At 51.1% G+C, this 130,458-nt stretch overlaps 14 non-coding genes across 14 annotated transcripts; 7 read left to right on the plus strand and 7 right to left on the minus strand.

The window, feature by feature from the left end:
* The first annotated feature begins 6,068 nt into the window (after positions 1 to 6,068).
* TRNAQ-UUG lies at positions 6,069 to 6,140 on the plus strand. Its single transcript has one exon. It is a non-coding gene; the product is annotated as a tRNA-Gln (tRNA).
* Positions 6,141 to 8,862: 2,722 nt separating this feature from the next.
* TRNAS-AGA lies at positions 8,863 to 8,944 on the minus strand. Its single transcript has one exon. It is a non-coding gene; the product is annotated as a tRNA-Ser (tRNA).
* Positions 8,945 to 42,224: 33,280 nt separating this feature from the next.
* TRNAE-UUC lies at positions 42,225 to 42,296 on the minus strand. Its single transcript has one exon. It is a non-coding gene; the product is annotated as a tRNA-Glu (tRNA).
* Positions 42,297 to 43,726: 1,430 nt separating this feature from the next.
* Positions 43,727 to 43,800, minus strand: TRNAT-UGU. Its single transcript has one exon. It is a non-coding gene; the product is annotated as a tRNA-Thr (tRNA).
* Positions 43,801 to 45,415: 1,615 nt separating this feature from the next.
* On the plus strand, positions 45,416 to 45,488 carry TRNAC-ACA. Its single transcript has one exon. It is a non-coding gene; the product is annotated as a tRNA-Cys (tRNA).
* Positions 45,489 to 57,118: 11,630 nt separating this feature from the next.
* Positions 57,119 to 57,192, minus strand: TRNAT-UGU. The gene has a single exon. It is a non-coding gene; the product is annotated as a tRNA-Thr (tRNA).
* Positions 57,193 to 59,087: 1,895 nt separating this feature from the next.
* On the minus strand, positions 59,088 to 59,169 carry TRNAS-GCU. Its single transcript has one exon. It is a non-coding gene; the product is annotated as a tRNA-Ser (tRNA).
* A 6,136-nt stretch (positions 59,170 to 65,305) lies between these two features.
* On the plus strand, positions 65,306 to 65,387 carry TRNAS-AGA. The gene has a single exon. It is a non-coding gene; the product is annotated as a tRNA-Ser (tRNA).
* Positions 65,388 to 67,220: 1,833 nt separating this feature from the next.
* On the minus strand, positions 67,221 to 67,314 carry TRNAI-UAU. The gene is made up of 2 exons: positions 67,277 to 67,314; positions 67,221 to 67,256 (listed from the first exon to the last, which is right to left on the minus strand). It is a non-coding gene; the product is annotated as a tRNA-Ile (tRNA).
* A 13,830-nt stretch (positions 67,315 to 81,144) lies between these two features.
* Positions 81,145 to 81,361, plus strand: LOC123359047. Its single transcript, XR_006575815.1, has one exon. It is a non-coding gene; the product is annotated as a small nucleolar RNA U3 (small nucleolar RNA).
* Positions 81,362 to 96,472: 15,111 nt separating this feature from the next.
* On the minus strand, positions 96,473 to 96,546 carry TRNAR-UCU. Its single transcript has one exon. It is a non-coding gene; the product is annotated as a tRNA-Arg (tRNA).
* A 6,212-nt stretch (positions 96,547 to 102,758) lies between these two features.
* Positions 102,759 to 102,840, plus strand: TRNAL-UAA. Its single transcript has one exon. It is a non-coding gene; the product is annotated as a tRNA-Leu (tRNA).
* A 15,079-nt stretch (positions 102,841 to 117,919) lies between these two features.
* Positions 117,920 to 118,001, plus strand: TRNAS-CGA. Its single transcript has one exon. It is a non-coding gene; the product is annotated as a tRNA-Ser (tRNA).
* A 1,127-nt stretch (positions 118,002 to 119,128) lies between these two features.
* On the plus strand, positions 119,129 to 119,201 carry TRNAF-GAA. The gene has a single exon. It is a non-coding gene; the product is annotated as a tRNA-Phe (tRNA).
* The last annotated feature ends 11,257 nt before the right edge of the window (positions 119,202 to 130,458 follow it).

Genomic DNA, 130,458 nt, shown 5'->3' on the forward strand with positions numbered 1-130,458 from the left:
TCCTGCTCTAACCACTAGACCCCCACTCTGCTCCCAGAGTTGAGGACAGAACCCAGGAGTCATGGCTCCCCAAAAGGGCAGGAGTGGGGTCTAGTGGTTAGAGGAAAGGAAGATGGGTGTCAGGACTCCTAGGTTCCAGTCCCAGCACTGGGGTTAGAGTGGAGTCTTGTACCTTAGCACAGGTGGGGCTGGGAGCCAGGACTCCTGGGTTCTTCCCATCCCCCCCTGAACCACCTTGCACAGCAGGAGGGGGCTGGGCAGGAAGCGGTGATGGGGTGAAAACTATCAAGAAATGCAAATCCTGGAAGGAGACTGTGCCAGGAACCGGGTGGTACAGAAACCACGGCCCCCATCCCATCTCTAACCCCCGCCTTGGCTGGCACTGGATCATGCCTCCTGTACGCCCCCAATCCACCCCCTGTGAGCCCTGGGGGGCAGGGAATAGCCATGGTGCTGGGCCCCCCATCCAATTGAAGTATTCAGTGTCACAGTGACCCAAGGTGTGTGCACAGAATGGGGATGGAGTGTGTGTGTGTGGGTGGATGGATGGATTTCTGCATGTGTTTGTGTGGTTTTCTGTGAGGGTTTGGGGGGGGTGGGAGGTGTTATTACAGCTGTGGGGGTTGTGTTTGTGTCTGTGCAAGTGTGTGTGTTCATGTGGCTGGATTTGTGCATGTGTTTGCATCTGTTAGCAGTTGTGTTGATGTTGGCTGGATTTGTGTGGGTGTTTGTGTATATTAGCAAGTGTGTGTGAGTGTGTGTGGCTGCATTCATGCATGTGTTTGTGTATGTTTGCAATTGTGTGTGTGTGTGTGTGTGTCTGTGTGTCTGTGTGTGCTCTGCTGCCCTCTTTCTGCGCAACAACTGTTTCTCTGTATGTCACAGCCCCCATACCATCGACCCCGGTGGTGATTTCCCCATGTTACAAGGGCTGGCTGGCCTGACCCTTCTCCCCTCTGCGGAGTGTGGCGGGGGCTGCAGCTCACCCCCTGTGGGGCAGGAGTGCCAAGATGTGGGGTGCTGGGCTCCGATGCACCTGGAGAGCAGCTCAGGTGAGGCAGGGCAGGGCATGTGGTGTCCGTTCTGCGTTGCCTGGTGCTGGGCCATTGCACAATCCCCAGCCACACTGCACAGTGCACCCCGAGAGGGGGCAGGGGGCCAAGCAGACGATCCAGCACGAGTGGGGTGAGGACGTGTGGTTGGGGGGAGGAAAAGCCTTGGGCTGCACTGGGGGAGTGCAGAGCAGGGGTGACACCCCAGAAACCTGCAGCAAAGCGATGGACAGGTGGGGTGGGTGGATAGAAGAGTGACTAAAATCTAAAAGGGGAGTGTGGGATCTAGTGGTCAGAGCGGGGGAGGGGGGGAAGCTGGTGGTCAGAATTCCTGGGTTCTATCTCCAGCCCTGGGAGGGGAGTGGGAGCCAGTGGTTAGGGTGTGTGTCGGGGGAGCCAGGACTCCTGGGTTCTCTCCCTGGCTCTGACTCTCTCTTGTGCAATCCCTCGGCAGTTACCCAACTCGCCAGCGTGTGGGAGCGAGGGGCTGGGGCTGGAGTGACACGGCCTAGAGTCCCGTACTGCCCCTTTGTTACCCAACCAGGGCAGGGTGGGGGATGGCCTGGGAGACCCGCTAAGAAAGGCGCTTCTGGTGGGTTTGTGTGTGGGTCACGCTGCCCCCGGCTGGATAGACCCCTCTAGGTCAGAACCAGTCTCAGCCCGGGTCAGACCCTGGGAGCCCAGCCCCCTCTGTCGCCACGGCCATGTCTATTGGTCTCCTGGAAAGGTCCATTCTCATTGGTAGCTGTCCAGTGGCAGTGAGTTCCACAGGCCTCGGCACACACTGTATGGGGCAGGAGGTCCTTGTGTTGGGAGCAGTGGGAGTGAACTGTGTGCGGTTGCGTGTCTGAGCACAATTGTGAATATTCCAGTGTGTGTGTGATTGTGAGTGTGGCTGGGGGTTGTGATTGTTTCTCTCTTTGGGGGTGGAGCTAGCATGCCCCTATGGGTGTGTTGTGTGTGAGTGTTCTTGGGACTGTGTGAGTCCCTTTGTGCGTCAATGTGTGTGTCACTTACTGCAGGATACAAAATCCTGCAAAGCCACCACACACACACACACACACACACACACACACACACAGAGCGGGGCTCAGCCCCACCAGCAGGGGGCAGCAGGGACACACACGTCTCTCCTGGGCCAGCTTGGACAATTTCCCATCATGACCCGGCACAGTGCTGGTGCCCCCACACGGGGGTGGGCAGCGACCGGGCGGGGGGGGGCAGATGTGCTGGATTCAGAAGGAAGCACTTTGAGAAAATCAGTCAAGGCCCTTAGCAGAGCTGGGACACAGACCCAGTGACCCCTGCACCACCCTGGGAGGGGAGTGGGGTCTAGTGGTCAGAGCAGGGAGGTGGCTGGGCACCAGGACCCCTGGGTTCTATCCCTGGTTCTGGGAATGGAGGGGGTCTAGAGCAGGGGGACTGGGAGCTAGGACTCCTGGGTTCCATTGGGGAGACTGTTTTTTCCTGTGCTCCCCTCCCTAGAGATCCCAGCCCAGCCCCCTAGTGGAGAGTGAGTGGGAGCGGAGGAAGTTGCTCTCCCACTTCAGAAACATGATTCAACCCCCCCACCATGGGCTGTGACATCATGGAACCTCCCCCTCCCCCAGGCAGACAGTAGAAGCCCCACCCACCAGAGAAGGGGGGGTCTAGCTGCACCCACAACAATCCCACTCATGGTTGCAAAGAAACCCCCACAGCCCCACAAACCACTGCTAGGACAGGATCTGCTGCTTCCGCTGCTTTATTTTTCACCAGGAGCTGCTCCCCACCAGGCACCACACCCCATTCACACGCATTTGGTCACTATGCAGCTCAGTGGCAATCACTGCCCCGAAGTGACTCCGGTGCAGGCACCCTCAGCACGAACTCCCCACACCGGATTCTGTCCACACGCAGAGAATTCTCTCCGCCGGGCTCCTTCGGTTCCTCTCGCTGCTCTCCGTCCTGCCGCCAGACACTGCTCATCTGCATAGCCCCGCCCATGGACACGTGACCCCTTCTGTCCTTTTAGTCTCAAGCGAAGGAGTTGCCTGCGGGGAGTGAACACGTCAGCGCACGTCACAGCCGCCGGGCGGGGATTGTCTGTGAGCCCCGTGCTTGGGGCGGGGCTTTAGGGAGAGACCCAGCCCCATAGACAGCCTGGGGCAGGGAGCTATTGGGGGAAGGGATGAGGGGATGAGGGGAGAAGGGGGAAGGGAGAGACCCAGCCCCATAGACCCGTAGGGGCAGGGGATCTTGGGGTCAGGAGGGGAGAAGGGGGATTGGCAGAGACCCAGCCTGGGGTGCAGGAGAAATGGGGTGGGGTGGAGGGAGACATGTCGGGTGGGGGTGGGGTGTGTGAAATGTTGGTCCAGGGAATCTGAGTCACTCCCAGGACATCGTGTGCAGGGGGGAGCTCAGGGACAGGGAGAGAGCCCCAGCCCCACAGAGCCCCAGAGGGATATTGGGGGCAGGGGAGGGGATGGAGGAAGGAGAGACCCAGCCCCATAGACCCCTAGAGGTAGCAGGATATGGGGGGGCAGGAGAGGTGATGGCAAAGGAGACACCCATCTCCATAGACCCCCAGAGGCAGGAAATGAGGAGAGAAGGGGGGAGGGAGGGATGCAGGCCTATAGACCTGTAGGGGCAGGGAGATATTGGGGGCAGGAGGGGAGAAGGGGGGTTGGCAGAGACCCAGCCCGGGGTGCAGGGGAAATGGGGTGGTTTGGAGGGAACTAGGGAGGAGAAGAGACACATGTTGGGACAGGGAAACTGACTCACTCCGAATACATGCGGGGCGGGGCAGGGCAGGGCGGAGGCAGATCATGCTGGTCCCAGGGTAATTTCGGGGGGTTCTGATTCCCCACTCAGCCGGGGGGCTCCCCTCTGGGCTGAGGAGCCCTGGGGTGGGGCGGGTGCAGGGGCTGGGTGTGTGTGTCAGGCTGGGGGAGCTGCCTGGGCAGAGGGGCTGGAACCAGGGGCGGCTCCAGGAACCAGGGGCGGCTCCAGGCACCAGCACACCAAGCGCGTGGTTGGGGCGGCAAGCTGCAGTGGGGGGGCTCTGCTGGTCACCGCGAGGGCAGAAGGCACCCCAGCCCCTCCCCCACTCTACCCCCCTCCCCTCCCCTCCCAGAGCTGGGGGAGAACCCAGGAGTCCTGGCCCCCCCATTTCCATAGGGCTCCAGTCCCCTTCCACCACCAGGTCAACCCGGGCACTAGAGCAGGAACAGGGTGAGGCAGCAAGTCAAGCTGAGCAAGGCAGGCAAAAGTGAGTCTTGTCTTCATGGGCCGCTCCCAATGACGTCCTTTTTGTGTGCAACTGCTGCAAAAATATCTCAGGCAGAGAAGCAACAGGCCAAAATACTCCCCTATAGCTGCCAAAGTAGCTCAGTTGGAAGAGCATTACCCTGAAATTCTAAAGGTCCCTGGTTCAATCCCACAATTTGGCAGGCCCTTTCATCCCTTTTTGCCCAGTGGTGGCTTGTTTTCTGGGAGTACAGTGGTCCCTGCACCCAAGGTGAGTCCCTGAGCTTGGGCTCTGCAGTAGGAAAAGATATTGTGGGCTTCCACCCCTAATTGGCTGGCCTGACATTTAACAATGAGGGACAGGAGCTGTCTCTCCTAAGTGAGTTATTGGTGGACCCAATATGGCAGGAAGAGAGTGCTAGAGGGGGTGCTGGGCAGTGATAGGCAGGTATAAAGGATGAAAACTCTTCTGTGCAGCTGAGGGAGGGCAGTACCAGGGAAGGGGCATCTGTGAAAGTGGCCAGGTGGAAGGGAGTTGGGGGCCCAGGAGGAGCTGGGCTTTGGCCATGGTGGGTGTTCAGAAAATACACATTAAGAACTCTAGGGTAGCTTGATGGGCAGAGGGTGATTGGAGGAAGGGCCCATCTCTCTGGTCCTCCAGGCCAGGGAAGAATGATGGGGTTGGAGTCTTGTTCTTCACATTCGCAGTGCGAGTACAGAAGGGGCTGAAGCTCCAACCAGGGAGGGCATTACCGGTGGGCTTTGTGCTCCATGGCACTGGTTACTGCTATATCAGTGTGTATGGTCCCCAATTAAGGCATGAAAGGAAAGTTCTATGAAGGAACTGGCTCCCTTCTTCTAGACCGCACGGTGTTTGGTGTCGGGGGGGATTTCAATTGTTGCACCGGCCTGAGGACTGCTGGTCCTGTTTTCCCAACCGTCAGAGGAAACTCTTCTATGATGAGCACTACCTGGCGCAGGTCTGTAGTGAGGTTGGCTTAGAGGACGTGTTCCTCCTATTCCTCTGACCCGAGCTCACACCAGCCGCAGAGGGGATACACCTTTCTGCGGGGACAGGCCAGGGGTCGCACTGACCGGATTTGCGTGAAGGAGAGCACATCGACAGCCCAGTGCAGGGTGGTGCCAATGGACTGTTCGGATCACGCAGCTCTCACCGTGTGCTCAATGTGGGCAATTCCCTGACCCAGGGCAGAGGACATTGGAAGCTGAACATCCAGAGCTTGCAAGATAAAGGAGCAGGGGGGCGAGGCCTGGAGGTGTTGGCAGAACAGGAAAGCATCAGAGGGTTCTGTGGTTACCAGGGGGATTGGTGGGAGTCGGTGAGGGAGGAGTTGGCGGCTTTGTTCCAGCGGTCAGGGAAACACCACAACATTAAAGAAACCAACAGTGCAAAGTCCTGCAGCATCACCTGTGGGATTTCCACAAGAGCATCCAGGCAGGGGAGCCAGTCAGCGTGTGACTGTACGACCGGATCAAGCGACAGCTGCCCGAGTTCCAGGAGATGAGGCTGCAGTTGGCTGATATGAGCAGGAGCATCGAGTGAAGGGAGGAGCAGACTCCCCTGACATTTTTGCAGCCTGCAGGGAATGGAGACAAAGCAGGGGCATGCAGGGACTCAGGGCAGGCCCCACGGATCCGGTAGTGGAGGACCACAGTCACTGGAGGAGGAGAGAGAGTCCCGCGAGAGGAAGCTGATGGTGGGAAGCAATAAGTGCAGAGTGCAAACCAGCCAAGAGTCACAGGGGTCTAGAAAATGAAACAGCAGCAGGTCCCATGGTGTAATGGGCAGCGCTCAGGACTTTGAATCCTGGAATCTGAGTTCAAATCTCAGTGGGACCTCGTGGCAATACATTGCTTTGCTACGAAGCCCTGGAGCTCAATGTGTTTGGCTACCTTCTCTCAGGGTCAACTAGAGTGAGGTTTTTCCCTCCTGCTGGGTGACTGATCCACACTGGAGATAGGTCTTTGGTCCGGCTGGTTCAATGGGCTGGCGGCTACAGGTTGGGATCCTAGAACTTAACAGTCTGGCTAGAGATTCCTGTGGATTGATCATATGCTTGTTTCTTGCTGCTTCACCTGATGTCCATAACTTTGGTCCCTGCAGCTGCCACACTCTTCCTCTTGCCCACATGGCACTTGAAGGAAGGAGTTCCAGGGCCAGGCTTCATAGTCAGGGCTAGGCAGAAGGGAGGAAGAGACCCAGACTGGAGCCCAACACACCTCTCCTCCTCTGGGCACCTGGGGTGTTGTTCCCTCCTGTTCAGACACCCCTGGGGCCCTGCACAGCTCTCCCTGATTTCAGCTGTTAGTGAGGGAGCCTCACTGCTAGCGCAGACTGGGCAGTTTCTTGCATGAGAGACACTGTCCCAAAGCAGGACTAATGCTTAGAGCTGGTTATCAGTGATTTCAGCTCTGTTGGTCTGCAGCAAGACTCTCCATTGAGTCTTAACCAGCTCTGTTATTACACAGGGAAGAACAAAAGGGTCAAATGAGGCCCGGAAGCCTTAAGAAGAATCCACCCCACCGAGTACAACACTTGTCGCTACCTGGTCTCAGCCCCACTGAGAATGTTTTGGGGTCACTCCTTGCCTGTATCAACCTAGGGGTTTTGGAGAATCACAATTAACAGGTGCTCCAGTGGCGCAATTGGTTCACGCACAGTACTTATAGGGCAGTGCTGAAAGAAGCTATTCTGAGGTTGTGAGTTCAAACCTCACCTGGAGCACTGGTTTTCATTAGCCAAGTGGTGTCACCCCCCCATTTGGCCCTGTGGAAGGTAGAATTCCAGCCCTGGGGACACTGAGGAGGGGAGGGTTTAAAAATGCCCCTTCACTTATTACCTCCTCTCCAGAGCGCAGGTCAGAATCTACAATCCTTTCTCCCCCCCAGCCCCTGTGCCGGGATCCCTCAAGCAGAGCCTGGAGTCCTGCCCAGGGCGTCTGTACTATTGACACAGACTAAGTGACAGGGACAAAACACTCAAATCCCGCCTGGTGCGAGGAGCCAGGTTTGCTCTTCAAATTCTGTCGTTGGTACATTTCCAGGCCTGGGAATGTCCCACAACAGCATTGAATGGGAAGCTGCCTGCAGAACAGTGACACTGCACAGAGCTCCTGTGGAGGAGGGGTGGGAATTAGTAACATTTTGAGGATCGTTTGGGAAATGAGCCTTTGCTGACAAGGTTTGTCTCTGTTCATATTTCACCTTCAGGTGTTATGTTGAGGGATCTTTAGTATATTGTTGTGAGGTTAATAACTATCTCCTCAACTTTATTTACTCAACTTAAATATTGGTGTCACTTGATTTTTGCATCTCCCTGTGAAAATACAACTGACACGTGTGGCTTTCTACAGGGGGTCATGATGTTAAAGTTGGGGAATTCAGTCTCTCTACTTCGGGGGGGGGGGTGTTGCTTTTTTAGAGCTGCCTCAGGGCCAGGCACACCGGGCTGTTAGCTGCACCCACGGTCCTTGCCAGGGGCCCCTGCTGAACCCTGGGCGGCTGCACTGCCGTGCTGGGGTGACTTTGCAGGTGGAGAAGCTGCTGTGGAGCAATGTAGAGCAGGTGCAGGAAGGAGACGGGGTCACTATTCACATTCTGAACTGCACAATTTTCCAAATTTGGGACTAGATTCATAGATTCATAGACTTAAGGTCAGAAGGGACCATTATGATCATCTAGTCTGACCTCCTGCACAATGCAGGCCACAGAATCTCACCCACCCACTCCTGTAACAAACCCCTAACCTATGTCTGAGTTATTGAAGGCCTCAAATTGTGGCTTAAAGACCTCAAGGTGCAGGGAATCCTCCAGCAAGCGACCCGTGCCCCACGCTGCAGAGGAAAGCGAATGTCCGAGAACAATTCTAGGGGAAGGTGAACGCAGAGCAATGACACTGGAGATGCCCAGACCTCCAATAGGGGCAATGTGGAAATTAATAATGGGAAGATCATTTGTGAAATTAGTCGTCACTGACAAGATTTGTCTCTGTTCCTATTTCACGTTATGGTGTTAGTTAGAGGAATCAGTACAGATTTTTACTATATTAATTAAACACTTAATTTTATTTAATCAAGCCAAAAACTTAGTATCACTTATTTTTTCTCTGTCCTAGCAAGAATGAATTGAATTTTGTGACTTTCTGGAAAGTGCAGCGAGATTAAATGTGGGAAATTCAGTCTCTGTGTTTGTGAGCTGATGTTTTCCTCTCACAGGTCAGTGCCTGCATTGAAATACCCAGAGGGATCTAAGGCCTGGTGTATGCTGGGCACTTCACTGGCAGAGCGACGTCTCCCAGGGTGTGACCCCCCCACAAACCCATATATTTAAGGTGACCTAAGCCAGGGTTAGATAGTGCTAAAGAAAAGGAAGAATTGTTCTGTCCATGCAGCTATTACAGTGTTGGGAAAATCCCTCCAGTCACTGTCTACTCCAAAGTCCTATAGCAGTGCCACAGCAGCATTTTAAGTGTAGACAGAGTGAAACTAGATTTATCTCCAGTTCACGCTGTGGATGCTCAGGGACTAAGACTACAATAATAACAACAGCAGCGCAGCACTTGCGTAGTTGGCAGGATTCAAACCTTCACAGGGAAACCCCAATGGATTTCTAGTCCATCGCCTTAACCACTCAGCCACAACTACGTAACATGCGTTCATTTCACTGCATGATGATTTTGTTCTCACTGAATTGTCACTTCAAATTGTTTGCTCAGACCAGCTTCCCCAGCACACTCACGGCTGCGCATCAGTGTAAGTGTGTCCTTGGGTGAACAGTGACAATTCCTGCCCATTTCCCTTCCGGCTGGAGCAGCATGAGAGTGTGTTTGTGTGAATGACATTGCTGTAGATTGTTGTTCATTCCCCACTCTGACAATTCAGACAGTCCCTTTCCCATTCAAATCTCCAGCACATCGTTCCAATAGCAGGGGGCAGGATTTCTCTGGGGCACTGAGGGCTGCTGCGTGAACTCAGCCTTGCATTCCACCCTTGATGTTTCATGGACTAACAACAGCAGCAGAAAGAAAGAGCTGAGCCAATATCTCCCTGGCAGGGATGCAGGTGCCACGTCCCCTCTGTCTGACCATCGCCATTGCAGGAGAGAAGGGTTCACTGGAATCGAATGCCCTGGCTCAGACCAGAGACACAGGGAGGTTTTGCTGTTTATGGATCTGTGCAAAGGAAATGTTGTCTCTGTGTGAAACTGAGGTCAGAAATGAAACGTCCACATGGTGGCCCAATGCTCTATGGAATGTGGGTGAAGGACTCAGGCTGAGAAATGATTTAACAGGGGTTTCAATTTATTGCCCTGATTAAAATCTATGGCTAAAAGGCAGCCACTGTTGTTAGTACTTGTACCTGTGTAGGGACACCCCAGTGGGTGTCAAGTCCATTGCCTTCACCAGGGGCAGTCGATTATTTTATCAAGATACAAATTTCTTGGTCAAGGCCTAGGCTCCAGAGAAAACAATACACTGCTGATAAGAAGAAGTACATCAAAAGATTTTGCAGCCACCATGGACATAACTATGATGTGTCGTGTTTCACTCTTTATACCTGGCGCCACCTCCTTTCCCTTTAGCCTTGTAGTTGACTAAGGGCAAAGCTGAACATCTCCTCAGATACCAGGGAGTGTTTATGTCCATTCCTGCGAGCTACACAGGGGTTTGATGTTGCTGCTTTCAGTCCTCTGGCTCTGCCGGGATAAGGAACAATTCAGGCTGTCACTGAACTGAAGGAGGAAGATCAGTTATTGACAGGGAGAGGGACGCCTCCTCTTAAAGGTGTTTGTCTGGCTGGCAGTCCTGGTCCCCAGGTCTCGCCCGTGGGGCTCCAGCAGTTTTGGGACCAGGTCACTCCCTTGGCCCCACCTGCCGCTCCCAGGCGCTCCCCCCCAGGGGCCATATCAGTGCAGCGGAGCTGAGCAGCATCTGCCTGCTCGCTCCAGTGGCTGCCGGCCCCTCTCCATGGCAGGGCAGGGTGGGGCTGTGCCTCCGCGCGCTGCCCCTGCCTGATCACCCCTGTGGCCAATGGGACGCTGTGGGGGTGATGCCTGGGGGCAGCAGCACACGGAGGCCCCCCAGCCCACTCCGCCTTGGAGCCTCCGGTAAGTGCTGCATCCCTGACCCCCTTCCTGAGCCTGCACCCCCACCTCCTCCTCATATACTCACTCCCACCCCCAAACTCCCTCCCAGAGCCTGCACCCCCTCCCTCCCCACCCCCAGCCCCCAAACTCCCTCCCAGACCCTGCACCCCTCCTGAATGCCAATCCCCAGCCCCAACCCAGGGCCTGCACCCTAGACCTCCTCCCCCCACCCAAACTCCCTCCCAGAGCCTTAGGCAGGTGGAGGGTGGAGTTTTGGGGGGCGGGTTCTGGGCAGTATGAGTGACATTATTGGCCCACTGGGAGGACTGGAGGACTGGCCCTGGCCCTAAGGTAAATTGTGGTTGAGACTCTGCTTTAAGGGATTGGAGCAATGCTGGAGAGACTGACGGGCAGGGAGCTGGGGAGCTGTGTGTGCCCCAAGGAGAGTTGTTGTTGTGCTCTGGTGACACAGAGCGGGGGTGGGGAGTTTGTAAGCTGTGGTGTTTGTACAGAGATAAAGTTTACTAACCCCCAGGTTAAAAACTGTTCCTGCTCTGGGCTATACAGGACACTCTCTGTTGTGAGTGTAGGTCAGTGAGTGAATGTTTCCCTGCAGGGTAATAGGTTCCTACTTCCAAGCCAAATGATTCCCTTTAAAAACTTTTTCGAATGAAAATCAATTTCCAGACCCATCTCCAGTATGTTCAGGAGTTCGCTGAATGGGGGCAGGGGGCTTGAAATGAATTTAAACACTCAGCATTTTCCTGTGCAAATGAATAAAGACCTAGCAGAGCTGTCCAGCAGCTGAAATCAGTTCCAGTCCTCGGCGTCTCTCAGAGGGACACTCGGTAGCTGAGGCAGGTGGGACACCTCTGTGGTGAAAAAATGCTGGATTCAATGAAAGCTGAGCCCATAGGAGGGGAAGGTGAACGGCAGCACCACACAGGTTCATAACACTCAGACACGGGGCTTCACTGTCACTGCCCCTGTGTTTTCCATCATTTCTATCCTAAGGAACACACCCTCCCCCTCCCCCACACACTGTCACACAGAACCTTCTCCCCTTGAGCCCCATCCCACCCCTACCCCTCTCCCCCCACACGCCATGGGACACAGCCTCTCGGTGCCTCACCCAGATGGGGGCTTGTCTCTGCATCTCCCCAACAGGGGAGCAGAGCCGAAAGGGCCACAGGAGACCAATGGAGCTAGGCAGGGATAGAAAAGACTTCCCCTCCCTTCCCAAGAGTCCCGTTAATCTCACCCATGAGACATTCCAGCACTGGGTGGGCTCAAAGCACCAACCTTCCCCTGAGCAACGGAAGGGGGAACCAGCTCTATCACATGGAAGGAGGCTCCCCACCTCTGCTGCTGCCATCCTGCAGCCTTTAATATGGATTTGTTTTAGCTAATGCAACCCCCCCAACTCTGCTAATCCATCCATGAAACATGGAGACAAGCCCCTGGAAAGAGGGTCTAGTGGTGCAATGGGTTAGTGCCCAGGACTTACAGAGCAGTGCTGAGTGGAGTCATGCTGAACTTGTGAGTTTAAACCTCAGCTACAGCACTAATTTCCTTTAAGCACATGGCTTCTGCCAATCATTTTGCCCTGCAGAAAATACAGTCGCAGCTCAGAAGACACCAAGGTCCCCTTGCTTTACAGAGAGCAGGGCAGATTTCACAGATCTACCAGGCTCTGCTCTCCACCAGCCACCTGTGTCAGGAGGGGTCAGGCAGAGCCCAGAGCACTGCCCCCGACTCCCCCTCAATCTTTGCTCCCCAAACCACCTGTGTGCTCACCCTCTTCGCTGTGAGACTCAAACCCTGCCTGGCTTTCTGTATGTTGGGTTTTTGTTGTCTGTCGTGTTGATGTGCATGTGGGTCCTGTGTGATTTTTGTGGATGCCATATAGTTTTGTGTGTGTGTGTGTGTGTGACTTTTGCATGCAGATTGTTTTTTGCTAAGTATTCTTTTGGTATGTGGTTTTTGTGCTTTCTTGTTGTGGGCTTTTGCTGTATTTTTTGGTGTGGATTTGTTCTTTCTATGTTTTGTGTGGCTTTCCCTTATGTGTCTATGGCTCTGTGTGCGTTTGGTTGTTTATGTCTGTGTGGGCCTGTGCAGTCTGTGATGTTCTCTTTCTCTCTAGTTGTCTCTCTGTTTGTATCTTCATGTGTAAATTCACTGGAACTTTTCAAACTCTCCACAGCTTTGCCAATTTCACCAGGAATTTTACTCATTAACAAATTCTCACTTGTTCCCTACCAGTCGGTGACCATTGCCCCAGGGGCCTGTCAGTCTCAGGGGCCTGATTTCCCATTGACCCTTCCCCCTTATATTGGGACTGGGAACTAGCCAACCAAAAAACCCCACTCAGTTTTAGTAAAGGGCCAACAGTCCCCTTACACAAGCTGGGCCTGTGAGGGAGGGAGAGCTCAGTGGTTTGAGTATTGGTCTGCTAAACCCAGGTTTTTGAGCTCAGTCCCTGAGGAGGCCATTTAGGGATCTGGGACAAAAGTCTGTCTGTAGATTGGCCTTGCTTTGAGCAGGGGGTTGGACTAGATACCTCCTGAGGTCCCTTCCAACCCTGGTATTCTATGATAGGGTCACCAATGTTCACAGAAACTAGCACAAGCTGGGCCCATCGTGTAATGGTTGGCATGCTGAAATCTGAGTTCAAATCTGAGTGAGACCTTGTGGTAAATCCCTGGAGATCCAAGTGCTTTCCTGTCTATGCAGCTGCGTAGGGCACCAGGAAATTTGGGGCAATTTGGTGCCTCCACATCCCTTAACCAGGCAGTGTCCCTGTAGTGTGGGCTGTCTTCATAGGTCCTTTCTCAATCTTTCTCACCCTCTTGTCTTGAGTCTCCTGTGTCTCTGCTTTCTAAGCACAGACTAACTCTGGCTGTTCAGAGGAGGGGAGAACCATGCCTATGCGTGGCCAGCAGACAGCGACAAAGACCCCTAGCCAGCCTGCTCCCTGCCATGCTAAACCCCCACTGAAGGCCACCCACAGACCAGCATGCGGGGCGGCTGCTGATGCTTTGTGGCCAACATCAGAAGACGGTAGGAAAGCAGGGCCAGCCCCCCTGGTGGGGCCTCTTACCGTTCCCACTCCAGGTGCTCACTTTTGCAGTGGGGCAGGAGATTTTACCCTAAGAGGCTTTTCCCCAGCTGGCGAGAATCAGAGAAACACCCAGGCTCCCAAGGTGCTATGTAGCAACCCACCTCCAGCACAGGGACAGGCGCACACTTGGAAGAGGGAAACTGCTCCACACGCTAGCCCGGGCAGCCGCCCATTTTCTTTGGCAAGTCAGGAATGGCAAAGGCGAGACTGGAAGCACCTGGGGCTCATGCCCCAGCCTTTGTGATGTCCAACCCTCAACTCCTTCCCGGGGCTCTAGCTGAAGCCAGAGCATTGGCCTGAGCGGCCAAGAAGAGGTTCCAGCCCTGAAGGGAGCAGGACGTTCAGCCCAAAGGTAAAACTGCACAAGCACAACCACAAAGGGACTCGACCCCTCAATCGCCTGATCCGAAGTCAGACACCTTATCCATTAGGCCACGTGGTCACACAGAAAAAGGCCTTCCAGGCACTTCTTTGGAAAAGGCCGACACTGACGCATCCGACAAAGTGGATATTCACCCACGAAAGCTCATGCTCCAATACGTCTGTTAGTCTATAAGGTGCCACACGACTCTTTGCTGCTTTTGCAGACACTGAGTTTCTTGGGTCATCTACTGAGGGGGGCCGAGACTCTCTGGGCACAAGAAGTCGAGTTCCCAGCGACACGTGAGACTTAATTCTCTGGAGCCAGGTGCAGGGCTTTGGCAGGGAGGCTCAGGCTTGGGGGATTGTGGTGCAGCGGATGGACCGGCTGTCTAGATGCGGAGATTTATTCTCACTGAGGAGGAGGAGGAATCCTGCTGACAGGCAGTGTCCAGGGCCGGTGCAACCACTAGGCGAACTAGTCGGCCGCCCAGGGTGCCAAGTGGTTGGGGCACCAAAAAGCACACTCAGGGGGGGCAGTGGAGTGGAGGTGAGCTGGGGCAGGGGGAGGTGCAGGGGGAGGGCTGCCCGCAGCAAGTAACGGGGGGGAGGGGGCGTGCAGGGGAACCGCTCCCTGTCCCAGCTCACCTCTGCTCCGTCTTCTCCCCTGAGCACGCCGCCCCCCGCTCTAATTCTCCTCCCCTCCCAGGCTTGCAGCACTAAACAGCTGATTGGCACCACAAGCCTGGGAGGTGGGAGAAGTGGAGCGGCGCCGGCGTGCTCAGGGGAGAAGGCGGAGCAGAGGTGAGCTTGGGTGGGGAGCTGCTGCAGGGGGGGCTGCCTGGCTCTTCCCCATGGCCCCCGCCCCTGCACTCACTGCATGGTAAGTGGAGTGTCCCAGCCCCAGCCTGGTCCACTCCCCTGGCTCCCAGCCACGCCGCCAGCAAGTGCTGTGGGGCAGTTCCCCCACCCCAAGTTTGTGAGCCAGGAGAGCAGAGCAGCCTGGGGCCCCAGGCCTCCATGGGGGGAAGCAGAGGGGGGCTGGCCCCAGGCCACCGTGGGACCAGGGAAGCTACTTCCTGCGGGAAGTGGAGTGACCCGGCCCCAGCCTGCTCTGCTCCCCTGGCTCCCATGCTTGTGTTGGTATTGGCTGGATTTGTGTGGGTGTTTGTGTATATTAGCAATTGTGTGTATGTGGCTGGATTCATGCATGTGTTTGTGTATGTTTGCAATTGTGTGTGCATGTGCATGCTCTGCTGCCCTCTGCCGGCACGACAACCATTTCTCCGTATGTCACAGCCCCCATACCGTCAACCCCAATGGTGATTTCCCCATCTTACAAGGGCTGGCTGGCCTGACCTGTCTCCCCTCTGCGGAGTGTGGTGGGGCTGCAGCTCACCCCCTGTGGGGCAGGGGTGCTAAGGTGCGGGGTGCTGGGCTCCAATGTACCTGGAGAGCAGCTCAGGTGAGGCAGAGCAGGACATGTGGTGTCCATTCTGCGTTGCCTGGTGCGAGGCCATTGGACAATCCCCAGCCACGCTGCACAGCGCACCCTTAGAGGGAGTGGGGCTAGGGTCTACGGGGCTGGTTCTCTCCCTCCCCCAATATCTCCCTGCCCCAGGCTGTGACGGGCTAGCTAGTCTGTAAGTCCCAGGGGTCTCTTTGTTCCCATTTTAAAGATAGGACCTGTCTTGTTCATGGATGGGAGGATTTTTTTTTCCAGGGATCTCAGACGAGAACTGGGGCACAACACCTGGTTTGTTAATGCCACAAAAATGGAGGCAGGAACCTCTTCTCTCCTGCTGGCAAAGAACCCCAGGTACCTAAGAGAGAGGGACTCACATACCTGAATGGGCTTTAAAAAGGCAGTGGTTAAAAAGTTTGGCCCCGACCATTTCTTGTTTCCGCAGACTACACATTTTAGCAAACTTTAGAATTCCTTGGTGCTAAACTCTGTGAAACTCCCCTTTCTCCTTCACAGAGGGTTTTAACGCCCCTTATCTCACTCAGGCTCACAACTGCCCAGAGTTCGAGAATTGTCCCTGTTCCCATTCGGCAGATGGGGAGGAGCCTGAGGTACAGAGAAGGGAAGTGACCTACCCAGCAAGATGGTGGCAGAGCCAGAAAGAGAAGCCACCGGCCCTGACTACTGTTCTAACAGACAAACACGCGCCCCCCCCCAAGGCAGGGATAGAGCCCAGGAATCGAGATGGTGGGGAAATTTCATTTAAACCGTTTCTGTCAGAAAAGCCCATTCAGACTAAACCAGTTTGTTTCTAAAAATCATAACAAGTGGGATGAAAGTTCTTTGCAAAAATATGTTGTTGCAAAACAAAAGCATCTCCTGTTTGTCACAGTGTGTTAAATTGTCTCCTCGCACACAAAGAAGAGACACTTAGATCTTGAAAATTAGATAAGATGCTTCACTCTGAGCTATGTAGTTGCTGCTCTTAACAATTTCAAAATAAAAGAATACAAATCAAATAGACTATTTCAGCTATTCTATTATGTGTTAATCTGCTCTGAGTAAACGTGATAGGACACCTCATATTATACACTACTCCTAGTGACACTCTCCAATGGAGCCCCATCCTCCACCCACCATGAGGTAGGCAGGGGCGGATCATTATTATCCCTACTTGAAAGAGGGAGAAGCAAAGGCTGAGAAAGGAGAATTGACTTGTCTTAGGTCACACGGCCAGCCAGTGGCAGAGTTGGGAACAGGACCCAAGAGCCCTGATTTTCAAACTAACCATCGGATCTTGAATTTCACACACTGAATGACCTGAGTAAAGTGCTCTCAGATGAGTTCCACACCAACAACAGTGCACAGTAATTATTCAGCAAGTATTTGAGGAGAACTGCAATTTTAGAGAGAATCACGAACTGCTCAGAGACCATTAATGCAGAAAGCAGCAAAATTCATCAAACATATGACTGGTTCTGACTTATTTACTTGGTTTTAAAAGAGAAGAACAAGGACCTGAGTCTCCTCCCTGTCAATAACCCCCTGCTCAGCCAATCAGTGTAGAGACTGAGGACGGGAGGCTGAGGGCTCTCGCCCAAAGGATGGCCCAGGTCACCGGTGGGGATCACTGCCCGAGCACTATTTCAGCCCCACATTTTTGGGTGGACCACCCACAGTGGGAGCTGCCGAGCACTCCCCCGCAACACACACACACACACACACCTCCTGGTGTTGGGAGGGGAACAGGAGAAAGGACAAAAGAAGCAAGAGACAAAGAGAAAGGAGGAAGGGATTGATGGAGGAAAAGGTGAAACAAAAAGGACAAACCCTAATGTCCCCAGTGATTCTAAGGGACAAAATCCCAGGTGCAGAATAAAATTCGGCCTCCTTAAGCTCGTGTTTTCCATGCGTAGAATTCAACTGTCACCAGATGGATCAGACTGAACAGGTTTCAAACCTCGAGGTGGCTCTTACCTTCTAAACAGGGACATCTGTTTTCTAGTAAAATCAGGAAAAGGGGAAGGAGAAAACTCAAAAGAGGTTCCTCCTGGCGCTCACGTACCTGAACCCGAATACTCTCTCAGTCCTCAAAGAGAGACCTGGAGAAGGAGACTTGCTGAAGCAAAGCCACAGGGGTCTCTGAGGTTTCCCTGGCCCCTCGCCCCTCTCCTGCCTGCCTGATGTCAGCATCTCTCTGTGAGGTCACCACCTCCCCACCACCTTTGACCAATAGTCTGAGGTCCTGCAAAAAGTCTTTGTGATGTCACTGCCACACCCCTCCCTTGCTGTGCCAATGTCCTGCCCCTGGCGAGGCACTTTGGAGGTTTGAGCTACTCCCTGTGGATCACCCCACTCAAGGAGCGTTCGTTCTAGGCAGCAAGCCGGCTAGACAGGAAAACATCAGATGCTGCTCCCAGTGCTACACTCAGTTTTTCAGAAATTAGTCGACTTTATGGCCAGAAGAGACCATTAGAGCATCTAATCTGACCCCCTGCATATCACAGGCCTCCTGTATGACACAAGAGCTACTTTTAGGGCAAACACATTCCAGAAAGACATCTAGTCTTCATGAAATGACATCAGGAAATGGAGAATCCACCACTTTCCTTGGTAGCTTGTTCCTGTGGTGAATCATCCTCGCTGTTGAATATTTGTGCCTTATTTGTAATATGAATTTGTTTCTTTTCACCTTCCAGCCATTAGGTCTTGTTATGCCTTTCTCTGCGAGATTAAAGAGCCCTTTAATATCCAATCTTTTCTCTCCATTAAGGCCCTTCAACACTTCAATGAAGTCACCTTTCAATCTTCTTTTGATCAGCTAAACAGGTTGAGCTCTTTCAATAGCTCCCTAGAAGGCATTTTTCTGCAGCCCTCAGAACATTTGGTGGCTCTTTGCTGCCCCAGCTCCAATTTCACAACATCTTTTTCAAATGAGGACACCAAAACTGGAGGCTATTCCAGTATCAGTCTCACTGATGTCGTGTCACCTCCTGTGATGTTATTGACATAATCTGTAACTGTATAGATCACCGTTGGGACCACTGTTCTATATTTGCAGCCAATATTATAGAAAGGTTGTCGTGTAAGGGGTCTATGGAGAGGTTCTGATTGGCTGATTATAATGATGCTATCTCTAGATGTGTATCATTCTTGTAGTTGACGTTATGAATATTGGCTCTATGCTGTTCATATTTCAAACTTGTGCTCTGCTTCCAGGGAACACCCCAGCCAGACAAGTTGGTGTCAGTTCTGCCTAACCTGCTTGATGGCCCATTAAGGACCATCAGCTATACAGTCGACCCATTGAGAGGAGGCAGATATCCCTTGTCACTCAGCAAGGTATGCAGGGACCTGCCTATGGACAGAACTCTAAGGTTTTTCTATGCCACATGCTGGATAGAGTGTCCTTGAGACAAAGAAAGCAAAGACCACATGGCAAGAGACTATAAAAGGCTGATGACTCAGCTCCATCTTGTCTTCAATCCTGCTTCATATCCCTGGAGGGACTTTGCTACAAACTGAAGCTCTGTACAAAGGACTGAATGACCCATCCCCGCTGTGGATGGACTCCAGAGACTTGATTTCAACCTGCAGTTTATTCCATCACTGCTACAAGCCTGAACCAAGAACTTTGCTATTACTGTATGTGAAGGGTTAAAATCCATGTGCATTTTATATAACAACCTGGTCTACGGATTGTGCCAGCTCTTTTCCAGACCCAAAGTCCAGAATATGGTCAAGGGACAAGAGGCCTAGCAAATCATGATCAGCTAAGAGAAAGCTGGGTAAACAGAAAGCCTTGCTTGCTAAGATAGGCCTGGTCAGCAAATTGCCAGGTGTTGGAGCTAAGAACTAAAGAATTGTGTCTTATTCAGAGTTGCAGATTAAACAAAGAATCCCTGTTCCTATTGTGTTAGTCTCTTCTGTAGGGAGACGTTCTTCCTACTGATCCAGCCTTAAGTTTAGGAAAAGTTGGCACATGTCAGTATAAGATATGGCTTCCTTCCATCTCCCTTCCAAGGGACCAATGCCTGCTTTAAGACACACAGAAAACAATCTTTATTGCCATATACTTTCACTATTTCTTTGCTTTAACCCCTAGGAATCTACCTGTTGGACAATCAAAGGAGTTGCTCCATTCCTATGGACCCCAAATCAGAATTCAACATAGTTATTTTATACTACTAACATTTTATTAAAGTATTAATTGTTAACTTGCTAACTTGAGACCATGGGCGGAGACATTATGTAACCTGTTAACCATTGGCTAATGTGCTTATCTTGTCTTGCTGCAAAACCTATCCCGGGGTGTGGCACTGCCTACCCCGTCACTTTCCCCCACCCATGGAAAAATCTATATATTCTATTGTAATCAATTAACTGACAGTGTCTCTGAGCCTAATAAGCCAGGTGACACTCCGCCAGCGCTGTGTGTAATGAACTCCTATGCTTGACCTTTACATGGTGTGGACTTATGTCCTTCACTGGTGAAGCTAGTAGTTTATTTAAGGTTATAGGTAGGTTCAGGTTAGTAAAATATAGTGAATCAATGGATTAGTATTACATAGAGAATTGTATTTGTGGGGGTGGTTACAGTACATGTAAAGTTGCTGGGCAATCAGTAACAGTAGCATTGCACGTGCTTGTGACTATTTTCAATATTTTTTACCTTTTATATGTGCACTTATAGGAACAGGCAATTAATGCATAATATTACTTGGACTTGTGCTTGTCTCCAGTATAACGTGCCATTTGTATTAATCCTCACTCAGGGCTGGTTTACACTACGGGGGGGAAATCGATCTAAGATACGCAACTTCAGCTACATGAATAACGTAGCTGAAGTCGAAGTATCTTAGATCGAATTACCTACCGTCCTCACGGTGCGGGATCCATGTCCGCGGCTCCCCATGTCGACTCCGCTACCGCCATTCGGGTTGGTGCAGTTCCGGAGTCAACAGGACCTCATTCAGGGATCGATATATCGCGTCTAGATGAGATGCGATATATCAATCCCCGCGAAATCGATTGCTACCCGCCGATACGGTGAGTAGTGAAGACGTAGCCTCAGTGCTGGTCTTTAATTCTGTTTTTCTTATTCTGTCTGTTGCCTTGATAGTCGTAAGTCATTAAAAACCTTTCTAGAGGAATAATTAGCTGTTTAGTTTCTCTTTTGCAGACACTGCTCAACCTCATTGCACCCATTTTGGATGCTGGGAAGCAGTGATCACCTAGAGCCCCACTAGGGCTCTGACGGGAGCCCCCCTAGGGCTCTGACGTGTGCCTCCTCCTTCCATTAATCTCCACAAACCACATTCAGACATGGGCATGGTGACCTTCCTGGGGATCTTGACAGCTTTAGCCAGCTTCTTGGTGGCTATTTTCCTGCTCACAGCCACTGTCTTCTTCTCATGCCTTGTCCTGGGGGCCCAGCTGCTGGCTGAATGTGAAGGAGCCAAAGTGCTGGTGACTTTAGCCTGCACCAAGTTACCTTTGCTCATCAGACTCCTGAACCCCAGCTGGACGTGGTTCTTCTTCTTCTGCACAGCACAGGCCTGGAGAGAGGGATCTGCAAATGTACATTCATATGATCCCTTTATTTAATTGATGAAAACATAAACTAGACACTTAGAGGATTGGAACTGATTTCAGCTGATGGACAGCTTTGCTAGGTTTTTATGCATTTGGACAGCGAAATGTTGAGTGTTTATATTCATATCAAGCACCCCTGTATAGCGGAGCTCCTGAACATAATGGAGAATGGAAATAAAAATGTTTTCCTTCTTTTTTAAAAAAAGAAAGAAGGTTATAAGAGGGCACTTCGGTTTGAACCAAAGACCAGTTGATCAGTAGTTGAATATTCTAGCACTGAGCTCTATCCCCATGACAACAGGAGCAGGGAATTGTGATCTCCAGCACTTTGAAGGGCAAACCCTGCTTCATCGAACTCCTTTGCCATTCCCAGATCACAGGTGGTTTTAAAAATGGGGTTTCATTAAACTTCTTAAATGTGGTAAACACCACAGCTTGCACACCCACCGATATAGCTTCTCCCCATGACAGAGCTGCCACCTCCTGGGGAAGTAGATTAACTGCACCCACAGGAAACACTCTCCCATTAGCACAGAGCAGTGGTTCTCAAACTGTGAGTCAGGACCCCAAAGTGGGTCATGACCCTGTTTTAATGGGGTCACCAGGGCCAGCATTAGACTTGTTGGGGCCTGGGGCTGAAGACAAAAGTCTGAGCCCCACCACCCAGGGCTGAATCACTCAAGCTCTGGTTTTGCCCTCCCCTAACTGGGGCAGGGCTCAGGCTTTGTCTCCCCTGCCTCTGCCCAGTGTGGAGGGGCTTGGTCCCTCTTTCCAGGGCCATGTAGTAAGTTTTTTTGGCAGAAGGGGGTTGCAGTGAAAGGACGTTTGAAAAACCCTGGCATAGAGCATCTCCATTACTGAGCTGCAGCAGCACAGACTCACTGTTTGAAATGTTGACTTGTCCTTATCTTCTGCATACGTCTAGGCTTGGCTCCCTGTGGCACCATGGGTGATCAGACACTGAAAGTACAGCCATGGAGACACCACACACCAGCCTTGTCTAGTTGGCAAGAATCAAACCTCCACAGAAAGACACCCGTTGCTTTCCAACCCAGCTCCCTAAGCCCTCAGCCACAACTACTTTACACAGGGGCCTTTCTACACTCTGGTTCTGTTCTCAGTGAAGGGTCATTTCCAATTGTTTGCTCAGACCAGCTTCCCCAGCACACTCACTGCTGTGCAGCTCTGTGCGTGTGGTCATGGCTGAACAGCAAGAATTCCTGCCTATTTCCATACTGGCTGGAACATGATTAGAGTGTGTTTGTGGTTAATGATGTTGTATGTTAATGTTGCTGTAGCTTGTTCATTCCCTGCCTTGGCAATTCAGACAGTCCCTTTTCCTGTCATAGCGCCTGTACAATGAACAAAACACAAAAACAAGACAACTTTCAGTTTTCCAAAATAATTCAGATTATCACACAGTCTCTTACTCTTTAACCAATAGCTTCACCTATAATTTCATTTTAATTGGTAACAACATATTCAAAGATCACAAATTCTTGTCATATATGTTAGTTTTCTTTTAATCCCCATTCCCAACAATTGAACCCTGGTTCTTATTGTGGTTTGTCCCAACATAGGTCCCAACCATTTCTGCGAGATCATATATCTCTGGTTCTTCTGCCACATGTGTTCGTAGAAGGGGTCTTCTATGTCGGAATGTTTGCATCATAGAGAAAAATACCTCTTTTCACACTTTTTAATCTTTCAAAGTAGGAGGAGGTAGAGAAGTAATGTAAATGCATAAAACACAAGGAAAAAACTAAGGTCTGGTCCCCACTAAAGGCATTTATTGGGATAACTATATTGCTTAGGGCTGTGAAAAATCCAGTTACACAGCCCTAACCCCCTTGGGTAGATAGCGCTACATGAGCGGGAGAGCTTCTCCTGCCAACATAGCGACCGCCGCTTGCGGGGGCTGGACTAATCAAGTCCGATGGGAGAAATCGCTCCCATTGGCTTAGAGCATTTGTAATAGCAGTGCTACAGCAGTGCAGCTACATTTGTGCAGCTGTGCCAACATCAGCTTTATTGTGTAGCCACAGCATCAGACACAAAACCATAGAATCAGGACTCAACATGCGTGTATCCGGAAGTCTGAAATTGGAGCCTGACAAATTTGTTGCCTCATTGGTTACCATCATCTCTATAGCCTGAAAGTCCTTGTTACCCAATCAGGCAGCCAGTTTGGGATCCACAGGGAAGGACTGTCCTATGAAGCACTCTCTCTTTGCATCCAAACAGTGAAGGATGACTGTTCTCAATCTAACCCTGGCACCGTTTGGAAGTGTAATCAGTGACACTGAACTAGGAAGTGGAGTTGCACAAACAATTTTTCTTGGGTCACCATCGCTTCTTTTACTGGGGTGGAAACCAGGAACTGGGTGTGGACTCTTTCAACCTCAGCTCTTTCCAAATCCTTGGATAGGGTAATTTTACACTTCTCTGAAGTAGAATCCTTTACAAAACCACTTTAAATCTCAGCAGTGTTAATGAGGAATGGCTTCCTGAAACATGCCCAGCTTTTCTTTAATTCGATGGCACAGGTCCAGAGAAGGGACTGGATACAGGCCTGGATCAGAATCTTCGTTAATTACCAGAGCTGGAGATTCTATTAAAAAATGGTTATTTTTCTGAAGATATTACATTTTCAACACTGGTTTCATTTTATACAGATCTTTAGCTCCTACAAAAAAGATAAATTTGACAAAAAATTCCACTTCTATTTCCTCAACATCTGTGTCATGAAGGGCAGCATTTCCCATACCATAGGATTAGCTAGGAGAGATCTTCTGTAGGGCCTGGGTTACAAATGCTTTGGGAACCAAACACATGGGCATTTTGCTTAGTTCAAAATCACTTACCATGGAATTCTTTTCCCAGATCAAAGGAGACAATATTGCCTTAAACAACTGAAATACACTGTGATCATATGCACTTCCTTCAGTTAGTTGGGGTTCTGCTGTTGTTCACCATTTCTGAGTGGACATTTTAAATCACTGCTGTTTCCCTGTTAGCCTGTCCAGTAAATTAGAGAGTTCTCTCCTGCTGATAGAACTGCACTTCAACTTTCTCCATGTCATCATGGAGGGATGGGGAAAAAGCAAAGCTGAAATCATAAATGAGGACTTTAGCTAAGGGTCATTGTCTTAAATTCTCCAATACATCTGAGCTACATCCTATCAAACTGAACTAATATCCAATCGGGTGACCAAATAGCCTTCAGGAAAGATAGAAACCCACATCACAGAGAGAGAATACATTACAAAGAAAGTGTCAAGTGAAATTCCAGAGCAGGTTACATCTGATTATTCAGAATCAGGACAAGAGATTCTCACCTGATCCATTCAAACCCGCTTCACTCATCCCTGTCTACATAGTCAGTTATGTTATTTACAACATTTTTAGTATCCTAGCATTCCCATAATGAGGGGAAAACAGCCACCTTGCCAAAAGTGGCTTTACAATAGACGGAACCTGGGATTTAAACTCCAACAACACTGTATTTGGGATCCATTTGAATTCCGCTCCCAGGACTTTGGACACTTTAATCTCCAGTCACAGCGACTCTGATATAGGATTAAAGAAGTCAAAACATCATCTTAAAGCACAGACAATGCAGAATGCTTCATCACATGACACTTTCAGAAGTGGATGGATAGAACGTGATGAAGATACCTTTTGCCTGAGCCATGCAGAGGTTAACAGTTCTGCAGTGATGGGGAAGGGGGGAATCTCTGAGTCACCCCATCTCCTTCCAGTGTCACAGAAGCTGTAATTATACTTTTTTTCTGCCCCTGCTCCTCTTCATTTACATGTAATTTGAAAAATTCCCAATATATCTGCTCTTCAGCACAACCCAGAGCAATGTGAGAACAACTGGCAAGGATACAATCTGTATCATTGGTGACTCTAACAATAACTTTGCAAAAGGAGGAATGGTATAAATGTGATGCTCTCTGGTTCCTCATAGGAAGGGCACACTCCAATTACTTGTGGGACAATAGAAAGGACAAATAGGTTCATCTCAAAAGAGGGTGAACTGCAAAAGGCAAAAATGGGCCACTCATCTGGACAAGCTGAGGGATAATGGTGCTGCACACAGTTCAAGGTGCTTTAAAAGTTACTATGTGGGAATCAGGAAAAGTTTTAAAGAAAATAAAGTCTTGATAGCCCTAGAGATTTTTACAATGTTGATCTCCCTTGCAGATTCTCTGATGGCTAACATGGGCTGAGTGCCAAGAGAAGGTTTTCCCATACTCGCTGCATTCATAGGGACTCTCTCCTTGTGACGGTGCAGTTCTGGCAGGATCCAACTGAGAGTGCCAATTCAGGACCAATTGCTCAAACAGGGCAGTCACAGCCCTAGGCTGGGGTTTTTCCACCTCTAAGGCAAACCAAACCAGCCAGACAAAAAGGACTTTGGTCTCACCCCACTGGCTAACCACAAGTCACCCAAGCAATTTCCTTAGACACTCCAGTCTCCCAGTATCACCACCAGTCCCACTCGTCCTGGGGATGAATGCTTATAAAAACCAACACCCCAATAAAAGAAAATGGTTCTCTCGATCCCAAAGAATCAAGCCCCAGACCCAGGTCAATATACACATCAGATCTTACCCACAAATTACGCTGTTGCCAATCCTTTAGAATCTAAAATCTAAAGGTTTATTCATAAAGGGAAAAAGGTAGAGATGAGAGCTAGAATTGGTTAAATGGAATCAGTTACATACAGTAATGGCAAAGTTCTTGGTTCAGGCTTGCAGCAGTGATGGAATAAACTGCAGGTTCAAGTCAAGTCTCTGGAACATCCCCCACTGGGATGGATCATCAGTCCTTTGTTCAGAGCTTCAGTTTGTAGCAAAGTCCCTCCAGGTAAGAAGCAGGATTGAAGACAAGATGGAGATGAGGCATCAGCCTTATATAGGCTCTTCCAGGTGCAAGAACCTCTTTGTCCTTACTGTGGAAAATTACAGCAAAATGGAGTCTGGAGTCACATGGGCCAGTCCCTGCATACATTGCTGAGACACAAGGCGTGTCTGCCTTCTCTCCATGGGTCAATTGTGTAGCTGATGGTCCTTAATGGACCATCAAGCCAGCTAGGCAGAGCTAACACCAACTGGTCTGGGATGTTTCCCAGAAGCACAGCACCAACTAGAAATACAGACAGTATAGAGCCAATATTCATAACTTCAACTAAAAATAATACATGCATACAGACAGCATAATCATAACCAGCAACCCATAACCTGGTCTTAGACACCTTATATGACCCCCTTTACCTGAGATTTGGTGCCACTACAGGACCTTGGTTGCAACCCATGTTCTATATGGTCCCAATTTATATCAATAACATCACACTCCTCTGTGAATTGTTTGATGCCTAATAAGGTGCGAACTGCAATTGAAGGTTTTCCCACACTCACTGCATTTGTAGGGCCCTCTCCCCTGTGTGGATTCTCTGATGCTCAGAAAGGGCTGAACTCTTAGGGTATGGCTACACTTGTAAATTTGCAGCGCTGCAGCAGGGTGTGAAAAAACACCCTCTGCAGCGCTGCAAATTGCGGCGCTACAAAGCGCCAGTGTAGTCAAAGCCCCAGCGCTGGGAGCGCGGCTCCCAGCGCTGTCCGTTATTCCCCACAGGGAGCTGGAGTACGGACAGCGCTGGGAGAGCTCTCTCCCAGCGCTGGGGCTTTGACTACACTTAGCGCTTCAAAGCGTTGCCGCGGGAGCGCTGCCGCAGCAGCGCTTTGAAGCGCTAATGTAGCCATACCCTTAGTGAAGTATTTTCCACACTCACGGCATTCATAGGGCCTCTCCCCTGTGTGGATTCTCTGATGCCCAATAAGGTGCGAGCTGTGACTGAAGGTTTTCCCACATTCACTGCATTCATAGGACCCCTCCGCTGTGTGGATTCTCTGATGCCTAATAAGGTGTGAGCTGCAATTGAAGGTGTTCCCACACTCACTGCATTCATAGGGCCTCTCCCCTGTGTGGATTCTCTGATGCCTAATAAGGTGTGAGCTGCGATTGAAGGTGTTCCCGCACTCACTGCATTCATAGGACCTCTCCCCTGTGTGGATTCTCTGATGTTCAGAAAGGGTTGAGCTGCGAGAGAAGGTTTTTCCACACTCACTGCATTCGTAGGGTCTTTCCCCTGTGTGGATCCTCTGATGTCTAGAAAGGGCTGATCTGTGAGTGAAGCTTTTCCTACACTCACGGCATTCATAGGGCCTCTCCCCTGCGTGGATTCTCCGATGAACAGAAAGAGCTGATCTGTGAGTGAAGTTTTTCCCACACTCACTGCATTCATAGGGACTCTCTCTTCTGTGAATTGTTTGATGCCTAATAAGGTTTGAGCTGCTATTGAAGGTTTTCCCACACTCACTGCATTTGTAGGGCCTCTCCCCTGTGTGGATTCTCTGATGTACAGAAAGGGCTGAGCTGCGAGAGAAGGTTTTTCCACACCCAGTGCATGTATTTTTTCTCTTTCGCCTGAGGATTTCCTGCTGTGTTGTGGTTTCCGTGAGGACCTTCTGTGTTCCCCAAGAGGAAATAAATGTATCCACTTTCTCCCCTGGCTGCTTTCCTTGCTCTCTTTCTGGTCTGTGCTGAATCTCACAGGATTTTCCCTGCTTATGACTCCAGGACACATTCCTTTTCGATCTTTGCGATAATTCTCTGTGTTTAGCCACTTGCTCAACATTTTCCTGCTGAGAATTCTGCTCCTCTTTCTCACATACCATTGCGTCACCTGCTGTGATAGAGACAGAAACCTCAAACAGGGATGGAAAGGGGAAGGCCAAACCAATACAAGTACTGGAGAGAGGTAAAATAAAAACAAGAACTGAACTCCTCCAAACTCTTCCCCTAAACAGGAGAGAGGAGGGGAACAATTCAGCCCTCACATCCCATCCAAATTCACAGGGGGAAGGGAGGAAGCTACTGCCTGGTGTCTGCTAGGGTTTACAGGAAGCCATGAGCTATATTTACCCTGAGGATACGACCCCTGCTAGGGACAATATTGAACTGAGAGACCTTCCAAGGGCATTGTAGGGCATCCCAGATGTTTCCTTCAGGCACTTACAGATTCTGAGTTGGTTTAATCTTTCCTCACCTGTGCAGGGAACCCTCAGAATCTCTCTTTCCTCTGAACCCTGGAGGTCTGGGACCCATGGCTCATCCCCTTGTTCCAGCTGGGAGATTATATGAGGTTTGGAAACTGGAAACCCTGCTCAGATGAAAGAACACAAAGGAATTCAGTTGATTTCACATGACTGTGTCATAAAAAACACTATTAATTTAACTTCAGTGCTTAGTGTGACCAAGTGTGCCTGGGGAAGTCCACACTGAAAATGGCAAGATCAGGGCAGGCTGAAAAAGGGAGAGCAGATGCTCCCAAAACTGGTGGTTAACACGGAAGTTAAATTCACTGATCAGTCACCAACTGTGCTTCTGATCCCCCACACTGGTTATTGAGAAACTGAAAAAAAAGACATCACACGGCCCCCTTTACTGCATTCCAGTTCTCTGACTCCCAATCAGCACCTAGGCCCGGCACAGTGAGAGGTTATTTAAAAACTCTGCGCACATAAACAAAGTGTTCTTCTGACCCCAGAGTCAGCCACATTACCAGGTCTGTATAGGTCTGGATCTTACCCAGAATACTATAATGCCAGCCAATCCTTAGCATCTAAACTAAAGGTTTATAAGCAAGAAAGCATCTAAACTAAAGGTTTATTATAAAAGAAGAAAAGAAAAAGGAAGTTGTTAAAATGGGAAAACAGTCAGATACATTCAGAAATCTATACATCCTGTTCTTAGCAGTATTGGTGAGTTTCTGGCTTGAAAGGCTCTCTGGTACACACCCACATCATTCAGTCCTTTGTTCCAGGGTTCAGTTTGTAGAGAAGTTGCTCCAGAGGTAGGAAGAGGGATTGAAGACAAAATGGAGATGATGCAGCTGCCCTTTATATTCCTTTTCCCATGTGGTTTCTACTTCCTGTGTCCCAAACACGAGCTTCACAGCACATGGCATGGAAAAGCCTTGGAAGTCTCAGTACACAGGCATACCCCTGCATGTCTTGCTGACTCAAGAGGTGTCTCCCCTTGATCTTTTCAATGGGTTCATTGTACAGCTGATGACCCCGGATGGGCCATCGAACAGGCTGGGCAGCGCTGATGCCAATATGTCTGGGGGTGTCACTCAGAAACACTACACAAGTCTGGAATACAGATATACCCTACATATCTATAACTCACAATACAAAGATAGACACAAGATTATCAAACTTGGAAAATCATAACATTTTCATTGACACCTTACATGGCATATTTAGCACGATTCATTGCAATTTCATCATATTGGTATTTATAATAAAATAATAATAATATAAAGTGTCTCTCATTTCCATAGAGTGTCACTTAATAAACCAGTGAATTCCCAGGACCGGTTCCCCAGGTGTTTGAAGATGCCGAACACCTTGCTTGTGAGGGACTGAAATACCCACATATATGTTGGGAACACACAGACAGACACTGTGCAAGTCTGTGCCCCTATGTTAACTCTTCTAGAAAATTATGATCAATTTTGTTCATAGTATGTGTCAGGGCTGAATCTCCACTCTATCACTCCGAGTGCAGAAAGTGGGGGCCCGCCAGGATTTTAAAAATTAATTTGTGCAACTCTAGGCTTGTATTAAACCCCCAAAGTTACAGCTTTTCTCTGACCTTGGCTTGGTAAATGCTGCCACCACCCAAATGCAAAAAAATCCCAAATCCTTGGACCTAGGAAGGAGCACTTGAAAATTCTTCCCTCTGGGGTACCCCTCAAGCCCTTTCACCTCCCCTCCGGGAAAGAGCTGAGAAAGAAAACAAAGGATATTAGCTACCAGCTAATCAAACAACATGCACAAACCTCTTAGGACACCAAAAATCCAATCCTGTTCTTAAAAGAGGTAAATTTTATTAAAATTGAAAAGGAAAACAACACATCTGGAACTTAGGCTTTTGCTAGATCTTTAAAGAAACAATTGTTGTAAGCACCCAAAATAGCTTTCTTGGGGGTTCAGCTTAAAGCTTAGAAGCAAACGAAAGCATCTGGGATAGCACAGAGGAGCTCCAAAAGCCAAAATAAAAAAATATAAACGTGATTGTGTCTGTCTAAACATTCCCTGTCCAAATAATTTCTTCTAGGGACGAAAGATGAATTTTCAAACCTGCTTCAAGCCATACACAGCATTGCTACTCCGTGTCGCCTTCTCCAGAGAACAACAGACAAAGGGAAAGTTACTGTCCCATTTTAAAAAGTTCTAGCCTTTCCATTGGCACTTTTGGTCAGGTGTCCACTCCTTTTCTTTTACCTATGGCCTTGTTAACCCTTTACAGGTAAAGCAAGCAGAAAAGTCACACCACCAAGGATTTTACAGCAATCTGGCTGGCTGGGTGTTTATAAAAGGGAGATCCCTCTTCTCCCCTTCATTTATCACTGTATAGCTTGTGAGGTATCATTTTAAAAGACAATCTACTGAATATCCTCCTTAAAATGTGTAGCAACACTGTATGTAAAGTTATGAGATTTTACAGTATGATATTATTGAAAAAGTTGCAACCCTAACCCCAAGTTCGTCAGAGACAGCAAGGAAAACAGCTGGTCAAATAGCCATTCTCCAGGAGGGAGAAGGTGTGAAGAAGACATTTACATTCCATCACAGGGACCACTTGAAGCTCTGTCACGGAGTGTGGGGGAGTCAGGCCCTGCACCCCCGGCCTCCCTGCCGATTCACCAGGACTCTCAGCCAGCCAGTAAAGCAGAAGGTTTATTTAGACGACAGGAACACAGTCCAACACAGGTCTTGCAGGCACAGATAACCGGATCCCCCCTTGTCAGGTCCATCCTGGGGGGCCTCCCAGCCCCCTCGGGGATCAGAGCCCGGTCTCTCTGCCTCCCCTCTGTTCTCCAGCCAACTCCAATCTGCCTCCCCCTCCGGCCCCTCCTCTCTCCCCCGTTTCCCGGGCTAGGAGGTCACCTGACCCCTTTGTCTCCTACACCTTAGCCAGCACCTCTGCAGGGAGGGGCCGGGCCATTAGTTGCTAGGCGACAGAGTATCAGGCATTTGTGCTGCTGGAACTTAGGATCTGTACCAGCCCCCAGCAAGACCAGTCCCACTTCGTCACAAGCTCATATCTACGACAGCCTGTCACCATAACTCAGCTGAGAACTGGATTTGTTTCTAGTACAAAGGACTGAATTATAAAGAGAGGTGAGGAAAATGCATGAGACTCTCTCTCTCTCTCCCCCCTTTCCCTCTGCTCATGACAACTCCTGAAGAACTGAATGTGGGCAGCAGGGGCAGGTTAGAGGGATTCCCGGCTGAAAGGAAAATCAGCCTGTCTCAGCAGAGGGTGAGAGAAACATTTGTTTTAAATCTGTTTTAACTGGTTAACTTAGATGTTAGTTTGTGTTTTATCTTGCATTTCTTTTGTAAACAATTCTGACTTTTATGCCTCATTACTTGTAGTCACTGAAAATCTTTTTATTTTTTTTTTCCCAGTAGTTAATCTTGGTTTATTGTTTTCTCTAACCAGTGTGGTTGGATTAAAGTGTGTTGGAAACTCCATTTGGAATAACAAGCCTGGTGCATGTCATTTTCCACTGATGAAATAACAGATTTCATATGAGCTCGCACTGTTCAGTAGTGTACTGGACAGGACAAGATGCACATTTCTGGGGGATGTCTGGGAGCAGAGAATTTTCTGGGGTTCTCCGGTGGGGTACTGTAATTCGGGAGTTGCTGACTAGCAGCACTCAAAACTGTGTAGCTGGGAGCGAGTTACATGCTGGAGACTGCGTGTTACCTGCCCAGGAGTGGTTGCTCTCACAGTAGAGCAGTGTAAAAGGCACCCCAGCCTGGGGAACTGAGGGGACACAGCTGTTCAACACTCCAGATTGTACTGTGCTTAATGTCACAGACACTCAATTTCAAAGTCTCTTAAAACACATAGAAAGTAAATCCATGTCCCAGAAATCGAAGTCTCCAGAGAGAGGGCAAGTCTCCCTGGCTCTGCTTCTTGCTGACAGACAGGTCCAGAGACAAAGAGAGAGTCCTGGGGAAGCTGGAAACATAAGCGTGGGGCTCAGTGGAGAAAGGGGAGAGGAAGGGCAGGGATATTACTGAATGCAGCATCTCAGCACTACTAGATGTCAGGATAACACACAGTGCAGCCCACTGGAAAACATAATCCCAAATATACATATAAAATGACGGGGTCTAAATTAGTTATTTCCATTGATTTATATAAGGGCAATAAGATATTCTCTGTATTATTGTCTATCCCTTTTTAAATAATTCCTAACATCCTGTTTGCTTTTTTGACTTCCGCTGCACACTGCTGGATGTCTTCAGAGAACTATCCACAATGACAAAAAGATCTTTTTCCTGATCAGCTGTAGCTAAATTTGCCCCCATCATATTGTATGTATAGTTGGGGTTGTTTTTCCAATGTGCATTACTTTACATTTATCCACGTTAAATTTCATTTGCCATTTTGTTGCCAAATCACTTAGTTTTGTGAGATCTTTTTGAAGTTCTTCACAGTCTGCTTTGGTCTTAATTATCTTGAGCAGTTTAGTAACATCTGCAAACTTTCCCACCTCACTGTTTACCCCTTTCTCCAGATCATTTATGAATAAGTTGAACAGGATTGGTCCTAGGACTGACCCTTGGGGAACACCACTAGTTACTCCTCTTCATTCTGAAAATTTACCATTTATTCCTACCCTTTGTTCCCTGTCTTTTAACTAGTTCTCAATCCATGAAAAGATCTTCCCTCTTATCCCATGATAACTTCATTTATGTAACAGCCTTTGGTGAGAGACCTCGTCAAAGACTTTCTGGAAATCTAAGTACACTATGTCCACTGGATCCCCCCTTGTCCACGTTTGTTGACACCTTCAAAGAACTCTAACAGACTAGTAAGACATAATTTCCCTTTACAGAAACTATGTTGACTTTTGCCCAACAATTTTTGTTCTTCTATGTGCCTGACAATTTTATTCTTTACTATTGTTTCAACTAATTTGCCTGGCACAGACATTAGACTTACCGATCTGTAATTACCAGGATAGCCTCTAGAGCCCTTTTTAAATATTGGCGTTACATTAGCAATCTTCCAGTCATTGGGTACAGAAGCTGATTTAAAGGACAGGTTACAAACCATAGCTCATAGTTCCCCAATTTCACATTTGAGTTCCTTCAGAACACATCAGTAAATACCATCTGGTTCTGGTGACTTGTTACAGTTAAGCTTATCAATTAGTTCCAAAACCTCCTCTAGTGACACTTCAATCTGTGGCAATTCCTCAGATTTGTCACCCACAAAAGGTTTGGGAATCTCCCTAACATCCTCAGCCACGAAGACTGAAGCAAAGAATGCATTTAGTTTCTCCGCAATGACTTTATCATCTTTAAGGGCTCCTTTTGTATCTCAATCGTCCAGGGGCCCCACTGGTTGTTTAGCAAGCTTCCTGATTTTGATGCAATTAAAAAACATTTTGTTATTACCTTCTGAGTTTTTGGCTAGCTGTTCCTCAAACTCCTTTTTGGCTTTTCTTATTACATTTTTACACTTAATTTGGCAGTGCTTATGCTCCCTTCTATAGACACCTCACTAGGATTTGACTTCCACTTTTTAAAAGATGCCTTTTTATCTCTCACTGCTTCTTTTACATGGTTAAGCCAAGCCACAGTGGCTCTTCTTAGTTCTTTTGCTGTGCTTTTTAATTTGGGGTATACATTTAAGTTGGGCCTCTAATATTGTGTCTTTGAAAAGCGTCTATGCAACTTGCAGGGATTTCACTCTAGTCACTGTACCTTTTAATTTCTGTTTAACTAGCCCCTCATTTTTGCATAGTTCCCCTTTCTGAAATTAAATGCCACAGTGTTGAGCTGTTCTTCCCACCACAGGAATGTTAAATTTTGTTATATTATGATCACTATTTCCAAGCGGTCCTGTTATAGTTACCTCTTGGACAAGATCCTGCGCTCCACTCAGGACTAAATGGAGAGTTGCTTCTCCCCTTGCAGGCTCTTGTACCAGCTGCTCTAAGAAACAGTCATTTAAAGTATCGAGAAATTTTGTCTCTGCATTTTGTCCTGAAGTGACATGTACCCAGTCAATATGGGGATAATTGAAATCTCCCACTATTATGGAGTTCTTTATTTTGATAGCCTCTCTAATCTCCCTTCGCATTTCATCCTCACTATCACTGTCTTTGACAGGTGGTCGATAATAGATCCCTATTGTTATATTCTTATTAGAGCATGGAATTACTACTCATAAAGAGTCTATGGAACATGCGGTTTCATTTAAGATTTTTACTTCATTTGAGTCTACATTTTCTTTAACATACAGTGCCACTCCCCTCCCCACCCCCCGAGTACGACCTGCTCTGACCTTCAGATGTATTTTGTACCCTGGAATGATTGTGTCCCATTGATTATCCTCATTCCACCAGGTTTCTGTGATGCCTATTATGTCAATATCCTCTTTTAACACGAGGCACTCTAATTCACCCATCTTATTATTTACGCTTCTAGCATTTGTGTACACGCACTTTAAAAACTTGTCACTGTTTATTTGTCTGCCCTTTTCTGATGTGTCAGATTCTTTTGTGTGTGAATGCTTCTCGTCTGATCTGGCCCCTACTTTATCCTCTTCCAGCCTCTCTTCCTGACTAAAACTAGAAAAATCTCTATCACTACACTCTCCTCTAAGAGAAGTCTCTGTCCGATCCACGTGCTCCTCTGCAGCCATTGGCTTTCCCCGCAGCTCTTAGTTTAAAAACTGCTCTGCAACCTTTTTAATGTTAAGTGCCAGCAGTCTGGATCCACTTTGGTTTAGGTGGAGCCCATCCTTCCTGTACAGGCTCCCCCATCCCCAAACTTTCCCCAGTTCCTAATAAATCTAAACCCCATCTCTCTACACCATCATCTCATCCACGCAGTGAGACTCCGAAGCTCTGCCTGCCTACCTGGCCCTGCGCGTGGAACTGGGAGCATTTCTGAGAATGCCACCATAGAGGTCCTGGATTTCAGTCTCTTTCCTAGCAGATTAAATTTGGCCGCCAGGACATCTCACTTACCCTTCCCTATGTCATTGGTATCTACATGTACCATGACCACTGGCTCCTCCCCAGCACTACACATAAATCTATCTAGATGCCTTGAGAAATCCACAACCTACGCACCAGGCAGGCAAGTCACCATACGGCTCTCCCGATCATCACAAACCCAGATATCCTTGTTTCTAATGATCGACTCTCCCATTACTAACAGCTGCATTTTCTTAATGACTGGAGTTCCCTCCCCCGGTGAGGTAACCTCAGTGCAAGAGGTTACCCCAACACTATCTGGAAGGAGGGTCACAACTATGAGAAGCTTTCCCTCTGCTCCCGTTGACTGCTCTCATTCCCTGGGCCTTCCATCCTCCTCAACAGTGCGGGGGGCTGTCTGACCGGAGTTGGGACAATTCTATAGTGTCCTGGAAAGCCTCATCAACATACTTCTCTGCCTCCCTTAGCTCCTCCAGTTCCAACACCCTGGCCTCCAAAGCCTCCACACGGTCTCTGAGGGCCAGGAGCTCCTTGCACCAAATGCCCACATACATACATAACATAAGAACGGTCGTACCGGGTCAGATCCAAAGGTCCATCTAGCCCAGTATCCTGTCTACCGACAGTGGCCAATGCCAGGTGTCCCAGAGGGAGTGAACCTAACAGGCAATGATCAAGTGATCTCTCTCCTGCCATCCATCTCCATCCTCTGACAAACAGAAGCTAGGGATCTCATTCCTTACCCATCCTGGCTAATAGCTATTGACGGACTTAACCACCATGAATTTATCCAGTTCTCTTTTAAACGCTGTTATAGTCCTAGCCTTCACAACCTCCTTAGGTAAGGAGTTCCACAAGTTGGCTGTGCGCTGCGTGAAGAAGAACTTCCTTTCATTTTCTTTAAACCTGCTGCCTATTAATTTCATCTGGTGACCCCTAGGAAGCTTCTGTTGATTATGCTGCACTTAACCCTCAGTTTTAATTGAGCAAACAGGAGATATCTGACACTGTGGGATACGGCTCCTGTGCTCTGTTCCCAAAGTGTTCTGCAGCAGGGGAGGGTCTCTGGCAGTGTGTGTGTCACTGGCATATTGGGGTGATGCTGAAACTGGGCAGAGTAGAGGTGGCATTGTGGGGCTGACGTAAACCTTCTCTCTCCATTTCCCCTTCCAAGAACCGAGGGGACAGTAACCCTTACCCAGTGAGGTCACATTCTCATAGTTCTGCTGCATGACATCCCAGTAGAGGGCTCTCTGAGTGGGGTCCAGCAGAGCCCACTCTTCCCTGGTGAAATACACAGCCACCTCCTCGAAGGTCACCGGCCCCTGAAAGAGCAAGAGTCCAACACTCAATACCTGCTGCCCCATTCACAGCCCCACTATTTGTGAGGAGAGGAGCCCATCAAAGGGAAGCCCTGGGTGGATTGCAGTCAACAAAGTCCCACCCCCACCCTGCTCAGAGCATCCCGGAAACATCAGAGTGAGGCGACAAAGAGAGCCCCTTATCTCTCCCAGCAGATCCATCACATACCTACTAGCCACAGACTGATAGAGGAGAGGGAGCCCCTAGCAGGGACCAGGGAGAGATCCCTGGTAGGAAGCCCAACACCCTCCTCATTGTGAGGAGCTGGGTATGAAGGGAGGGGAATCTCCCCTAACCCTCACTGGTGGGTGCCCCCTTCATATCTCACAGCAGCCACTGATTAGTCGGGTCAGGCTCCAGCACTATGAGTCTGGTCAGTTTTCCCAGGCCCATTCACGTGGGTTATTTTCTGCTCCACAAACTAGAGAATTTACACCTCTGAACCTCATGGGTCTGTTCTAAGCCACTTATTAAACAACTCCCAGCAGGTCTGTCACATCCTGTCCTCCTCCCTTTCTCCACCCTGTGCATTTCCTGCCCCGTTCCAAACCAGACTGTGCAAACCTTCCCATCTCCGCTGTATTTGCTGTCCATCTCCCTCCTGTAGGAACCCACCAACCCCCCCTCAAAAAAATAATCCCTACCTGAGCTGGCTCCACTGCAGCCATTTCTCTCCCCTGTCCCATGGCAGGATGGGATGAGCTGGAGCAAAACATGGACGTCATTCTGCAGCCTGGCAGGACGAGAAGGGCAGTTGTGGAGGTTTCAGAACAGGTTTTAGTTAATGTCACATCACGATTCCCCCAGGATCTTTCCCTGCAGACAGACATCCTAGATTCTGCCATGCTGAGAAATGCTCAATCTCTTTATTACAGTGTAGACCTGGCCCCTCCTGCCAGGCTAAGCCCAGAGAGAGATTTTTAACCTCCCTTCTCCATCCCTCCATCCCATAACAAAACCCAGGTCTACACTGGAGGTGGAGGTTGATCTAAGATACCCAACTTCAGCTATGAGAATAGCATAGCTGAAGTTGGCTTACTTAGATGGACTTACCGCAGCATCCGACTGCTGCTGCTAACCCATCGACTCCGCATTCGCCCCTTAAGGCAGTGGAGTACTGGAGTTGATGGGAGAGAGCTACCTGCCGATCCGGTGGTAGTGTAGACCTGCTCTTTGTCTCTGAACACAAGGCTAGAAAAGAGCAGAACCAAAGGCGTCACTGTGGGGGATTCCCTTGGACACTGACCCCAGGGCAGCCATACTCCAACAGGGGGAATATGGAGTCAAGAACCAGCTTTTCCTATGTCTGATCCTTGTTTTGTTCACTGGAAAGTGGTTCTGCCCAGGGATGCTGCAATACATGTGTCTGGGTGGACTAATGAGTGGGAAGAGAGATTTCCAGCTCTCTTCTCCCACTGACCCTTTCAGTCTCTCCTTCCCCGTCCTCTCTCCCTGCCCCTTTGGCTGGGAAAGTCCATTCCTGGTTCTTTGCTCTCCCATGGCTGGATTTTCTCCTGGCAACTACTAATGAGAGGAGATATTGGGGGGGGCTGTTTGTGCAGAGTCACTTTCTTGCTAGTCCCCAGCACATTCTCTGAGGTCTGTCTGTTACCTGGAGTCTGTGGCTCAGAATTTGTATTAACAAAGCCCAGGTCTGCTAGTACCAGCTGCAGAAAGTGATCACCTGGGCCGGGCAGAGAAGCAGCTTTAATTAAGGTCACATCCCAGCACAGAACCCTGCTGGGGGAGCAGCAGCTGCTAAGCCTGGTCTCCCAGATCACAATGGAGGCTGCAGTGTCTGACCCAGGAAGCTGAACCCCAATATCCTGAGCAGAGAGGGACAGAGCGTTTGAGCAGCTTCCCTCCTTTAGCTCTCTGGGGAGAGTAGCTAATGAGAGCCCCTCCTCACAGGGAGAATTGCTGATCTCATTTGCCTCACTGTCCATCTGGAGTCACTCCCTGTCTTTCCATGCAGTGACTCTGGATTAACAATGTTCTCAATGAATCCAGATTTCAGAAAGAAGGAGTCCAGAATGCTGTGGAAGATAGTGATAAACCCCTTCCCACCTCCCTCACCCCGCAGATCTAGGACAAGGAATCAGGGCAGGAATTTTCCCTATGAAACCAGAAGTTCCTGCAGTTTTCAAGAGGAGAGAAAAGCAAAATCTGTCACTTCACCTCACAGTGTTTGATAAGTGGCTAGAAAGTTATCATGGTGACTGGGCCGCTGCTGTGAGGGTGGCCACTGTTGCGGATGAAGCCATCCTGGAAGCACCTTCCACCTAGCCACCCACTGAAAATCGTGTAGGGTGTAAGGTGTGGGTAGAAGAACACTAGGGGGGGGGCCTCCCCCTTCCCCCACCATTCGCCATCCCATACCCGGTGCTGCACCCAGTGGGGTAAAAAGAAAATACGGCCATATCGAAAGAGTCAGTTGCGTTCTTTATGGTTACCCTGCCATTCCCCTCGGGTCTGACCTGCCCTCCAGCTCAGCCACCACTGAAAATTGAAACACAAAACAGTAGAGCCGTACAAGGCTTCAAAGCCCACCAGGCCCAACCGCTCTTCTAATATGGCAGAAAAGCCGCACTTCTCCTGACTAGGTAGGGACATCCTATGGCCCCACAAGAAGTGGAAGGCCATCGTGTTCGGTCTCAGCAGCACTCGTGGAGCAGGGGGAAACACCTCATCATTCATTCATTCATGCCCGTCACCCCAACCGGGGTATGGGCCGCCAACCACAGATCTCCATAGTCTTCTATCCTGGGCCATTCGCTCTAGCTGGTTCCAGGTATAGCCCATTTTTTTGCTATCAACCTGAAGGTCGCGTCGCCAGGTATTTCTTGGGCGGCCTCTTTTCCGCTTGCCTTGGGGGTTCCACTGCAGTGCCTATCTGGTGATGTTGGTTGGCTGCTTGCGTAGTGTATGTCCTATCCAGCCCCACCTTCTCCTTCTAATTTCTTCCTCTGCTGGGAGTTGATGGGTCCTCTCCAAGAGGTGGATGTTACTGATGGTGTCTGGCCAGCGGATCTGGAGAATCCTTCTGAGGCAGCTATTAATGAAGGTCTGGATCTTCCTGGTGGTTGTTTTGGTTGTCCTCCAGGTTTCAGCTCCATACAGTAAGACTGATTTCACGTTGGAGTTGAACAGTCGAATCTTTATCGCCAAAGACAGCTCTCTGGAGCTCCAGATGTTCTTGAGCTGTAAGAAGGCTGCTCTTGCCTTACCAATCCTTACTTTGATGTCTGCGTCTGTGCCACCCTGCTGGTCGGTGATGCTACCTAGGTAGGTGAAGGACTGCACTTCTTCCAGGGGGCTTCCATTCAGTGTGACTGGATCGTTGCTGATGGAATTGATCCTAAGGATCTTGGTCTTGTCCTTGTGGATGTTGAGGCCAACCTGTGATGACGTGGCTGCCACTACGTTGGTCTTCTCTTGCATCTGCTGTTTACTGTGCGAAAGGAGTGCAAGGTCGTCGGCAAAGTCCAGGTCATCAAGCTGGGTCCACAATGACCATTGGATTCCATTCCTACGCTTGTAAGTGGATGTCTTCATAATCCAATCGATGACGAGAAGAAAGAGAAGTGGTGACAACAAGCATCCTTGTCTGACTCCGGTTCGCACCTGGAAGCTGTTTGTGAGCTGCCCTCCATGGATCACTCTACAGTGTATGCCGTCGTATGAATTCTTGATCAGGTTGACCACCTTTGCTGGGATGCCATAGTGCCGAAGGAGCTTCCAGAGGGTCTCTCGATCCACGCTATCGAATGCTTTCTCATAGTCAACAAAGTTGATATACAACGAGGAGTTCCACTCCATAGACTGCTCGACTATGATGCGGAGCGTTGCTATCTGGTCCGTGCATGATCTGTTCTTCCGGAAACCTGCCTGTTCATCTCATAGCTGTGGATCGACGGCATCCTTCATTCTCTCTAAGAGGACTCGGTTGAAGACCTTCCCTGGCACCGACAGGAGTGTGATTCCTCTATAGTTGGCACAGTTGCTGAGGTCTCCTTTCTTGGGGATTTTGATGAGATATCCCTCTTTCCAGTCAGCCGGAATCACTTCTTCTTCCCATATTTTCTCAAAGAGGGGGTACAGCATTTCCACTGAAGCATCCAGGTCTGCTTTCAGGGCCTCTGCTGGGATATCATCAGGTCCAGCCGCCTTCCTGTTCTTCATCATGGTGATGGCTTTTCTGATCTCGTCTCTGGTTGGTTTATCGCAATTGATTGGGAGGTCCTCGTTGGCTGGGTCGATGTCTGGTGGATTTGGTGGTGCTGGTCTGTTCAGGAGTTCCTCAAAGTGCTCCGCCCATCTGTTCATCTGTAGTTCTATTCCTGTTATAGACTTTCCCTGCTTGTCTTTAACGGGACGTTCTGGCTTGCTGAACTTTCCAGACAGTCGCTTGGTAGTATCGTACAGCTGTTTCATGTTACCGCTGTATGCTGCCTGCTCTGCTTCTGCTGCCAGTCCATCCACATAAACACCTGGTTGAGGAAATTCCCCACAGATGGGTCTTGAGCATCACAACCTTGTAGGTAATGACAAGGTTCACTTACGCCACCGGCTGAGCCACTCCTCACAGGCCAGCAACCATTTCTCCCAGTTCGCGTTCCCCAGCTCGTCCCCAACCGAACGCTAGAAGGCCCAGCCATCAACCTGCCCACTCTTGCAGCCCTCCTCTTCCACCCTGACTGATAGGGAGGATTATTAAGCCTCCCTCCCTTAGGCCCTTCAGCATCCCTGGGGAAGACCAACACTGCCCAAGTGACTTTGGGCCAGTAGGTCAACCAATAGGGCTGCCTCCTAGGCCAGACTGCAGCCCAGCTTCAGGACTCAGAGGAAATGGAGCTCGCATCCCTACCTACAGGACTCCAGGCATGGCCAGGCTTCTGGATCAAACGTCCCCTCTTGTGCTCAAGTCACAACAGCTAGCGGGCAAAAGACAGGCTTTCATGGCATTGGAGAAAGCAAGATAGAGCCTTGGAAGAGCCCTTCTATCTGCAGCAGGATTAGCCTGTGTCAGTGATTAATGAGGTGGATCTAGTTGTAGATTGTTATTCATTCCGCACCTTGACAATTCACACAGTCCCTTTCCTACTCAAATCCCCAGCACCTCAGTGATCCTGGTAGCAGGGGTTGGGGCCTGAGATTTTCAGGGTCCTTTTTCCCCTCCACCTGGAGTGAACTCAGCTTTTCCCCCATCCCAGACAATCCATGAAATAACAACAGGAGCATAAAGAAAGAGGGGAGGGAACATCTCACGGCCAGGGCTGGATGTGCCCAGGGCCCCCTGCTTGTCCATTGTTTCCCTGGAATTTGGCCCCCTGCTTTGCACAAGGGACAGAGAAAGATCTTGCTGTTCCTGTGTCTGTTGAAAGAAAATTGTGCTTCTGTATGAAAGAGAGGCAGGAAATGGCCTCATGGTGGGACAATATCCTCAGGATTAAGACCTAAGAACTCAGGCTGAGAACTGATTTAACTCCACTCATCTGGGATTTAACAAATTGTCTTCCATGGAGCAGGGCCAGATCCAGTGTTTTTGCCACCCCAAGTGGAAAAAAAAATAAAAAAGCTGCAATCAACTGCAGCTCTACCTCTGCTGCTTTTGGCCTCAAGTCCCTCCCTCTGAGAGGGACCAATTGCTGCTGAAGCCTCCCCTTTCCATTGGCCGCCCCAGGCACCTGCTTGCTGGGCTGGTGCCTGGAGCCAGCCCTGCCATGGAGACACTGGGAAGATGGGGGGAATCAGGAAAACACCACAGATTCGTTTATGTTGTAAGTGAAGAGAAACAAAAGCAGTTTTGGTTTAAAGTCACTTTTCCCTGACTGGGAATTGAACCCAGACCTTGGCAGTGAAAGTACCAAATCCTAACCACTAGACCACCAGGGAGGGGCAGATGCTGTTTTTCTTCTCACTTATGTTACACTTTCTTAGGCTACTTTCTATCCAATTTCTGAAGTTGCTCCATTGTCCATTCCCTGAGGGGCTAAGAGCAGAGAGTGCAGGAATCCCTGTACTCAGTGTCACAACCTGAGCCCAACTCAAGCTACTGAAACAAGCACAAATGATGCTTCCTCCATCAGGATCACAGAGCCACACAAAGAAAACCCATGAGGAACAATCCTCCTCTGCCTTCATTTACCCCATCACAACCCTCTCAGCAGCCAACTCTTGTAGGAAGGACGCTGAGCTGATAGGAGCTCTGGCATAGAGACCAAGGCAGGGGTGTTGCACCCCTTCAGTGAGAGCTGGTCACATTCTGACTCTAGAGGAGGAGAGAAAGGTGATGGCCACATGATGGGGCCACTATGTACCACAACATGGTTCTTTTTTGTGGGATGACTCTGAACATTGACTGATCTCCACTCCCTTGGATTTGAAGAGATGTTTAGTTGGGCACTTAGGAACCTGTAAGGCTGAAGCAATTTTATGGATGGTGACACTATGATTGAAGGGTTATTTAATGTTGTAGAAATTGTTAAAAACAGTGAGCTTAAACTGGAACTGCCTGTTAGTAAAGGCTGGTTTCCCCACCTCAGTTCCATAAGCTCTGCTAGAAACACCCTGGGTTCTCTCCTGCCTCGGTGGGAACTGGAGGGAATCGTCCCCTGCTGCCCTTGGCTCCAGGCTGGTTTTTCTGGGGAGGGGACGTGGAATTGATTTGTTTGCTGTTGAGAAGGGAGCCAGGCCAGTTCTCAGGGAACGAGAACTCCCAGCATCTTCCCAGCCCAGCCCAGGCTGCTGCCCTGTCCCAGCCTCTGTTCCCCTGGGGGCCCTGCGTGTTTGGCTCTAGAGCAGGCCAGGAGCAGCAGCTGAGGCAGAGGACAGCCTGGGCCGGGCAGATAAGAAGGAGTTTAGCAAGCAAAAAAGTAAAATGGCAGGGGAGTATTACCTTGGACTCAACAGCATTTCTCCATTGGTCTCTCTGCTTTGGGGCAGGGACAATAACACGTCCTGCTGCATTCGTTATTTCAAAGGGTGGTTTAGGATTTTTATTCTCACACACGGTGCACAAAGCAGGACTCAACCTTTGCTGTAAACTAAACAAGCTGCCCACAGATTCTGGCAGCCACAATGAGCATTTGGGTGAGAGCTCAGACCTGCCCCTGTCCCAGAGGGAAGGGGTCATCTGTGAGGGGACTGGACCACTGACCTACCTGCTCCTAATTCCCAAACTTTCAGTAACTCTATTATCAGTGTCTGTGAGTGTAATTTAAACCATAAGAAAAACCACCCTGGGCTAGACCAAAGGCCCATCTAGCTCTGAAACTTCTCTTCTGACAGTAGCCAATAACAGGTACCCCAACAACCAGTCAACAAGGCACCACTGGGAGTTGAACCCAGAATCTCCTGTTTACAAAACAGACGCGTTAACCAGCTAAGCCATGGTGCCTGTGTGTGGCTAAAGCACTCTGTCTGCCCACACCTGACTCCCTGCCATTGCCACCAGGGCCTGACAAGCTTTGCTTGTGTTTGGATTCCGCAAAGCAGAGGAGCAGGTGATGTTTTCCTTGCAAGCTGTGTGTGAGTCAATCTTTGGCCAGGTCTGCACTACAAAGTTGTTTCAGCAGAATGATATTGCTCTGGTGTGTGAAAAAGACACAATGCTACCTCGGTCGGCAGCTTGTGGCTGGTGCACACACTGCAATGCCACGTCTGGCGACAAAACTGCCCTGTTTTGCTGACAAAATAAAACGACTTCGATGAGAGGTCTAGAGCTTTTTGCAGCAAACTTAAAGTGACAGAGTGTCAGTGTAGATGCTGCTGTTCATTATATCACCATAACTGGCCTCTGCCAGTATCCCACAATGCCCACCGTGAACTCGCCTGCCCTGCATTCCTGCTACAGAGGCTGGGCCCCTCCCCTTTCATAGCTCTGGGAAGTTCTGACAGCTGAGCCTGCTGCTCTGCTCCGGCAGCCAGGAGCAAATCACTGCCATGGATGCTGCTCTCTCCCGCACTGCGAACACAGAGCAGGTGGTGGGAGTTTCCTTACAGTGTAGGGGGGCCACTGGAATCCGAACTGTGACACGCCCAGGACATCCCTTCCCTTAAGGAGGCTCTTACCTTCTAAACAGGGACATCTGTTTTCTAGTAAAATCACGAAAAGGGAAGGAGAAAACTCGAAAGAGGTTCCTCCTGGCGCTCACGTACGTGAACCCGAATACTCTCTCTGTCCTCAAAGAGAGACCTAGAGAAGGAGACTTGCTGAAGCAAAGCCACAGGGGTCTCTGAGGTTTCCCTGGCCCCTCGCCCCTGTCCTGCCTGGCTGATGTCAGCATCTTTCTGTGAGGTCACCACCTCCACACCACCTTTGACCAATAGTCTGAGGTCCTGCAAAAGGCCTTTGTGATGTCACTGCCACATCCCTCCCTTGCTGGGCTAATGTCCTGCCCCTGCCCAGGCACTTTCGAGGTTTAAGCTACTCCCTGTGGATCACCCCACTGAAGGAGCGTTCATTCTATGAAGCAAGCTGGCTAGACAGGAAAACATCAGACGCTGTTTGGATGGACAGGGTGGGTCTCAGGGGAGGGGCAGAGAGGGTGCGGGGGGGGGAACTGAATGCAATGCTCCAGATGTGGCCTCACCAGTGCTGACTAGAGGGGAATAATCACTTCCCTCTATCTGCTTGCAATGCTCCTACTAATCCAGCCCAATATGACCAGTTACCCATATTGAATGCAGACACAGCAATATCTGATACATTGGTTCCTGTCCAGTCAGGAGGTTATTTCCCACCTATTCATAAATAATGAAGATGCTTTAAGCGGAGGGAAGAGAACTGTCCCATCCGTGCAGTTAACCCATCTCCCCGAGAGGTGGTAGCTATGTCAGTGGGGGAAGCTATGTTGGTGGGTGTGCAAGCTGTGGTATCTACATGTGTATATAAAGTTTACTCAAACCCCATTTTTAAAACCCCTGTGGCCTGGGAATAGAAAAGGAGCTCTCTGAGGCAGAGCCCATCCTTCAAAATCCTTAAGATCACTGACTTGCCAATGCAAATGTCATGGGGGTATAGCTCAGTGGTAGAGTGTTTGACTACAAATCAAGTGGTCTTTAGTTCAAATCCAAGTGTCCCAATTTCTTAAATAAAAATAATTCTGTTTCCAGTATGCTCAGGAGCTCCACTAAATAGGGATCCCTGAAATGAATGGACACACTCAATGTTTGCCTGTGCAAATGCACAAAAACCTAGCAAACATGTCCCCAGCTGAAATCAGTTCCAATCCTCTAAGTGTCTAGGTTTGTTTTCATCAACTAAACAAAGGCACATGAAGACACATTTGCAGGTCCTTGGCCTCCATGGGCTACAATGTGCAGAAGAACAAGAACCACATCCACGTGAGAAGCATGGACTAGTCTGTATTACATTTGGTAAGTAAGTTGCCATTGGGACTGAAAACTCTACTGGACGTGGACAGGAGCCTGTTACAAAACTAAAAGAACCAAGATTTACAAACTCCCTGTTACACATTCAATCCTCTGTTTGTGCACACGGCATCAACTGGGGCTCTAATAAATGGCAGCCTTCCTTTAACACAGATCTTTGTTCCTTGTGACTTTCAGATACATTCGAATGGCAGCTGTTTAGAGGTCATGTGCTGCTAGTTCATGAGCAGCAGCAGAGTCTCTGTACGTTTACCAAGCGTAGAGCTGGGTGTGTCTGCATCCAAGTAACTGCAGAGTCAGTGTAGTCCCAGACAGTTAATTGCACAGTCTCACTTTCTGGTCTCATTGATCATTTGGGTAGAAACAGCAACGGTTTGGTGGGTTTTTTTTTTTTCTCCTTCCTTTTCTCCTAAGGAATGTGTGATCTTGAGCATGTTAGTTTAAGTTCCCTGTGGGTCGGGAAAATTCCATCTCCTTGAAATAGCTGGGGAAGTGACCTGTTTGTATAACCTAGAATAAAGGAGCTTTTGTAAAGCAGTTTCATCTTTAAATCTGCTGGGATAAAAATAGTAAACAGTAAATTCCACAGCAAGACACCAGGCCAGGATCAATGGATGGGGCCAGGGTCAATTAATTACAGAAGAAACAAACTCTTGGGAAGTAGCTGTAATTTGTCCCCAAACCTTTCCTTGTTCTCATATGCTATCAGGGATTCTCTTCTAGAGGGCAGAGTTAAGGTTATCTGGGCATATACCATCACTCTGTATTCCCTGTTTTTCCAGAGTTTGAGTTTTACTGAACTCGATGTTCTGGAAGGTAAGAGATATTCACAGTCAAAGTTAACTCTCTGTTAACAAAGGTTTTGTTATTGGCAAATAATGAGACTAATCCCTCACTGCGGTAATTCCACTGACTTCAGTGTACTCTTTCCTCATTTCTAGTTCCAAATAAATAAGCAAATTAAAACAATATTGAGAACTAAAATGCTGTGAGAAAATGGAAATTTTAGTAGCTCAAATTTCAGTTTCTTCTGTGTCTTGTGCGTGTGTAAATGGCACAACATGTTAATTTATAAGCACATCTTTCTTAACTTCTTTAAATATTCTGTAGTACATTAACTATATCCAGTGGGTTGTTCAATGCAGTGAGGTTTTCATGCATTGACCAAAACATATTTTTCATGTTATGTAAATGAACACAACTCACTGAACACAAAATTGTGTATTTCATGCTGTGAACTGTGTTGGTAGCTCAGATTAATAGGTTTGTTTTTTCTCTCTCTCTCTCCATGAAAAAAGGAAGAAACCGTGAAAATACCCATGGGAGAAAGGGGATTTCTGAGAGCCGGGGAAGATATGGAGATATTTATGAAAGGGGGAGAGGCCAAAGTAGGGCCATAGCTGGAGCAAAGGGGGAGGTTTTTGTGCAGTTTCATTTCATCCAGCCTCACATCCTGTAGTCCCTACTTCCCCACCCCCCCAACAAAGCCACCTGTGACTCCTGAGACAGCCCCACTGCAAAAACTGCAGAGCCCCCAGCACTCCCTCTCCTAGCTGGACCCCCTGGCAGCCAGAGCTCTCCGCAGAACTGCCGTGGTTGCTCCCCTGGGTCTCTGGTCAAGGACGGCTACCGGCTTCTCCTGAGAATGCAGCTGAGAAATGACTCACCCTTCTCTAGAGTCTCGCCTGTGGGCTCTGAGAAGCAGGATGGGCCCTGTATGATAAAGTCCATGCAACATTCCACTCACATCCCAGCCCTGGTATGTTGCCAGTAGCCTGCTGTTCCTGGGTAGCAGCCAAGGATGTTTCCCAACAACAGGAGACCCCAGCCTGGGACTAAAGTCAGCCCAGCCCAGCCCCCACACCGTAAAGTGAATAAGGAAAAGTTATTTACTTGTTCCCATAATATAAGAACTAGGGAACACCAAATGAAAGAAAATAAAAACCTCCTTTTATTTAAAACAAATAAAAGGAGGTTCTTCACACAGTGCACAGTCAACCTGTGGAACTCCTTGCCTGAGGAGGTTGTGAAGGCTAGGACTATAACAGGGTTTAAAAGAGAACTAGATAAATTCATGGTGGCTAAGTCCATTAATGGCTATTAGCCAGGATGGTAAGGAATGGTGTCCCTAGCCTCTGTTCGTCAGAGGATGGAGATGGATGGCAGGAGAGAGATCACTTGATCATTACCTGTTAGGTTCACTCCCTCTGGGGCACCTGGCATTGGCCACTGTTGGCAGATATGATGCGAGGTTGGATGGACCTTTGGTCTGATCCAGTATGGCCATTCTTATGAAGGGAGGGAGCAAGCACTACAACAGACTTTCTGTAGTGTAGTGGTTATCATGTTTGCCTCACATGTAAAAGGTCCCTGCTTTGAAACCAGGCAGAAACAGATGGGTTTACTTTTTCTGCCTGTCTAGCAAGGCGCTCCTACTGTTGCCACTGGTCTGTCCCTGTGATAACCCCAACCCCTGCATGGCAGAGGGTGGTGAAATGAGCTGAGAAAAAGCCTTGGCATCAGCAGGGGAAAGCTAGAGGATCTGGGCCAGTCACCTTTTGAAGCCTTGTGGCTTGGTCTCCTCTGCACTTGGAGGTTGGCCTATGGCGGCCGGCTCTTCCTGTTGGCCTCCTCTGTGTGACTTGCCAAAGGAGGGAGTGAGACAGGAATGGGGCAAAAGAGGAAAGTCGAGCTGAGGAAGGCAGGGCAGAAGCTAAGCGCCTCAGTGCGGCTAAGTGGGGTTAGTAGAGCGTCACCAGTCATTCTGCAAAGCCTGGGGAGGTGCGGTTGGCTGCTGGGAGGTAGAATCCCGTGCCTGCCTCTTGGCTTCCCAGGGATGGCTACTTGCAGCCCAGGAGAAGAAAGACGGTTCTGGGTGAAAGGAAGACAAACAAAGCTCTGTGAGGAAATTTGGGTGTGGGGTGCTGGCTCTGCGCTGGGGGAGGGGGTTGGGGTGCAGGAGAGGTGGCGCTTACCCCGGGCAGTGCAGCTCCCAAAGTGACCGGTACACACAACCCTCTGGCAGCAGCTCCTAGCTGGGCCGTGCCAGGGGGTCTCTGTGCGCCGCTGCCTGCAGGCACTGCCCCCAGAGCTCCCATTGGCTGCAGTTCCTGGCCAATGGCCGCTGCAGAGTTGGTACTCGGGGCAGGGGCAATGAATGGAGACACTCTCCCCGCCCCGGGGATGGGGACATGCCGGCCACTTCTGGGAGTGGCACGGAGGGACGGAGGCAGAGTGGGCAGGGAGCCACCTCAGTGCTGCTGGCACATCTCTGTACACCCATTGTGGGAGGGGAGCAGAGGGCCTCCATGTGCTGCCTGGGGTAGGGGCAGTGCACAGAGCTGCCTCCCCTCCCGGGTCTATTACAGGAGTGGGTGGGTGGGGTCTTTTGGCCTGCAAGGTGCAGCAGGTCGGACTAGATGATCACACTGGCCCCTTCTGACCTTAAAGGCTCTGAGTCTAAAAGGGAGAGGGAAGTAAAGGAAGTTTTTTAAAAAAATAAACCAAACATTGTAATACCAGGATGACTCCAACAGCTCATTGTATAGTCCCGCCCCTTTCTTCCTCCATTGTGTGTTGAATGACCTGCAGGACATTGATTCTCTCATTCCCTTGATAAACTGATACAATGTGCCTGAAATTAAACCAATTCCCAGGGGAGAAAACATCATATCTCTGCATTGGCTGGGAATTGAACCCAGATTAACTATTTGGAAGGCAGCTATGCTCACCACTATACCACCAGTGCATCTGGCAAAAATGCTCCTTATGCTTGCCTAATGAGGCTAGAGTAGCATTGAGGAGATTTTCTGCCTGTTAAAATGTACTGGATTCTCATCACTAAAAAAAAAACACCTCCATCTTCACTTGGGTTTGAATCATCAGCCTTTCAATTAGCCACCAAAGTTGTTAATCACAGGGTATGTCTACACTATGGGATTATTCCAATTTTACAGAAACCAGTTTTTGGAAACAGATTGTATAAAGTCGAGTGCACGCGGCCCCACTAAGCACATTAATTCGGCGGTGTGCATCCATGTACTAAGGCTAGCGTCAATTTCTGGACCGTTGCACTGTGGGTAGCTATCCCATAGCTATCCCATAGTTTCTGCAGTCTCTCCCGCCCATTGGAATTCTGGATTGAGATCCCAACGCCTGATGGGGCAAAAACAGTGTCGTGGGTGATGCTGGGTAAATGTCGTCAGTCAATCCTCCCTCTGTGAAAGCAATGGCAGACAATCATTTTGCTCCCTTTTCCCTGGATTGCCCAGGCACACGCCATAGCATGGCAACCATGGAGCCCGTTCAGCCTTTTTTCGCTATCACCATATGTCTACTGGATGGTGCTGACAGACGCGGTACTGCAGCGCTACACAGCAGCATCCCCTTGCCTTTTGCAAGTTGGGAATGGTTGGGTCATTACACTAATTGAATCTATTTACCTATGTTAAGTTCTCCTCACACCTTCTATGGGCCATCTTAATTATCACTTCAAAAAGTTTTTTTTCCTCCTGCTAATGATAGCTCATCTCAATTGATTAGACTTTTCCTGTTGTTATGCATACTTCCACCTTTTCATGTTCTCTGTATGTATAAATATCTCCTGTCTGTATGTTCCATTCTATGCATCCGAAGAAGTGAGCTGTAGCTCACGAAAGCTCATGCTAAAATAAATTTGTTAGTCTTTAAGGTGCCACAATTACTCCTGTTCTTTTAGCAAAGATGGTTACCAGCCATACTGTCCCGTCTGCTGCTTTGCAACTTGACAATGACAATTGCCAGTTATACTGTACCGTTTGTTGCTGTCATGGGTGCTCCTGGCTGGCCTCGGTGAGGTCGGCCAGGTGTGCATGGACAAAAATGGGAATGACTCCTCAGGTCATTCCCTTCCTTAAGTTTTGTCTAAAGGGAGAGTCAGTCCTGTCTGGACTATCGGGCAAGCCTACTAAAGAACCAGAGAGGCAAACGGCCACTCTGGGTCAGAGCCCCAGACACCCCACAGAAATGATGAGCTGCATGCCATTCTAGGGGGTGCCCCTGCACCAACCCCACCCTTTGCTTCCCTCCTCACCCACCCCTCCTGGGCTACCGTGGCAGTTATCCCCCCATTTGTGTGACAGAGTAATAAAGAATGCAGGAATTTGAAACAACACTGACTTTATTGCCTCTGCAAGTAGAGCTCAAAGCGGGGAGGGGAGGGCAGCCTCCAGCTGCTATGATATTGCAGGCAGGACTGAATCTCCATTAGACAAAGCTTAAAGAAGAGAATGACCTGGGAGTCATTCCCATTTTTGCCCAGGTGCCCCTGGGCGACCTCACCGAGGCCAGCCAGGAGCACTCACGGGACGACGATGACTGATACCCGTCCTACTGTACCATCTGCTGTCTGGAAGGGAAGGGAAGGGAAGGGGATTCTGCTGTGTAGCGCTGCAGCACTGCGTCTGACAGCAGCATCCAGTAGACATACGGTGACACTGAAAAAAGGCAAGAAATGATTTTTTCCCCTTTGCTTTCACAGGAGGAGGGGGGGGGGAACGACATATACCCTGAACCACCCGCAACAATGTTTTTTACCCTTCAGGCTTTGGGAACTCAGCCAAGAATTGAAATGGTTTTCGGAGCGTGCGGGAACTGTGGGATAGCTACAGACGTCAGTCGCCCCTACCTCCGTGAGCATCCATTTCATTCTTTGGCTTTCTGGTACGCTTGTCTCAGCTCCTTAAGTTTCAGCACTGTATTGAGTCCCTGTTGTGGCCTCTGTCTATCATGGCCTTGGAGATTTTTTCAAATGCTTTGGCATTTTGTCTTTTGGAACCGATTTCTGATAGAACAGATTCAGCTCCCCATACAGAGATCAGTTTCAGTATCTCCCATATGGTCCATGCTGGAGCTCTTTTTTGATTCTGGGACTTCATGGTCACCTGTGCTGATCAGCGCTCCACGCTGGGCAAACAGGAAATTAAATTCAAAAGTTCGCAGGGCTTTTCCTGTCAACCTGGCCAGTGCATCCGAGTTCAGATTGCTGTCCAGAGCGGTCACAATGGTGCACTGTGGGATAGCACCCGGATGCCAATACCATCAAATTGCGGGCACACTAACCCTAATCAGACATGGCAATACCGATTTCAGCGCTACTCCCTTCGTCGGGGAGGAGTACAGATACCAGTATTAAGAGCCCTTTATATCGATATAAAGGGCTTCGTTGTGTGGATGGGTGCAAGGTTAATGCAATTTAACACTGCTAAATTCGATATAAACTCGTCGTGTTGACAATGAGGCTAATCATCTAGTGGAACAAGCTCTGCAAGGGACGTGGTTAATTCCCCATCACTGCCCTGTGTAAATCAAGACCGCAGCTCTAGCTGCAAGACACCTGGTGTGTGGGTGTCCCTGTTCCCCCTTCAGAACCTCTGGTACATGGTGCTTCCCTCCTCCCAGTTCAAGATCCCCGTCATGTGGGTGCTCCCATCCAGGATCTCTGGTGGGTGTCTCTGTCCCCCACCCCATGAACTAGCTCCAGTGTGTGGTTTCCCCCGCCTGCCCCTATCCGGGATCTGTGGGTGTCTCTGTTCCCCTTTTCAAGATCCGTGTTGCTTGGGTGCGTCCCTCCCCCCAAGTCAGACTCCCCATCGTGTGGGTGCTCCCATCCCCCCCTCTAGGCTCTGAGGGGGGTGTCTGTATAAAAAGAGACTGTGTCTCACTGTCTTGCCCAGGCTACACTGCAGGGGCTATTTACAGGCACAATCCCACTACTGATCGGCACGGGAGTTTTGACCTGCTCTGTTTCTGACCTGGGCCGGTTCACCCCTCCTTAAGCAACCTGGGAGCCCCAAGCTTCCCTAGGATCACCACATTGATGCTGAACTTAGTGCAGACACCTGATCAGCACAGCCCCCTAGAGCCCAGAACTCCTGAGCTCAAGTGATCCGCTGGCCTCAGCCTCCCCAGGTGCTGAAAACACAGGCACCAGCCACAGGGCCCGGCTTATTTTGCAGTTTGGCAGCTGGAGCTTTAAACTCTGCTTGTGAGCTCTGTGCCTTGGCCAGACGGGGACAGCCTGGAACTGGGAAATGCTCCTGCTCCTCCCGCCCCCGTCTCATGTCGAGCTGCAGGCGCCGCTGTCGTCCCAGGTAAGATCCCAGATGTTTCGGTGCCCCCTTTCCCCGCCCAGGTGTCCGGCTACCTCTGCCCCCCATACAGAATCCTGGATGTGTGGGTGTCCGTCCCTCTGCAGAGGATCCTGGAGTGTGGATGCCCTTGTCCCCCCCTACAAGATCCTGGGTGTGTGGGTGCCACTTCCCCCCTAGTAGATCTCTGGTGGGTGGGTCCCCAGGGTGTGAGTGCTCCCATCCCCCGATACAGGCTGGGGGGGGGTTATAACTGGCTCTCCCTGTCCTGCCCAGGCGGTGCTACAGCAGCTGTTCACAGGGGCAGCAACCCCACTGTCACCCTGCAGCTTTAACCTGCTCCAGGGGTGACCTACTTCACCCCCCCCCCTTTGGGAGCCCGGGGACCCCGAACTTCCCAGAATCACCTGATTGATGCCGAGCTTAGCACAGACACTGCTCAGCATGGCAGGGTGCAGCCCTTAATTCCGTCAGGTCGCCTCAGCCTCCGACTGCACAGCGAGGATCCCACGCGAGAGGCTTTGTGCCCCGCGTGTCCAGCCAGGTCCCTCCCAGCTCCAGCTTTCAACTCTGCTTGTGAGCTCCCCTCTCCGGCCAGACGGGGGCAGCACTAATGGCCTCATCTAAATGTGACCCTTCAGACTGCAGATTATAACCGAGCGGGCAGATTATAACCCAGAAAGCCAAATCCTTCCCCAAACTGACAGTTGAAGCAGAAGATCCCCTTGGAAAGATCAGTATTTTTGCCTTTAAAAAGAAGGAAAATGTGCATTGTTCTCTTCTGTCTACAGCGAGAGATTGAAGAAGCTCAATTGATTTCATTGACTGGAGGTTAAGAGGGGATTTAATCACTGTTTTTAAATACACTGTTTTAAAAATTCCCAGAGGGGGGAATATCTGATTTTAAAGGGTTCTTTAATTCACCAGACAAAGGTTGAACACGATCCCATTGGTTTGCAGTCAATGTCACAAAATGCCAACTGGAAATGACCATTTTTTAACGGTGAGGCTAATTATCTAGTGGAACAAGCTCTGCAAGGGACGTGGTTAATTCCCCATCACTGCCCTGTGTAAATCAAGACCGCAGCTCTTGCTGCAAGACACCTGGTGTGTGGGTGTCCCTGTTCCCCCTTCAGAACCTCTGGTACATGGTGCTTCCCTCCACCCAGTTCAAGATCCCCATCATGTGGGTGCTCCCATCCAGGATCTCTGGTGGGTGTCTCTGTCCCCCACCCCATGAACTAGCTCCCGTGTGTGGTTTCCCCTGCCTGCCCCCATCCCGGATCTGTGGGTGTCTCTGTTCCCCTTTTCAAGATCCGTGTTGCTTGGGTGCGTCCCTCCCCCCAAGTCAGAATCCCCAGCGTGTGGGTGCTCCCATCCCCCCCTCCAGGCTCTGCGGGGGGTGTCTGTATAAAAAGAGACCGTGTCTCACTGTCTTGCCCAGGCTACGCTGCAGGGGCTACTCACAGGTACGATCCCACTACTGATCAGCACAGGAGTTTTGACCTGCTCCGTTTCCAACCTGGGTCGGTTCACCCCTCCTTAGGCAACCTGGGGACCCCAAGGTTCCCATGGATCACCATATTGATGCCAAACTTACTGTGGAAACCCGATCGGCACAGCCCCCTAAACAGGCCAGAAAGAGCAGCAGGTTTCCTGTATTGTTTCCTGCTCTTGTTTTCTTGACTAGTTTCTCCTCTGCACCAACTTGCTCTTCTGCTTTGTGAGCCTGGCTAGCTCAGCCCTGGTCTACACACAGCCCCTAGTTCGAACTAGGGTACGCGAATTCAGCTACGTGAATAACGTAGCTGAATTCGAACTACCCTAGTTCGAATGACTTACCGTCCAGTCGCCGCGGAAGCGAACTCCGCGGCTCCAAGGTCGACTCCGGCAACTCCTCCTGCCGCGGTGGAGTACCGGAGTCGACCGCGGCGCTTCCGGAGTTCGAACTATCGCGTCTAGATCAGACGCGATAGTTCAAACTCCGAGAAATCGAACTCGCCGCGTCGACCCGCGCGGTAAGTATAGACGTGGTCTCAGTTGGCAGAGCATCAGACTTTTAATCTGAGGGTCCAGGGTTCAAGTCCCGAGTCAGGTGATAAACTACTCACCAAGATCTTACACTGTCTTGCTGGAGTCCTCTTTGATGTTACTTTTTCTCTGTAGGATTTTTCCCTTTCCTCAGAAGGGCCTTTTTGTGTGTGGGTTTGAAGGGGCAACTTCCTGACAGTCCCTCTGTCCTTGCAGCCTGGAGGAATAAAGGCCTCTGGGCATACAGCATGTTTCTTCCCTGCACACACACACACATACAAACACACAGAATATCCCTAAGGAATTAAAATCACCTGCTGCCTTCCCCTGTCCTGCTGGATCCCCAAACAAGGATGCTCTTCAGCCTAAACCCATGTCCCCTCTTTTCCCAGTGCCCCTCAATCCCAACCCTCAGTCCCTCCTATGCTCACTGCTCCTCACTCCCAACCAGAGCCTGCTCCTCTTCACCCTTCTCCTCTGTCCCAACCCACAGCCCCCTCCTATTCCCAGTGCCCCTCAATCCCAACCCACAGCCCCCTCCTATTCCCGGTGCCCCTCAATCCCAACCCACGGCTCCCTCCTTCCCTCCAGCAGCAGGTGCTTCAGACCCCTCAGGAAGATTTGCTTGCAAGGTTTCGTGTACGAGTCTGCATGTGGATTTTACAGTATGTTGGAAATAGGTTGGGTTGCTTGCCGAAATGATCACTTGTGGCTGGTGTTGGATTCCCAGTCTCCATGTTACAGGGGCAGGAGAAATAAAGGTTTGTTATCCTTGTTGTGTGAATCGAGGGCAGCACAACTGTGCTTGGCAGACCCCGATTGAGGGACTCACCCTCAATTCAATAGCACTTGCTAGGCAGGGAACAGGGGTTCCAAAGCCAAGTGGGTCAGGGTCTGGGTCTCAATACTAAAATGTAGGTGTTAGACCAACTTTAGGACAGGGTGGCTGTGGAGGGATGAGTGAGTCCCTAGACAACATAGTGAGTACGGTGCCTTCTTATTTTCCCCCTTTTCCACCCAGGATGGCAGGTGAACTCTACAGAGGCACCTCTGGGCTTGCACTGACTAAGGACAACAGCTGTGAGTGGGGTGCAGAGTGGGGATGGCTCATGTTAAAGGACTTTTGGTTGCTGGACGTACGAACCGTAGGGAGAAGGACACTGCCCAGCTTATCTGGGGGGTGGGTCTTTCCCTCGTGGTTTATGTTAATGTGTTGGGGCTGCTGACATGACTTCTACTAACCCTGGGCTTACATTGCAGTGTAGACATATCCTGAGAGGGCATCTATACTGTGACAAAATCCCGCTGGCCTGGATGGTCTGATTTGGGCTCCTGGGGCTCAGATTGTGGAGCTAAAAACTACAGCATAGACATCTGGGCTCAGACTGGAGCCCAGGCTCGGAGACCCTCACCCCTCGTGGGGTCTCGGAGGCTGGGCTGAAGCCCAAGTCTCTATGCTGTAATTTTATAACCCTGCAGCACAAGCCTCACAAGCCTGAATCAACTGACCCAGGGTTTGAGAATAGTGACTTGGGTGTGTTAATGGCAGTGTAGACATAATGCTAGGCTATGTCCACACTGCAATGAAACACCCACGGCTGTCCCGTGCCAGTGCAGGCTCCCAGGCTAGGGCCGTGGGGTGGTAAATTTGCACTGTAGACATCTCGGCTCAGGCTCAATACCGGGCTCTGGGAGCCCTCAAGGTTGGGAGGGAGTTTAGCAAGCAAACAAGGTAAAATGGCAGTGGAGTATTACCCTGGACTCAATGGCATTTCTCCATTGGTCTGTCTGCTTTGGGGCAGGGACAATAACACGTCCTGCTGCATTTGTTATTTCAAAGGGCGGTTTAGGATTTTCATTCTCACACACGGTGCACAAAGCAGGACTCAACCCTCGGTGTAAACTAAATGAGCTGCCCACAGGTTCTGGCAGCCACAACGAGCCATTCAGTGTGAGAGCCCAGATCTGCCCCTGAGGAAGCAGGATCATCTGTGACAGGCTGGAACACTGACCTATCAGCTCTTAACTCCCAAACTTTCAGTAAGTCTGTTATATCAGTGCCTGTGAGTATATTTTAAACAACTATACTGGGCTGGACCAAAGAGCTCTGTGTTTTGTCCTCCCACAGTAGCCAATACCAGGTTGCTCAAGAGTTAGTCAACAAGGCACCACTGGGAATTGAACCCAGAATCTCCTGTTTACAAGACAGGTGCTTTAACCAGCTAAGCCATGGTGCCTGCCTGTGGCAACAACACAGTTTCTGCCCACACCTGACTCCCTGTCATCCCCACTGGGGCCTGAAAAGCTTTGCTTGTGTTTGGCTTCTGCAAAGCAGAGGAGCAGGTGAGGTTTTCCTTGCAAGCTCTCTGTGTGTGTGTGTGTGTGTGTGTGTGTGTGTGTGTGTGTGTGTGTGTGTGTGTGTGTGTGTGTGTGTGTGTGTGTGTGTGTGTGTGTGTGTGTGTGTGTGTGTGTGTGTGTGTGTGTATATATATATATATATATATCTTTGGCCAGGTCTGCTCTACAAGGTTACTTCAGCATCAATATATTGCTCAGATGTGTGAAAAACACACAACGCTCCCTCGGTCAGCAGTTTTTGGCTGGTGCACACACTGCAATACCACGTCTGGCGACAAAATTGCCCTGTTTTGGTGACAAAATAAAACTACCTCGACGAGAGGCCTAGTGCTTTTTGCAGCAAACTTAAAGTGACAAATGTCAGTGTAAATGCTGCTGGTCATTATATCACCATAACTGGCCTCCACCAGTTTCCCACCATGCCTGCTGTGAACTCACCTGCCCTGCATTCCTGCTACAGAGGCTGGGCCCCTCCCCTTTTATAGCTCCAGAAAGTTCTGACAGCTGAGCCACTATCTACACCGGGATTAGCTTGATAGAACTGCATTGCTAGCCCAAGTAATGTAATTACACCAACCTAATTTTGTAGTGTAGACCTGTCCAAAGAATCACACACACAACTTGGGAGCAAAACTTCATCTGCTTCTCTGCTTTATAGAATACAAACACGAACAACACTTCTCAGGGCCCAGTGGGGATTGGCAGAGAGTCAGGTGTGAGCCATCTTTATCCCAGGAGAAATGGACTCTAAAGGTACATCTCCATTGCAATGTAAGCCCAGGTGTGGCACGCTGTGCTCAGAGCAGGACCTGGAAGCCCCATATTCACCACTCTCATATAATAATGACATGGTTTGTTCAAAGTCTGCCTTGTGACGTATCATTTCAAAAGTCTTGATCTGTTGAACATTAATATCGTGTTGGATTGTGTGTGCTCGCATTGGTTGGGAAGTTATGAAGTTTTGCTCTGTGTGTGTTACTGAGATATGTTATGAGGTTGAGAAATGCCCCCCACCAGCCTTTCAGGTGTGACAAGGAAGGAGCCAGACTCGCTGCTGGCCCATTGAAGGGATCCACACTCCCAAAGACTATCCCAGGAACCGTGTACAATGCAGACTTCTCCGAGATAGCACAGAGACAATGGACACTGCTTGACTCACATGGTAACAAAGGAGCTTCCTAGCAAGTTGGAAGAAACTATGAAAGAGGGGAAGAGACATCATGACTTGGTCTCTCTCTCCCCCACAACTCAGCAGCTGGAAACACACTAGGAGGACAAAGACTGAACTGATTCAGAAATCAGAAGAGAATAATAACAATAATACTTTCAAACCAAAGTCCCCAAACAGACTAGTATTAGTTTTTCAGCAGAAAATTTTCAGTTTGGGGAATTTTGTTTTCTCAGTCAGACCTTGCCCAGGGAAGCAGGGAGAAAATGTTTGAGTTGCCTCCTTCAGAACAGCTTGGCCTAGACACTAGCTCTGGTTCACTGCTCTGGCCTTGCTCGGGTTGAGGGTATTTTAATAATTTGGGCAGGTCCCAGGGTGTTTGGGGGAGATGATGAGGATGTTCCCTTTTGAGATAAAAACTAAGAAATACAGCACTAGAGAATTTCTTTTTTAAAGAAATCTGGGATTTAGACATTTTATTTAAAGCAAGGGAGTTCTGAGTTTCTGAGAAGGTTTTTGTTTGCAAGAAGCAACATTGTTTGAGCTGTCATTGTACCAAAGGGGGACATGGTTGTCTACAAAGGAGGGGTGAAAACTAAATGCATCCGATGAGGATGGGATTTGAACCCATGCGTGCAGAGCACAATGGATTAGCAGTCCATCACCTTAACCACTCGGCCACCTCATCTGAGCTGTTAGAAAACTGGACAGGAGGAGAAATCTAAGGCCAGCAGAGCTAGGGACAATAAGGAGTTTTTAAATACTAAGCGGAAGCAGGGGCTGAATGAGCTCCCCCCTCACATCTAGTGAGGAGCTGGGGGAAAGACTTCAGGAACAGACCGTGTTTGCATAGACACACCTACTCTGCCTAGGTATGCAGCATGATGGGGCCGCTTTCCCAAAATGACCAGTTTTGGCTGGTGGCGGGTTACAAATCACTTTAGGAGTGAATAGAATGAAATGTTATTATCCTTCCTGCATGAGTGAAGGGCAGCAGAACAGACCTAGTCCATCCTGATGGAGGGGTCAGTGGGTGAGAAATAGCTTTTATTGGACTGCATAGATGTGATTGAGAACATCACCCTAAACCAGTGGTCCCCAAACATTTCACACTGTGCCCTCTTAGCCATGGCTGTGGCCCCGCGGAAGCCGCAGTCAAGAACCGGGGCTGGGAGTGGAGCTGTTGCTTGCTGGGGAGAGGGGTGCAGACAGGGGTAAGGGGGTCGAGGCCGAGCTGGGAGTCAGGGGCCCAGGCTGAGGGTGGGGTTGGGGAATTGCTGGGGCAGAGTGGGGCTGAGTGCTGCTCCCTCCATGGGGGCTGGCTCAGGCCCTGAGGTGCCCCCATGAATGTTCCTCTGTGTCCCCCTAGGAGTCATGCCCCGCTTTTTGGGGACCACTGAACCCTACTCACTAATCAGAGGCTAGTGATGCCAAAGCCCAGGGAAAGGGAGAACAAGTGCGGGGCCCCCAGCACTGGAGCCATGTGAAGGGGCTGCAGGAGAGGGGCAATGGCTGGTGGCCCAGGGAGTTAAGGGCAAAGGGGGCACAGGAGGGGGCAGGAGTTAGGGGTGAAGGAGGTGCAACGGTTGGGAGTGCAGGAGCTAGCGGTAAAGGGGGAGTGGGGATCGTCCAGGGGCAATGGGGAAGTGCAAAGTACAAGCTTTGGCCAGGGCACCATTTTCCCTAATGCTGGTCTGAGCAAACAACTGGAAATGACCCTTCAGTGAGAACAGAACCATCGTGTAGAAAAGCCCCTTTGTTAAGTGGTGGTGGCTGGGGGCTTAGGGAGATGAGTTAGAAAGCAACAGGCATTTGTCTGTGGAGGTTGGATTCTTGCCTGCTAGACAAGGCTGGTGTGTGGTGTCTCCATGGCTGTACTTTCCGTCTCTGATCTGCCACAGGGAGCCAAGTCTAGACATATTCAGAGGCTCTATGCCAGGGTTTCTCAAACTTCCTTTCACTGCATCCCCCTTCTGCCAAAAAAACCCAACAACTTACTACATGGCCCTGGAAAGAGGGACCAAGCCCCTTCACACTGGGCAGAGGCAGGGGAGACAAAGCCTGAGCCCTGCCCCAGTTAGGGGAGGGCAAATCCAGAGCTTGAGGGATTCAGCCCTGGGTGGTGGGGCTCAGACTTTTGGCTTCAGCTCCAGGCACCAACAAGTCTAATGCCAGCCCTGGCAACCCCATTAAATCAGAGTCACATCCCACTATGGGGTCCTGACTCACAGTTTGAGAACCACTGCTCTGTGCTGAGGGGAGAGAGTTTTCCTGTGGGTGCAGTTATGCCACTTTGCAAGAGGTGGCAGCTATGTCAGTGGGAGAAGCTATATCGGTGGGTGTGCAAGCTGTGGTGTTTACCACATTTAAGAAGTTTAATCAAACCCCATTTTTAAAACCACCTGTGGTCTGGGAATGGCAAAGGACCTCAATGAAGCAGGGTTTGTCCTTCTCAGGTCATTGTGGCTGTATAGCTCAGTGGTAGAGTGCTTAACTGCAGCTTAAGTGATCCTCAAGTGGTCAGATTAGATGCTCTAATTGTCTCTTCTGTCCATAAAGTTGACTACTTTCTGAAAAACTGAGTGTAGCATTGGGAGCAGCGTCTGATGTTTTCCTGTCTAGCCGGCTTGCTGCCTAGAACGAACGCTCCTTGAGTGGGGTGATCCACAGGGAGTAGCTCAAACCTCCAAAGTGCCTGGGCAGGGGCAGGACATTAGCACAGCAAGGGAGGGGTGTGGCAGTGACATCACAAAGGCCTTTTGCAGGACCTCAGACTATTGGTCAAAGGTGGTGGGGAGGTGGTGACCTCACAGAGAGATGCTGACATCAGGCAGGCAGGAGAGGGGCGAGGGGCCAGGGAAACCTCAGAGACCCCTGTGGCTTTGCTTCAGCAAGTCTCCTTCTCCAGGTCTCTCTTTGAGGACTGAGAGAGTATTCGGGTTCACGGACGTGAGCGCCAGGAGGAACCTCTTTCGAGTTTTCTCCTTCCCTTTTAGTGATTTTACTAGAAAACAGCCGTCCCTGTGTGTGTGTGTGTGTGTGTGTGTGTGTGTGTGTGTGTGTGTGTGTGTGTTGCGGGGGAGTGCTCGGCAGCTCCCACTCTGGGAGGTCCACCCAAAAATGTGGGGCTGAAATAGTGCTTGGGCAGTGATCCCCACCGGTGACCTGGGCCATCCTTTGGGCTCTCTGGTGAGAACCCTCAGCCTCCCGTCCTGTCTCTACCCTGATTGGCTGAGCAGGGGGTTATTGACAGGGAGGAGACTCAGGTCCTTGTTGTTCTCTTTTAAGACCAAGTAAATAAGTCATAACCAGTTCTATGTTTGATTAATTTTGCTGCTTCTCTGCATTAATTGTCTCTGAGCAGTTCATGATTCTCTCTAACATTGCAGTTCTCCTCAAATACTTGCTGAATAATTACTATGCGCTGTTGTTGGTCTGGAGCTCATCTGAGAGCACTTTATTCAGGTCATTCAACAACTGAAATTCAAGATCTGATGGTTAGTTTGAAAATCAGGGCTCTTGTGTCCTACTCCCAACTCTTCCACTGACTGGCTGTGTGACCTAAGACAAGTCAATTCTCCTTTCTCAGCCTTAGCTTCTCCCTCTTTCAAGTAGGGATACTAATGATCCGCTCCTACCAGGGCCGGCTCCAGGCCCCAACAAGCCAAGCACAAGCTTTGGGCGGCATGCCGCAGGGGGCGCTCCACTGTTTGGTGGGAGGGCGGCAGGCGGCTCCAGTTGACCTCCCGAGGCGTGCCTGCGGATGCTCCACCGGAGCCGCGGGACCAGCGGACACTCCGCAGGCACGTCTGCAGGAGGTCCACCAGAGCCGTGGGACCGGCGACCGCCAGAGCGCCCCCCGCGGAGTGCTGCCATGCTTGGGGCGGCGAAATTCCTAGAGCCACCCCTGGCTCCTACCTACCTCACGGTATGTGGAGGCAGGGCTGGCTCTAGGTTTTTTGCCTCCCCAAGCAAAAAAAAATTTGTCTGCCCCCCGCATCTCCTTGCTGCCTGAGCCCTGGGCTCTCCCCTCCCCACACCTGCACCCCCTGCCTCCCCAGCTCTGGGTCTCCCACCACTCGCACCCCCCTGCTGCCCCAGCCCTGGGCTCTACCCCCTGACCCTCACATCCCTGCCAAGCCAGCCCTGGGCTCTCCCCCACACACACCCTGTGCTGCCCCAGGTCTCGACTCTCCCCTTCCCCCCTACCAGTGCTCCCCCACCCACACCTGCCCTGCTGCCCCAGCCCTGGGCTCCTCCCCCCACTTGCACCCTCCTTCCGCCCCAGCCCTGGGTCACTGGTAAATTGCTCCCAGTTTAATAGAATAGAAAAAAGAGAGGATTGAATGTGTAACAGGGAATTTGGTAAATCTTGGTTATTTTAGTTTTGCAACAGGCTCCTGTCCACCCCCAGTAGAGTTTTCAGTCCCAATGGCAACTTACTTACCAAATGTAATACAGACTCGTCCATTCCTCCCAAGTGGACGTGGTTCTTGTTCTTCTGCACATTGTAGCCCATGGAGGCCAAGGACCTGCAAATGTGTCTTCATGGGCCTTTGTTTCATTGATGAAAACATAAACTAGACTCTTAGAGGATTGGAACTGATTTCATTGGAGGGACATGTTTGCTAGGTTTTTATGTATTTGCACAGGAAAGTGTTGAGTGTTTCCATTCATTTCAGGCATCCCTAGTCAGTGGAGCTCCTGAACATAATGGAAACAGATACACAATTATTTTTGGAAAGAGTCAGGCTTATAAGGGGGCATTTGAACCAAGGACCACTTGAGCTGCAATCAAACACTCTACCACTGAGCTATACCCCCCTGACAATCACATTGGCAAGTCAGTGATCTTAAGCATCTTGAAACCTGAGAGTGGAGTTCGTTTCTTCCACACCAGTATTGCTGTCTGTGCATCCCGGAGCTATGGGGTGAGTGGGGAAGGCCCACAACTAGCTTGTCAGTATCAGCAAAGGAGCAGCCGACATCAGGACCAGCGAGACGTGTTGGTGGTCCATCAGGAAGAATCCACTCTCCCAGAGACTTCTCGGTGAGGGCACAGTACACAATGGGGGCTACCTACCCGCCACGTCCCAGCAAGGGTCTTTCTAGTCCCACTTTAGTGTTACCCAATTTCTAATCAGTCTTTGGCCCAGATTCCCTCCCTGAGCGGCACCAACACATACCTGGGCCCCCTGCTAGTGTTAAATCTGCCTTGAGCTGGGACCCAGCTTGGCAAAGAGCCGGCAGCCCCCTCTGTGCTGGGGAGTGAGAGCAGCCCTGGCACTGGGCAGGGCAGCCCTGAGGGAATGAACCCAATGTGCCCGTGAGGCCCTGATCCAGAACCTCTGCCAGGCAGCTTGTGCTGCTCGGGCGTCTCTAGTCTCCGGCGAGGATTCAAAGCTTCTCTGCTCCAGGGGAACCCCTGGGGGAGGGAGGGAGGCAGGGCTCCTGCAGGATAAATCTTCCTGCTGTCAGAGCCCCAGTCCCCTCCTCATGGGCACAGGGCGTTGCACACGGCACCCACCACATGCACACACCCCTTTGTGGGGAGAATCAGCTCTGGGATATTGGGGTCAAACCCTTCCCACCTCCTCCCTGCAAACCTTCTCCTGGCTTCAGTGAGGGAATGGGGGCGTGAGGGGCTAGTGCGGTAACAGCAGCAGCGTGGCCGTGGGGCTCGGCCGGTGGCTGGGACCAGTCGCCTGAGCATGAACCCAGCCGACCCCAGGAGATGGACCCGGGTCACCAGCCCAACACACCACGCGGCTGATGCCGCTGCCCCGTTAGTGTGCGAGCTCCCACAGACCACGCTGGGGAGAGCCCCCAGCTGCAGGGGAGACGCCCCTGAGTGCCTGGCAGGGCCCAGCTCCTGGCTGACCTGCACTGCTGGGGGTCAGGGGGCTGGGTGACAGGGAGGCGTTGGCTCTGGGGTGGGACTGTCACTTCCCCCCCTGCCAAGCCAACAGGATCACAGCAAACAAAACCAGCTCGGCCGGCAGGGGAAGAGTTCAGTCCAGGGCCTGGTGCATTCTGGGAGCAGGGGCGGTGCAGAGAAAGGGCAGATACGGGGCAGCTCTGAACACTCCGCGCAGAACTGTCTGTCCTGTCCCGCAGCCCCTGTTACAGGGGGCTTTTAGCCATAGTTTTAATCAGGCCAATAAATTGAAACAAACCCCTGTTAAATCATTGCTCAGCCCGAGTCCTTCACCCACATTCCTTAGGGCATTGGGTGTTTCATTTCCTGCCTCAATTTCCCACAGAGACACAATTTCCTTTGCACAGATCCATGAACAGCAAAACCTCCCTGTGTCTCTGGTCTGAGCCAGGGCGTTCGATTCCAGTGAATCCTTCTCTCCTGCAATGGCGATGGTCAGACAGAGGGGACGTGGCACCTGCATCCCTGCCAGGAAGATGTTGGCTCGGCTCTTTCTTTCTGCTGCTGTTGTTAGTCCATGAAACATCAAGGGTGGAATGCAATGCTGAGTTCATGCACCAGCCCCCTGAAAAAATTTCAGTGCCCCAGAGAAATCCTGCCCCCTGCTATTGGAACGATGTGCTGGAGATTTGAATGGGAAAGGGAATGTCTGAATTGTCAGAGTGGGGAATGAGCAACAATCTACAGCAATGTCATTAACACAAACACACTCTCATCTTGCTCCAGCTGGAAGGGAAATGGGCAGGAATTCTTGCTGTTCACCTAAGGACACACTTACACTGATGTGCAGCAGTAAGTGTGCTGGGGAAGCTGGTCTGAGCAAACAATTTGAAGTGACAATTCAGTGAAAACAGAATCATCATGTAATGATACAGCTGTACATCCAGTAGTTGTGGCCGAGTGGTTAAGGCGATGGGCTAGAAATCCATTGGGGTCTCCCTGCGCAGGTTCAAATCCTGCCAACTATGCAAGTACTGTGTTGTTGTTGTTATTATTACTGTAGACTTAGTGCCTGAACATCCAGAGTACAAACTGGAGCCACAACTACTTTCACTCTGTCTACACTTAAAATGCTGCAGTGGCACTGCTATAGCACTCTGGAGTAGACAGTGACTGGAGGGGTTTTCCCATCCCTGTAATAGCTGCATTGACAGAACAATTCTTCCTTTTCTTTAGCACTATCTAACCTGGGCTTAGGTCACCTTAACTCTATGGGTTTGGGGTGGGGGTTTCACACCCTGAGAGACGTCGCTCTGCCAGTTCAGTGCCCAGCGTACACCAGCCCTTAGATCCCTCTTGGTATTTCAATGCAGGCACTGACCTGTGAGAGGAAAACATCAGCTCACAAACACAGAGACTGAATTCCCCGCAATTAATCTCGCTGCACTTTCCAGAAAGTCACAAAATTCAATTCATTCTTTCTAGGACAGAGAAAAAAATAAGTGACACTAAAGTTTTTGGCTTGGGTAAATAAAATTAAGTGTTTAATCAAGAGCAAAAATCTGTACTGATTGCTCTAACTAACACCAAGGCGTGTAATAGGAACAGACAAATCTTGTCAGTGACGACTAATTTCACAAATGATCTTCCCATTATTAATTTCCACGCTGCCCCCACTGGAGGTCTGGGCATCTCCAGTGTCATTGCTCTGCGTTCACCTTCCCCTAGAATTGTTCTCGGACATTCGCCTTCCTCTGCAGCCTGGGGCACGGGGTCACTTGCTGGAGGATTCCCTGCACCTTGAGGTCTCTAAGCCACGATTTGAGGACTTCAATAACTCAGACATAGGATAGGGGTTTGTTACAGGAGTGGGTGGGTGAGATTCTGTGGCCTGCATTGTGCAGGCGGTCAGATTAGATGATCATAATGGTCCCTTCTGACCTTAAGTCTATGAATCTATGAATCTAGTCCCAAATTTGGAAAATTGTGCAGTTCAGAATGTGAATAGTGACCCCGTCTCCTTCCTGCACCTGCTCTACATTGCTCCACAGCAGATTGTCCCCCTGCAGAGTCACCCCAGCACGGCAGTGCAGCCGCCCAGGGTTCAGCAGGGGCCCCTGGCAAGGACAGTGGGTGCAGCTAACAGCCTGGTGTGCCTGGCAGTGAGGCAGCTGTGAAAAAGCAACACTCCCCCCACACAAGTACTGAGACTGAATTCCCCAACTTTAACATCATGACCCCCTGTAGAAAGCCACACGTGTCAGTTGTATTGTCACAGGGAGATACAAAAATCAAGTGACACCAATTTTTAAGTTGAGTAAATAAAGTTGAGGAGATAGTTATTAACCTCACAAAAATATACTAAAGATCCCTCAACATAACACCTGAAGGTGACATATGAACAGAGACAAACCTTGTCAGCAAAGGCTCATTTCCCAAACGATCCTCAAAATGTTACTAATTCCCACCCCTCCTCCACAGGAGCTCTGTGCAGTGTCACTGTTCTGCAGCAGCTTCCCATTCAATGCTGTTGTGGGACATTCCCAGGCCTGGAAATGTACCAACGACAGAATTTGAAGAGCAAACTTGGCTCCCCGCACCAGGCGGGATTTGAGTGTTTTGTCCCTGTCACTTAGTCTGTGTCAATAGTACAGATGCCAGGGGCAGGACTCCAGGCTCTGCTTGAGGGATCCTGGCACAGGGGCTGCGGGGGAGAAAGGATGGTAGATTCTGATCTGGAGAGGAGGTAATAAGTGAAGGGGGCATTTTTTATTAGCCTCCTCCTGAGGGTCCTCAGGTCTGGAATTCTACATTCCACAGGCCAAATGAGGGGGTGACACCACTTGGCTAATGAAAACCAGGGCTCCAGGTGAGGTTTGAACTCACAACCTCAGCATGGCTCCTCTCAGCACTGCCCTATAAGTACTGTGCGCTAACCAATTATGCCACTAGAGCACCTGTTAACTGTGGTTCTCTGAGACCCCCTAGGTTGATACAGGCGAGGCGTGACCCCAAAACAGTCTCAGTGGAGCTGAGAGCAGGTAGCGACAAGTGTTGTACTTGGTGGGGTGGATTCTTCTTAAGGGTTCCAGGCACCATTTGACCCTTTTGTTCTTCCCTGTGTAATAACAGAGCTGGTTAAGACTCAATGCAGAGTCTTGCTGCAGACCAACAGAGCTGAAATCACTGAGAACCAGCTCTAAGCATTAGTCCTGCTTTGGGGGCAGTGTCTCTCATGCAAGAAACTGCCCAGTCTGCGCTAGCAGTGAGGCTCCCTCACTAACAGCTGAAATCAGGGAGAGCTGTGTGAAGTGCAGGGCCCCAGGGGTGCCTGAACAGGGGGGAACAACACCCCAGGTGCCCAGAGGAGGAGAGGTGTGTTGGGCTCCAGCCTGGGACTCTGCCTCCCTCCTGCCTAGCCCTGACTATGAAACCTGGCCCTGGTCCTCCTTCCTTCAAGTGCCATGTGGGCAAGAGGAAGAGTGTGGCAGCTACAGGGACCAAAGTTATGGACATCAGGTGAAGCAGCAAGAAGCAACCATATCATCAATCCACAGGAATCTCTAGCCAGACTGTTAAGTTCTAGGACCCCAAGCTATAGCCGCCAGCCCATTGAACCAGCCAGACCAAAGACCTATCTCCAGTGGGGATCAATCACCCAGCAGGAGGGAAAAACCTCACTCTAGTTGACCCTGAGAGAAGGTAGCCAAAAACATTGAGCTCCAGGGCTTTGTAGCAAAGCAACGTATCGCCACGAGGTCCCACTGAGATTTGAACTCAGATTCCAGGATTCAGAGTCCTGAGTGCTGCCCATTACACCATGGGTCCTGCTGCTATTTTATTTTCTAGACCCCTGTGACTCTTGGCTGGTTTGCACTCTGCACTTATTGCTTCCCACCATCAGCTTCCTCTCGCGGGACTCTCTGTCCTCCTCCAGTGACTGTGGTCCTGCACTACCGGATCCATGGATCCTGTCCTGAGTCCCTACAACCCCCTGCTTTGTCTCCATTCCCTGCAGGCTGCAAAAATGTCAGGGGAGTCTGCTCCTCCCTTCACTCGATGCTCCTGCTCATATCAGCCAACTGCAGCCTCATCTCCTGGAACTCGGGCAGCTGTCGCTTGATCCGATCGTACAGTCACACGCTGACTGGCTCCCCTGCCTGGATGCTCTTGTGGAAATCCCACAGGCGACGCTGCAGGACTTTGCACTGTTGGTTTCTTTAATGTTGTGGTGTTTCCCCAGCCGCCGGAACAAAGCAGCCAACTCCTCCCTCACCGACTCCCATCAATCCCCCTGGTTGCCATAGAACCCTCTGATGCTTTCCCGTTCTGCCAACACCTCCAGGCCTCGCCCCCGTGCTCCTTTATCTTGCAAGCTCTGGCTGTTCAGCTTCAATATCCTCTGCTCTGGGTCAGGGAATTGCCCACATTGAGCACGCGGTGAGAGCTGCGTGAGCCGAAGAGTCCATTGGCTCCACCCTGCACTGGGGTGTTGACGTGCTCTCCTTCATGTAAATCCGGTCAGTGCGACTCCTGGCCTGTCCCCGCAGAAAGGTGTATCCCCTCTGCGGCTGGTGTGAGCTCAGGTCAGAGGAAGAGCAGGCTATCGTCCACCCTCCACTGGTTCCACTGTGCAGAAACACGTCCTCTAAGCCAACCTCAGTACAGACCTGCGCCAGGTAGTGCTCATCATAGAAGAGTTTCCTCTGACCGTCAGGAAAACAGGACCAGCAGTCCTCAGGCCGGTGCAACAATTGAAATCCCCCCCGACACCAAACACCGTGCGGTCTAGAAGAAGGGAGCCAGTTCCTCCATAGAACTTTCCTTTCATGCCTTAATTGGGGACCATACACACTGATATAGCAGTAACCAGTGCCATGGAGCACAAAGCCACCAGTAATGCCCTCCCTGGTTGGAGCTCCAGCCCCTTCTGTACTCGCACTGCGAATGTGAAGAACAAGACTCCAACCCCATCATTCTTCCCTGGTCTGGAGGACCAGAGAGATGGGCCCTTCCACCAATCACCCTCTGCCCATCAAGCTACCCTAGACTTGTTAATGTGCATTTCCTGAACACCCACCATGTCCAAGTCCAGCTGCTCCAAGACACTGAACATCAAGTGCCTCCTCCTGGGCCCCCAACTCCCTTCCACAGGGCCACTTTCACACATGCCCCTTCCCTGGTACTGCCCTCCCTCAGCTGCACAGAAGAGTTTTCATCCTCTATACCTGCCTGTCACTGCCCAGCACCGCCTCTAGCACTCTCTTCCTGCCATATTGGGTCCACCAATAACTCATGTAGGAGGGACAGCTCCTGTCCCTCATTGTTAAATGTCAGGCCAGCCAATTAGGGGCAGAAGCCCACAATATCTTTTTCTACTGCAGAGCCCAAGCTCAGGGACTCACCTTGGGTGCAGGGACCACTGTGCTCCCAGAAAACAAGCCACCACTGTGCAAAGAGGGATGAAAGGGCCTGCCAAAGCCTGGGATTGAACCAGGGACCTTTAGATCTTCACTCTTCCAACTGAGCTACTTTGGCAGCTGCATGGTAATATTTTGGCCTGTTGCTTCTCTGTCCGGGATATTTTTGCAGCAGTTGCACACAAAAAGGATGTCATTGTGAGCGTCCCATGAAGACAAGACTCGCTTTTGCCTGCCTTGCTCAGCTTGACTTGCTGCCTCACCCCGTTCCTGCCCTAGTGCCCGGGTTGACCTGGTGGTGGAAGGGGACGGGGGGCCAGTGGCGCGGGGAGGAAGTTGAGCTGGACCCTGAGCTAGACTAGACCCTGGCGGTGAGAGTCTGGCCACCACTTGCCGCCCCACCCTGTTTCCTGGCTTCCCCCACTGGGCGTCATTTCGGGAGGGACGTGGGGCTTCTGCCTCCCCTCCCCGATTTTCACACCGCAGAGGAGTACGAACAGGAAAATGAACGGCTGCTCCACACCCCCACCGGAGGAACCCGGCTCCCTTAGCTGCTCCCCCTGCTCCCCCCCAGCTGTGCTACTGAGTGGAAGCGTCCTGTGCCCATCACACAGAGCTCGATTAATCAAAACCCTCTTCTGCCAGCACCGGGCCTCCTGCTTCTTACACTAGGCCTGCAAGCGAGGGGGCGGCTGGCACAGCGCCAAGAGTCTAACCTGTGAGGCAGGAGGCGGCTGACGCCCGCAGCCTGCTGGGGAGCTCCCAGAAGTTATTAATGGACAGAGACTCCTCAATGCCCTTAGTAACAAGGGTTTGGGGGTCACCGAGGCCAGTAAGGGGGTCACTATGTCTGTCTGATAACCCTGGGTGTCAGGTCACTGTGCAACTTTGGTCTAGAGGCTCTGATCCCAACAACCGACCAGCAGCCCACAGCCTCCCCCTGGGTCTGCCCCACCTGGTTACTCCTTACAGGCCGACCTTACCACCCTTCCAGCCCCGGATTCACCCCCTAATCATCCTACTGCCACTCAGAGCCACAGCCGTGGAGGTGCTGAAGGAGGGAGGGGTGACTCTAGGGTGGGGTTCTTCTCTAAGGATGGCTGGCAGAAAGGTGGTGCTTAGCTCTGTCAGCGACCTGCCCAGTTGCCTCGCTGCCAGGGGATGCAGACATTTCTGTAAGGCCATTAAATGGGTATTTGGCTTCTCAGTGAATGTGAGAAATGTGCAATCTTGAGAGGGAATTTCCATCCTTCTTTTTACTGCACTTCAGGACCCCAGTGGCCTAATGGATAAGGCATTGGCTTCCTAAGCTAGAGAGTGTGGGTTCGAGCCCTATCCAGGGTGAAAAACTCCTTTTTTCTTGTATATTGCAAAGAAGCCTTGGTGTTATTTTCACCAAGGAAGCTGGGAGACGTTTGAACCCAAAGTACTGGATCTTGGGAACAATCCCCCAGAAACGGCATCTTCCACTGCACAAATGCTTTCTAAACCCATCAGTAGCAAACACTTAATACTAGTGTTTGTCTGAGAATAGAAGGAAGGGGAGTGTTTACTCCGACACCTCAGTGAGTGACACAGACAGAAAGAACAAGGCTGTCCTGAAAGAGAATGGATCTGTCTGGAGACAAAGCAGAACCTGAGAATGAGCAACAGTGTGAAAAGAAGAACTTCAAATGTGTGTTAGGTGTTAGATAGGTTGGTCTGACAAATTTCAAGAAAATACCAATGCTCGTAGACTGATGCGGACACTGGCTGCTTCTGATCTTTTACTGAGAGTTCATTGAGAAATATTTTCCTTAACTAGGTTATGGAATATTGGGTGGGCTATGAAGGCACCATTCTTCCTGCTTTCGCCCTTCGAGACAACACGGCTACATGGCATGTGGCCAGTGCTCACCTTCCAGTCAACTGCTAGAGAAGACAACACAGACAGGGATGGCAGCAGGGCAGACTGGAGCTCCATGGAGACGGTGGGACCAGGTCTCATCAATGGGGAGGTGGCCACCCCACCATGCACAAGGCTGAGCCAGCAAGTGTGGTGTGTGCTCCATGGTGCCCCTACTCCCTGCATGTGGTGGTAGAGGGCAGTTACTGAGTTTGGTTGGTTTGGGAAATTTAGGGCTTGGCTACACTTGCAGAGGAAGAGCACTGGGAGTTAAACCACAGCAGGGAAACCGCTGCCGTGTGTTCACACTGACAGCTGCAAGTGCACTGGAGTGGCCACATTAACAGCTCTGGCAATGCCACAGAGAGCAGTGCACTGTGGTAGATATCCAGTGTGCAAGTGGCTGCAAAGTGCTTTTCAAATGGGGGACGGCGGTGGAGTGTGACAGGGAGTGTGTTGTGTGTACGTGGGGGAAGCGACAGTGTGTTTGGGGGGCTGAGAGTGTGTCAGCATGCTCTCTTGTGTGTTCGGACAGCAGCAGACCCCCACCTCCCCTCATACACACTCACAACAGCAGCAGCATTCTACACTAATGGTTGCTTTGTCCCGGAGCAGATAAGCAGCCGGCTGTCAGAAACGAAGCTTTGAAAGGGGATATCCGCATGCCTGCAGCCGATTCAAAACAATGACCAGAATGGGCACTTGACTTCAGGGGATTATGGGACATTTCCTGAGGCCAAACACAGTGCAGTGATGCAACACATCATCCACACTGATGCCCGGGTATTTCAGCAGGGCTCAGCAAGTTTTATGCTTCTCATGGAGGTGGATTACCAGGAAAGCTCCACCTGCAGAGCCCAGGTGCTCCATGTGCCTTGCGAGTGTGGACACCTCAGGAGTTAGGGCGCCCGGGGCTGCTTTAATGTGCTCTAACCAGGGCCGGCTCCAGAGCCCAGCGGGGCAAGCACCCGCCTGGGGCGGCCCTTTCCCGGGGGGGCGGCAGGCTGGGCCGGCGGACCTGCCGCAGTCATGCCTGCGGGAGGTCCACCGGAGCCCCGGGAGCAGCGGACCTGCCGCAGGCATGACTGCGGAGGGGACGCTCGGCTGGTGGCTCCAGTGGACCTCCCGCAGGCATGACTGCGGACGGTTCGCTGGTCCCGCGGCTCGGCTGGACCTCCCGCAGGCATGACTGCGGCAGCTCAACCGGAGCCGCCGGACCTGCGAACCGCCCGCAGCTGCGGGAGGTCCAGCCGAGCCGCGCAACCAGTGGACCCTCTGCAGTCATGCCCGCCGGAGGTCCGCTGCTCCCGCGGCTCGGGGGCGCCTCCCGGGCATGACTGCTTGGGGCGGCCAAAAACCTAGAGCTGCCCCTGGCTCTAACTTGCAAGTGTAGCCAAGCCCTTAGACTATGTCACTTGTGTGACTTACTTGTGCTATTGTAATAAATACAATAGACGTGCAATGGTCAGAAATTGCACCAGCAGAGAAGTATATTGCAGGGAAACCATAAGGAAATTAAGAGTTTAAATTATCCTCCACATGTCCCGCGTCCCACTAAAATGAATCCAACCCACAGATCACGTGGGCAGAAGTATCGGTGTCAGGATGCTACATTGTTAGCACAGTAAATGAAGCTGCAAAATAAATGATGTTTAAATGACCTCACTCTATTTTTTACAATCCGGTGTTAAGAGGTAATAGATACAGATGGACACCAGGCAGGGTCGTTTGGAGGACAAAGCCTTTATGCTTCCATCTCCCACCACTGTCAAGTTTTAGCCAATTAGGACAAGTTAGCAAATAAGAACAACCTCAGGTCTCAGTAACTGCTGCAGGTAGCAAAGTCCTACAGGGAGCAGTTTCTGGCACTACACCTGTGCAGCTCTGCTCCCCGGCTCTTCTCAGGCTCCTGCTCTCTCCTTAGCTCTGCCCCACTCTGGCCCAGGCAGCTCCAGCTCCCACGGAGGATGGGAACCCCTGGCCGGGTGACTCCCTCATTGCACTGCCTGGCCTGTCAGTGCGGCTAACTTGGAGCTTTGGCCTCTCCCCATTGCCCCTGGGGACTGTCAGTCTCAGGGGCCTGATTTCCCATTGGCCCTTTCCCCTTCTACTGGGACTGGGAACTAGCCAACCAAAACCCCCACTAAGTTTTATTAAGGGGTCAACAGTCCCTTACACAAGCCAGCCCTGTGAGGGTCACCGATGTGCAGAAAAGGCAGCCTGAGCTGGTCCCATGGTGTAACGGGCAGCACTCAGGACTCTGACTTTGGCCATCTGAGTTCAAATCTCAGGGGGACCTTGTGTTGGCTTGTGGTAAAGCCCTGGAGCTCACAGTGCTCAACTTCCGTGTCTCCAGCTGTGCAAGAGCAAATCTTTCCCCTCCTGCTGGGTGACTCACACCCACTGGAGTCAGGCCTCTGGGTGGGACGGCTGCAGTGGGTCAGGGCTCTAGAACTGGCTACTGACACCTGAGGGTCGGGATTCTCACTGCTTCACCTGATGCCCACAAGTTTGGCACTTGCCATTGTGCTGTTCCTCTTGCCCATCTGGCGCTTGAAGAAAGCAGTGCCAGGGCCAGGCTTCATAGTCAGGAGGAGGCAGAGTCCCAGGCTGGAGCCCAGCACCTCTCCTCCTCTGGGCACCTGGAGCAGAGGCAGCTGGTGCTGACAGCTTCAAGGGAAGCTTATAAGCCACAGAGCAACCAAGGGCAGGGCAAGAGGAGGGGAGGACCATGCCTATGCATGGCCAGCAGACAGCCACAGAGACACCCAGCCAGCCTGCTCCCTGTCATGCCGAACCCCCACTGAAGGCCAACAGCCACCCAGCATGCAGGGCGGCTGCTGATGCTCTGTAGCCAGCATCAAAAGACAGTAGGAAAGCAGGGCCAGCACCCATGGTGGGGCCTCTTACCGTTCCCACTCCAGGTGCTCACTTTTGCAGTGGGGCAGGAGATTTTACCCCAAGAGGCTTTTCCCCAGCTGGCGAGAAGCAGAGAAACACCCAGGCTCCCAAGGCGCTATGTAGCAACCCCCCTCCAGCACAGGGACAGGCGCACACTTGGAAGAGGGAAACTGCTCCACACGCTAGCCTGGGCAGCCGCCCATTTTCTTTGGCAAGTCAGGAAGGGCAAAGGCGAGACTGGAAGCACCTGGGGCTCATGCCCCAGCCTTTGTGACACCCAACCCCCATCTCCTTCCTGGGGCTCTAGCTGAAGCCAGAGCATTGGCCTGAGCAGCCAAGAAGAGGTTCCAGCCCTGAAGGGAGCAGGACGTTCAGCCCAAAGGTAAAACTGCACAAGCACAACAGGACTTGAACCCTCAATCGCCTGCTCTGAAGTCAGATGTCTTATCTATTAGGCCACACGGTCACACTAGAAAAACCTCTCCAAGTACTTCTTTAGAGAAGACAGACACTGTGTTTCTCAGACTCAGGTCATCTACTGAGGGGGCCTGAGACTCTCTGGGCACAAGAAGTTGAGTTCCCAGCGAGATGTGAGACAATTCTCTGGAGCCAGGTGCAGGGCTTTGGCAGGGAGGCTCAGGCATGGGGGATTGAGGTGCAGCGGATGGACCGGCTGTCTAGGTGTGGAGATTTAGTTGCACTGAGGCACAGGAGGGAGGAGGAATCATGCTGATGGTCAGTGGCTGTGCAGAAAAAAGGGTGGTGCAGAGCGTGGTGGGGACTGCAGCTCACCCCTTGTGGGGCAGGAAAGCACAGATGAAGGGCACTGGGCTCTGATGCACCTGGAAGGCAGCTCCAGTGCGGTGGGGCAGGGCAGGGCAGGGCCTGTGGTTTACGTCCTGTGTTGCCTGGTGCTGGGCCATTGCACAATCCCCAGCCACGCCACACAGCGCGCCCCGAGAGGGGGCAGGGGGCCAAGCAGATGATCCAGCACGAGTGGGGAGAGGATGTGTGGTTGGGGGAAGAAAGGCCTGGGGCTGCACTGGGGGAATGCAGAGCAGGGGTGACACCCCAGAAACCTGCAGCAAAGGGATGGACAGGTGGGCTGGGTGGATAGAAGAGGCAGTGAGCCTAAAAGGGGAGTGGGGTCTAGTGGTCAGAGCAGGGAGGGGGCTGGGTGCTAGGACCTCTGGATTCTATCCCTGGCTCTGGAAGCAGAGGGTGGTCTAGAGGTGGGAGCAGGGGGACTGGGAGCAGCTTCTTAATTCACAGGGTAGTTCTCTTCCCAGCTCGTGCGAGGGCAGGAAGCGCCACCAGCCTCATTTCCTGGATGGGAGAACTGAGGCCCAGAGAGGCTGAGTGATGTGCCCAAGGACACTCGGGAAGTCTGTGGCAGAGCAAAGCATGTTTCTCCCCCTCCTCCGCGGGGTCTGGCCTGTTACTGGGTGGTGCGGGGGAGGGGTCTCAGGAGAAGGAGCAGTGGGAGGGCGGGGTCTTGGGGCAATATGAGGGCGGAGTCTGGGGTGAATGGGTAGTGCAGGGGTGGAGTCATAGGGGGAAGGGGCAGTGTGGGGGCAGGGACTCAGGGGGAAATGGGCAGTGTGGCACTGGGGACTTGGGGGAAGAGGCGCTGTGAGGGTGGGGTCTCGGGGTAAAGGGGAAGCATGTGGGTGGGGTCTCGGGGGAAGGGGCGATGCAGGGACAGGGATTAGAGGGAACAGGTGGTGCAGAGGTGGGGTCTAGGGGCAATGTGAGGGGCAGAACTTTGGGGGAAGGGGAGGTGGGGCTTTGGGAGCGGGCACAGCAGGGGGCAGGGCTTTGGGGGAAGGGCACAGCGGGGGGGCAGGGCTTTGGGGGATGGAGACAGCGGGGGGGGCAGGGGCAGGGCTTTGGGGGCGGGCACAGCGGGGCTGGGGGCGCTGGGGGAAGGAGCAGGACTCATTCAGGCCGGGGGCGGGGCTCTCTGGGGGTGACGCTGTCCCTGCAGCGGGTGTTTGGAGCCGGGCTCACCCGGGGCCGGGGGCAGCGGGAGTCGGGGGGTGACACGCGGCCGGTGCCTGGGCCCGTCGGACCCACCCAGACCCGCTCACACCCAGCCGGGGGGGGGCGCGGTTACAAGGGGCGCCGGGAACATCCCCGCGGGGCGGACACAGGGATCCAGTCCCCGGGCACAGCCAGACCCGGCCCCGCACAGACCCGCCCCGCGCCCCCACCGGGACCAGCTGCTTTGTGCCGGGGGGCGAAGCGGCGCAGCACGTTCCTGCGCGGGGCAGCTTCATACCCTGCACCGGGGGGGACGGGGCCGGGGCTCTCTGGGGGGCGGGGTGGGGATGAGGAGTTGCGTTGCGGGGGGAGGTGTCAGGTTGGCCCAGGGACCCGCCCTCACCTGGGCTGGAGAGGACGGAGGCGCCCCGGGGCAGGCTGGGAGTTGTAGTTCCTGGCTCGTCTCAGAGCGGAAGTGACGGGCCGGTTGCTCGGACAACGCGCCCCCTCCCGGTGCACTCTGGGAAGCGTAGTTCTCTCTCTCTCTCTCTCTCTCTCTTACACGCGACCTTCTATTGGAGGAGGGGCCGTAGCTCGTCACTTCACCGCGCCCCTCCCTGCTCCCTGATTGGCGGAGAGAGCGCGGGACAGAGACTCGGCGCGTGGCGGGAGGCCCCGGTTCCCTCACCCCGAAGCTTCGCTCCCCCCAGCTTGGGCGCGCGCTGCGGCCGTTGGGATTCGAATCCCGCTCGCGGCCAGGGGCGGTCCCGGAGCGGAGGAGGGGGCTGGGCTGGGCTGCTGCTTTCTGTCCTCCCCTTATGCAGCCCAGGTGGGAAAGGTGGCCTGGATGCAGGGAGCCCTGATGTCGCTCCTTGCTCCCCCCTCACAGCCCCCTAGGGGGGCACAGACCAACATTGGGGGGAGCAGTAGCTACATATGCGAGTTGCACTTTAATGATACAGAGATTGCACTACAGCACTTTATATTTCACAGTGTAAATATTTGTAATAAAACTATATATAGTGAGCACTGTACACTTCATATTCTGTGTTGTAAGTGAAATCAATATATTGAAAATGTAGAAAAACAAAATATAATCCCGTAATTTTAAATTAGTATTCTATTTTTAATGGTGTGATTAAAACAGATTAATCATGATTTTTTTAAAGCTAATTGCGTAAGTTAACTGCGATTAATTGACAGCCCTAGATTTGAATTTTTCTGTCACATGCAAGACAAGCTAGATTATCTGTGTGCAGGGAAAGAGCCTGGGGGGAATTGTGCTGTGAAATTATTTCCTGTTCTGTCATGTCCCCAGTTGCCCTTTTTGCCCTAACAGGCTGCAGCGCAACATCCATGTTTTGCTCCAGCTCATTCCGTCCTCCCAGGGGCTGGGGAAGGGAAATGGCTGCAGTGGAGCCAGTTGAGGGAGGGATTATCAGGGAGTTGCTGGCGGGTTCCCTTTGCGGGGAGAAAGGGCAGTAAATACATAGGGGGTGGGAACTTCCAGGAAGGTTGGTCTGGGTGGGAGAGGGCAGGAAATCCCCAGGGTGGGGGACAGGGTGTGACAAACCTGCTGGGATTTGTTTACTGTGAGGCTCCAGCATTTCTCAAATGTGGCCACCAGGGGCTTTTATTGTGGCCACAGCCTCCTGGGTTGTAATTGAGGGAGTGCGATGGGGCTCAGGCTTCAGGCTTCTGCTCTGGGATTGTGGGCGGCAGGCTCAGTCAAGATATATGGAACGTAGGCTGGGTGGGGATAAGTCTGTGTAACTCATCCAGTTATTGATATACATGTGACCTCGAATATTACCAATCTCTGTTCCCCCCCCCAAACACAAAACCGAGGGATGTTCTGGCCGCGGCTTTCTGCCTCCCGCATTGGCCTGGGACCGCGAACCGCGGCCAGTGGGAGCCGCGATCGGCCGAACTTTCCGATGCGGCAGATAAACAAACTGGGCCGGCCTGCCAGGGTGCTTACCCTGGCGAGCCGCGACCCCTGCCTTAGGCAGAAGCAGCTGCAGGCACCCTGCAGCACAAGCAAGGGAGAGAGGCACTGGCTGTTTTTTTTTTTTCAGGCAGAGAAGCTCCAAGGTGGGGGGGGCAGGGGACGCTCCAGGCAGGGCCAGGGGAGAAACCCAGCTCCAAATATTGGTGGAGCACAGCCCCCAGTCTTGAATATTCCTGGTGCTCGAGCACCTCGAGCCCATATAACCTGCTGCCCCTGGGTGGGGGCTTGGACCCAGGATGGACCGGCAGCCCCCTATCAGCTCCCCACTCTCCTAAGTTCCCTGTGCAGCAGCTGCCTGCAGTTCAGCTGTGTCCCTCCCCCCACTGCCATGTGCTGCTCCTGCCCTCTGCCTTGGAGCTGGTCCCCCAGACTCCTGCTTGCTGTGCCGGGGGGAGGGAAGGAAGAGGGGGGGGCTAATGTCAGGGTGTCCCCCTACCTCCTGCTCCTGCACCCCGCTTACCCCATCTTCCATAGAGCAGGACTCAGGAGGGAGAGAGCTTGCAGCAGCTGGGGTCTCAGCAAGCTGATCTAATTAACAAGGCAGTGAACTTAAGGGAAATGCGCATATCTCCCTCCATTCCTGCTGCCTTGCAGAGTGAGAGAGTTAACCCTTGAGGGCTCAGCCAATTGCTAGTTCATCATTTAGCAGTAAGGGAAATATCCCACCATCTGACTCATCTACCTCAACCAAGCCTCACAATCATCATCACTGTGTACCAGTATTAAATTGTTTGGTTAAAACTTATACTCTGTGTGCGTGTGTGTGTCTGTATACACACAAACAATCTTTTGTCTGGTGAAAAATATTTCCCTGGAACCTAACCCCCTCATTTACATTAATTCTTATGGGAAATTGGATTCGCTTAACATCGTTTCGCTTAAAGTCGCATTTTTCAGGAACATGACTACAAGGTTAGGTGAGGAGTTACTGTATAGACTGCTAGTTGGAAAAGCGAGAGGGGAGAGCACAGACTGAGTGGTTAGGCTTTGTATACTGAATAAAAGAAGGAGTTTTTCAGTGTACCAGAAATCTAGTTATGAGGAAGGTTAGATATAATAGCTTTATTTAGAAACTTGCATAACGCTTAGGTGCAGATAGTCTGGTTTTCTTTTTGCTGGGGTGGGTTTTGAGTAAATCATGAGTCTGCTTGGTTTCTTTCATAATCTGAAGTGGATTGAGCCTCTAAATCCTTCTACTCCTCCCCCCTCCCTCCCAAATGTGAAGGGGATCAGCCTCAACCTTTTGTCTTATTCTGCTTTGTAGGAGAAAGATGCTCTATTTAAATAGTCATGATCCATGTAGGTTAATTCTTATGCTGAATGGCGGGTAGGAGAGGGTATAAATCATTGGAGACTCTTGCCCCACTCCCTGTGTGGCCTGTGTTTTTCTTTGTTTTAAAATGAGACTGTCTAGTTTTTATGTAAATATATTTGGGGGGTTTCACTCATATTTATATTGCTATGAATTTCATGTGCTCTTGTCTCACAGCAGACAGGGGGGAAAAGCCTGTGGCAATGGACTTTGCAAAATTATAGACTAGTGATTCTCAACCTGTGGCCCAATCAGCAGCTGCGGCCGATGTGGCATCTTCAGGGCCATACAGGTAGTATATAGTGTGTGGATTCTGCTCACATAACACAGAGAAAGTTGCCTATGCAGCTCACAATAGTAAATAGGGTCAGACCAGAAGAAATCTTCTTTCCAAGTGGGAATTGTGCAGGGAGGAATAACAGACCTAGTGCAGCTGTGTTGCCACTGTCTGCTAGCATGGAAATGGTTCAGAATGCCTTGGTTCAAGTGGCACCAGTTCTAAAAGTAAGGGTGATTTAGTGCTGTGGTTCTCAAACAGGGGTATCCAATGGTCTTCCAGGGGGTACAGCAACTCATCTAGATATTTGCCTAGTTTTACAACAGGCTACATAGAAAGCACTAGCAAATTTGTAACAAATTAAAATTCATACATTGGTTTGTTTATACTGTTCTCTATACACTGAAATATAAGTACAATATATTCAAGTGATTTATTTTTATAAATATTGCATCTGATTTTGTAAGCAAGTAGTTTTTAAGTGAGGTAAAACTTGGGGGTATGCAAGAGAAATCAGACTCCTGAAAGGGGTACAGGTGTTTCTAAAGGTTGAGAGCCACTGATTTAGTGCAGGTACCACCGGTAACATAGAACCCTGCAAAAACTTCTAGTGCAGATGAATTTGAGAGCAAGCCAGTGAGAAACAGCTGTGGAGCATGCTAGAAAGGGCTGACCTGTCCGCATTGTCTGTGCCTGACAGGCTGTCATGTGGTACGGAGGAGCCTGTGAGAGGTATGGCAAAGCAAGAGGGTTTGATTGGTCGGTAGGAGCTCCACATGCTAATCAGGATGTGTGTTTCTGTAAATAGCAACATAAACATCTTCTAATGGACAGTGTTCTAAAGCTGTCTCAATTGTGCTTTAATGAAATGGGAACCTGGTTTTAGATTTTTGTTCTTTAATTCGCTGGGGGTGAAACCTCTTGTATGAAAAGATTCACCGTGGGAAGAAAGCTTGTGCACATTAGCCTGGGTGTGTAGCCGAGCACTGTTTTGTTAAGACTATACTTTCAGGGATCATTTCTATAGTTTGTAACTAGAGAAGTGTGGTTGAAAGTGTTTGACCTTGCTAACCACGATGAGGAGTTAAAGTGTTCTTTTCTGAACATGAAGTGAGTGGACGGTGGTGCTTTAATGCATTTGCTGTTTGCTATTGATGAGTGTTCTTGCTTTCCTTTTGGAAAGCTGAGAGGAAAAGAACACAGACTGAGTGGTTAGTCCTTATAAAACAAGTTTAAAAATAAATGTTTTGGGTTTTTTTTCTGCTATCTGAATTTGTTTAAAGCAAAGCTTTTGTACAGGTCTGTTTAGTGGCAAGTCTTAATTTATTTTGGTAGAATTTGGAAGAAAAGTAAAGGTAGTGTGAAACTGGTGTTTTAAAGGTTTCTAGTTCAGTACTTACTGAAAGATTGTTAAAAATTTCTTTATACTGCTCTTTTTCTCTTTTTTTTCTTGTAATCTATTTTAGAATTTAGGTAGGGTCCTGTGTCTGCACGTTCTCTTCCTTTTCCACTTGCCTCTCCGCTTCTCTCTTCTTCCCTTCCCATTTTTTGGGAAGCCCCTATTTTTACTTCTCTTGCTCTGGCAGGGGGTTCGCAGTTTGCTCTTGGCTCCAAGCCCATCAGACAATCCACACAGGATCTGAGAGTTGCTGTCTCTGGGCCGTATAGTGGGTAGAGGGTTCTAAAGCTGTCTCAGGGTGTCTACACTATGGGATTATTCTGATTTTACATAAACCTTTTTTTGGAAACAGATTATATAAAGTCAAGTGCACGCAGCCACACTAAGCACATTAATTTGGCAGTGTGTGTCCATGTACCAAGGCTAGTATCGATTTCCGGAGCATTGCACTGTGCGTAGCTATCCCATAGTTCCTGCAGTCTCCCCCACCCATTGGAATTCTGGGTTGAGATCCCAGTGCATGATGGGGCAAAAACAGTGTCGCGGGTGATTCTGAGTAAATGTCGTCAGTCAATCCTCCCTCCATGAAAGCAACTGCAGACAATCATTTTGCGCCCTTTTCCTGGGCAGAATGCCTGGGCAGACACCATAGCACGGCAACCATAGAGCCAGTTCAGCCTTTTTTCACCGTCACTGTATGTCTACTGGATGGTGCTGAGAGACGTGGTACTGCAGTGCTATACAGCAGCATCCCCTTGCTTTATGTAAGTTAGCAAAGATGGTTACCAACCATACTGTACTGTCTGCTGCTTTGCAAGTTAGCAATGATAGTTGCCAATTATACTGTACCATCTGCTGCTGTTGTTCTGGGTGCTCCTGGCCAGTCTCAGTGAGATGGGCCAGAAATGCATGGACAAAATGGGAATGACTCCTCAGGTCATTCTGTTCTTTAAGTTTTGTTTAAAGGGAGAGTCAGTCCGGTCTAGATTATCAAGCAAGCCCACTAAAGAACCAGAGAGGTAAATGTCTCCTCTGGATCAGAGCCCCAGACATCCCACTGAAATGATGAGCTGCATGCTATTCTAGGGGGTGCCCCTGCAACAATACCACCTGTTCCTTTTCTCCTCTCCCACCTCTCCTGGGCTACCGTGGTAGTTATCCCCCATTTGTGTGATGAAGTAATAAAGAATGCAGGAATTTGAAACAACACTGACTTTATTGCCTCTGCAAGTAGAGCTCCTAGGAGTCATGCCCCACATTTTGGGGACCACTGAACCCTACTCGCTAATCAGGGGCTAGTGATGCCAAAGCCCAGGGAAAGGGAGAACAAAGGCAGCAGCCCTGGCACCAGAACCTTGCCCCAAACACTCTTCTGCCTGCAGCCCTGCCCTCTTTCATCCCTTCCATGCCTTCCACCCACGGCCCCATCCACTGGGCACCTCTGCTTCACCCCTTCCCCACTGGCCCCACCCTGCTCACTCATTTACTCCTCCCTCCCTCCCCCCTCACTGCAGCCCCGAGACCAGAGAAGCTCTGTGTCCCTGCAGAAGCCCCTGGGCCAAAGCGGGGGATGGGAGCTCCTCTAGCCCTTGGGCCGACATGGGGGAGACTTTTCCAGGGGCCCCAGATCAGCCGGGGCACTCAGTGATCAAAGGGGCACCCTGCGGCAGTGTGAAGGTGCGCACTGCCAGTGTAGTGTCAGACACGGCTTCCTGGGGGGCTCCCACATTTCGCCCTGCTTGGACCCGGTGGGGGAACATTGTGGGGGGAGGGGCAAGTGTTGACACAAAGATGCAGCTCACCCACCCCCAGCCTCCCGCCGTGGCCCCAGAGAGGGTTGGGAGGAGCGAGGAGCAACACTAAGTACCCCATGCGTCCTGGTCACTGTCCCCACCTGGGCTGTGCTCTGAGGGGAGCATCAGAAGCTGCTGCTCTCTGCCCTCCCCTGATGCAGCCCGGCTGAGGAAAGTGACCTGGATGCAGGGAGCTCGGATGTGCTGGAGATATGTTTGGGAAAGGGACTGTCTGAATTGCCAAGGCAGGAAAAGAACAATCTACAGCGACATCATTAACCACAAACACACTCTAGCCATGCTCCAGCCAGTAGGGAAATGGGCAGGAATTCTTGCTGCTCAGCCATGGCCACACGTACAGAGCTGCACAGCAGTGAGTGTGCTGGGGAAGCTGGTCTGAGCAAACCATTGGAAATGACCCTTCAGTGAGAACAGAACCAGAGTGTAGAAAGGCCCCTGTGTTAAGTGGTTGTGGCTGAGGCCTTAGGGAGCTGGGGTATAACAACATAGGGGTCTTTCTGTGGAGGTTTGAGTCTTGCTAGGCAGGGAAGGCTGGTGTCTCCATGGCTGTACTTTCAGTGATGCAGGTTTTCTCTCCCATTGTTCCATGGGCATCCTACTAGATTGCCAGCTGCCTTTCAACTGCCGTGTGGAGACAGTGAGTGTGCGTGGGGAGAGACAGTGTGTTGAGGTAGGTCGGAGCGGATCATTATTATCCCTACTTGAAAGAGGGAGAAGCTAAGGCTGAGAAAGGAGAATTGACTTGTCTTAGGTCACACAGCCAGCCAGTGGCAGAGATGGGAATAGGACCCAAGAGCCCTGATTTTCAAACTAACCATCGGATCTTGAATTTCAGACATTGAATGACCTGAATAAAGTGCTCTCAGATGAGCTCCAGACCAACAACAGTGCACAGGCATTATTCAGCAAGTATTTGAGGAGAACTACAACGTTAGAGAGAATCATGAACTGCTCAGAGACAATTAATGCAGAGAAGCAGCAAAATTCATCAAACATATGACTGGTTCTGACTTATTTCCTTGGTCTTAAAAGAGAACAACAAGGACCTGAGTCTCTTCTCTGTCAATAACCCCCTGCTCAGCCAATCCGGGTAAAGACTGAGGATGGGAGGCTGAGGGTTCTTACCAGAGAGCCCAAAGGATGGCCCAGGTCACCGGTGGGGAACACTAACCGAGCACTATTTCAGCCCCACATTTTTGGGTGGACCTCCACAGTGGGAGCTGACGAGCACTCCCCGGCAAAAAACAAAACAAAACACACACACACACACACACACACACCCCTCCCTCCCTCCCTCCCTACCTACCTCGCTTCTGGTGTTGGGAGGGGAACAGGTGAATGGACAAAAGAAGCAAGTGAAGAAGAGAAAGGAGGGAGGGATGGATGGAGGAAAAGGTGAAACAAACAGGACAAACCCTAATGTCCCCAGTGATTCTAAGGGACAAAATCCCAGGTGTGGAATAAAATTCTGCCTCCTTAAGCTCGTGTTTTCCATGCCTAAGAATTCAAATGTCACCAGATGGATCAGACTGAACAGGTTTCAGACCTCCAGGAGGCTCTTACCTTCTAAACAGGGACAGCTGTTTTCTAGTAAAATCACTAAAAGGGAAGGAGAAAACTCTAAAGAGGTTCCTCCTGGCGCTCACGTACGTGAACCCGAATACTCTCTCAGTCCTCAAAGAGAGACCTGGAGAAGGAGACTTGCTGAAGCAAAGCCACAGGGGTCTCTGAGGTTTCCCTGGCCCCCTCGCCCCTGTCCTGCCTGGGTGATGTCAGCATCTCTCTGTGATGTCACCACCTCCCCACCAATAGTCTTTGACCAATAGTCTGAGGTCCTGCAAAAGGCCTTTGTGATGTCACTGCCACACCCCTCCCTTGCTGTGCTAATGTCCTGCCCCTGGCCTGGAGGTTTGAGCTACTCCCTGTGGATCACCCCACTCAAGGAGCGTTTGTTCTAGGAAGCAAGCTGGTAGTTTTGGATCATCTGCACATTTTGTCATCTCACTGTTTAGCAGGTCGTTTATGAATATGTTGACTAGTATTGGTCCCAGTACACACACCACTAGTTACCTGTTTCCATCCTGAAAACTGACCATTTAGTCCTACCCTTTGTTTCCTGTCTTTTAACCAGTTATTGATCCACATGAGGATCTTCCGGAGGTGAAAGTAAGCTGGTATGTTCCGGTATGGGGTACCGGCAAGCGCCAGTGCGCTGTGCCAGCCCGGCCCGGCTTCCCCAGGCTGGTGATTTAAAGGGCCCAGGGCTCCCTGAAGCGACCGGAGCCCTGGGCCCTTTAAGTCACCTCCCGAACCCCCCTGCTGGAGCCCCAGGGAGCAAATCACTGCCGTGGATGCTGCTCTCTCCCGCTCTGCCAACACAGAGCAGGGGCAGCAGAAGCTTCCTTACAGTGGGGGGGGCACCATTGTCCAAAGTGTGGCACCCCCATGACACCCCTTCCCTAAGGACCCCCACTCACACCACCTCTCCCCCCGAGGCCACACCCACAGACGCCTCTTCCCCAAGACTGCACCCTTCCCCCCTCCATCATTTGTCCTAACAGCCAGTAAAGAGTGGTGGGGCCATGGCCCTCTGAACCCCTTGTTCCAGCACCCCTGACACCGAGCTAAGCAGGCAGCAGTGTGTGTGTGTGTGTGTGTGTGTGTGTGAGTGTGACAGAGAGTGCTGTGCTGAGCTGAGCCAGGGAGAGAAGGTGGGCTGATGTCGGGGCTGTCCCCTGCCTCAGGACTGGTCGCTTCCAGGAGCTCTCTGAACTTAGAGACAGTGTGCGACACACTCACTCTTCCGCAACACACACACTGTCTCCCCCCCCAACACACACACACACGCTCTATACCCCACCAAGCACATTGCAGTTGAAAAGCAGCTGGCAATCTAATAGGATGCCCATGTACCAATGGGATAGAAACCTGCATCATGTGATGCTGTACCAGCCTGTGAGGCATTGCAAACCCTTCCCAAAGCACCCTGCAGCCAGCTGCACCGTGGGATAGCTACCAACAGTGCACTGCTCTCTGTGGCAATTCAAGAGATGCTAGCATGGATGTGCTCTGGTGTCACAGGGGAATAGGGTGGACATGCAACAGCTGTTCAATTAAAACACTTTAACTTAAGCCACATTATTCTTTCATGTAGACATAACTGAAGAGCGAGACAAGGCCCAGCTCCATTGAAACTAAAGAACCACCACTTCCTGTGTAGTTGGCAGGATTTGAACCTGCGCAGGGAAACCCCAAAGCATTTCTAGTCCATCGCCTTAACCACTTGGCCACAACTACTTGCTTGATATGTGGCTTTCACTGCACTCTAGTTCTGTTCTCACTGAGTGATCAATTCCAGTTGTTTCCTCAGACCAGCTTCCACAACACACACACTGCTGTGCCCTTGTGTAAGTGTGTCCATGGCTGAACTGCAAGAATTCCTGATCCTTTCCCTTCTGGCTGGAGCATGAGGAGAGTGTGTTTGTGGTTAATGATGTTGCTGTAGATTTTTGTCCATTTCCTGCCTTGATCATTCAGACAGTCCCTTTCCCGCCATATCCCCAGCACATCAGTGATTGCGATAGCAGGGGGCAGGTTTTCTCTGGGACACTGAGCTTTGCCAGGGGGTTGATGGCTCCTTTCTTTCCTCACCCTGGAGTAAACTCGCTTTTTATTCCATCCTTGATGTTTCAAGGAATAACAACAGATGACCAAAGAAAGAGGTGGACAGGGTGGGTCTCAGGGGAGGGGCAGAGAGGTGTGGGCGGTGGGCAGGGTGGGCCTCAGGGGAGGGGCAGAGAGGTGTGGGCGATGGACAGGGGAGGGGACAGAGGGGGGGCAGCAGGCAGACCTTGGGTAGGGGGTGGGGAGGCGCGAGGAGGCCCTGGGGGAGGAGAGGGGCGAGTGACCAGCAGGCCTCAGCCAAAGAGCAGGGGTGGGAAGTGGCCAAACGGGAGTGAGGGAGGAGCACAGGGGGGCCTCGGAGGGAGGAGAACGAGGGAAGGGGGTGGAGCGGGGGGACAGCACCACGGTCTGGGCAGGGGCCGCCCACAGGATTCAGGGGGCCTGGGGCAAAACAATTTCAGGGGCCCCTTCCATAAAAAAAAGTTGCAATACTATAGAATCCTGTATTCTCCTGGGGGCCCTGCAGGACCTGGGGCAAATTGCCCCACCTGCCCCCCCTCTGGGCGGCCCTGCCCTCAGCCTCTCCTCATAAGTCCCCTGCCACCTAATCATTCTTGTTGCCCTCCCCTAGACTCTCTCCAATTTGTTTCTGTAGTGGGGGGGGGGAACTGGACCCAATGCTCCAGATGTGGCCTCACCAGTGCTGACTAGAGGGGAATAATCACTTCCCTCGATCTGCTGGCAACGCTCCTACTAATCCAGCCCAATATGACCAGTTACCCATACTGAATGCAGACACAGCAACATCTGATACATTGGTTCGTGTCCAGTCAGGAGGTTATTTCCCACCTATTCATAAATAATGAAGCTGCTCTAAGCGGAGGGGAGAGAGCTGTCCCGTCCGTGTAGTTAACCCATCTCCCCGAGAGGTGGTAGCTATGTCAGTGGGGGGAAGTTATGTTGGTGGGTGTGCAAGCTGTGGTATCTACATGTGTATATAAAGTTTAGTCAAACCCCATTTTTTAAACCCCCTGTGGTCTGGGAATAGAAAAGGAGCTCTCTGAGGCAGAGCCTGGCCTTCAAAAGCCTAAAGATCACGGACTTGCCTATACAAATGTCATGGGGGTATAGCTCAGTGGTTTAACTGCAGATCAAGTGGTCTTTGGTTCAAATCCAAGTGCTCCTTTATGAGCATGCTTCATTAATAAAAATAATTTTATTTCCACTATGCTCAGGAGCTCCACTAAATAAGGATCCCTCAAATGAATGGACACACTCAACATTTTCCTGTGCAAATGTATAAAAACCTAGCAAACATGTCCCCCAGCTGAAATCAGTTCCAATCCTCTAAGTGTCTAGTTTATGTTTTCATCAATGAAACAAAGGCACATGGAGACACATTTGCAGGTCCTTGGCCTCCATGGGCTACAATGTGCAGAAGAACAAGAACCACATCCACTTGGGAGGCATGGACTAGTCTGTATTACATTTGGTAAGTAAGTTGCCATTGGGACTGAAAACTCTACTGGGGGTGGACAGGAGCCTGTTACAAAACTAAAATAACCAAGATTTACCAAACTCCCTGTTACACATTCAATCCTCTGTGCACACGGCATCAACTGGGGCTCTAATAAATGGCAACCTTCCTTTAACACAGATCGTTGTTCTGTGTAACTTTCAGATGCGTTCAAATGGCAGCTGTTCAGAGGTCATGTGCTGCTAGTTCATGACAGCAGCAGAGTCTCTGTACGTTTACCAACCTTAGAGCTGGGTGTGTCTGCATCCAAGTAACTGCAGAGTCAGTGTAGTACCAGACAGTTAATTGCACAGTCTCACTTTCTGGTCTCATTGATCATTTGGGTAGAAACAGCAACGGTTTGGTGGGTTTTGGTTTTTTTCCCCTTCGTTTTCTCCCAAGGAATGTGTGATCTTGAGCATGTTATTTTAAGTTCCCTGTGGGTCAGGAAAATTCCATCTCCTTGAAATAGCTGGGGAAGTGACCTGTTTGTATAACCTAAAATAAAGGAGCTTTTAAAGAAGAAACTGCTTTACAAATATGCTGAGATAAAATCAGTAAATTCCACGGCCAGACACCAGGCCAGGATCAATTAATTACAGAAGAAACAAACTCTTGGGAAGGAGCTGTAATTTGTCCCCAAAACGTTCCTTGTTCTCATATGCTATCACGGATTCTCTTCTAGAAGGCAGAGTTAAGGTTATCTTGGCATGTACCCTCACTCTGTATTCCCTGTTTCTCCAGAGTTTGAGTTTTACTGAACTGGATGTTCTGGAAGGTAAGAGATAGTCACAGTCAAAGTTATCTCTCTGTTAACAAAGGTTTTGTTAGTGGCAAATAATGAGACTAATCCCTCATTGCGGTAATTCTACTGACTTCAATGTGCTCTTTCCCCATTTCTAGTTCCAAAAAAATAAGCAAATTAAAACAACCTTGAGAACTAAAATGCTGTGAGAAAGTGGAAATTTTAGTAGCTCAAATATTTCAGTTTCTTCTGTGGTTTGTACGTATGTAAATGGCACAACACGTTAATTTATAAGCACATCTTTCTTAACATCTTTAAATATTCTGTAGTACATTGACTAGATCAAGTGGGTTGTTCAATGCAGTGAGGTTTTCATGCATTGCCCAAAACATATTTTTCATATTATGTAAATTAACACAACTCATTGAACACAAAATTCTGTATTTCATGCTGTGAAGTGTGTTGGTAGCACAAATTAATAGCTTTATTTTCTCTCTCTCTCTCTCTCTCTCTCTCTCTCTCTCTCTCTCTCTGTGAGGCACAAGAAAATAATTTAGTGATGCTGAAAACGTTCCCTTCTCCTCCAGAACTGCCTTGGAATCACCTTCCCTTTGTAGATTAATCTGCCCCTGAGTCTCTACGAGGAAAATATAGTTTCTATGAAAAAACCCACCGTTTTTTAATTAAAGGGACTGAGACAGAATAGGTTACTCAGACATAGGTTAGGGGTTGTTATAGAAGTGGGTGGGTGAGATTCTGTAGCCTGCGTTGTGCAGGAGGTTAGACTAGATGATCATAATGGTCCCTCCTGACCTTAAAGTCTATGAGAATAGCCATATGATGGCGACACATCAGGAATGCAAAGCAACAGGTTCCTGGTTTGCACATTGATGGTGACAAGCAGGGGCGGCTCTACCTTTTTGGCCGACCCAATCAGTCATGCGCGGGAGGCGCCCCGGAGCCGCGGGAGCAGCGGACCTCCCACGGGCATGACTGCGGAGGGTCCGCTGGTCGCGCGGCTTGGCTGGACCTCCCGCAGCTGCGGGCGGTTCGCAGGTCCGGCGGCTCCGGTTCAGCTGCCGCAGTCATGCCTGCGGGAGGTCCAGCCGAGCCGCGGGACCAGCGAACCGTCCGCAGTCATGCCTGCAGCAGGTCCGGTCGTCCCGGGACTCCGGTGGACCTCCCACAGGCATGACTGTGGCAGGTCCGCCGGCCCAGCCTGCCGCCCCCCCGGGAAAGGGCCACCCCACGTGCGTGCTTGCCGCGCTGGGGTCTGGAGCCGGCCCTGGTGACAAGGGATTGAACTCGACTCCCCTCTTTTCACAGACACATTTGTTTTATTCTCTGAGGTCAAACATCAGTTTAAATGTTGTACTTAGTCCTCTGCCTTGTAGCTTAACAGCCCCAGGCCTGGTCTACACTAGGCGTTTAAATCGGTTTTAGGAGCCTAAAACCGATTTAACGCCACAACCGTCCACACTAGGAGGCACCTTATATCGATTTTAATGGCTCTTTAAATCGGTTTCTGTACTCCTGCCCAACGAGAGGAGTAGCGCTAATATCGGTATTAACATATCGGAATAGGGTTAGTGTGGCCGCAATCGACGGTATTGGCCTCCGGGAGCTATCCCACAGTGCACCACTGACCGCTCTGGACAGCATTCTCAACTCGGATGCACTGGCCAGGTAAACAGGAAAAGCCCCGCGAACTTTTGAATATTTCCTGTTTGCCCAGCGTGGAGCTCCGATCAGCACGGGTGGCGATGCAGTCCGAAATCAAAATAAAAAAAAGAGCTCCCGCATGGACCATGCGGATGTGATCGCTGTAAGGGCAGGCAAATCCGTTCTATCCGTTCTATCAGCGCTCCGTTACAGAAGATGAAATTCAGAATCCTTTTTTAAAAATCTCCAGACAGACGCCATAGCAGGGACTCAGCGCACTGCAGCGTGACAAGCGTAACGGAAAGCCAAAGAATCAAATGGATGCGCATGGACTGGAGGACTGAAGCTATCCCACAGTTCCTGCAGCCTCCTAAAATTATTTGCATTCTTGGCTGAGCTCCAAATGCTTCTAGGGTCAAACACAGTGCCCGCGGGTCAGGGCATAGCTTGGCAATCTACACCCCCACCCCCCACCCACCCCCAGAAGCGAAAGGTAAAACAATCCTCTGACTCTTTTACATGTCACCCTATCTTTACTGAATGCTGCAGATAGACGCGATAGTGCAGCACTCAACACCAACATCCTTGCTCCCCCCCCGTCATGGGCGGCTGATGGTACAAAATGATGGAAATCCATCCTCATCATCAGCCTCAGCTGATGGTACAAAAGGACTGGTAACCATCCTCGTCATCAGCCTATTGGCCCTAATTTTTTCTGGTGGATGGATGGTGCAATATGGCTGGTAACCATCCTCATCATAGCAACAGGGGGCTGAGCTCCATCAGCCCCCACCCTTCATGTGTAAAGAAAAGATTCAGTTGCCCCTGGACTAGCAGTGGGATGCTGGGCTTCTCTCCTACACACTGCTTAATGTCCTGTCTGGACTATCATAGCAGCTGGAGGCTGCCTTCCACTCATTTCTCACTAACAAGTCAGTGTGTCTTATTCCTGCATTCTTTATTAATTCATCACACAAGTGGGGGGACAATGCTACGGTAGCCAAGAAAGGCTGGGGGAAGAACGGAATCAACAGGTGGGGTTGTTACAGGAGCACCCCCTGTGAATAGCATACAGATAATAATTTCTGCGGGCTCTGACACAGAGCAGGTGGTTCTCTAGCACACTTGCCTATATTAGGCAGCACTGATTCTATTTTTTTATACCAAAAAGGAGGGATTGACTCAGGGAGTCATTCCCAATTTTTGCTTTTGCGCCCCTGGCTGATCGGCCAGGGGCACTTATGACAGCAGCCAATGGTACAAAACGATGGAAGGTACAATATGGCTAGTAACCACTCTTGGCTTTTGCGCCCCTGGCTGATTGACCAGGGGCACTAGCAGCAAATGGTACAAAAGGACTGGTAGCCATGATCATCCTCAGTTCCAATTTATGGAAGGGTTTGAATGGTGCAATATGGCTAGTAACCATCTCTGCTGTCATGCAAAAGCAAAAGCATGCTTCTGTGTAGCGCTGCTGAATCGCCTCTGTGAGCGGCATCTAGTACACATACGGTGAGAGTCACAAACGGCAAAAAAAGCTCCATGATTGCCATGCTATGGCATCTGCCAGGGCAATCCAGGGGAAAAAGGCGCGAAATGCTTGTCTGCCGTTGCTTTCCCAGACGAAGGAGTGACTGACGACATTTACCCAGAACCACCCGCGACAATGATTTTTGCCCCATCAGGCACTGGGATCTCAACCCGGAAGTTCCAAGGGGCGGGGGAGGCTGCGGGAACTATGGGATAGCTAGGGAATAGCTACCCACAGTGCAACGCTCCAGAAATCGACGCTAGCCTCGGACCATGGACGCACACCACCGAATTAATGTGTTTAGTGTGGCCGCGCGCACTCGATTTTATAAAATCTGTTTTACAAAACCGGTTTATGCAAATTCGGAATAGTCCCGTAGTGTAGACGTACCCCCAGATGCAAGATGAGTTACTGCAGCCTAGACCTTGTGTCCGTGTTTAGGTGGTTTTCACCTAAACGTTCAAGCAGCTCACAGTAATGTCCTGAGCTCCCCAAGTCCCACTGACAGCTGAGCTCTTCCTGCCCACTGAGCCCAGCCCAGACAGTGGGTGGGGGGTGAGTTTGTACCCAAATAACTGACAGAGCCAAGCAAGGAGCAAAGAAATGTTTGCTTCGGTCACTAGGTCTCTGTTTCTATTGCTCGTTTGCTCTCTCCCCTTCCCTGATAAGGAGCAACGGTAAGAGAAGAAGAGGTTAAAACATGTGCTAGGTGGTGGCTGGGTTTGGATGACAAATTTAAAACCATCTCAGTGCCCTCTAGTGTGACACTGACACCATCAGATTCTCACCTTTCACTCACACTTCATTAATAACAGTTTCCCTGAACTACTTTGCTATGATTATTTCAATGGCTCCTACACCGATACCTGCTGCCCCTTCTGGCTGGTTAATTGCACTATTTGGAACCTGCTCCTAAAATTACACCCTTCCTGGGAGCAAGATTCAGAACTGCCCAAGGAAACCCCATTGGGTTTCAAGTGCAGCCCAGGCAGGGTGGCAAAGGGACAACACAGGGGTCTCAGAGCTTCTTCTTCCTCCTCACAGAGAGAAGGTTAAGGGGGGCCACTAGTTATGACTCCTGGGTTTTAGTCCTGGCTGTGGGAGGAAAGGGGTGTTTAGTGGATTAGAGTTGGGGGCTTAGGAATCAAAGAGGAAACAACTCCCTTTTCAGCTTCAATGCACATTGAACAAGAACATGGCTTCTCATCTCTTCGGTTTCAGAGGAGCAGCCGTGTTAGTCTGTATCGTCAAAAAGAACAGGAATACGTGTGGCACCTTAGAGACCAACACATTTCTTAGGTTCTGTTGCCATCATGTGGCCATTTCATTTCACTTCTTATTGTTAAAAGGTCTGGGTACTTCAATGAGGCTAATCATCTAGTGGAACAAGCTCCGCAAGGGACGTGGTTAATTCCCCATCACTGCCGTGTGTAAATGAAGACCGCAGCTCTTGCTGCAAGACACCTGGTGTGTGGGTGTCCCTGTTCCCCCTTCAGAACCTCTGGTACATGGTGCTTCCCTCCTCCCAGTTCAAGATCCCCATCATGTGGGTGCTCCCATCCAGGATCTCTGGTGGGTGTCTCTGTCCCCCACCCCATGAACTAGCTCCAGTGTGTGGTTTCCCCTGCCTGCCCCCATCCGGGATCTGTGGGTGTCTCTGTTCCCGTTTTCAAGATCCATGTTGCTTGGGTGCATCCCTCCCCCCCAAGTCAGAATCCCCAGCGTGTGGGTGCTCCCATCCCCCGCTGCAGGCTCTGCGGGGGGTGTCTGTATAAAAAGAGACCATGTCTCACTGTCTTGCCCAGGCTGCGCTGCAGAGGCTACTCACAGGTGTGATCCCACTACTGATTGGCACAGAAGTTTTGACCTGCTCTGTTTCTGACCTGGGCCACTTCACTCCTCCTTAGGCAACCTGGGGACCCCAAGCTGCCCCAGGATCACCATATTGATGCTGAAGTTAGTGCGGACATCCGATCGGCACAGCCCCCTGCAGCCCAGAGCTCCTGAGCTCAAGCGATCCGCCAGCCTCAGCCTCCCCAGGAGCTGGGATCACAGGCACCAGCCACAGGGCCTGGCTTGTTTTGCAGCCTGGCAGCTGGAGCTTTAAACTCTGCTTGTGAGCTCTGTGCCTTGGCCAGATGGGGACAGCCTGGAACTGGGAAATGCTCCTGCTTCCCCCGCCCCCGTCTCATGTTGAGCTGCAGGCGCCGCTGTCCTCCCAGGTAAGATCCCTGATGTTTCGGTGCCCCCTTCCCCCGCCCAGGTGTCCGGGTACCTCTGCCCCCATACAGAATCCTGGGTGTGTGGGTGTCCGTCCCTCTGCAGAGGATCCTGGAGTGTGGATGCCCTTGTCCCCCCCCCACAAGATCCTGGGTGTGTGGGTGCCACTCTCCCCCCAGCAGATCTCTGGTGGGTGGGTCCCCAGGGTGTGAGTGCCCCCATCCCCCGATACAGGCTGGGGGGGGGTATAACTGGCTCTCCCTGTCCTGCCCAGGCGGTGCTATAGCAGCTGTTCACAGGGGCAGCAACCCCACTGTCAACCTGCAGCTTTAACCTGCTCCAGGGGTGACCTGCTTCACCCTCCTTTGGGAGCCTGGGGACCCCGAACTTCCCAGAATCACCTGATTGATGCCGAGCTTAGCACAGACACCGGCTCAGCATGGCAGGGAGCTGCCCTGAGCCCTGACAATCAGCTTCCCTCCGCCTCCGGCTGCACAGCGAGGATCCCACGCGAGAGGCTTCCTGCCCAGTTTGTTCAGGAGCATCCCAGGCTCCAGCTGTAAATTCTGCTGGTCAGTTCTGAACTTTGGCCACACGGGGGCGGCACTAACGGTCCCATCTAAACGCTGTTTGCGTTCGGCCCTTCGGATCGCAGATTCTAACCCGCGGGCAGATCTCTGAGTGCAGCCAAATCCCTCCCCAAACTGAACATTGAAGCAGCAGCTCCCATTGGAAAGATCAGGATTTTTGCCTTTAAAAACAAGGGAAATGTCTACAACGAGTGACTGAAGAAGCTCAATTGATTTCATTGACTGGAGGCTAAGAGGTGATTTAATCACTGTTTTAAATACATTTTACAAATGCCCAGAGGGGGGAATATGTGATTTTAAATGGTTCTTTAATTCACCAAACAAAGATTGAACAAGACCCCATTGGCTTGCAGTCGATGTCAGAAAATCCCACCTGGAAATGACCATTTTTTAACCATGAGGCTAATTATCTAGTGGAACAAGCTCCGCAAGGGAGGTGGTAAATTCCCCATCACTTGCAGTTTGTAAATCAAGACTGCAGCTCTTGCTGCAAGATACCTGGTGTGTGGGTGTCCCTGTTCCGCATTTCGGGATCCCTGGTACTTGGTGCCTCCCTCCCACCAGTTCAGGATCCCCACAATGGGAGCTCCCATCCCCCCCTCCAGGATGAGTGTAATGCTAGGCTATGTCCACACTGCAATGAAACACCCATGGCTGTCCCGTGCCAGTGCAGGCTCCCAGGCTCGGGCCGTGGAGTGGTAAATTTGCACCGTAGACATCTCGGCTCAGGCTCAATACCGGGCTCTGTACCCCACAAAGTTGGGAGGGAGTTTAGGAAGCAAACAAGGTAAAATGGCAGTGGAGTATTACCCTGGACTCAACGGCATTTCTCCATTGGTCTGTCTGCTTTGGGGCAGGGACAATAACACATCCTGCTGTTTTCGTTATTTCAAAGGGCAGTTTAGGATTTTCATTCTGACACACGGTGCACAAAGCAGGACTCAACCCTCGGTGTAAACTAAATGAGCTGCCCACAGGTTCTAGCAGCCACAATGAGCCATTTGGTGTGAGAGCCCAGACCTGCCTCTGTCCCACAGGGAGGGGGGTTTATCTGTGACAGGCTGGAACACTGACCTATCAGCTCTTAACTCTCAAACTTTCAGTAAGTCTGGTATCAGTGTCCGTGAGTGTAATTTAAACAACCATACTGGGCTGGACCAAAGAGCTCTGTGTTTTGTCCTCCCACAGTAGCTGATACCAGGTTACCCAAGAGTTAGTCAACAAGGCACCACTGGGAATTGAACCCAGGCTCTCCTATTTAGAAGGCAAGTGCTTAAGCCAGCTAAGCCATGGTGCCTGCCTGTGGCAAAAACTCACTGTCTGCCCACACCTGACTCCCTGTCATCCCCACTGGGGCCTGACAAGCTTTGCTTGTGTTTGGATTCTGCAAAGCAGAGGAGCAGGTGAGGTTTTCCTTGCAAGCTGTGTGTGTGTTTGTGTGTGTGAATCTTTGGCCAGGTCTGCTCTACAAGGTTACTTCAGCATCATTATATTGCTCAGATGTGTGAAAAACACACAACGCTCCCTCGGTCAACAGTTTTTGGCTGGTGCACACACTGCAATACCACGTCTGGCGACAAAATTGCCCTGTTTTGGTGACAAAATAAAACTACCTCGACGAGAGGCCTAGTGCTTTTTGCAGCAAACTTAAAGTGACAAATGTCAGTGTAAATGCTGCTGGTCATTATATCACCATAACTGGTTTCCACCAGTATCCCACCACATCTGCCATGAACTCACCTGCCCTGCATTCCTGCTACAGAGGCTGGGTCCCTCCCCTTTCATAGCTCCAGAAAGTTCTGACAGCTGAGCCACTATCTATACCGGGATTAGCTTGATAGAACTGCATTGCCAGCCTAAGTAATGTAATTACACTAACCTAATTTTGTAGTGTAGACCTGTCCAAAGGATCACACACCCACCTTGGGAGCAAAACTTCATCTGCTCCTCTGCTTTACAGAATACAAACACGAACAACACTTGTCAGGGCCCAGTGGGGATTGGTAGAGAGTCAGGTGTGGGCAAACACAGCATTTTAAGCAACAGTAGGTATCCTCGGTTAGCTGGTTAAAGTCTCTGTTTTGTAAACAGGAGATCCTGGGTTCAACTCCTTGTAGTCCCTTGGGAATGGCTTTTGGGGCACCTGGTATTGGCTACTGTCAGAAGACAAGATTCAGGGCTAGATGGACCTATGGTTTAAATTACACTCACAGGCACTGATAATAGAGTTACTGAAAGTTTGAGCGTTAAGAGCTGATAGGTCAGTGTTCCAGTCCCCTCAATGCGGTTTTACCATTTCCACTTGCTAAACTCCCTCCCAACCTCTATAAAATTACAGTGCAGACATATGGGCTTGAGCCCAACCTCTGAGGCCCCATGAGGGGCGAGGGTTTCTGAACCCAGGCTTCAGCGTGAACACAAATATCTGCACCACAGTTTTTAGCCCCTCAGCTTAACGTCTAGGAGCCCAAATCAGATGACCCAGGCCAGCCCTGCTGCTATCTTTATCCCAGGAGAGATGGACTCTAAGGGTACATCTCCACTGCAATGTAAGCCCAGGTGTGGCACGCTGTGCTCAAAGCAGCACCTGCAAGCCCCATATTCACCACTCTCATATAATGATGACATGGTTTGTACAAAGTCTGCCTGGTGAGGTATCATTTCAAAAGTCTTGATCTGTTGAACATTAATATCGTGTTGGATTGTGTGTGCTCGCATTGGTTGGGAAGTTATGAAGTTTTGCTCTGTGTGTGTTATTGAGATATGTTATGAGGTTGGGAAATGCCCCCCACCAGCCTTTCAGGTGTGACAATGGAGGAGCCAGACTCACTGCTGGCCCATTGACGGTATCCACACTCCCAAGGACTATCCCAGGATCTGTGTACAATGCAGACTTCTCCGAGATAGCACAGAGACAATGGACACTGCTTGACTCACATGGTAACAAAGGAGCTTCCTAGCAAGTTGGAAGAAACTATGAAAGAGGGGAGGAGACATCATGACTTGGCCTCTCTCCCCCACAACTCAGCAGCTGGAAACACACCTGGAGGACAAAGACTGGACTGAACTGATTCAGAAATCAGAAGAGAATAATAACAGTAATACTTGCAAACCAAAGTCCCCAAACAGACTAGTATTGGTTTTTCAGCAGAAAATTTTCAGTTTGGGGAATTTTTTTTTCTCAGTCAGACCTTGCCAAGGGAAGCAGGGAGAAAATGTAGGAGTTGCCTCCTTCAGAACAGCTCGGCCTAGACACTAGCTCTGGTTCACTGCTCTGGCCTTGCTCGGGTTGAGGGTATTTTAATAATTTGGGCAGGTCCCAGGGTGTTTGGGGGAGATGATGAGGATGTTCCCTTTTGAGATAAAAACTAAGAAATACAGCACCAGAGAATTATTTTTTTTTAGAAATCTGGGTTTTAGACATTTTATTTAAAGCAAGGGAGTTCTGAGTTTCTGAGAAGGTTTTTGTTTGCAAGAAGCACCATTGTTTGATCTGTCATTGTACCAAAGGGGAAGAAGGTTTTTTATAAAGGATGGGTGAAGACTAAATGCATCCGATGAGGATGGGATTCAAACCCATGCGTGCAGAGCACACTAGAGTAGCAGTCCATCATCTTAACCACTCGGCCAGCTCATCATAACTGTAAAAAAAAGGACAGGAGGAAAAATCTAAGGTCAGCAGAGAAAGGGCCAATAAGGCATTTTTAAATACTAAGCGGAAGCAGGGGCTGAATGAGCTCCCCCCTCACATCGAGTGAGGAGCTGGGGGAAAGACTTCAGGAACAGACCGTGTTTGCACAGACACACCTACTCTGCCTAGCTATGCAGCATGATGGGGCCATTTTCCCAAAATGACCAGTTTTGGCTGGTGGCAGGTTACAAATCACTTTAGGATTGAGTGGAATGAAATGTTATTATCCTTCCTGCATGAGTGAAGGGCACCAGAACATACCTAGTCGGTCCTGATGGAGGGGTGGGTGGGTGGGTGGGTGAGGAATAGCTTTTATTGGACTTCATAGAAGAGATTGAGAACGTCACCCTAAAACAGTGATTCCCCAAACATTTCACACTGTGCCCTCTTATCCACTTGGGGGAGGGCAAAACCAGAGCTTGAGGGATTCAGCCCTGGGTGGTGGGGCTCAGACATTTGGCTTCAGCCCCGGGCACCAACAAGTCTAATGCCAGCCCTGGCGACCCCATTAAAACAGGGTTATGACCCACTTTGGGATCCTGACTCACAGTTTGAGAACCACTGCTCTATGCTAAAGGGAGAGAGTTTTCCTGTGGGTGCAGTTAATCCACTTCCCAAAGAGGTGGCAGCTATGTCAGTGGGAGAAGCTATATCGGTGGGTGTGCAAGCTGTGGTGTTTACCACATTTAAGAAGTTTAATCAAACCCCATTTTTAAAACCACCTGTGTTCTCGGAATGGCAAAGTAGCTCGATGAAGCAGGGTTTGTCCTTCAAAGTCCTGGAGATCATGAGTCCATATTCCTTTGGTCATGGTGGTATAGCTCAGTGGTAGTCTGCTTAATAACAGATCAAGTGGTCCTTGATTCAAGCTCTAGTGTTCTCTTATAACCCTCTTTCTTTTTTTTAAAAAAAGGAAAACATTTTCATTTCCATTCTCCATTATGTTCAGGGGATCCTCTATACAGGAGAGCTTGATATCAATGTAAATACTCAACATTTTGCTGTCCAAATGCACAAAAACCTAGCAAAGCTGTCCATCAGCTGAAATCAATTCCAATCCTCTAAGTGTCTAGTTTATGTTTTCATCAATTAAACAAAGGTTTCATAGGAATGTACATTTGCAGATCCCTCTTCTCCAGGAGCTGTGCTGTGCAGAAGAACAAGAGCCACATCCAGCTGCAGTTCAGGAGTCTGATGACCAAAGAGCCAATAAAAGTTCTGAGGGCTGGAGAAAAATGCCTTCTAGTGAGCTATTGAAGGAGCTCAACCTGTTTAGCTTATCAAAAGAAGATTGAAAGGTGACTTCATTGAAGTGTTGAAGGGCCTTAATGGAGACAAAAGATTGGGTATTAAAGGGCTCTTTAATCGAGCAGAGAAAGGCATAACAAGACCCAGTGGCTAGAAGGTGAAAAGAGACAAATTCATATTAGAAATAAGACACAAATATTCAACAGCGAGGATGATTCACCACAGGAACAAGCTACCAAGGAAAGTGATGGATTTGCCATCTCCTGATGTCATCTAATGGAGACTAGATGCCTTTCTGGAATGTGTTTGCCCCAAAAGTAGCTCTGGTGTCATACAGGAGGCCCGTGATATGCAGGGGGTCAGATTAGATGCTCTAATGGTCTCTTCTGGCCATAAAGTCGACTAATTTCTGAAAAACTGAGTGTAGCATTGGGAGCAGCGTCTGATGTTTTCCTGTCTAGCCGGCTTGCTGCCTAGAATGAACGCTCCTTGAGTGGGGTGATCCACGTGGAGTAGCTCAAACCTCCCAAGTGCCTGGCCAGGGGCAGGACATTAGCACAGCAAGGGAGGGGTGTGGCAGTGACATCACAAAGGCCTTTTGCAGGACCTCAGACTATTGGTCAAAGGTGGTGGGGAGGTGGTGACCTCACAGAGAGATGCTGACATCAGCCAGGCAGGACAGGGGCGAGGGGCCAGGGAAACCTCAGAGACCCCTGTGGCTTTGCTTCAGCAAGTCTCCTTCTCCAGGTCTATCTTTGAGGACTGAGAGAGTATTCGGGTTCACGTACGTGAGCGCCAGGAGGAACCTCTTTCGAGTTTTCTCCTTCCCTTTTCCTGATTTTACTAGAAAACAGATGTCCCTGTTTAGAAGGTAAGAGCCTCCTCGAGGTTTGAAACCTGTTCAGTGTGATCCATCTGGTGACTGTTGAATTCTAGGCATGGAAACCACGAGCTTAAGGAGGCAGAATTTTATTGCGCACCTGGGATTTTGTCCCTTAGAATCACTGGGGATATTAGGGTTTGTCCTTTTTGTTTCACCTTTTCCTCCATCCATCCCTCCCTTCCTCCTTTCTCTTTGTCTCTTGCTTCTTTTGTCTTTTCACCTGTTCCCCTCCCAACACCAGGAGCGAGGGGTGTGTGTGCGTGTGTGTGTGTGTGTGTTGCGACGGAGTGGTCTGCAGCTCCCACTGTGGGTGGTCCACCCAAAAATGTGGGGCTGAAATAGTGCTCGGGCAGTGATCCCCACTGGTGACCTGGGCCATCCTTTGGGCTCTCTGGTGAGAACCCTCAGCCTCCCGTCCTCTGTCTCTACCCTGATTGGCTGAGCAGGGGGTTATTGACAGGGAGGAGACTCAGGTCCTTGTTGTTCTCTTTTAACATCAATTAAATAAGTCACAACCAGTCATATGTTTGATGAATTTTGCTGCTTCTCTGCATTAATGGTCTCTGAGCAGTTCATGATGCTCTTTAACATTGCAGTTCTCCTCAAATACTTGCTGAACAATTACTGTGCACTGTTGTTGGTGTGGAGCTCATCTGAGAGCACTTTATTCAGGTCATTCAATGTCTGCAATTCAAGATCCGATGGTTAGTTTGAAAATCAGGGCTCTTGGGTCCTATTCCCAACCCTGCCACTGACTGGCCGTGTGACCTAAGACAAGTCAATTCTTCTTTCTCAGCCTTAGCTTCTCCCTCTTTCAAGGAGGGATAATAATGATCCACTCCTACCTACCTCAACACACTCACTGTCTCTCCCCACACACAAACAGTCTCCACATTGCAGTTGAAAAGCAGCTGGCAATCTTGTAGGATGCCCATGGAACGTTACACCATGGGACCAGCTCATGCTGCTGTATCTGTGTATCAGTGACCCTCACGGGGCCAGCTCAGGTAAGGGACTGTTGGCCCCTTACTAAAACTTCGTGGGGGGTTTGGTTGGCTAGTTCCCAGCACCAATAGAAGGGGGAAGGGTCAATGGGAAATCAGGACCCTGAGACTGACAGTCCCCTGGGGCAATGGGGAGAGGCCAAAGCTCCAAGTTAGCTGCACTGACAGGCCAGGCAGTGTAATGAGGGAGTCACCAGGCCAGGGGGTCCCATCCTCCGTGGGAGCTGGAACTGCCTGGGCCAGAGTGGGGTGGAGCTAAGGAGAGAGCAGGAGCCCGAGAAGAGCCGGGGAGCAGAGCTGTGCAGGTGTAGTGCCAGAACCTGCTCCCTGTAGGACTTTGCTACCTGCAGCAGTTACTGAGACCTGAGGTTGTTCTTCTTTGCTGCCTTGTCCTAATTGGCTAAAACTTGACAGTGGTTTCTCTAGCAAAGGTCCAGACATCCTCATTCACATCAGGCTTCAAGTTGAGAATCATTTCCCCTTCCCGCTCTGTGGGAGGGGAGACTTTTAAACGCGCTCTCTGGGCGACTGCACATGGCTAAGCAAAGAGAACAAACCCCCAATCCCGCCTGTGCTTTGGGAGCCAGGTTTGCGGTGGGAATTCTGTAGCTCAGATGACTTCACACCTGGGCATTGTGATTCTTTACCAGTTTCTCTGGCACTGGGGCAGTTTTGTGCTCACAACTGTGATGGCCGAGTGGTTAAGGTGTTGGCTTTAAAATCTAATAGGGTTTCCTTGCGCAGGTTCGAATCCTGCTCACAGCGAGGCCTGTGTTTTAGCCAGTCTCTCACCTGGGCAATACCTCTGTACAACCCCCTGAGCCACTCTCAATTCTCTCCCCACCCCAAGTAAATCCTGTTCTGCTCCTTTCCTAGAGATCCCTGGGACACCCCCTCACACTGTGTCCCTGAGGGGTCTGGCAAACTCTCAGCACCTGAAGCCTCTGCCACCCACCTAGTCCCCCATAGATTAGCCATGTCGACGTGCTCTCCTTCAGGTAAATCCGGTCAGTGCAACTCCTGGCCTGTCCCCCAGAAAGGTGTATCCCCTCTGCAGAGAAAGCAGTATGAGCTGGTCCCATGGTGTAATGGGCAGCACTCAGGACTCTGAATCCTGCAATCTAAGTTCAAATCTCAGTGGGACCTTGTGGTAAAGCCCTGGAGCTCCCAGTACTCAACTTCCCTGTCTCCAGCTGTGCAAGAGGCAGTCTTCCCCCCTCCTGCTGGGTGACTCACCCCTCTTAGAGCCAGGTCTCTGGCTGGGGTGGCCACAATGGGTTAGGGCTCTAGAACTTGCTACCCTGATGGGTGGGATTCTTGCTGCTTCACTTGATGCCCATGAGTTTGGCCCTTGTGCTTCCTGCCACACTTTTCCTCTGGCCCATACAGCGCTTAGAGAAAGGAGGGCCAGGGCCAGGATTGATAGTCAGGGCTTGGCAGGAGGGAGGAAGAGCCCCCAGGCTGGAAGAGCCCCCACACACCTTCCCTCCTCCTTTGGCCACCTAGAGCAGAGGCGGCCCAGCTCTGTCTGCTGGACACCTCGGCAGAGTAGGTGAGTTCAGTGACAACATTGGCAGTGCTGCATGTAACTACCTGACCACTGGGGGGTGTTGGGGAAATTTGGGTCTGGTTTCACTGAATTGAGTCTCCTACTGCAGCACCTCAGTAGGTTACATCAGAGAGGAGCTGCAGTGTCTAGGCAGTGGGATGCCTGTGCCTTTAAGAGCCCAGCCCTGGGAAGCCCATGCTGAGAGGTGCTGCCTGTGGGAGGGGAAATAGAAAAGTCCCTCTGCTCCCCCCCCCCCCTGTTTGCAAACACTGGAGTCTCAGCCCCCCGGGGTAACTGTTACCCCTCTGCCCCTGCCTGTGCCGGGGTTTAACCCTCTGGCAGCGCCTCCCCCTGGGCTGAACTCCGGCTCCTTTCCCCCTCCCTGACTTTGCCCTTCAGCCCCTCTCCTAACTCTGCCTCCAGCTGCTTGACCCCCCGACCAGTCAATTTCCACCCCCTGCTCAGACCCTGGCCACCCCCCTCCTCTGATTTGCCCCCCTTTGCCCCTCTTTAATCCCTGTAAAAAGTAGGGGGGGCTGGGTCCCATTCTTTGGGGGGGCTGGGCGCCTGGCCCCTGCCTGCCCAATGCTCAAAGCGCCCCATGATCTTGTGGATGTTTGCCGAGTGCTGCAGGGTCACCTGCAGGGGGCGAGAGACGCAGTTAGGGGGTGATGCAGCCACGGATGCCTCACCCAACACTGAGATACAGCCACCTCTGGGGTGGGTTGCACAAGTCAGCAAATGAATTTGGAACAGGAAATGCACTGAAAGGACCAAGGCAGCTGCAGGAGGTGGAGAAAAGCAGAAAAAGCAGGAGCCCTGCCCCTCCCTCACTCTACCCACTAACCCTCCTCCCCTCTCCTCCCAGAGTTGGGGGGAGAACCCAGGAGTCCTGGTCCCCAGCCTTGCCCACCCCCATATTCCATCCAACAGCTGCCCCCCCCAATTGCAGGGCAGCGCCATGGGGCACACCAGGGGCTGCCTGTTTGCACAGGACAGACGACACCAGTGCCCCAGGGTGGGGAGAGATGATGCTAAGGGAGAAGCAGGCAGCAGACACCCCCACGACAGAGAAAGAAGTGCTAGGGGGCGCCGTGCTGCAAGGAGTGAGGGGGGTTGGCAGGGAATGGGAGGATCTCCCCTCACAGCGGGTGCATCTGTCTCCCCCCACGCAATTCCTCCCCAGCCCTACCCCGGCCCAGGCTAACCCCGGCCCAGCTACCAGGGTTACATTTGGCCTGGATTCCCCAGCTGCTGGGGGAGGGACGTGAGGCTGGGGAGCATGAGCCTCTACTCCCCCTTGCCCCGACACAGCTGCCTGGGAACTGACCAAAGGAGCCTGCAGCACTGCTGCCTAGAGGAAACTGAGGCACCAGCCCGTGACAGACACCTCATGGCTCTCCTCAGCCTCATCCTCTTTCCAGATACAACCTGGGGTGGCGGAGGGGAACTCAGGGCAGTTGTATAGTCAACCTGTGGAACTCCTTGCCAGAGGATGTTGTGAAGGCCAAGACTATAACAGGGTTCAAAAAAAGAACTAGATAAATGAACAGAGGACAGGTCCATCAGTGGCTATTAGCCAGGGTGGGCAGGGATGGTGCCTGTAGCCTCTGTTTGCCAGAAGCTGGGAATGGGTGACAGGGGATGGATCACTTGATGATTCCCTGCTCTGTTCATTCCCTCTGGGGCCCCTGGCACTGGCCGCTGTCAGAAGACAGGAGGATACTGGGCTAGATGGACTTTGCATCTGACCCAGTCTGGCCGTTCTTATGTCTCCCTTGGAGCAGCAGTGACACCCAGTGGCCAATCAGGGTAACACACAGAGCATGTTTCCCTTGGAGCAGCAGTGACACCCAGTGGCCAGGTGGCGTAATGCACAGCGTGTGTCTGCCTTCTAGGAGCAGTGACACCCACCGACCAGTCACGATAAAGCACAGAGTGTGTTTCCCACCAATCTGGGTACTGCACGGAGCATGTTTCCCATGGAGCAGCAGTGACACCCAGTGACAATCAGGTGGCATCAGACTCTTCTCGTTTGGTGGGGGACTGAGGTGGGCTAGATAAAAAAAATTGAGGGGCTTTGCCCCCCATCACCTGGCCCCACCTTTCATGGGGGGGGCCATGCCTCCCATGCCTCTGCTCCTCAGTTAAAGGCCAGGGGTTAGAGCAATACAACCTTATTAAAATAAAATAGTAAACAGGGTTTACTTTAAATAATCTAAAGCTGTCCAAAGCCTCGTGGCTCAGATCAAGTGTGAGTAGTCTCTTGGCCTAGCCAAGGCCGTGATCAAGTGTCTTGATGTTTTTGATCTTTTGGCCTCGAGATGACAGTCTTGTCCAGGGTCATCCTTAGGATTTATGGTGCCCTAGGCAGGATTATTAAACTAGTGCCCCTGTGCCTGTCTTGCTCTTAGCAACACAAACATAAGCATACACTATTGGAAAACTTGCCACATGTATGTTATTAAAACCAGTTTAACTTAATTAAGCACACTACAATGCTGATGGACTAGCACTAAAGAAGTAGCACTATAGAAAAAATTCTGATTTGACAGAATGATGCAAATAATATAATTTTTTTAATTTGTCAACATTTTATTGGAAATTTATATGAAGAGGTATTGAAACAAGGATTAGTTTTTAATTAAAAGCAATCTTTCTGGCTTTTTTGGCTGCAAAATCAGTAATAGTGTCATTGTATGACAAAGACAAAGTGATGTCTTGTTTGATTGCAAGAATAGCAAGACCAGTCAAGTGTTCCTGACTCCTTCTAGAGCAGAGATAGTTTTTAATGAGCTTTAGTTTGGAGAAACTCCGTTCTCCTGATGCTACTGTTACAGGAATTGTCAGTAGAATATGAGTGGCAACGTACACATTAGGATGTATGTCAACAAGTTTGCTGGTATGAGTAAACTGTACAATGTCCATTATCGATTTTGCATGTGGCAACATTGATGACAGTGTCCTCAATTCTTCATACAGTTCAAGTCCATTTAAATCAAAACGATCGCCGTGCTTCAGGAGGCTCTCTAGGTCAGGGGTCTACAACGCGGTGGCTGCGGGTGCCATGGCGCCCGCAGGGGCCTCTCAGTGCACCTGCGTACTGGCTGGTGGATGAGCATCTGCCGAAATGCTGCCAAAATTTGGCGGCATTTCGGCAGCGACTCCTCTGGATGACGCTGCTTGCCGCCGATAAGCAGTGTCATCCAGAGGCGTCGCCGCTGAAATGCCGCCGAAATTCGGCTGATGCTCGTCCACTGCCACAGTCCTTCATCTCGTGACCACTGCTCTCGGTTCTTGCACTTTGTCATTAGTTGCTCTTGTTTTCCTATTTCGTTGAATTTAGTCCCGCTCAGCCCACGTACCAGCTGAGTGAATGGAACCCCAGGCCGACAGTGGCTCAGCCAGGGTATCAGCCCCCGCCTTGCTCAGCCCGCTGCCAGCCTGGGGTTCCTTGGGGGTCCCCAGGCCAGCAGTGGGTGCTGAGTGGGGCCGGCAGCCGGGACCCCGGGTGGCAATGGGGCAGCAGCCAGAACCCCAGAGCAGCGTGCCATCGAAAATCAGCTCACGTGCCACCTTTGGCACGTGTGCCGTAGGTTGCCGACCCCTGCTCTATACATTAGTAAGGAGATGAGCATATTACAGTTGTTGGAGGGCTCTATTTAGCAGTAACAGGGCTATAGGAAAGTCAGTCAACATTTTTTGTTTCTCTGACGAAAACTGGCCCACTCCCTTCCCCATACCAAACTTGTCACAAATAATTGCCAACAACTTAATTTTCTGTTTTTGGCTAAGATATTGATTTTTTTAAAAAAAATATTGAAATTGGATTCAGGATTGTTAGCAAGCTCTTTTGGCAAACAAATTTGTTAAATGACAATCTAAATGCAACTCAGTACTGCTTTCATGCTTGACTCACCCCCCAGCCTGCTGGTCCAACAGCTACAGTAGAGGAGGAGATAGGTGGAAAACTGCAGGACCCCAAAATCCACCTCTTGGGGTGCAGAATGGCAAGAGCAGCAGCAAACCCTCATCTCTGATCACATGCCAATGGGCACCACCGCCAGCCCAATGACCATGGTGAAGTTAGCACAGCATCTGATCTCAGGGACGGGGCACCCATAGAGCCACAGCAGTGCATCCTGCCCTGTGCAGCTCCCCCTGGATGAGATGGATCGCTGGCAGCTGCCAGCCCGGGGGAGAGAGGCGCTCCCCAGCTAGGGTGATCAGATCCAGATGATCTGATTTTATAGGGCCAGTCCCAATATTTGGGGCTTTTTCTTTATAGGTACCAATTATCCCCACCTAGGGTGACCAGACAGCAAATGTGAAAAATCGGGATGGTGGTGGGGGGAATAGGAGCCTATATAAGAAAAAGACCCAAAAATCGGGACTGTCCCTATGAAATCGGGACATCTGGTCACCCTACAGGTGAGTTCCTTCCCAGAGACCCCAGCAACCAATCCCCTCCCTCAGGGTACATCTTCACTACACGCCGTATCGGCGGGTAGCAATTGATTTCTTTGGGATCGATATATCGCGTCTCATCTAGACGCGATATATCGATCCCCGAACGCGCTCCTGTCGACTCCGTAACTCCACCAACCCGAATGGCGGTAGCGGAGTTGACATGGGAGCCGCGGACATCGATCCTGCGCCGTGAGGACGGTAGGTAATTAGATATGATACTTCGACTTCAGCTACGTGAATAATGTAGCTGAAGTTGCGTATCTTATATCGATTTTCCCCCGTAGTGTAGACCTGCCCTCAGACTGTGCTGCATTCGGCTCTCTTTAGGACTCAGCAGCCCTGCTCTTACATGCTCCACTGCTTCCCGTCTGTCCGGGCTCCCGGCAGAGCGGTGCCCCAAGACCTAGTGGTGCCCTAGGCGGCTGCCTGTTCTGCCTATGGCTAAGGACGGCCCTGGCCTTGTCTGTGTCTTTGGAACCTTGAGGTAAAATATTATTTAAATCCAAAGTTCTTAAAGATCCCATCAATAACCAAAGCCAAAATAAAAAATTGAAACCAAAAACAATGCTTAATTTAAAACCCAAACATTAAGAAAAACTTTGTTTTTAAAAATAAAAACTAACAAATACCATAAATTAATAATTTCAACATTTTATCAAAAAGGTGTGCTACAGCAGGATGATAAAATAACATAAAATAAATAAGCCTGACCACTAAAACCTCCTATAAAGGAATCAAAACCTTGAATACTGGCCAAATCTGTATAAAATATGCAGAACAATGTCAAAACTGGTGTTGTAGGTCAGCCATTTGAATCCAGCAAATGTCAATTAAAAGCTCCATTCCAACTTAAAAAAACAAAACAACCTAATAAACCAAAACAGTCACAACCTGAAACAAGCCTACACAGAAGCAAAATTGGAACAAACGATGTAAATTTCTAATTCTAACTTCTTGTTTCTCCCAGGAGGAAAGTGTTTTGCACCCCAGTAACCAGGCTGTCACTGCAGCTTTCCTTTCACTAAATAAGATTTTTACTAAATATAAATTGCCCTCAGATTTCTGTATGAGAAATTGAAATTGTATCTTTGCACTAATATCCCAAGTGTGCAAGTCCGTCCCCTCAGAACAGCCCCACACCCTGAGCCCAGGGGAGACTCCCAACTGGTTTGTGCATTTGTAACCCTGGGGCCTGAAGCTGATGAGAGAAAGGGAAGTGAGCCATCTTGGAGCTTTCCGATACCACCTGCTGGGAGCAGAGGGAATTGACTGAGCAACGTCCTGGCTAATTTTCACCTTGTTCTCTGCCAGCAGGCTCCACTGGAGAGCTCGGGAGTGACTTGACCATGGCAGCACCCTATGTACATTTTGGAGCCATTGGGGTGAAATGTGAGTACTTTTGGGGTTGGGACCCACATGAGAAGCGATGTGGACAAACTCTAGAGAGTCCAGCAGAGGGCAATAAAAATGATTAGGGGGCTGGGGCACATGACTTATGAGGATCTACAGGCTATATCCTGTATGTTAAGCTAAGGCAAAGTTAGCATACCTATATTGTGACCTTTTACTCAGAAAGGAAACTTGACCTTTATCTTGTTACTTAAATAGAGAAGTACCCACGCCTGTCTAAGACCTTTACCTAGACCAATCGACAATGGAGAATGGCATAAGGGGTTTTTCAGTGTTGTACCCACAGAATTAACAGGTACACCACAAGGGAACTTAGGTACATGTCATCAACACGCACAAACATACTAGCCTATGAAGTAAGCGTACCCTAATGTTTTGTGGGTAAGGAATGAAATTTGGGCATAGGAGGAAGGATTTCCGGCGCTTGTGCCCTATAAAAAAAGGTAACCCACCTCGCTAGAGCACGTCGCTCTATCATTCTGAGTTACTTCCTCCACTCTCTCTCTATCTACTATCAGTAGGCTGTACTTGTTCTTAAACTTTAAGTTTCACAGTAACTCGGCTAAGCTCAGTTTCCCTACGTTTTTACTCTTTGTTTATTAGGTTTTGATTTTAAGTTTAATTTATTCAAGTAAACCCAAAGTAACATTAGCTTTTTCTAAGCACTGCATCTTTCACTCAAGAATTGAGAAACCTGAACTGCAAGGCTGGTCCTGTGTCTCTTACCACCAGGTTATCAAGGAAGGGTGTGAGTATATTAACCAAAACTTTGTTGCATACAATGCCATATGTATCTTTTGAATAGCAGTAATGCAACTGTAACTTTATAACTCAATTAAATTAAATAAAATGTAAGCTAATAAATTAAATTTTCATCATAATTTCCAAATTAATATTATTAGTACACCCTAAATCAGGCTGCATGGGACAGAGAGTTGGAGTGCAGGGGGATGAGAGCACTGGCTAGGGGGTGCAGGCTTTGGGGTGGGGTTGGAATGAGAGGTTCAGGGTGCAGTAGAGGGCTCAACGTTAGGGCAGAGAATTGGGCTGTGAGGGCTCTGGAACAAGGCCAGGAAAAAGAGAATTAAGGCATGCAGGGCCATCCTTAGGATTTATACTGCCCTAGGCGAGATTATTAAACTGGTGCCCCTGTGCCTGATCTGCTCTTAGCAACACAAATATAAGCATACAGTATTGGAAAACTTGCCACATTCATGTTATTAAAACCAGTTTAACTTAATTAAGCACACTGTAATGCTGATGCACTAGAACTAAAGAAGTAGCACTATAGAAAAAAATCTGATTTGACAGAATGATGCAAATAGTATAATTTTTTTAATTTTGTCAAAATTTTATTGGAAATTTATATGAAGAGGTATTGAAACAAAGATTTGTTTTTAATTAAAAGCAATCTTTCTGGCTTTTTTGGCTGCAAAATCAGTTTAATAAGCTGGATTTCCAAACAGTGGGAAAATATAACCCTAGTTTTACTGCTAGGTAAAGCACAAAGTGACCAAAATGAAGTCAGCACAGAATCATCTCATCGAGATTAAGGTAGCACAGAAATGTTACAGAAGTCCTATTGTGCCTTATTTTGTTTGGAAAGACATTAGCAATAGCAGCACATTCACTTGATAAAATACATGATAAATCACTGCCTCTAAAGTTCCATCAAAAACTGACATTTTCACAGCTCTAGCATGATCTGCTGTACAGATTCTTCACAAGGAAGTGTCCCTGGCCTTTTTAACTCATATTAACTATGAATTTACTTTATGACAGTTGGAGAAAACATTGTGAAAATGTAAAACATTGGCTGCCCAACTTCTGGGCTGGCAAAAGCTATACTGACTCACAGGAAAAAAAAAAGCAGGAGAATCTTAGCACAACATATGGTGAGTCTATACCAGGGGTCGGCAACGTTTCAGAAGTGGTGTGCCAAGTTCACTGTAATTTAAGGTTTCTCGTGCCAGTAATACATTTTAACGTTTGTAGAAGGTCTCTCTCTATGTCTATATTATATAAATAAACTATTGTTATTATCTGAGGTCCTGGCCACCGGTCCTGCTCAGGCCGCTGCCAGCTGAGTAAATGAAACCCCAGACCAGCAGTGGGCTGAGCGGGACTGGTGGCTGGAACCCTAGACAAGTATCCCAGGCCCTGCTCAGCCCCCTGCTGGTCTGGGGTTCTGACCACCAACTCCTGCCAGCCAGGATCCCAGCCGCCAACCCCCCTCAGCCCGCTACCAGCCAGGGATTCTGCTCACCCAGGCTGGCAGGAGGCAGAGAGGGGCCAGCGGTTGGGCTCCTGACTGGCAAGGGGCCGGCAGCCGGAACCCCTCCACCTGCCCTGCTCAGCCCGCCACCAGCCCACTCAGCCCGCTGCCAGCTGAGTGAATGGAAACCAGGCTGACAGCAGGTTGTGTGGTTCAGCCGGCCAGCTCACCTGCCACCTTTGGCGTGTGTGCCATAGGTTGCCGACCCCTGCTCTATACACTAGTAAGGAGATGAGCATATTACAGTTGCTGGAGGGCTCTTATCAGGAGTAACAGGCTATAGGAAAGTCAGTCAACATTTTTTGTTTCTCTGATGAAAACTGGCCCACTCCCTGCCTCAAACCAAACCTGTCACTAATAATTGTCAACAACTTAATTTTCTGTTTTTGGCTAAGATATTGATTTAAAAAAATATTGAAATTGGATTCAGGATTGTTAGCAAGAATTTTTGGCAAACAAAGTTGTTAAATGACAATCTAAATGGCAACACAGTACTGCTTTCATGCTTGGCTCACCCCCAGCCTGCTGGTCCAACAGCTGCAGTAGACCCCAAAATCCACCTCTTGGGGTGCAGAGTGGCAGCAGCAGCAAACTCTCAGGTCCAATCACACGCCAATGGGCACCACCACCAGCCTTACGGACCATGGTGAAGTTAGCACAACATCTGATCTCAGGGACAGGTCACCCATGGAGCCACAGCAGCTCATCCTGCCCTGTGCAGCTCCCCCCGGATGAGGTGGATCGCTGGCAGCTGCCAGCCCGGGGGCGAGAGGCGCTCCCCAGCTAGGGTGACCAGATCCAGATGTCCTGATTTTATAGGGCCAGTCCAGATATTTGGGGCTTTGTCTTATATAGGCACCAATTACCCCCACCTAGAGTGACCAGACAGCAAGTGTGAAAAATCAGGACAGGGGGTGGGGATTCCTCAGCAGGGAGCCAGTCAGCCTCCTCCCCCCACCTACCCCCCAGCACCTCACCCAACCCAGCCCTGACGGAGGGGAGGGAGGGGAGAGAGAGGGATGCTCCTGGGGAGGAGGGAGAAAGGAGGGGGTGCTCCATGGGGCAGGGTGGGAGAAGAATGGATGTTATAGGGGACAAAAGAGGATACTGGTTCCAGAGCCAAAGAGCCTGCCTCACCTCACCTCAGCCGGGGGGGAAAGAGTCACACTCACAGGTGAGCTCCCTCCCCAACCCCCTTCCCAGAGACCCCAGCAGCCAATCCCCTCCCTCAGACTGTGCTGCATTCGGCTCTCTCTAGGACCCAGCAGCCCTGCTCTTACATGCTCCACTGCTTCCCATCTGTCCAGGCTCCCAGCAGAGCGGTGCCCCCAAACCTAGCGGTGCCCTAGGCAGCTGCCTATGGCTAAGGACGGCCCTAGAGACATGAGAGAGAGATCAGGCTAGAACAGAAAGTGGTGGTAGAGAAGAAAGTTTAAAATGCAAGGAGAAAAAAAATCTTCCCCCTGCTCCCTCTCATCAGAGCATCTAAAAACCAGATGAGAAATATCTCTCCCACACTGCAATATCAACTCTGGTGGGCTTGGACTGAGGGAAGAACTTCTCTCTTTTACAACTCCAGCTCACCTGGGCTGGGCCATGGATATCTGCCCCCCACAGATCTGGTACGCCTGGCCTGGGACAGGGGAGGGGCTCCTCTCCTCTCCATTGGGGACATGGCGGGATGAGAGATGTGACAGGGCTTTACGGGAAATCATTATTTGCCTGATTCATGTGCCAGTCCTAGTACTTGCTGACCCAACAAACTGTTTATCCTGCATGCTGATGCCAGTTTGGAGGGTCTGGGAGCACTCTCCTACCAGGAAATGGAAGGTAAATGTAAATCTGTGGCCTTTGCCAGCTGAGGACTGTCTGATAGGGAAATTCGCTATCCCATCCACCAGCTGCAGTTCTTGGCCTTGAAATGGGCCATCATTGAGAAATTTCGAGACTACTTGTCTGGTGCTCAGTTTCAGGTATGGACAGAGAACAATCCACTGACTTATGTGTTAACAAGGGATAAGCTGGATGCTACAGGGCAGAGATGGGTGGCTACTTTTGCTAGCCATAACTTCAGCATTCAATACCAATGAGTTGGTATAACAGGGAGTGTGATTTATCAGGACCTCCAATTCTTGGCTGGGGGAGGGTGTAAGCAGGGTCAGAATGAACTCTACCCTGCCATCTGTTGGTGATGTGCATGGTCACACCCACCCCACATTGCATGATGGGGGTGCTTGTCCAAATGGTGATTTTGGCTGCTGTGGCATCTCCAACCTCTTTCTTATTAGGGCAAAAGTAATTAAGTGTAGTAATCCTGGTGACACGAATCAAGAAAAGTAGAACGGTACTTAACAGTTCTTGATTTCAGAACTCACCCAAACCAACATAAAAATCTTTAGACAAGGCACATGGGTTCAAAACAATAGCAAGTTAAAAGAGATTGAAAATCAATATTTGTGTTTTGCACCATGGGATTCTTTAGCAATCTCTAAACACACATTTTATGGTTTTCTTCTCCCTATAGTTTAAAAATAGAATTAATTATTATTCCATACACTGAAAATCTCTGATGAAGAAGTCAGAATTTTAGTTATACTTAAACTGGTTGTCTTTGATGGTACTTAAAAGCTAAAGTTGGTAGAAATATACTGCTGAATGAGAAGCTGGTAAAAAATATTTGATGGAAGAGTTAGCAGATCAAGATTGTTAGTCACAGGTCAGTGGGTGGGTTTATGCAAATTCAGGACTCTGGGACCAGGGGAGGCACATGCACCACCTCTGCAACTGACTTTTGCTACCTCACTCCATAACAACACACCTTTTACCCCTCAGGACCAAAAATATACACCGTGAAAGAGGCCTAACGGCATAAGCTTAGGGTAAGCAACTGCAGCACTAACAGCAATTTTAAGAGATTCAAAACCATCTCTGTCTTTCCACACCAGGGACAGCAGAAAGGACATCAGCACCACCTTCAAGACACCCACAAACATCCCTTTCTACCTCCCACCACAAGTGGCCGTTAGGAACCCATACCCCTTAATGGTGAGTACTTTTCAGGAAAGGGTAATGCTCTCAAGCCTCAAATGCCAGGTACAGTTACTCTGTCCTTGATCCAAAATCAACAGGAAAATACACTGGATTACTCCTGCCCCAATAACAAAGAGACTGGGGATATCGCAGCAGCTGAAATGAGCGTTTGGACAAGCACTCCCATCATGCAATCCGGGGTGGGTGTAACCATGCAAATGACATCAGCCCCAAAAGGCCTTGACAACACATCACCAACAGATGGCAGGGCAGACTTCATACTGACCCTGCTTCAACTAGATTGTGGCAAAGATTCCAAAACACCGAACGTTAAAACTCACCAAACGCGGGTCAATCCATCCTCATTGTCATAACCGCTCGTTATACTCCACACCCGAACGTAGCCCTCATATGGACAACATACCCTCCTAACTCAGTATCTGTACGTTAGCCTTTTACCCCCCAGTCAGGGCTATTGCAGATTATGTATTCCTTTTGCCACCCCATCTTAAACCGAACTTTGCACCCCTTGGGTAAGCTGTACGTTGTTCCCTGAGCACCAGAAAGTTCTATGCCGAAACTCTGTACTGTACACTTTTTTTTTCTTTGAACGTCATCTTAATAAAATGTTGACTTTTGTTCGAGATCCCGGCTCCTGTTCCTTTGCAAGGCGTGTGCGTTTGCTCCGGGTTTTCGTCTGCTAATACAGCGGGGGAGGGGGGGCGATTGAGCCAGACGCGCTTGCCTGCTGCAGACACGGATCCAAGGCTGAACCTCGTCCCCCACAAGCTTGAAAGCTTAACTGAAAACTGTTTAAGAAGTGCTCCCGTCTCCGGCACTCAGCTACCCAGCTCCCAATGGGGTCCAAACCCCAAATAGATCCCTTTTACCCTGTAGAAGCTGTAAAATCCTGTGACCAGGACAGCTGCCTAGCAGCCTGCGCATCTGCCTGCCAGCACGAGAGCGCGTAAGGCACTAATCCGGATAGTGGCAGCTAGGTGGCAGGGGGAGGGTGCGAAGAACCAGCAGAGTGGCGCAGCAGGAGCGTGCTGGGCCCATAACCCAGAGGTCGATGGATCAAAACCATCCTCTGCTACGCGTGCGCTTGTTTCTTTTCCCTCTGGGCCTTCAAGCGAGCCGGTGAGCAGCAGAGCACCAAGAGCCTAGGCCATGAGGCAAGAGGTGGCTGAGGTGAAGCGGCCTGCCAGGGAGCTCCCTGGCACCTCTGGCTGCCTGGGCTGAAGGCAAGAGGCAGGCCTAGGCGTGGTGAGGGCCTCCTGTCCTGGAATGAGGCTGCAGTGCTTCCTGGTCCCCTTTTCCCACCACCCCGGCAGGCGGCTGCTGCGGGAGAACACGAGGGAGGCTCTTGGGGCGCTAGGCAGCGCTGTGTGTGTGGCTGTCAGGGGAAAGAGCCGAGGCTTCTGACTCGACCTGCCATTGACTGGCGTCGCTCTGCGCGGCCGTCAGCCGGGGCGGGCCAGGCTGTGGACGTGACTCAGGCTTGGGCCGCATGGCCGCGCTTTCCTGACGAGGCATGAGGCAGGCCAAGAGCTTTGCACAGCGTACAGGGAAGTGGGAGGGAGGCATCTTTGAGCCGGCGTGTCTCCTCCGGGACAAGGCTGTATTGAGCACAAAAGCCGGGAATCAGATCAGGGTACGGTCTAGCACATGCATGCAGTGATTAGACAAGCAACAGCAAGGAACTGGACTGCTATGGAGGGAAAGTTCTGTGGGAAGGAACCGAAAAGAGCACCGGGGCTGTGGTACAGCGATGGCATACACTTTCTTTGGCCTGTTTTGCTGGAACAGTTAGCAGAGCGAGATTGTTAGTCACAGGACAGTGGGTGGGTTTATGCAAATTCAGGACTCTGGGGCCAGAGCTGGGATTGTGGGCAGGCACACAACTTCTATGGCACATGCACCATCTCTGCAACCAATGTTTGTTATCTCACTCCATAACACAACACACAGGGCAGCTTTTTACCTCCCAGGACCTCAATATACTATGAAAGAAATCACATTACATAAGCTTAAAGCTAATGATTTCAGCACTGCAACATTAACAACAATTCTAAGTGATCCAAAAATACTGTTGTCTTTACACACTAAGAACAACAGGAAGGGGGGAGGAAAAAAAAAAATCAGCAGGAACCCATACCCTTTGGCATTTGGAACCCATACCCCTTAATGGTGAGTACTTTTCAGGCGAGGGTGAAGCTTTCAGGCTTCAAGTACCCAGTACAGTTACTCTATCCTTGATGCAAAATAAACAGGTAAATAAACTTGATTACTCCTGCTTCTTCTCCGGCAATGCTCTGCTCCCACACCTGCTCACGTGGCTCCAGCCCTCCAGTCTGGCCCCTCCCCCTGCCTGGTGCACTCCCCTGGCCAGCCCAGGCTCTTTGGCGCTAAGAGCCCGGCCGCCAGCCCCACCAGGGGCCCTTGCCAAAGTGCCGCCCAGTCCCCGCCGGGTTCTCTGCTGAGCCCAGCTCTCCCCGGCGGGCCGGTGGCTGCGTCAGGGGCTGCAGCCCAGCTCAGAAAAGGAGGGGGCTGGACAAAGCTGGAACCTGATTTCAAGAACACTTCAGTGATGCCCGAGAGTCGTAGCCGGGTCCAGTCCCAGGAATGATCAAACCTGAGATTTAAATCGGTTCAATTACATGCTCTGCCGGTGCCCCTGACTCCCGGCCCGCAGCCCCTGCTATCCCAGCCCTGAGCTTCCAGTCAGGGCTCTGCCTGTGCCTCTCACTCCCAGACCACAGCTCTGGCTTGTCGCTGGGGCGCTGGGCAATGCGGTGGAAGTGCGCTATACACAGCCAGTCCGGATTCTGCGGGAGTTTCCTTTCTCTGAGCAGGCTGTCTGCAGGGCAAGAAGCTTATGCAGCTTAAACCTTCCTGGGTCTGACCCTTGAGCATTCAGTATCCCTGTCCCACTAGCCGCATCCTGCTGTGCGACTGCACATGGCTAAGCAAAGAGAACAAACCCCCAATCCCCCCTGTGGTTTGGGAGCCAGGTTTGCGGTGGGAATTCTGTAGTTCAGATGACTTCACGCCTGGGCACTGGGATTCTTTACCAGTTTCTCTGGCATGGGGGCAGTTTTGTGCTCACAACTGTGATGGCCGAGTGGTTAAGGCGTTGGAGTCGAAATCCAATAGGGTTTCCCTGCACAGGTTCAAATTCTGCTCACAGTGAGGCCTGTGTTTTAGCCAGTCTCTCACCCGGGCAATACCTCTGTACAACCCCCTGAGACACTCTCAATTCTCTCCCCACCCCAAGTAAATCCTGTTCTGCTCCTTTCGTAGAGATGCCTGGGACACCCCCTCACACTGTGTCCCTGAGGGGTCAGGCAAACTCTCAGCACCTGAACCGTCTGCCACTCACCTGGTGCCCCATAGATCAGCCATAGCCCTGGTTCTGCTCCTCTCTCTAGAGTGTGAAAGGAGCCAAGTGAGCAACTCCGTGGGAGCTACGGGGCTGCAGAACCAACAGGAAAAAAAAAAGGTGCTCAGCTGTTCAGTGGGGTGCAGGAGGCGCTGGGTGGGGAGGGGGAGGAGCAGAGACAGGAAGAGGTGGGGGAGGGAGAGGAATGGGGCAGGAAGGTGCAGGGTGAGAAGAGATGGGACAGGGGTGGGGGCTTGGGGGAAGGGGTGGAGTGGGGGCAGGGCCTGGGGAGGAAAGTGGGGGGTTTGTTCTGGGCCGGCCCTGAAGGGAAGCACCGACTCTCACAGTGACAATACAACTGACCAGCCTTGCGGGGGAGGCTGAGGGAGATCCACACTCACCAGGTCTCTTCTCTCCCCCACGGTGAGCCAGACACGGCTCTCTCCTGGCTCTCACTCTAGCAGCTGGACGCCAAGGAGCCATTTCCCCACAGGAAGTGCATCGAGTGCCCCTGTGGTGCTGGGGGGCTGGCGCTGCTGCCTGTGGGGCTGGCAGGGGGGTTGACGTCTGCACAGACTCTCAGCTGCCAGGCCGGAGGGGGCACTTGGGACCTTACCAGACTGGCTCAGTGAAGACGGGGGGTTGACAGAGCAATACAGACGCTCTCCAGAGCAGGGAGCAGCAGCCGCCCATGCAGCCAGGCAATGAGCATTTCCCACAGCCTGGAGCCGAGGGGGAGGTGGCAGCTGCTGTTCCAGCTCCTCGGGGACAGGCCCTGTCAGCCAACAGCCACTTCTTACTCCCCACAGCTAAGGGCGGCGGGTTCCTCCGGTGGGGGTGTGGAGCAGCCGTTCGTTTTCCTGTCCTTTTTGTGTGCAACTGCTGCCAAAAGCATCCCGGACAGAGAAGCAACAGGCCAAACTCCTACCATGCAGCTGCCAAAGTAGTTCAGTTGGGAGAGCGTTAGATTGAAAATCTAAACGTCCTTGGTTCAATCCCAGGCTTTGGCAGACCCTGTCATCTCTCTTTGAGCAGAGGTGGCTTGTTTTCTGGGAGCACAGCAGTACCTGCACCCAAGGTGAGTCCCTGAGCTTGGGCTCTGCAGTAGGAAAACATAGAATGGGCTTCTGCCCCTAGTTGGCCCACCTGACCTTTAACGATGGGAGCTGTCTTTCCCAACGTGGCAGGAAGAGAGTGAGGCAGAGCAGCCCTCAGGAATGGTGCCAGAGGGCTGCTGGGCAGTGACAGGCAGGGATTGGGGATGAAAACTCCTCTGCACAGCTGAGCAAGGGCAGTACCAGGGAAGGGGCATCTGTAAAAGTGACCCAGCAACACCTCTCCTCCTCTGGTCACCTAGAGCAGAGGCAGCTGGTGCTGAAGGGAGCAGGACGTTCAGCACAATGGTAAAACTGCAGAAACACAACCACCAAGGGACTTAAATCCTCAGTCTTCTGATCCACACTCAGACGCCTTATCCATTAGGCCACATGGTAACATGAGAAAAACCCCTCCAAGCACTTCTTTGGAAAAGGCGACATTGTGTTTCTCAGGTCATCTGCTGAGGGGGGCCGAGACTCTCTGGGCACAAGAAGTCGAGTTCCCAGCAACACGTGAGACTTAATTCTATAGAGCCAGGTGCAGGGTTTTGGCAGGGAGGCTCAGGCCTGGGGGATTGGGGTGCAGCGGACGGACCGGCTGTCTAGGTGCGGAGATTTAGTCACACTGAGGCACAGGAGGGAGGAGGAGGAGGAATCCTGCTGACAGGCAGTGGCTGTGCGTAAAAGAGGAGGGGTTCCTGGGACTTTTTTTTGCCTCTCTTTTGCCTGCCTGGACACTTGCTCTGGCAGTGGCCACATGCTCTAGGTGACAGGCCCCTTGTTCCCAATGTCAGCCCCCATGCAGGGGATATGATCCCCCCACCCCCAAAACTCTGGCCTGCAAGATCTCTTGACTGGTGGCATCTCCTTGCACTGGGCCTTCTGCCCAGGGTCCCCCTCGCTCTCCCACGCTGCTCACTGCACCCACCTCCAGCCCCAGTGCTGCTGCGGCTCTGCCTCCAGCTCCCTGGGCTGCTCCTCTGGCTCTGCTTGCTGCAGCTCTTCTCCCAGAACAGATCTGCTCCCTGGGCAGCTTCTACGGCTCGTGCTGCTGCGGCTCGGCTCCCAGCACAGATCTGCTCTGGTTCTCCCCGGCTGGTGCAGCTCTGCTCCCCGGCTCTTCTTGGGCTCCTGCTCTCTCCTTAGCTCTGCCCCATTCTGGCCCAGGCAGTTCCAGCTCCCACGGAGGATGGGACCCCCTGGCCTGGTGACTCCCTCATTACACTGCCTGGACTGTCAGTGCGGCTAACTTGGAGCTTTGGCCTCTCCCCATTGCCCCTGGGGACTGTCAGTCTCAGGGTCCTGATTTCCCATTGGCCCTTCCCCTTTCTATTGGTGCTGGGAACTAGCCAACCAAACCCCCCACTAAGTTTTAGTAAGGGGCCAACAGTCCCTTACATGAGCCAGCCCCGTGAGGGTCACCGATGTGCAGAGAAAGCAGCACAAGCTGGTCCCATGGTGTAACGGGCAGCACTCAGGACTCTGAATCCTGCAATCTGAGTTCAAATCTCAGAGGGACCTTGTGTTGGCTTGTGGTAAAGCCCTGAAGCTCACAGTGCTCAACTTCCCTGTCTCCAGCTGTGCAAGAGCCAATCTTTCCCCTCCTGCTGGGTGACTTGCTCACTGGAGCCAGGTCTTGGGTTGTGATGGCCAAAATTGGTTGGGGCTCTAGAACTTGTTACCCTGATGCCTGTGGTTTGACCAGGTGGTTGGGATTCTTGCTGCTTCACATGAGGCCCAGAAGTTTGGCCATTTTGCTTGCAGCCACGTTACCTCTTGTCCACCTGGCACTTGAAGGAAGGAGGGCCAGGGCCAGGCTTCATAGTCAGGGCTAGGCAGGAGGGAGGCAGAGTCCCAGGCTGAAGCCCAGCACCTCTCCTCCTCTGGGCACCTGGAGCAGAAGCGGCCGGTGCTGACAGCTACAAGGGAAGGCTTAAAAGCTACAGAGCAACCGAGGGCAGGGTCAGAGGAAGGCAGGACCATGCCTATGCGTGGCCAGCAGACAGCCACAGAGACACCTGGCCAGCCCTCTCCCTGCTATGCCAAACCCCCACTGAAGATGTGCTTAATCCACTTGCTGATCAGGAGGAAAACCTGCCAAAATCAGTGTGCGAGGAGAACCCGCTTGGCTTGGAAGGAGCGAGGAAAAAGAGCGAGTGAAAAAAATAACCAGCGAGAGAGAGAGAGAAAAGAACGTGAAAGGCAGAGAAATAAAGGGAGAGAAAAAACCATTAGAAAAAGAAGGAAAGAAAGGAAGAGCGTGAAAGGTAGAGGGGAAAAAAGAAAGCAAGAACATACAAGCTAGAGAAGGAAAGGAATGAAAAAGAACGAATGAACCACAAGCGCTAGTTGAAGCTGGCATGGGACAGTCAGAGAAAGGACAGACTGACCCATTAAGTAAGGTTGCACCCCAGATTCTCCATGTTGGGGGCACAGGCCTCCCATTTCCATCCTGGCCCTGCTTGGGTTGACCATCCATAGGTGCCTACTGGCACCCCCATGCTCCATGGAGGGGACAAGCCCCCCCATACCCTCCCCTTGGGACACGGGCTCTCCCCAATCATGACTCCCTTCCTGCACGCTCCTGGGAATGGGGGGGAAAGTGGGGAGAAGGCGTGTGCTTAGCAGCACCGTGGGTGTCTCTCTCTGGGGCAAAGGAAGAGGATATTTTTTGAACCAGAAGGAAAGAGCAGGGGGCGGGGGCGTTTGTGGAGCCGAGGCGCACACCAGAGAGAGGAACTGAACGCAGCCCAGCGTGAGCCCAGTGCCAGTTGGAGCCGAGACGCCTGCATCTGGAGGACCATCTCCAGAACCTACCTTGATGGTGCCGTCCATCACCGCTCCCACATGGAGCTTCCCGCCTAGACCTCCCTGGACGGGATGAGGTGGTGCATTGGCAAAGGGGGCTGTTTGAGCGTGTGTGTGCGTGTGTGTGTGCGTGCGTGTCTGCACACATCTAATTTTGGGAAGTGATGTCACAAACTGCTGGGTGTCCTATTGGTGTGACTGATTTTTGCAAAGCTTTCCCCCCACACACACACACATCTTCTTTTGGCGCTAGGGCTGGGTGGCTTTCAGCAGTGGCACAAAGGGCTCAGGGCGGAGAATCGGGGAGCTGGGGGAGGGGGAAGGGTGCACGGGGGTGTGTGTGTCACCAGGATAAGAATCACATTTAGCCCTTGCACGGAAATGCTGGTGCACTCACGCACTGCCACGCCTTCTAGTACCATGATTATTTATCTGAACAACAGCAGCACCTACAGAGACCGGGGCACAATCAAACCCTGCTTGTGCCGGGGGCTGCACAGACACAGAGACAGTCCCTGCCCCAGCTGAGATCAGGCCCCGCTGGGCCAGGCGCTGCCCAGACACAGCGAGAGACAGGCCATGCCCCAGAGAGTTTACAGGCTCCATACCCAAAAAGTGGGAGGAGAAACAGGCCCAGTGTCACATAGCAGCACTGAGAGTAGAACCCAGGAGTCCTGGCTCCTCCTGCTCTAACCACTAGACCCCACTCTGCTCCCAGAGTTGGGGACAGAACCCAGGAGTCCTGGCTCCCCAAAAAGGCAGGAGTGGGGTCTAGTGGTTAGAGGGAAGGAAGATGGGTGTCAGGACTCCTAAGTTCCAGTCCCAGCGCTGGGGTTAGAGTGGAGTCTCGTAGCTTAGCACAGGTGGGACTGGGAGCCAGGACTCCTGGGTTCTTCCCATCCCCCCCGAACCATCTTGCACAGCAGGAGGGGGCTGGGCAGGAAGTGGTGATGGGGTGAAAACTACCAAGAAATGCAAATCCTAGAAGGAGCCTGTGCCAGGAACCGGGTGGTACAGAAACCACGGCCCCATCCCCACCTCTGATCCCCCCTTGGCTGGCACTAGATCGTGCCCTCTGTCCCCCCAGTCTGCCCCCTGTGAGCCCTGGGGGGCAGGGAATAGCCATGGTGCTGGGCCCCCCATCCAACTGAAGTATTCAGTGTCACAGTGACCCAAGGTGTGTGCACAGAATGGGGATGGTGGGTGTGTTGGGGTGGGGGGTAAGATGGATGGAGGGATGGATTTCTGCATGTGTTTGTTTGTGTGGTTTTCTGCAAGGGTTTTCTGGGAGGGGTGTTATTACAGCTGTGAGGGTTGTGTTTGTGACTATGCAAGTGTGTGTGTTGAGGTTGGCTGGATTTGTGCAGCCAACATGTGGGAGCGAGGGGCTGGGGCTGGGTTGCAACACGGCCCAGAGTCCTGTGCTGCCCCTTTGTTACCCAACGCGGGGCAGGGTGGGGGATGGCCTGGGAGACCCGCTAAGAAAGGCGCTTCTGGTGGGTTTGTGTGTGGGTCACGCTGCCCCCGGCTGGATAGACCCCTCTAGGTCAGAACCAGTCTCAGCCTGGGTCAGACCCTGGGAGCCGAGCCCAGCCCCCTCTGTCGCCACCGCCATGTCTATTGGTCTCCTGGAAAGGTCCATTCTCATTGGTAGCTGTCCAGTGGCAGTGAGTTCCACAGGCCTCGGCACACGCTGTGTGGGGCAGGAGGTCCTTGTGTTGGGAGGAGTGGGAGTGAACTGTGTGTGGTTGTGTATCTGAGCACAGTTGCGAATATTCTGGTGTGTGTGTGTGATTGTGAGTGTGGCTGGGGGTATGATTGTTTCTCTCTTTGGGGGTTGGGCTAGCATGCCCCGCTGGGTGTGTTGTGTGTGAATGTTCTTCGGATTGTGTGAGTCCCTTTGTGCGTCAATGTGTGTGTGTGTGTGTGTGTGTGACTTGCTGCAGGATACAAAATCCTGCAAAGCCGCCACCACACACACACACACACACTCACACACTCACACACACAGAGCAGGGCTCAGCCCCGCCAGCAGGGGGCAGCAGGGACACACACGTCTCTCCTGGGCCAGCTTGGACAATTTCCCATCACGACCCGGCACAGTGCTGGTGCCCCCACACGGGGGTGGCAGCGACCAGGCGGAGGTGGGGGGCAGATGTGCTGGATTCAGAAGGAAGCACTTTGGGAAAATCAGTCACGGCCCTTAGCAGAGCTGGGACACGGACCCAGTGACCCCTGCACCACCCTGGGAGGGGAGTGGGGTCTAGTGGTCAGAGTAGGGAGGCGGCTGGGCACCAGGACCCCTGGGTTTTATCCCTGGCTCTGGGAGTGGGGGGGGGGGCGTCTAGAGCAGGGGGACTGGGAGCCAGGACTCCTGGGTTCCATAGGGGAGACTGTTTATTCTTGTGCTCCCCTCCCTAGAGATCCCAGCCCAGCCCCCTAGTGGAGAGTGAGTGGGAGCGGGGAAAGTTGCTCTCCCACTTCAGAAACATGATTCAACCTCCCCTCCACCATGGGCTGTGACATCATGGACCTCCCCCCCCCAGGCAGACAGTAGAAGCCCCGCCCCACCAGAGAAGGGGGGGGTCTAGTTGCACCCACAAAACACCCACTCATGGTTGCAAAGAAACCCCCACAAACCACTGCTAGGACAGGATCTGCTGCTTTCTTTTCACCAGGAGCTGCTCCCCGCCAGGCACCACACCCCATTCACACGCCTTTGGTCACTATGTAGCTCAGTGGCAATCACTGCCCCGAAGTGACTCCGGTGCAGGCACCCACAGCACGAACTCCCCACACCGGATTTTGTCCACATGCAGAGAATTCTCTCCGCCGGGCTCCTTCGGTTCATCTCGCTGCTCTCCGTCCTGCCGCCAGACACTGCTCATCTGCATAACCCCGCCCATGGACACGTGACACCTTCTATCATTTTGGTCTCCAGTGAATGAGTCGCCTGCAGAGAGTGAAAACGTCAGCACACGTCACAACCCCAGCGCACGTCACAGCCGCCGGGCGGGGATTGTCTGTGAGCCCCGCGCTGGGGGCGGGGCTTCAGGGAGAGACCCAGCCCCATAGACATCCTGGGTCAGGGAGATATTGGGGGAAGGGATGAGGGGATGGGGGGAGAAGGGGGAAGGGAGAGACCCAGCCCCATAGACCTGCAGGGGCAGGGGATCTTGGGGTCAGGAGGGAAGAAGGGGGATTGGCAGAGACCCAGGCTGGGGTGCAGGAGAACTGGGGTGGGGTGGAGGGAGACATGTCGGGTGGGGGTGGGGTGTGTGAAATGTTGGTCCAGGGAAACTGAGTCACTCCCAGGACATCGTGTGCAGGGGAGAGCACAGGGGCAGGGAGAGAGCCCCAGCCCCAGAGAGACCCAGAGGGATATTGGGGGCAGGGGAGGGGATGGAGGGGGGAGAGAGACCCAGCCCCACAGACCTCTAGAGGCAGCGGGATATGGGGAGGTAGGAGAGGGGATGGCAGAGGAGAGACCCATCTCCATAGACCCCCAGAGGCAGGAAATGAGGGGAGAAGGGGGGAGGGAGGGATCCAGCCCTATAGACCTGTAGGGGCAGGGAGATATTGGGGGCAGGAGGGGATAAGGGGGGTTGGCAGAGACCCAGCCTGGGGTGCAGGGAAAGGGGGTGGTTTGGAGGGAACTGGGGAGGAGAAGAGACACAGGGCAGGACACATGTTAGGTCAGAGAAACTGACTCACTCCGAATACATGCGGAGCAGGGCAAGGCGCAGGCAGATCATGCTGGTCCCAGGGTAATTTCGGGGGGTTCTGATTCCCCACTCAGCCGGGGGGCTCCCCTCTGGGCTGAGGAGCCCTGGGGTGGGGCGGGTGCAGGGGCCGTGTGTGTGTGTCAGGCTGGGGGAGCTGCCTGGGCAGAGGGGCTGGAACCAGGGGCGGCTCCAGGCACCAGCACACCCAGCGCCTGGTTGGGGTGGCAAGCTGCAGGGGGCTCTGCTGGTCACCGCGAGGGCAGCAGGCACCCCAGCCCCTCCCCCACTCCCCTCCCAGAGCTGGGGGAGAACCCAGGAGTCCTGGCCCCCCCGCATTTCCATATGGCTCCATCCAACAGCCCCCCCCCCACAAGTGGGGAGAGATGAGGCCAAGGGAGAAGCAGGCAGGGGGGGGAAATCGCTGGGGGCGCAACGCTGCCGGGGGGGGGCCGGGCCGAGACCCCGGGACACGCGAGTTCGCGTCAGGAGCCGGAGGGGGCGGGGCCGGGGCTCCCTGGGGGGCGGGGATGAGGAGTTGCGTTGGGGGGGGCAGGTGTCAGGTTGACCCAGGGACCCGCCCTCACCTGGGCTGGAGAGGACGGAGGCGCCCTGGGGCAGGCTGGGAGTTGTAGTTCCTGGCTCGTCTCAGACCGGAAGTGACGGGCCGGTTGCTCAGACAACGCGCCCCCTCCCGGTGCACTCTGGGAAGCATAGTTCTCTCTCTCTCTCTCTCTCTCACACACACGCGGCCTCTATTGGAGGAGGGGCCGTAACTCGTCCCTTCGCCGCGCCCTTCCCCGCTCCCTGATTGGCGGAGAGAGCGCGGGACAGAGACTCAGCGCGTGGGGGGAGGCCCCGGTTCCCTCGCCCCGAGGCTTCGCTGCCCCCCCAACCCCGGGCGCGCGGTGCGGCCGTTGGGATTCGAATCCCACGTGGGATATGGCCTGGGAGGGGCCACAGGGCAGAGGCCTCCAACCCCACCCCCAACCTGCCCCTGCAGTGTCCCCCCCCCCCGCTGTGACCCTCCCGCCAGCACTGCCCCCGGTGTCCCCTCCCCCATCCTGTCTGCTCTGCATGACCTTTCCCTTCGCCCCCCCGCCCTCGTCCTCCCCCCAGTCCTCAGCGCCCTGACCTCCTCCTGCCCCCAACCCTTCCTCCTCCTCCTTCCCGCTATTGGAAAGTGCTGGGAGAATCCCCCAGCCAAAGCTGCTCTGACAGTGCTAAGCAGCATCTGACCATTCAAGGTCGGAGCGCACGGCCCAGGAGGAGGAGTGTTTGGCTCTGGGGTTTCACTTCAGCCCAGTCTAGAGAGAGGGGCCCAGCCATGGAATTTGGCTCAAGACCAATTCTCCAATTTGTTAAGGGTGTTTTGAATTCCAATCCTGTGCTCCAAAGTGCTTGGTGTCAGCTGCAAATTTTAGACGCATGCTCTCCACTCCATTTTCCAAATCAGTAATGAAAATATTGACTAGTACCGGACCTTGGACTGATCCCTGCCGGACCCACTAGGTGCACCCTCTCCGTTGGACAGCCAGACATGGAGAAGGGCTTTTGGAGTCTGGGCTTTCAACCAGCTCTGCACCCACATGACACTGATTGCGTCTAGACCGCATTTCCCTCCTTTGCTTGTGAGAATGTCCTACGGGACTGTGTCAAAAGCCTTAGTAACACTGAGAGAGATCCCATCTACTGTTTACCCACCTCCACTAGGCCCGGAACCCTGCCAAAGAAGGAAAGAGGATTGGTTTGGAATGATTTGTTCTTGACAAATCCATGCTCACTAGTCCTAAGAACCAAAGAGTCCTGGAGGTGCTGCTGACACACTGATTGTTTAAGAATGTATTCCAGTATCTCTCCAGCTATGGAAGTGAGGCTAGCTAGTCTGAAAGTCCCAGGGGTCTCTTTGTTCCCCTCTTAAAGATAGGTCCTGTCTTGTTCATGGATGGGAGGATTTTTTTTTCCAGGGATCTCAGATGAGAACTGGGGCACAACACCTGGTTTGTTAAGGCCACAAAAATGGAGGCAGGAACCTCTTCTCTCCTGCTGGCAAAGAATCCCAGGTACCTAAGAGACAGGGACTCACATCCCTGAATGGGCTTTAAAAAAGGCAGTGGTTAAAAAGTTTGGCCCCGACTATTTCTTGTTTCCACAGACTAGACATTTTAGCAAACTTTAGAATTCCTTCGTGCTAAACACCGAGAAACTCCCCTTTCTCCTTCACAGAGGGCTTTAACGCCCCTTATCTCACTCAGTCTCACAACTGCCCAGAGTTCGAGAACTGTCCCTGTTCCCATTGGACAGATGGGGAGGAGCCTGAGGTACACAGAAGGGAAGTGACCTACCCAAGGGCCTACACAGCAAGGCAGTGGCAGAGCGAGAAAGAGAAGCCATCGGTCATGACTCCTGTTCTAACAAACAGCAAAACTCCCCAGAGGCAGGGATAGAGCCCAGGAATCGAGATGGTGGGGAAATTTCACTGAAACCATTTCTGTCAGAAAATCCCCTTCAGACTAAACCAGTTTTTTTCTCGAAATCAAAAGAAGTGGGATGAAAGTTCTTTGCAAAAATATTTTGTTGCAAAACAAAAGCATCTCCTGTTTGTCACAGTGTGTTAAATTGTCTCTTCGCACACAAAGGGGAGACACTTAGATCTCAAAAAGTAGATAAGATGCTTCAGTCTTAGCTAAGTAGTTGCTGCTCTTAATTTAAAAATAAAAAATACAAATAAAAAAGACTATTTCAGCTATTCTATTATGTCATAATCTGTTCTGAGTAAACGTGATAGGACACCTCATATTACGCACTACTCCTAGTGACACTCTCCAATGGATCCCCATCCTCCACCCACCGTGACGTAGGTAGGAGCGGATCATTATTATCCCTACTTGAAAGAGGGAGAAGCAAAGGCTGAGAAAGGAGAATTAACTTGTCTTAGGTCACACAGCCAGTCAGTGGCAGAGTTGGGAATAGGACCCAAGAGCCCTGATTTTCAAACTAACCATCGGATCTTGAATTTCAGACATTGAATGACCTGAATAAAGTGCTCTCAGATGAGCTCCAGACCAACAACAGTGCACAGTAATTATTCAGCAAGTATTTTAGGAGAACTGCAATGTTAGAGAGAATCATGAACTGCTCAGAGACAATTAATGCAGAGGAGCAGCAAAATTCATCAAACATAAGTGGTTCTGACTTATTTACTTAGTCTTAAAAGAGAACAACAAGGACCTGAGTCTCCTCCCTGTCAATAACCCCCTGCTCAGCCAATCAGGGTAGAGACTGAGGACGGGAGGCTGATGGTTCTCGCCCAAAGGATGGCCCAGATCACCGGTGGGGATCACTGCCCGAGCACTATTTCAGCCCCACATTTTTGGGTGGACCTCCCACAGTGGGAGCTGCAGAGCAGTCCCCTGCGACACACACACCCACCCACACACACCTCCTGGTGTTGGGAGGGGAACAGGAGAAAGGACAAAAGAAGCAAGAGAAGAAGAGAGGAGGGAGAGATGGATGGAAGAAAAGGTGAAACCAAAAGGACAAACCCTAATGTCCCCAGTGATTCTAAGGGACAAAATCCCAGGTGCAGAATAAAATTCGGCCTCCTTAAGCTCCTGTTTTCCATGCCTAGAATTCAACTGTCACCAGATGGATCAGATTGAACAGGTTTCAAACCTCAAGGAGGCTCTTACCTTCTAAACAGGGATGGCTGTTTTCTAGTAAAATCACTAAAAGGGCAGGAGAAAACTCGAAAGAGGTTCCTCCTGGTGCTCACGTCCGTGAACCCGAATACTCTCTCAGTCCTCAAAGAGAGACCTGGAGAAGGAGACTTGCTGAAGCAAAGCCCCAGGGGTGTCTGAGGTTTCCCTGGCTCCTCGCCCCTGTCCTGCCTGGCCGATGTCAGCATCTCTCTGTGAGGTCACCACCTCCCCACCACCTTTGACCAATAGTCTGAGGTCCTGCAAAAGGCCTTTGTGATGTCACTGCCACACCCCTCTCTTGCTGTGCTAATGTCCTGCCCCTGGCCAGGCACTTTGGAGGTTTGAGCTACTCCCTGTGGATCACCCAATTAAAGACCATCAGCTATATAATCGACCCATTGAGAGAAGGTAGATACACCTTGTGACTCAGCAAGGTATGCAGGGACCTGCCTATGGACAGAACTCTAAGGTTTTTCTATGCCACGTGCTGGATAGAGTGTCCTTGGGACAAAGAAAGCAAAGACCACATGGCAAGAGACTATACAAGGCTGATGCCTCGTCTCCATCTTGTCTTCAATCCTACTTCATACCTCTGGAGGGACTTTGCTACAAACTGAAGCTCTGTACAAAGGACTCAATGACCCATCCCAGCTGTGGATGGACTCCAGAGACTGTATTTGAACCTTAAGTTTATTCCATCACTGCTACAAGCCTGAACCAAGAACTTTGCCATTACTGGATGTGAAGGGTTAAAATCCATATGCATTTTGTATAACAACCTGGTCTATGGATTGTGCCAGCTCTTTTCCAGACCCAACATCCAGAGTATGGTCAAGGGACCAGAGGCCTAGCAAATCGTGATCAGCTAAGAGAAAGCTGGGGTAAACAGAAAGTCTTGCTTGCTAAGATAGGCCTGGTCAGCAAATTGCCCGGTGTTGG

Source organism: Mauremys mutica, unplaced genomic scaffold (genome assembly GCF_020497125.1).
Source record: "Mauremys mutica isolate MM-2020 ecotype Southern unplaced genomic scaffold, ASM2049712v1 Super-Scaffold_100100, whole genome shotgun sequence".
Classification (NCBI taxonomy): Eukaryota; Metazoa; Chordata; order Testudines; family Geoemydidae; genus Mauremys; species Mauremys mutica.